Genomic DNA, 144,179 nt, shown 5'->3' with positions numbered 1-144,179 from the left:
ATGCAATAAAGAAAAGAAAAAGACCCCAAAACAAACAAACAATGCAACACTGACTTGTGACTACGATAGCAAGACATCTGATACAAAACCATCAATTTATCATATTGCCATAAAAAAACAGATTTATTGTAAAAAATATTTACATTTTAAGCAGCATCTGAAGTGGAGCAAGAGTTGCATTTGATGTTGAGATTTTGTGTACAGTTTTAATAAATGACTAAGTATGATAAAACCACCCATGTGTGTCTATGCTGTAAAGTGACTTCTTATTAAACATTTGTGACAACGTGATTCTGAGCACCAGTTTTCAATAACACTCCATTAAAGAAGTTCCTGGGGCAGTAATAGATGAAATGCTTTGATTATATCAAAGCAATTATTTGAAAACAGCACGATTTCTCTGGAATAAAATCCCCTTATTTTGCATTCAAATGAGAGAGAGAGATGCTGCGGCACAGCTGGCACAGCCATATTGTAAACATTAAAACAAAACAGAAGTGGCAGCATGAGGGAAAGCACAGGATTAGCAGTGTAAAAACAAAGCCTCTTAAATGGGGGAAATGCTCAGGTTATTTATCTCACTATTTGAGCCCATATATGTGTTATGACTGTTCCTAAATGACCTACGAGACACTGCTTGAAGTTGTTGTATGAAGAAAATAAAAAAAAAGAAAAGGGAAAAAAATAATAATAATGAAAGAGAGCAGAAGAGAAGCAAATCCATCCTTCCCTCAATACCCTGATTAATTAGTTCTGAGTTATCCGTGAAAGCAATACACTGATAAGGCATGTACAAACAGAAGCCAATTACTTCTGCTTCCCTGTGAGCCAAAGCTCCCAAAGAACAACACTAATGGAAAACATTTAAGGTTTGGTCTTCTCGGGTGATTGGACAGGTGTGTTTGGGTGCTTGTAACCGCTCTGTTTACCTGGAAGCACATCTTCTCATTACTGAGCCAAGAACATAACCTTATCATGTGCTGCCTCCATTGATTGTAGGAGATAAGAGCAGGCGTAAATTCTATTCAGTTCAAAAATTATTTATTTATCCCTTTAGGGAAATTAAGTAATTATTAAAGAAGGCATCTAAAACAACATCTATGATTGAAAGAAACCTTGGGACCTGACCTGTTCGTCGAGGATCACAAAAGACCCGTTTCACATGAACTTCCACAGTGGCTAAATATTTCATGGTCTGATATCTGCATGGGTTTTATACTGCTGTGATCCTGCTGCGGTTGCCACGCCGATATATGGATTTTGCTTCCACCTTTGCACAACCACCCTCTGACCCGGAGTAAGAGATTTTCCCAGGATGACCCTCACAGGTGGATTCATTTACCAAAAACTTAATTTGGAATCGATTGGCAGTTGATTGTTCTGTCAGCGCTTCATGATAAAAATAGCTTTGGGCAGTCTGAGTGAGAGTACATTTTATCAGGAAACCTCTCAGCTTTGATTTCCAGATCATGTTCAAAATAGAAATCCCTTTTTTAATCCCATGATTTCTTTTGTGTGTGTATAACAACATAACAAAACGATTTGATTGTAGTAGTTCTTAGTTTTAACAAAACCCTACATTAAGAACCCGCATTATTTAAGAGCTTTATAGATTTTAGTAGCAATGACTTGTCATTTACTGTCAGACTTTCTTGGTTTCTAACATGGTTGTGAAGGGATGACGACAGTTATTTATATATTTTTGGGCAGTCTCCTCTTTACAGCTCTCTTAAAGCAACACCACTGTGTTTTTGTGTTGAGTTCTTTACTTAAAAATAAATATGTAGTCATAATGAAAAAATTTGTTTTTTTAGAAATTAAAAAAAAACAAGGTCCTGGACTGAGACAAAAATTTCAGCCCTGGACTTTTTTTGTCCAGACTGGCCCACCACAATCCCTGCGCAGATACAGTCTGTTGATGTACTGTACATAGCACACAAGCCCTTAATAACACTACTATAATGAATAATATCCCTTGGTTTTCTGGAGCATTGAATAAAATAAATGATGAGTACACAGTATGTTGCTCACTCCCTGTGAAAGAAAGAATAAAAAGATGTAATTAATATCAATTCAAGTTGTCATGTGTTGACTGAAATAAATTTATAATAGATAGCCAAAAACGAGGATACTGGCTAAAGTACATCAGGACAGGGGCACTGGAAGACAACTAGGTCAACTAGGTCCCTCACTAAGCACACACTGGAACAAATATAAAGCTTTCCACAGCCCTGTGAAAGACAGACAACATTATTTTTGTGATTTGTACTGATTACAATGAGTAAATTAACAACCCATTGCTTAATATACTTATTTACAACAATACTCACAGATGAAATAAAATACTCTCTGGTCCTTGATTTTCCAAAACTTTAGAACTAGATTTACAGCACATGCGACCTATTATGTCAGGTAAATTTCATAGACAACGTTTTTGAATATTTAGTGAATGAGTGTTTATCCACAACATGTTAGCTAGCACACACACCAACGTCCTCCTTCCCCTCCTGTCCCACCATGGCAGCGGAAGCCTCACTTTCACTGTCCGACGACACCTCCTGAGAGGGACCCGCTGCGTCCAGCGGAGCCAAAGCCCAGGAACCGGAGGCTACATCACCTCCGCCGGCCCCCCACAGCAGCAACATGTTTATTATACTCTTAGCAGCTTCAGTTGCCAGAGTTTTTTTTTTCTTTTCCCTCAGTTTTTCTGCACCGCCTTTTTGTTTTTTTCTTCATTTTTGCTTTCTGTTATTGACTCAGTATACTGATAAGCGTTTTCTATTTTGTTGTTTGGAGCCCTTTGTGGCTGTTCATGGTAAAATCACTTAATACTTACCCCATTTCCGGTTACCTCATTTCCGGTTACCTCATTTCCGGTTTAGACAGAAAGTGGAGCGGACGTAACGTTTTTCTGTGTTTTTCACCCTTCTCCATCTTCTTCTATGCCTCACTAAGACGCAATGTCTGTAAGTACATGTGTTTATATGGTTTATATTAACATTTACAGTGCATTATTTGTGAGTTACAGCCACGTTGTATATGTTTATTTCGTAACTCAATTCGGGTTGTATTATGGGCTTTGACATTACAGCATTTTCATGCATGTACTTACCTCACTTATCCTGCTGCGTTCATTGACTGGGATAAAAGTGTTATTATTATTTAATATCTTATATGTTCTTCCTGTTAAATGCAGTACAGGCAACGTAGCTAATTTACTTACCTGTGTGTAATTAAGGTATGTTATGCTTACCTGTTGCCTACCTTTTGTACTTTCACACTGTGGTTCAGTAAAGCATCCAAAACAAGTCCCGGCTTCAACTGGATTTATTGGATTCTGTGTTTAACTGACTGGGTAACCTAACGCTGGTGAGACCAGAACAGTGAAAAGACAGCTATACAGTAGGCTGTGAAGAAAGAGGAGCCTGTGAGGATCCTTCACACAACACGATTTCAGCAAGCAAACCTCCATTGCTATCTCAACTCAAGTTAAGTACCTACTTCCACATCCAACACCATCATGTCTATGCACCATCGTGATGATGCATCACAACATGATGACAAACGATCAAGAAAATCAAGCAGATCAAGCAGATCAAAAATATCTTCAATCCCCAGCCACAGCATCGTGGTCGTTCAAGCGAGAGCTAAAGCAGAGGCAGCCAAAGCTAGAGCTGCCTTTGCAGATAAAGGAATAGAGTTAAAGACTGAAACAGCTCGCTTTCAAGCCACCCTAGAAGCTATGCAAGAGAAAAAAGAAAATGGATGCTGCCTTAGCCGAAGTTGAAATACTCAAAGCAGGCTTATTGGAAGTAGATTGGAAGTAGATTGCAAGTCACGGAAAAGTGAGCCTATACCTGTTCCCCTCAACCAGCGGCTACAGCGCACAGCCGACTACGTGTACGACCAGGCCAGCATCAATTTCATTCCTCAGCCAGCTAGATAGGATAACAAAGGAATGACTTTCTACCCGCTTCTTGTCGCTGGTCAACCATCGCATGAACCTGACACTGGTCAACACAATCAGCAATACCAGGCTCTAGGCGGATTACCCCAGCAGCCAGTCACTCCACAACAGCAGTGTTATTCAGCACGCAGCTCTCAGCTTGGAGCCCCTCAGCCTGGTCCTTCACAGCTCTAGCAGCACAGTGAAGACGGTCGGAAAGAATGGCATAGGAATCAGCCTGTCACCTACCAACCCTACTACAGCTCTTCTGTACATCCTAACCAAGGTCCCCAGACCACCACTCTCGATCTCGTCAAATGTATGGTCCGTTCTCAGCTGGTAACTACAGGGCTAACTGCCTTTGACGATAAGCCAGAAAACTATTGGGCTTGGAAATCGTCATCCCAGAACGCCATTGCTAACTTAGACCTCTCACCAAGAGAAGAGCTCGACATACTCATTAAGTGGCTTGGGAAACAATCCTCTGAGCATGCACGCAGGATAAATGCTGTTAATATGAGAGACCCATCTAGAGGCTTAAGGATGACATGGGAAAGGCTGGGAGAGATATATGGTTCACCCGAGGCCATTGAACACACTCTCTTCTCCAAGCTAGAGAATTTTCCGAAGGTGTCATACAAGGACCCGCATAAACTCATAGAGCTAGCTGACCTGCTGATGCAGGTGGAACCCGCAAAGTTGGATGGCATCCTGACTGGGCTTTCATACCCAGATACCTCCAGAGGAGTCTGCCCGATAGTGGAGAAGCTCCCATTAGGCATACAGGAAAAGTGGAGATCGGTGGGTTCAAAGTATAAGCAGCAACGCAATGTTCCTTTCCCCCCCTTTAATGTGTTTGTGGATTTCATCCGTACCGAGGCTAGAACACAAACAGATCCCAGCTTTAACACCACATCCTTCCAACCCACACCAGCGAAAAGAGACAAGGCAGACAAGTATATTCGGATACCTGTAGCAGTCCACAAGACCCAAGTTTTTCCTGCAGACAAAAAAGGAGACCATAAAATAAATATAAATCTTGCCAAACATTGTCCTATTCATGACAAGCTTCATTCACTGAAGAAGTGTAGGGCCTTCATAGAGAAAAGTTATGAAGACCGCAAACAGTTTCTAAGAGAGCATTCTATATGCTCCCGGTGCTGCTTATCCACAAGTCACCTCGCCAAGGAATGTCAGGTGGAAATACAGTGCAACGAATGTGAAAGCAACCCTCACGTTTCAGCACTCCATCCAGCCCCGGCTCCTTCGAAACCAAGGTCAGATCCTCCTGATTCAGAGAATGGCGGGGAGCCTGACAAACCTGATGTTAATGAGGTTACCACTAAGTGCACCGAAGTGTGTAGATGGAGTGAGCGAGAGAGCATGTTCAAAGATATGCCTCGTCAATGTGTTCCCCAAAGGACGTCATGAAGAGTTAAAACGTGTGTATGCCAAACTAGACGACCAAAGCAATCGGCCCTTGGTTAGGTCCGAATTCTTTGAGCTCTTTAACATCAAAGGAGATGCACAACCTTACACGCTGAAGACGTGTGCAGGACTCAAGCAGACAGCGGGCAGAAGAGCCTGTGGGTTTATAGTCCAGTCAGTGGACGAGAAGATCAGTCTCTCACTTCCAACGCTTTTGGAATGCAACCAGGTCCCGAATAACCGTTCTGAGATCCCCACATAAAATACAGCTCTTTATCACAGTCACCTGAAACATATTGCCGGAGAGATTCCTCCTCTTGATTCAGAGGCCAACATACTTCTACTGTTGGGAAGTGATGTGTTGCGACTGCATAAGGTGCGAGAGCAGATTAATGGTCCCCATGATGCCCTCGACTTAGGATGGGTCATCGTCGGTGATGTGTGTCTTGGGGGTGCACACAGGCAATCTCAAGTGAACACCTTTAAGACCTCTATCTTGGATAATGGCCGTCCCACTTACCTCGAGCCATGCACCAGCAAGCTCCAAGTAAAGGAGAACTTCAACTGCCTGTCCCTCAGTAAGGCCTTCACCACACGCCATTCACTGATAGATGCCGGAGAGAACCTGGGTCAGTCAGTCTTCCGTCAGTCAGCCAGTGACCACCAACTTGCACCATCTATGGAAGATTTGAGTTTCCTTTAGTTAATGGAAGATGAGTGCTATCAGGATGGCTCTAATAGCTGGGTTGCGCCTCTGCCTTTCTGTTCCCCTAGGCAACGGCTACCCAACAACAGAGACTATGCCTACAGTCGCCTCTCTTCACTTCGCCGAACTTTAGAAAAGCGGCCAAAGATGAAGGCACAGTACCTTGAGTTCATGGAGAAGCTGCTCATCAACCAGCATGCTGAGGTTGCTCCACCACTCCTCAAAGGCCAAGAGTGCTGGTTCCTTCCATAATTTGGGGTCTATCATCCCAGGAAGCCAGAGCAAATTCGCGTGGTCTTCGATTCGAGTGCTCCTTTTGAGGGAATCTCGCTGAACGAAGTGCTGCTTACTGTTGAAATTGCAGAGCTCGTGGTGGAGGAAATGGACTTGAAGTTCGATCACATCACTTACTACACCGACAGTAAAGTGGTGTTGGGCTACATTCACAACCAAGCCAGACGGTTCTACGTGTATGTAAATAACAGAATCCAGCAGATTCAACAGTCTTCAGCTCCAGAACAGTGGCGATACGTTCCCACAGAACATAACCCAGCCAACCATGGGTCCAGGTCAGTCGCTGCAGCCTCCCTTAGCACCACAACTTGGTTGTCTGGACCAGCTTTCCTTCAGAACCCATCTTTGCACTTCTCTGAACTTAAAGAAACTTTCGACCTCATCGACCCTCTCGGTGATAGCGAAATACGTCCACTGGTCACAACTAGCGTCACAGAAGTTTCAAAGAACCTGATGAGCACCGAAAGGTTTTAGCGTTTCTCTGCATGGAGCACACTCATGCCATCAGTCGCACGCCTAATCCACATAGCTCGTTCCGTCACTCAGTTTACGCCAGACAATGCCTGCCGTGGATGGCACATCTGTCGTTCAGGCCCTACGGAAGAAGAGCTTGAGAAAGCTACGATCATTGTGATCAAAAATGTGCAACATGAGTGTTTCCTCAAAGAACTTAAGTACATTGCAAGGGGGGAAAATCTCCCATGTCAAAGAAATCTAAGGAAACTATGTCCTGTCATTGACAGCAGTGGATTGTTAAGAGTGGGAGGCCGCATTATGCGGTCTGAACTGGGATTGAATGAAACCAACCCCATTATCATTCCAGGTCGACATCACTTGGCAACCCTGCTTGTGCGTCAACACCATGAGGATGTGAAGCATCAATGTAGACCTTTCACAGAGGGTGCCATCCGTGCGGCCGGATTTTGGATTATTGGAGCCAAAAGGTGCATCACAAGCTTTCTCTTCAACTGCATCACATGTAGGAAGCTTCGTGGACCGTCTCGTCTAACACATGAAGTGCTCACGACATTCATGGCTGAGGTCACAGCTGTGATTAACTCAAGACCCCTCGTTCCTGTATCTTCAGACCCAGAAGCACCACTTATCCTGACCCCAGCTGTGCTGCTGACCCAGAAAACCGGGATCCCTCCATCTCCTCTGGGAGACTTTGGGAAAGTGGAACTTCTCAAAGAGGAATGGAAACGTGTTCAGTCCTTAGCAGAGACCTTTTGGAACAGGTGGCGCCTGAGCACACCTGAACACACTACAATGCCGACGCAAGTGGCAAGACAACAGGCCTAATCTAAAACTAGGAGACATAGTCCTGTTGAAGGACAACCAGGCCAAAAGGAACGAGTGGCCTATGGCCATCATCATGAAAGTCTCACCTAGCCAAGATGGAAGAGTGAGAAAGGTGGACGTTAGAGTCTTCAAAGACGGAGCTCAGAAAGTATTCTCTCGACCTGTTACAGAAGTGGTCCTTCTTCTATCTCCAGAGGACTCCAAGTGAAGAGTAGTGTTTATTTGGGGTCATTAAAAGACCCCAGGCGGGGAGTGTTAAGGACTCAGTAGACTGATAAGCGTTTTCTATTTTATTGTTTTGAGCCCTTTGTGGCTGTTCATGGTAAAATCGCTTAATACTTACCCCATTTCCGGTTACCTCATTTCCGGTTACCTCATTTCCGGTTTAGACAGGAAGTGGAGCGGACGTAACGTTTTTCTGTGTTTTTCACCCTTCTCCATCTTCTTCTATGCCTCACTAAGACGCAATGTCTGTAAGTACATGTGTTTATATGGTTTATATCAACATTTAGAGTGCATTATTTGTGAGTTACAGCCACGTTGTATATGTTTATTTCGTAACTCAATTCGGGTTGTATCATGGCCTTCGACATCACAGCATTTTCATGCATGCACTTACCTCATTTATCCTGCTGCGTTCATTGACTCGGAAAAAAGTGTTATTATTATTTAGTACATATTTTATATGTTCTTCCTGTTAAATGCAGTACAGGCAACGTAGCTAATTTACTTACCTGTGTGTAATTAAGGTATGTTATACTTACCTGTTGCCTACCTTTTGTACTTATATATAATATACATTTATGTTGTAATATTTTGTGTTGCAGTTTTCACACTGTGGTTCAATAAAGCATCCAAAACTTCAACCGGATTTATTGGACTCTGTGTTTAACTGACTAACGCTGGTGAGACCAGAACACTTTCTCTTCTGTCTCAGCTCATCATTATAGGTGATCGGATGAGGGGGGGTCAGGAGAATGCGTTGGGGGGTGTTACGACTGTGGTCATATTTATGTTAATATGTTTGTGTTTTTCAGAGCGGTCATCTGAGTCAGGTGTGTCTATTCACTTCTGTGTATATGTAAATAGGGGTGTGCGAAGACGAGGAGGTGATTGGGCGATTGGCTTCCAGTTTGGCCGGTGATTGGCTCTTACCTACTTTATAAAGGGCCTGGATGACATCGCACAGGCAGAAGAGGCATTCCCATCTCCCTCCTCTCCCAACCGGCTACACTTCAGATCCCGCTCTTAATAGTAATCACATTATCTTTTGTTAGAGCTAATTAGGGGTGGACTGCCATTTTGGTTAACCTTGTTTTCTCATGTTTATGTTAATCAGGGAGATAAGTTGTTGTTGTTGTTAGGTTTCTTTATGTTTGGTTAGGTTAGATTGATTACTCCCCAGTAAGATCTGTTTTGTTTGTTATGTTGGCAGACTTTGTTATGTTGGCCATGGTCCACCCTGAAGATCAAGCTCTGAAGATCAAGCTCTATCTCATTTAATTATATTCCTGTAAATAAATCCACCTTCATATTCAAAATATTGGTCTCCGTGGCTTCTTGGGACTTGGGGAAGATGGGCTCATTAATGTTGTGTCTTGGACACCCTTAGATAGGGCATAACAGGGGGACTACTGGTCCTATCTCTTTACATAGAAAAAAACAAATAAAAAGGTCAGCCACTGCTGGCCCATTACTGACCGGCCCCCCGGGAAAACTCCCAGTACTCCCCATGGCCAATCCACCCCTGCACCCTGGTGTAAAGAGGAGTTCATGGTCCACTAAGTCACTGCAATATGTTCAGGGTCTGTGGCTGCAAAAGACAAACAAACAAACCATATCATCACCCCTCACATACTTTACAATGCACAGGCTTCTGCTGAAATGCTGCCATCGTAGCACTGAGCATTACGGGTAAATACCTCCACTTTGGTCTCATTTGTGTATAGGACATTGTTCCAAACCTTCAAACATTAGTCATGCTTTGCTGTTCCATATAAAAAAGCTTTCTTCTAGCAATCCAATAAAACCCAGTAAATTTGTCTTTTTGCTAAAGGTGCTGGCATGGTCTTAAACATTTGATATGCTCAGTGAGACTTGTAAAGTCTCAAATGTAGCTTGGGTTTTTTTGTATGTCTGTGAGCTGTATGCATGGTATGGCCTGACCTTGGGCTGAATTTGTTGGGAGCATCCACTCCTGGGACGATTTTCAGTTGTTCCTAATGCTTTTCACTTGTGATCAATCTTTCTTAATCGAGAATATTGAACCCCAAATTTTTTGGAAGTGGTTTTGTGACCTTTTTCTGATTGACGTGAAGCAATAGTGGCTTCTCTAACACCATTACTGGCATCTTTCCTTTTTGACATTCTTAACATGCAGTTGAATTCTCCAGACCATCAACTTGACAAAACAGCTGCTTTTATCAAGGTCTGTACAGTTTGCTGGAGATCAGTCCATTAAGAAACAATTAACAGCATCTGGCTGCAATTTGCCTTCTGAAATCATTTGCAAACAGAAAAGGGGTTCTTAGTATTGCCCTACTCTTTCTCCTTTTAGGCTTTGTTTTTCTTCATTAATGAATGACACTATGAAAAAAAGGTTGGATGATATTTGTCTGATGTTGTATGTCTACTATCCCACCATGGTAAGAGGATTTTTAACGTAGGATTAAAAGGTGGGTAGAGGTATGGAGTACTAACTTGCACAGCAGTTGACTATTATGACCACAGATGAAGGATCCATCCTCAAACGTGATATTCAGAGCAACTCTTTTTACTTATCATCATCAATATTCATTTTCTTAAAACACGATAATCAAGGGCAGTCACTTACGGTGTAATCATCATCCTTTACTCATCCAAAATCCCCCTTTGTTCCACCTACAGAGTGGACCTATTTTCCCTCAGAGTTGATGCACTCAGTGGGAGTTCCTTCCTGATATTCCTTCCTGAGGAAGAAAGGAAAGATGCCGACAACCATGATTGTTTTGTCACCAGACTTGAGCCTTGTAAACGTGGCCTTCCCTGGGGGATGTCAACAAAGCCTTCACGCAGTCTGGCTCGTCATTGGATGGGGCTGTCATCGAGAGATAATTGACTGTCAATTAGTGACAGAGACAACAACATGAGAGTCAGTGGGAAAGCAGTAAATCACTACCTGTCTGTCAGGCAGCCTTGGCTTCTCTGGTCGTCACTCTCTTCTCCCTCTCCGCCTCTGTTTTTCTCCCATACATGGTTTTGCTCTGTCACTTTCTCTCATATGGACTCCTACTGCTCTCCCCCAGATGGTATTTACAGTGTATTGTTTTGTTTCTCTCTGCACCTCTCAGCAGAGGTCTCTACTTCAAAGATCTCCCCTAGCCACCATTTGATTGTTTTCTACTTAGGTCTCACTATACTTAAAGTCCAAATCGTCTCAGGAACATTCCCCAGCTTATATACATTGCTGCTGAGGTCCTGACAGACAAAAAACAGACAAATTGCTTTAATAATAAGTTTAAGTGCCAATTTGACAGGACGTGTATTTGTTTCACCTGTGACAAAGCGCTCACAAATCTGCTGCAGAGACAGTTTGAGCATTTACAAACAATGCAGCATTTGTTTTATTTGATGTGTAATCTGAGTCTTTAATGAGTTTAGAGATGGAGTCAGGCTCCAAATCAAGGAGGCCGCTGCCGAAGCTAATAGACTCTTGATGCAGCTGGAATAAACTGGGTGAAGTGCCTTTGAAACACACGTGTTTCTTCAGTAATATAATCAGGGATAATGACCAATGCAGCTTGATAGTTATGCAAGGGAGAAATCCGACACCTAAAACCAGTCGCTAGCTAAGGCTGAGATAATGGAGTTAAAAAAAAAAACATCCTTACCAGCACTGCAGGAGGACTCGTTTTTTGAAAGAAGAAACTAGGAGATGAATGCTCAGGAAAAGAAGTTGCAAATTACAGCTGCAAGGGAAGAGCCAGGTGTATTGTTAAAGATAATGGCAGTGGTAAGTGTGTGTGTGTGGGGGGGGCAGTGGTATTATTCAAAGTACTGTTGCCTGCATCTCACTGTAGTCATTCAGCCTGCAGAGAGGAGCTGCAATAGAAGTCCCACTGAGAACGCCGTTAACTCAATCAAGCATGAGCACACTGAAGAGGAGGTGGTTCAAACACCACTTGTCTGAAATGCTGTAATCATTTAAGAATCATTAAATGTGACAGTTATTTGGCAGGAGTTATAGGAGTAGTAGATACATTTATTGCACAAAGCTTTAAATATTAGCATTTTTATGAACTGTGAATTCCAGAATTAGACGGCATTTTCTGTCTTACATATTACATTTAAAATTGATGCTCACCTTTTCTAAAACAAGGACTTATTTAAACTTCCTGTCATGAGACAAATTACAATTATACAGTTTGTTTAGCAAGAAGTAGCCGCTAAAAGTATCAGTGAAAATTGCAACGTGTAGTCCACATCTAGCCTAGTAAGCTCGAAATACCCCAAATACCCACTTAATCAAGATGGAGGAATGAGCTCAAAATGATAAGTTACAACTTTATAATGTAGTTGTAAGTGCAATTTTCTTGGCCAGTAACAATTTCCAATTTTCTTGGGGATCTGTCCTGACAATAGCGACTTTGGAAGATTTCTAATTTTCTTTGTAAGAATTTATTTTTATACCGTCTTATTTTTCATCATCTTAATACCGTTGAGCACGCTCTGAAGGGAGATGCTGTTTTAAGTCTTGGATTCAATTTGTTTTCTCGATTGTTTTGATTGTTCTCACGCCACAAGATTTTTATTCTTTTTTGTTTGCGTTTGGGGTTGTAGAAATAACATTAGAATTTAGTTTCTAACAACAATAATAAGTACTTTTATAAGTAATAAATTACTTTTTTGTTTTTTCACTATGCTTTCTGAAACTCTTCCTGATACTTTTATCACGATGCAGCGACTGATCTGGAAATGAAAGTGTTTGGATTTCTCACTATTCTCTGACCCACTGTTGTAGTACCGATGACTCCAATTGATAAATAGACAAATACAATTTTTCAAGGCTGTGAAGATGATTCATGTACTGAAATTTCGGAAACTATTGACCAATATTGATCAGGGCCACTTACACAAAAATCGGTACATTCTGATCATCAGCCAGCAAATTGGTTCATTTCAATTATTTAGCTGTATTCATGTGATAATGTCCTTTTTTTTTTTTTTTTTTTTTTAAAGATTTTTTTGGGCTCTAGTGGCCCTTTATTGGAGATGCAGACTGGATTCGAACCCGCGACCGCTGCAGGAGGAGGACTGTAGCCTCAGTATATGAGCCGCCGCTTAACCCACTGCGCCACCGAGCGGCCCGATAATGTCCTTTTTTAAGCTCAAATGTGTATTTGAGTCAGGGTCTTCTCCAAAGCCTGCGTGTTCTGCCCATATTTGGATTAAGCAGGGTTTGCAGCATCCATTTCTACCAACCTGGCATCATGCAGAGAGATGAAAATAAGACTTCAAAAGCGCTCCTCAGAATGTCCCATCTTTACAGCCTGCGCTTTTCTCCACTGCAGCTTATAGACTCTTGTTTGAATTTTTCATTGCTTTGAGTCCGGGTGTAATACACACACACATTATGTGTGTATACATACATACATATATATATATATATATATATATATATATATATATATATATATATATATATATATATATATATTGTACACACACATAATGTATGACAAGTGTTAAACCATGATGAATGGATTGCACTTGTTCCACCTTTCTGAGATCCTAGTTTCAAAACAAATGTCATTTTTACACCTAATCTCTTTCTAAATGTGCAGAACAGACGTTCGCCCCAAGGACAGCACTCAACAATTAAAATATCTCATAGAATTAGTAGAAAAGTAAATGATGTTATTTGAAAGTTTATAAAACTGAATTATAAAAATAACAGGTCAGCTCCGGGCCAGCTGCCTCCCTCAACACTTCAGGGAGCTTTAGAATTATGTGCAGCTTTGGAAAAGAGAAAAGGAATAAAAACAATTACTTCTGTTCTCTCGGTCTGAAATATATTTTTAAAACCTTCAAATTTCATTTTTGTTTTAAAAACATTCAAATGGTTCCAATTGATATGCACAAAAAAAGCATTACTCAGTCATAAAAACTGTGAATATTTCCCTTGCAGTGTGTCACTGATTTGGCCAAACGACTGGTTTGATTTGCATCAACTCTTCTTTACCTCCATTGTAACAACTCCAAACCCATTTAATCTTCAGTCAAGATTTCTTTTTTTGAATGCAGATGAAAATGCTTTATACTGTATGCGTTATATACCTGGTCTGGTATGGGAAAAAAAGCTTTTATTTTCATCAGTTCAAGGACAAATTGTGTTTGTTTTCAATTATCGTGTGGAAGAGGAGGGCCTTTGAAGAGGTTTTTCAAAAGGATCTGTCACCAGACACCAACAGCAAGTTACCTTAAAACATAAGTTTGATTATACTTCATGCATAACCTGTCCCGATTCATCCTGAGGATGATCGGCTTTGAATTTCATACACAGCAACAACTCAGAGCTTGGAGCATTTTAGCTCATTAGGCAGACATCTCCTAAAAAACACAGCAGCCAATAAGTGTTGCTTGCACAAAACATGTACGTTTTTGCCAGTGGCAACAGATTTAAACCACTGTCAGAGTTTATTCATGGTCATGTGTGGAGGAATATTAACCAGCTTTATTTGTGACGTGTAATACACAATATTTGGTCTAAGTCTGTATCCCTGTTCACACAATGTATTGTAATGTATTTGACTGGGAGCAGATTCCAGAAATATACTCTCCATCCACCCTTAGACAACCCATTTGCTTAAAATGCCACTCGTCCTGCCGCTCAATGATTCAGTCAGACAAAACAAAACAGGTGACTCATCCAGATGAACAACAATTTTTTAAGCTTGCGATGCTGATGTGGAAAAGCATTTAGCTAACTATGAATCATTTATGTGCTGCATGTCACTTGATTTTGGACACTCATGGATACTGTGAGGTAAACAAAAAGTACATATGGTTCAGCTGGCTTAAAGTGATAGATCTCAAAGCCGCTCTGTGTATTAGTTTCACTTCTGACCACATGTGAGCATCACATTACAAGAAAATGTATGCAAGACACGATGTGCACTTCTCATGGGACAAACTGGTATTGTAAGACGTTAGATCATATCGAATCATTAGAACGGTTTATTAGCACATCAGAGCAGATCTAAATGCCCCTATGCTGTCAGAAGTGGTATTGCTACATATAGAGGCTTTAAGGGCTGGGGGACTGGACATAGCCAATGGGTTTGAGCCAAACAAATTAACAGCAGCCTTAAAGTGCATTTATGTGAACAGTGCATTAGGTGCAACAGACTACAAAACATCCCTTACCTCTCACTCTATCCATTTTCTGCACCCTAATTGCTATACATGTCTAATTAGGGTCGTCCCAGTCAGGTGAAAGTCAGGGATACACCCTGGACAGGTTGCCAGTCCATCTCAGAGACAACTACATAGTCCAGCACTCACTCAAAAGGTGGATTTAGAATGAACTTATAACCTAATTAGCCCAGTCAGAGCCCTGACTTTAACCTTTTAAAGATGCTGTTTAATGATCTCAAGAGAGCTGTTCACACCAGACAACTGTGTCTGAGCCTCGCACAGGGCTTCAGGGGGGACTGAGGGGGGCGGTACTCCCCCGGCCCGGGCCGCAGGCCCCGCCGCCCCGCAAGATTTTTATTTTTTTTTTGTGGCACCACTTGGTTCATATTAGGTATAAAGCATTGTATAATATGTTGTGCTGAGATTTTCACACTCACAGTTAACATTAAAACAAAAATTGCAAGTATAATCTCCAAATGTATTTTGGGTAAAATCTTTCATCATCAACAGCCGTCTATCAACGTCATACGTCATCATCGATCACTCGTCAACAGAGCACAGTAATTCTACACCCTAAACATGACCGGGAGTTAGAAACACAATAGTGTAGCGATAAAACGCAAAGAAAAAGAAAAAGGGAGCAAGAAATAGCCAAATTGCCCAAGCTAGATGCATATTTTGTTCGACCTAATCCTCCTCCTGTGGGAGATTAACCACTTTGTTAGCAGCGTTTCATCCCCGGGCGAGTTCGCAGAGCACAAGGCTCGCCACAATACTTCAAATTGAATTTTAACTTTTTTGTGAATTTATGGGCCGCTGTGAGATACCAGTCCTGTGCCCAGTTGATGTTTGGGCCTTGGGGTTTGAGGTGGGTGGATAAAAGAAGGGTGTCGGCAAGAGAAGTTCCAGTTTTTATCAAAAAGGTTTATTTTTTTAGTTTTTCCTCAGGCATAAAAAACAGAGACACATACTCAGAGACTGCCTCCCTCTAGCAAAAGAAAAGAACATCAAAGACTGTCAGGTGAGGCACCCTCTTAAATAGCCCGAACCAAATTGGTCCAATTGGGCAGCTACCATCTGCAGGGGTTTACTCCCCTCCATAAACATAACAATTTCAAATAACAAGGTAACACAAAGACAAGACCACAAAACCTTAATCAATTAACAATAATCATAACACTTAAACATAATCCCACATAAATCCCAAACTGAAAAATGACAATAAATTGGTACATTTACAAATCCAATCACCCCTCACCTGTCTGACACATTCACACCTGCCAGCACTCAGCATGAATAAAGGCGTGGTCCCACTGCGGTGCACGCCTCCGCAATGGGACCCAGCTGCCTGACAGCTGCGTAGCATGCAGGTGAACAAATGCTGACCAGTTTTATTAAACAAAAACAAAATTAATTGTGACTAGGTGATACCACACTACATTGACTGCAACTAAATAAACATTACAATAAACTTGGTCCCTGAGCTCATGAGGGGGGGAGAAATGTGCATGTTCACTTTCTCACAGCCGCCGTGCCAATTTTACTACACTACTGTCATTAGTTGAAGTGGTCAGATGGTGATTTCAGAGTGATGGTGGCTATCTGTAGTGCTGAACTCCTCCTAATGTCTGAAATGTATTCGTTTTATTAGGCTATATTTTTGTTGTTCTTGTGGTTTGTTGGACTTTGTCATGTTATATCATTATATGAAGTGGGTTTCCGCTATCTGTGGTGCTGATAAATACAATCAAACGCGAGTCATAGTCATGATGTAGGCTATGATAATGAGACGGGTATTTTTGCAGCCTAGAGCCAGACGGGAGGTCATGAGACGGGAGGCTCCAGGCTGCAAAGGGCTCAGCTCTGATATGTTCCGCTACTGGTCTGAGCTGCAGCAGTTCGTTAAAGACGAATGGTCCAAGAAAACATATGTGATTTTTGTGAGTTAGTGTAAACATTTTGAAAACAACATCCTCTCATTTTCATGGACTACCTATTTAGGTATGATGCATCTCTTTATCACTGTACAGTAATGGGACTGATGCTAATGTAGAAAAACCCTAGACAAAACAAAAATTACCCCTCGACATGTATCTGTTTTGTGCAGAAGCAGTAAACTCAGAAGATTATGTTTTAACACCGTAGAGTGATATTATATATCCCAGCCACCACGTGACCCTGAAGAGGATAAAGTACATATGTGGATGGTAAGGTGTTGGTCTGCTATCCCAGAGAAAACAGAGTTTCTTGTACCACAGGCTGAGGAATGTCTCCTCCATCCTCTCAGCTGTAATGATTATTTGTATTGACGCAAATCTGAGAAAATTTGAATTTAGCTTTCAGAGTCCACTTGTAGTGGGTGTAGTATTGAGTGTTCATGGACCAGAGGACACCAACACTACGGTTGTGGGTGTTTCTTTATTTAATCTATAAATGAGAGCCTGCAGAACTCAAACTTCACAAAGGCTAAACCATCTGGTCTGTGTTATCTCTCTTGATGATCTGTTGATACATATCTCTGAATGACTACAAATCTGCAGTGCCTCAGAAGCTCAAGACAGGAAAAAAAGGGCAGGCTAGGATTTCTGCTTCCTCTAGCCTGATTCTTAAAACGCTGAAGTCAAGCAAATTATTCATTCCAAGAGCTCCTGGAATATAAGTAATATGAATCTTTTATGCACACTGATAACTGCTTCGCTTTTTGCTTTATCTTATCTTACAGAGGAGAGGTTCTCCCTCAGCCGCCTCAGCCCGACTTTAAGAAGCACTACGTACACAGATTGTCCTGTTAAATCTCATGTTTCTCCATCTCTCCATCTGACAGGGGTATCGCGCTCTCTCCAGGGTCTTCAGAATTCATGAAATTAGCTTCCATCCCCCACCCACCCCCCAACCTCCCTACTGTCCCTCGCCTACAGACAAGCCGACAAGTGCTGCAGCAAGATAAAAGCCAGAGTCATGTGAAAACACGAACCCCCCCCGCTTTCATTGCATTTAAAAAGACTTTCCAGGAAATGCTCTGCCTACAGTATATTCACTGCGAGGTGTGCAGGGTGATGAATGGAGCTCACCAGCGCAGCAGCAGCTGAGCTTCTGCTTTATTTTTTTCTTCTATTAGCGGCCCCCACCCACTTCTGTGTGATTCAGTCGCTCTTCAGGCCCAGCGTGAATATCAACCTGCGTAAAGAAGCTGCTGCAGCAAAGCAAACAAGGACAAAAGGTTTCACTGAGTAACACACTGTACATATATGCAAATGACTAAACTGTTCCCTGAAAGAGCCCTTGAATTTGTCCGTAATTGATTCATTTATAGCGTGCCAAATGTTTGTTATGATAATGACGTGATGAACTTTGACTTCCATATAGTCTTTTGAAATGCTTATTATCAAATTTAAACATATATAAGAAGGGACATGGCGTCAATTATGTAGAGTGATTAGGACACATTTGTAACTGTTACCATAGAGTAATTAATCTGTATCATTTATGAAAATATATAGTATTTCTGAATCTTAAATAGTTATGAATACAATTGACTCCTCTTCTGACCAGGTGTAGCACTTGTTTAAAGTGCTACAACTGAGTCCATGTAAATATTCTGAGTGCATGTAAATATTCTTATCATTATCAGACTTAATGTTAATGTGGTCTATGAGCTTTTTTTAACAATATGTAGAAAACCTTTAAAAACACATGTTTTAAACATGAACATAAACAAGAAAAATACATTTATTTGAACCATTGGGGATTCACAATCAGATTGTATTTCTTAATATGTTGACAGACACCCACATGGGGGCTTGATTGCCAATATGTCCACTCAGTTATTAATTAGAAGTATCTCATCACCATAATTGTTGTGCTTGTAGTTTGTTGTGCTGGTCTGCCCCCTCCTTTTCTCTTCTGTGCATGTTTGCAGGCCAGAGCTTCAGGAGCTGCATGCTGGCCTGCAGTCTCCCCCTCTGGTGTCTGCTGTCTACGTCAGTTTATATAGTCATCCCTGTATTGCACAAGCTAACCATTTTGTATGTGTCTCTCCTCTTTCTGTTCTTCATTCTCTCTGTCTGTTTTCTCTTTTCCTGCTCTGCCCAGCTGACCTTCGGCAGGAGGGTCCCCCTTATAATCCAGGTCCTGCTCAAGGTTTTTCTTTGCCACTGTTTGGCTTAAGGCTTTTCTCCCACGAGGGGAGTTTTTACCTGCCATTAATTATTTTGCTTGGGGGTCATGTTCTGGGTCTCTGGAAAGCGCTTATAGAGACAACTTGTGTTATAATAGACATTATATAACCCATTGTGAGAATTTAAATCTAACATTTAACCGATAGTCCGTCCACAAAATACATAAAATAAAGCGAAACATAGAAAGGGTGCAGTGTTGTATGTAAACTCTCAAAGCAGTTCTTCTCACTGCTAAAGTGGAGATCAGATGGGCAGTTTCAGCCATTTCTGTCTCAAAATGTATTAGCTTCACACCCGTCATACCTTCAATTTGAAATTACTTTAGAATGGTAAAGAAAAATATTACAAATAGCCCAACTTCCTTTAAACAATATGTCATTGTGGTCAATCCAAAACACAGAAAAGCATGCCATGTACACTTTAAAGGTTTTACATCCTGTGCGTGGTTGCTCTGTGCTGCATGCTGGGCATCCGCATGCAGCACAGATTAACCCAATCTCCAGATTTTCCTCGTCTACCTAAACCTTGTTCCTCTAGTAAGCGGTAATAGTTTATTAATATTCTACTATATACACTGTATTTACTTATTAATGCTATTGTTGTTAATATTAAAAACAGGGATTGAAAATAACTATGGTTTATAACAATGGGTTGTAAAGATTTATTGCCAATTTGGAGGAAAACTCCTTTATGTTTTGATCTACAAAGCCAAATCATGCTCATCTGATTTACTCCTATATCCGATTTTCAATAATTATAATTCATCAAAGTTTGTTCATAAAAAGTTGATTATGTTTTTTTCTTTTTTTGCACTGCATTGTATTGTTTATTCGTACATAACTTTACATTCACAGGATTTAGCATCCGTCCCAAAACCACCTTTATGGGTAACATCACCGTTAGTAGCATGTACGTTACAGAGATACGGCACAGATCTTCCTATAAAAAGAATGTATTTGCATTTACTTCTGAAATGTCCAGAAAATGTGTGCGGGGAGGCGATTTGCTGTAGTCGAAACAATCTTCAGGCTCTTTTTCAGCGTAAACCGGAAAAAAGTCCTGATTGGTCGGAGCTGTCAATTCTTGGTTAATTCTTGGATAGATGCAGGAATGCGATTGGCTGTCACAACCAAGAATAACCAAGATTTACAAGTGGCCAGAAGGTGCATGGGAGGCTGTGTGTAACCCTAGCTGTGCAGTACACAACTGAAAGCTTCCGATTAAAACAGAGAATTGTGACGCACATCTTTCATTTTCAACTATTTCTCGTGAACCAACAAAATACAGCACAGTTTTTCTTCTCTCTGCCGAATGAACATTGGAAGTGGAGGCATAGGTGAAGGTCTGCAGCTGCTTTTATTTTTGAGAAAAGAATGCATTTCTACTATCTTGTAGTCTTTAGCTCTAGCCCTGGGGAATGCTACTGAAATGAAGCTAAAGCAGCCTTGAACTTGGCTGGTGCTATCATCTAAGATGAGGATATTTAGAGAATGTAACGCTTACATCCTTTTTTTTCTCTTTTTAATCATTATTGTGTGGAGCTCTCTGGAGTCCTCTCACTAGTGAAAGCATTTCCCATTCCTCTAAGCCTATTTTCCCCTGAATAATACTGTGTAACTAATTCAAAACATAAGCTCAAACCTCACACTGCTGTACTATTTTTATAAAGTCCCTGAATCACGTGAGGAAAGAAAAAAAGCATATATTATTGCTACAAATGATTGATATGAAATTAAAATACCTCTTTGTGATTTGTTTTCATGAGAAATAGTGAATCGTGACCAGGTTGGAATCAAACATCCTAATTTAAAATGGTTTAGTGATTCTGCTGCAGTAGAAATGGAAGGACCTGGGTGGAAGGAGGCCACTCGCTTACTTGTCAGTTTTTATTAGTCATCAGCTTCCTTCCAGGGGCCTCAGAAGCACTTCATCCGCTCAAAGTAAACCCAAGAATCCTTTAAGCAGAGCTGCGAATCTTTCAGATGTTATGTAGCACAACAGCCTTCTGGTTGATTCCAAACGGAAAAAAAACAACAACAACAAAACGAAAAAGAAGCTATGAACGTATGCATCAAATTCAGTTATTTCCTCCGAGCTGTCAGTTCTACCTTTGCAAAGACAAAACTAGCTGAAATAGGAATCAGGTCATTAAACACGTTGAGAGACATGTTGCACGCTTTGTGATCAGAACACAAATGGAAGAGTAATTTGGAAACTGTCCTGCATGTCTGCTTTCACCAAATCCATCTGTGAACGGCGTAACTGGAAGCTGCGAAACTCCAGCGACCTGCAGTTCCTGTTGCGTGCGTGTGAATGCTTCTGAAGTGGAGTTTCCAAGGTCTTGCACCATCCGCCGATGAAATGCAACAACAAAGCTCAACGAATGCAAATCCACAACAACTGCAGTCTGGCGAGGGAGGAAATATAAGTGAGCTCATTTAACGCCACCGTTAATGTAAGGCATCTTTCACAAAGCTGACAAGAACTGATGGGAGGGATGTATGTGTGTGTGGGTTGTTTTTAATAAACAATAACCGTTTCAGTCCGAAGCTTGCAGAGGTGGACAGAGTACTCGACCCCAGTACTTGAGTAAGAGTACAAATACTACTGGTCAAATTTACTCCGTTACAAGTAAAAGTAGCTCAGTCAAAATATTACTCGAGTAAGAGTAGAAAAGTACTTGCTTTTAAAGGTACTTAAGTATCCAAAAGTAAATGATTTTAAATTTACTTTAAGTAAAAGTAAGAGTAAGAGTAAATTTCTTAGTTTCCACATCAGTAAATTACTATATTTTTTCTAAATTAATTTAAGGATCTTTTAACTCTTGTTTCTTCAAATTCGATGTTGAGTTGTTGAAAGCAGAGAGGAAGTTCTGCTTCGGCAGACACAATAAACATTTGAAAATAAATGTCTGTGGTTTGTCTGTGCCCTCGTTTTTTACTCGGTCGAACTCAAACATTGAGTTAAGATACGGCCAAGGATTTTGTGAAAGTCCCTGCTCCGAGTCCGGCTCATTATCAGACTCAGACGACTCAGCGGATTGTCTTTCTTCTCCTGACGCAGGCGTAGCCATTGTTGCGGCTATGTCTTGACAAACGCAGGCTACTTTGGCGGTATCGTTTTGAGGAGGCTTGACGGATTTCCGCTTTACGTACATCCCAGTGGAGAGCGTGCACTGTGATAGGTCTCCTCCTTTGACAAAAACAGCTTGTGTCCAATAGGATTTTAGGGAAGAAGAAAAAAGAGCAGACCTGAAAGTAACGAGTACTTTTCAGCCTTCCTAGAAATTTACTCGAGTAAAAGTAAAAATATTTGTCTTGGAAATGTATTCAAGTAAGAGTAATAAGTACCAAAGAAATCTAATACTCAAGTAAAGTACAAATACTCTGGATATGTACTTAAGTACAGTACTCAAGTAAATTTACTCTGTTACTGTCCACCACTGGAAGCTTGTGACGATTCTGTTCTGAACTTTATGACTATAGACTTTTTGAGTTACTTGGCAGAAGTCATTTTTAAAGCGAGATTGTAAACCCCCCAAACACAGATCAAATGAAAGATAAGTCCCACTCCACGTCCTTTTCTTTATATAAACTTACTGAACTCAAACTAAAACCCCCTCACTTTGATCCACGTGTCCTTATTATTTCAACATGCGTGTGCGCCTGCTGTTAAGGGCTGCAGATTCAACATATCCTGCTGAAAAGAAGAAAAAAACAGGAAAATGATGGTTGTTTTTTTTGTCCATGAGCATCTCCACATCACCTATTATGCGGCTGGATGTTCAATAACGCTTGTGACTCATTCCCCACTCTAATGTAATGAGAGCTCGTCCCCAGCCGGTGCTGCAGTCACAGTCGCAGCCGAACCCCCTCCACAAAAGGCTTAGGCTGAAGATGAGTTTATTTCCCACATGTGTTGACCGGCTATTCACAGTTATAGATCAGGAAATTTCAGAGGAGGACGTAACGCTCCAAGGACTTGGAGAAGTTCATCATCAGTCTGTCCTTGGATCTCGTTTTCATTGGAACCCCCTTTTATCCGTTTTGATTTGCTTCCGAGTCTGCTGAAGTCTGGGTGCGGAGCACGGTCACGGCCCTGCCACTGATGTATTTGTAATGTGGTGCTAAGTGGAGCCTTTCCTCCAAATAAATGTGGGTAAAACCGGAGAGGTGTTTATTGATTTTTCCTGAGGAAGCTCCTTCCCCTTGGCCTTGACACCCTTGTATGATTAAATGTGAGCCACAGGCGGTCATGCAGAGATAAAAGTGTGTAGGCTTTTTCTCAGAAGATGCAAATACAGATGCTACATAGTATCTAAAAAGAGAAATCAGGGGTTGTTGCTTTCCAGACAGTCGCAAAAGCTATGACTGCACAGCACTGATCCTTTACTTTTTCCTAGAACATATATAAAAAGGAATAATGCATTTCAACAACTGTCGGCATAAAGCACAGCCCATAGTACAGCTCTCGGGCACTTGTGTTACTTTTATTGTGCATTTATTTATGTAAGATAGCCATCTGTACCACAGAGTCTATAAATATTTAAAGACATATGCTAAATGGTTTAAATATGGAAGGCGAGGACAGTTAAAGCTAATAACACTAAATGAAAAAAGTGCTAACAATGCTAGTTAAAAGTACCCACAAAAGAAAAATGTTTTGGCAAATTACCGTAAGTTTAAAGAAAAAAGTCAGCCTGTCTTAACATGAATTAACTGATCACAGGTTATTCCTCATCATTAGTATTTATTGCCTCTAGTTTTAGGATGATGCACTTTTTTTTAGGGACTATTGCTGCAGCATTTCATTCTTTGTGCCTTAAGGCCGGGACACGCCAACCCAATAACCGGCCGTTCGATGCAGTCGGGCGAGGTCGGTGACTCGAGTCGGGTTGGTGTGACCCATGCAGTCGTACGTCGCCGTCTGCATTTATTTTGTCCAATTAATTTTACATGTAGAACTGGACACTAGCCGTCAGCCTCTATGTCCAATCTGATTGGTGGAGTGCTAGCCCTTGAATAGCGAATCAGAGTTAACCAGAAATGACGATGGTAAACATAGTAGACAAACAGCGATGGCAGAGACACTACACTACACTCTATCATGACATCAGTTTGAATTTGGATTGTGTTTGACCGTGTTGTGAACGCCGGTGTCTTTTCATTATTAGCCATTGTATTTTTGATGCTTCTTGAATTCTTCTTTTCTTAAGTAAGAAGTAAATATTTCTGACTTAAAAAAGCTAAAAACAGGTTAGCTGCAAGTAATATCACATGAACTGAGCAACCGATATAAAGTTGACTTAATGACTTAAGAAAGTAGTAGGTTTCAGCCGTTAAAGAAAAGAATAATTAAACCAAAGTTTTAGAACACAGAAAAATATCAATACAATTCAATGATTTACTAATATTTTACACCCCACATTTAACCCTGGAGAACCCAACAACCCTTTTCTTCTTTGATGAATTATGAACTATGGATTAAATGATTGCATGCAGACATTCCCTGATTCCTTAATCCAGGATAAGGGTCAAATTTGACCCATTGGGGTTAACAGGTATCATTTCAAAGAATTAAAATAATAAAAATTGTCAAGCAAACAATTTTATTTTTTGGAAAGTTAAAGGAGCTTGAGGCTCCTTTTAAGAAATGAGACTCTCTAGCGCCACCCTTCACCACGACGGCCGTTGGGGGTACTGCAGCCAAAAGTGAAGCCGGCACGGGAGAACGGGGAGAACGCACATGCAGCGTCATGTGACGTCACATCCGCAGGACAGCGCGGGAAATTCGGGACCGAATTGCAGCACATTTTGCAGCACACAGCCTGTTCAAGGCAAAGGAGAGATACACTAGAGGGCTCATTCTTTTGGGTTTGGAACGCTTCATCTGACATTATTACTAGAAAACTTAAAATGTATACGGATTTTTTTCATAAATCTTGCCACAATCCGGCCTCAAGCTCCTTTAACAGTCCAACACAGAACTACATTTAACATTTGTTTCTAACTTAATTTTATGCACATTAAGGAAAAATGTAGATGATTTACCATCATCACTTTCATTTACGGTAATTTGATTGAAATAATTCATCAATATCGCTAGCTCTGTCCGGTTCAGGGCCAAAGTTGCTGTCATCTGCTTGAAGTAGCTGTAAAACTTCTTTTACAGTAAACTTCTTAAACTGACTTCCCTGAGCTAAAGAGCGAGCGACCATGCTCCCTGAAAGAAGGTATTTACTTTATTAGTCTCTGGCACTGTACTACCTATTTATATATACTCAGTACTCGAGTTGAGGGGGGATGAGGGGGGATGGCATCCCCCCTGAAATAAAAATGGTCCAAATCATCCCCCCTGTACAACTGCCATCCCCCCTTTCCATCCCTTATGTCATTTCATCAATGAATGTGGTTTTACTGCTATTTAAACATTTAGAGTCATCACCAGAAAAATAAAAACAGAAAAATAACTTATTTGACCATTTTCACCTGTTTCAAGTAAATTTTCCCTTGAAATAAGTAGAAAAATCTGCGAGTGGGACAAGATTTATCTTCTCATTACAAGCATAAAAATTGTTTTTTCCAGTGATGAGTCTTGTTTTAAGTGTAATAAGCTTTTTCTTACTAAAATGAGACATTTTAACTAGAAACTAAATTTGACTTATCCTGTAAACGCATATTGATAAGTTCAGAAAACTGCTGCTATGTCATTCCTGCAGTATTTCTGCAGGTGTTTTGGTCAGTGCTATTATTTGTAATATATTATATTATTTGTAATCAGCACAAATTATTTGTCCCTATATGATAAAATCCACCATCCCCCCTGATTTTTTTTTACAACTCGAGTACTGTATATACTATTATACTATTTATATATAAATATATAACATATATAATATATAACCACAGGGGATTTCCTGGGCGTCCCCTCTACGTCATAGAGTGACGAGGGGGGATCCTGATCACGTGACGGATCTCCCCGAATAATAATGATAATGCTAATGATAATAGTAATATTAATAATAATAATAAGAAGAAGAAGAAGAAGAAGAAGAAGAAGAAGAAGAAGAAGAAGAAGAAGAAGAAGAAGAAGAAGAAGAAGAAGAAGAAGAAGAAGAAGAAGAAGAAGAAGAAGAAGAAGAAGAATGATAATAATAATAAGAATGATGATAATAATAATGATAATGATACTAATAATAATAATAACAATGATGATAATAATAATAATAATAATAATAATAATAATAATAATAATAATAATGCAGAAATTAATTAATTATTTATATTAATCGTAATATTAATATTTAGTATAATAATAAATACACCTGTAGCACAAACCAGTGTTTATAGCAAACATTCAGAGACATTATCAGACAATGATTAATGACGCAACACAGTCTCACTCCGGAGGCGCAAATAGGCTCCTATTGGCTGCAATGTAATCCCGTCTGCGGCTAGATTTGACGCTCGGAGCAGGTGATCACCGCGAGCGGCTTCCCCATTCCTCTTTTTTTTTAAAAATGCATATACTTCAATTTAAAAGATGGTTTGATGACATTTCTAGCGAGAAATTTTCAGACACAAATAGAATACACCAAATTGTATGACACTTCCAATGTAATCCCGTCTATATGTGACGATCAGAGCAGTACTTCAATTTAAAAGTGTGGTTTGATGACACTCCTAAATTAAATACTTACCTGCTGTATTCTACTGCCCTTATTTTTAACAGCTTGTGCTCTTACAACGCCATATTAAAACAAATTATAAACCACATTAACACTTCATAGAAACAAAGATCGAGGGATGAGGTCTTGAAACGTTGTTTACTACGTTACGCCACTGAACGCAACCCTTCCTGTCGCCGAGATAGGCAGCAGGACAAAACGTTAAAATAGCACTAATAAATGCATATATTGATCTTTTCCATCACATACATCTACTCACGATATAAATATACATTTTATGGTCACACTTTGTCTGTTGAAAAATGAGCGGATATATTATTTCGGAACCCTAATGTCAACATCTTAACCCTAAACCGGAAGAGGTTACAGAACTACAATTTGCGCCAAGTTACAATACACAGCATTGTGCTACGTCATAGCTTTTGTAGTTCCAATGAATTAGCGCTTATATAAAACTGTGATCACGAACTTTGCAAGCTTATTATATGTTTTTAAGGGTGGGAAGCAAGCCTGTTCGGTCTGATTTTGACTTTTGTATTGGTAAGAGGGTGAAATCATGTTTTTTATAGGTTTTGACCCTATTCAGTGGCGCCCCCTATTGGACTACTGTCGGGCATGATAGTAGAGGTGCAGAGCTTTCCAAAACTGTTGACCCCATGTCTCTAGCATATTTTGTTGTTGAATTATAGGCCTTCAAAAGTGTCACAGGTACAAGGTTCAAAGGGCACACCTGGGGAGCAGGAATTGCCCACAAATCTCATATTGACATATGTTGCTCCTGAGGTTAAGACCTTTCCAACGATGTCTTCACTGTTGTCCTACGACAAAGTTTGATTTTCTTGTTGGTACAGATCATGGATGTTTGACTTGTATATTCAGAGACCTATTTAAGGGGCTGAGCTGGAAACAATCAGTCAAAATCTTTTAACGAGTATTTTGTGGCCAGATTTCTTTAAGATATCGATGATAGTATTATACACAGTCATACTATTCAATTTGGACCAGTTCTGAGTTTATTTTCCCCTTTAAATACTGATTGTTTCACCTTTTGAAATTTTCCCATTAACTTAACATGGCTATTTAGAGACCCTTTAACCGCTTCCCCAGTCTGACAGGATGATCCTGGATGATCAAGGATGATCAAATGTATAATATATCATAGTGCTAATACATTTCTGTGTGTTTAAGTTATGCAAACACATCTTAAAAAATGTTTTTAAAAAAAGTTCAAAAGTTCTGGTAACCTCCTTCCGGTTTAGGGTTAAGATGTTGTTTGTGTTCAATAAATGGAGAGGAGACATGGAGCGTTTCTATCACTTCAGCAGTACTTTAATCAAAGATACGCTATACAGTTTATTGAACGTCTCTGCTTTAATTAACGTTCAACGGTTAACGTTCGAGACATCAGCTGTACAGCACTTCCTGTTTAACAGTCGGGGCAAAACGTTACCATGACAACACCGGAGGGGGCGGGGCCTCCCACTATAACAGAATCTCATAACAGATGTTGACATTAGGGTTCCGAAATAATATATCCGCTCATTTTTCAACAGACAAAGTGTGACCATAAAATGTATATTTATATCGTGAGTAGATGTATGTGATGGACAAGATCAATATATGCATTTATTAGTGCTATTTTAACGTTTTGTCCTGCTGCCTATCTCGGCGACAGGAAGGGTTGCGTTCAGTGGCGTAACGTATTAAGCCACGTTTCAAAACAGATCTTTCAGACCTCATCCCTCGATCTTTGTTTTTATGAAGTGTTAATGTGGTTTATAATTTGTTTTAATATGGCGTTGTAAGAGCACAAGCACATGCCTCCGGAGTGAGACTGTGTTGCGTCATTAATCATTGTCTGATAATGTCTCTGAATGTTTGCTATAAACACTGGTTTGTGCTACAGGTGTATTTATTATTATACTAAATATTAATATTATGATTAATATAAATAATTAATTAATTTCTGCATTATTATTATTATTATTATTATTATTATTATTATTATTATTATTATTATCATCATTGTTATTATTATTATTAGTATCATTATCATTATTATTATCATCATTCTTATTATTATTATCATTCTTCTTCTTCTTCTTCTTCTTCTTCTTCTTCTTCTTCTTCTTCTTCTTCTTCTTCTTCTTCTTCTTCTTATTATTATTATTATTAATAATATTACTATTATCATTAGCATTATCATTATTATTCGGGGGGATCCGTCACGTGATCAGGATCCCCCCTCGTCACTCTATGACGTAGAGGGGACGCCCAGGGAATCCCCTGTGGTTGACGAAATGGGAGAAACTTTAAATATCGCCTGTCTCGGGGGCACGGTGGCGCAGCTGGTAGTGCAGCGGTCTCACAGCAAGAAGGTCCTGGGTTCGATTCCCGCCGGGGGACGCTGTGGGTGCGGAAGTGCGTGTTAGTTCCCCCATGACTTCAGTGCCCACACCATGGGTGGGGTTGGCGAAAGGATCTTTCTGTGTGGAGTTTGTATGTTCTCCCCGTGTTCCCCTGGGTAGCTAGTGTGAGCTACCCTCACAAAAACATGCACACAGTCCTGGGCTATACATGCCCCCTCTGGCCAACCGGGGCGCCAGATGGGGTGGGGAGGATCCGGCCGGAATAACGTGATCCTTCCACGCGCTACGTTCGGCCGGAGAAGCCCCACCCTGTCTGGTGAAAAGATGCGGCCTGCTCACTCCTCAGGTTTAGGAGGAGACCTGAGCTCAGTGCAGGGCCCTCCCGGGGTTGGTAGAGGATGGCAATGCCCAGGACTGTCAGTAGGTAGGAGCACGGGGTGGTAAAAATGGGAAAAAAACCGGGATAAAAATATTTAAAAAAAAAAAAAAAAAAAAAATATCGCCTGTCTCTTCTTAAAACAGCGTTAAAAACATGTTTTTACAAACTGGCAGTAAAAACCGTACCTTGCGCGCCAAAAACGCATAATTTTAGAGATCACTATAACAAAGAATAATATATAAATAATAATAATGTCATAAAACGTGTATATATCACGACCACGCCTCCCATTGACTTTGCATAGTACTATATCCGTGGTGGTCAGATTAAAACCTCATTAAAACACTGCTAAAACAGCGTTAAAAACATGTTTTTACAAACTGACAGTAAAAAACCGTACCTTGCGCAACAAAAACGCATAATTTAGCCACTTTAACAAAGAATAATATATAAATAATAATAATGTCAAAAAACGTGTATATATCACGACCACGGATCCCATTGACTTTGCACAGTACTATATCCGTGTTGGTCACACGGAATTATAGCACTTTCCGTGTTGGTACCACGGAAAATAGGTCGTGGGCATTATCCGTGTGTATATCACGACCATGGATCCCATTGACTTTGCATAGTACTATATCGTGGTGGTCACACGGAATTATACCACTTTCCGTGTTGGTACCACGGAAATAGGTCGTGGGCATTTCCCAGACTTTTGTGAGATCAGGTTGCTTTGCATAGTAGGCTACTATATCCGTGGTGGTCAGATTAAAACCTCATAAAAACACTGCTAAAACAGCGTTAAAAACGGGCTTTTACAAACTGACATTAAAAAACAGTATGTTGCGCGACAAAAACGCATAATTTAGCCACTATAACAAAGAATAATATATAAATAATAATAATGTCATAATTCGTGTATATATCACGACCACGCCCCCATTGACTTTGCATAGTACTATATCCGTGGTGGTCAGATTAAAACCTCATAAAAACACTGCTAAAACAGCGTTAAAAACGGGCTTTTACAAACTGACATTAAAAAACAGTACGTTGCGCGACAAAAACGCATAATTTAGCCACTATAACAAAGAATAATATATAAATAATAATAATGTCATAATTCGTGTATATATCACGACCACGCCCCCATTGACTTTGCATAGTACTATATCCGTGGTGCTCAGATTAAAACCTCATTAAAACACTGCTAAAACAGCGTTAAAAACGGGCTTTTACAAACTGACATTAAAAAACAGTACGTTGCGCGACAAAAACGCATAATTTAGCCACTATAACAAAGAATAATATATAAATAATAATAATGTCATAATTCGTGTATATATCACGACCACGCCCCCATTGACTTTGCATAGTACTATATCCGTGGTGCTCAGATTAAAACCTCATTAAAACACTGCTAAAACAGCGTTAAAAACGGGCTTTTACAAACTGACATTAAAAAACAGTACGTTGCGCGACAAAAACGCATAATTTAGCCACTATAACAAAGAATAATATATAAATAATAATAATGTCATAATTCGTGTATATATCACGACCACGCCCCCATTGACTTTGCATAGTACTATATCCGTGGTGCTCAGATTAAAACCTCATTAAAACACTGCTAAAACAGCGTTAAAAACGGGCTTTTACAAACTGACATTAAAAAACAGTACGTTGCGCGACAAAAACGCATAATTTAGCCACTATAACAAAGAATAATATATAAATAATAATAATGTCATAAAACGTGTATATATCACGACCACGCCCCCATTGACTTTGCATAGTACTATATCCGTGGTGCTCAGATTAAAACCTCATTAAAACACTGCTAAAACAGCGTTAAAAACGGGCTTTTACAAACTGACATTAAAAAACAGTACGTTGCGCACCAAAAACGCATAATTTAGCCACTATAACAAAGAATAATATATAAATAATAATAATGTCATAATTCGTGTATATATCACGACCACGCCCCCATTGACTTTGCATAGTACTATATCCGTGGTGCTCAGATTAAAACCTCATTAAAACACTGCTAAAACAGCGTTAAAAACATGTTTTTACAAACTGACAGTAAAAAACCGTACCTTGCGCGACAAAAACGCATAATTTAGCCACTATAACAAAGAATAATATATAAATAATAATAATGTCATAATCCGTGTATATATCACGACCACGGATCCCATTGACTTTGCATGGTACAATATCCGTGGTGCCCACACGTAATTTTACCAGTTTCCGTGTTGGTACCACGGAAAATAGTGGTGAGAGGTCGTGGGCATTTCACGGATTTTTGTGAGATCAGGTTGAACTGTCACCATATACAAAATGACTCCAAGCCCCAAAGGGTCATATTTGACACATTGTTTTTTGACGTAACTCAGCTTTGCTAACTTATCTAAAACATTCTGCAGGCCAATACTACATAGGTTAACAAAAATACACACTTTTAACTATCTTTTACTGGTACCAACGATTTTCTTGGACAAAAATCAACAGCTCAAAAATTGCCCAAGTGCTTAGCCACCTTGTCTCTCCTTCTATGGCTTGAATATATTCAATATTTGTCCATTAGGTGCATATGCAGAGGTCAGAGGTCAGCGGTCAGCACTCTGGGCTTTTGAGGTCTTTTTTTTTTTTGTCTGTTTATTTTGGGTATCAGCAAAAAATGGTGGTCAAATTTGACCCTGTGGGCTCTCCAGGGTATTAAATAGCAAAAAGTGAACATGTCAAAACAGAAAAGCTACCCTCAGCATATTTTTCTTAAGTTGGGACAGGGGCAACAGAATAACTGAAAAGATATAAAATGTTACAAATAAATAAATAAAATATGGCTAAAGCTTCCTAGGAACAGTAACATGGGATTCAAAACGTAATAACAGACCGCTTGGCTACATAAATGGCTCCAGCAGACCCCCGTGACCCTGCAAAGGATAAAGCGGGTATAGATAATGGGTGGATGGAAGTTTGATTGTTTCATCAGCCCCAGGTCTTTTGATAAGAGATGAAGAACCTAGGACAATAACCGTGTGAGGCACGTGGTCAAAAGCCTGATCTTGGTCGTGATGTTCAGGCTGAAAACAGACGCTGCCTTGGCCTGCGGATCACTGACTTCTGAGAACCTCCGTCAGTGCACACAGGTTCTTAGTGTACCTACAAATGCATGTTACAACTCGAAAAGAAAATCAAAAAAATGCTGTTATAAGGTATGATTAGTGCCCTTGGCTCAAGTACCATGCTTATCGATGAAGGCGTATTTCAGAAACGCATAAAAATCTTTGATCAGCTTCTGCTGCCGTCCAGACAAAAACTGTTAATTCAGCAAGGCAATGATGAATTGGCCTGTCTGCAGTCCAGACCTGTCATCCAGTTAAAATATTAGTTGTGTTAATAAATAAAAGAGCTTAATAAACTGGCTTTGACGTCTTATTTTTTTTTTTCCAACCACAAACAGAAGAGAAAATGCTTTATTTAAAACGCATCTCTGGCATTGATAAGGTCCAAATAGAATAAAATAATAAATAATAAAATGTTATCAGGTTATAAATAAATAAATAAATGAATGAAAACACTTGATGCACAGTTGTTGAATAATTCTAATTTAAAGGTTTTGAAAATTATTAAAACAAAGCAACATCCCATCACTCTAATAATGTTCATTGTTGAGTTGACCCTGGCTCTGCATTTATTTATTTATTTTTATACAAAAGGAAGATTTACTTACTTTACATTACATGAAGAAATGAGAATATTGCAGGGCTACATTTTCATCTCTCACTGGCAAAAACCACCCACACTTCATGACTCCCTCAAGGATTTTCTTGTGCTTCAAGAACAATTCAAGCGTCCCGGTTCCTCTCAATCCTCTCAGGTTGTGCAGCATTTTTCATTCAACTCTAAAGTTATATAACTCCTACACAGAAGCAATTATTTTACTTTGAAGAAGGGTCATCCTTCCTTTGGTTTATTTTTCATTACATGTGAACATGTCCATATTTGCAGTTTTTACATGTTGCCTTCACACAACATAGGAAAAAAAAAAACATCTCTAAAACAAAAGGTGACTAAAAGGTTGTTTTTTTTTAGTTTTTCTTTAATGTGGCATAAAAGCACGACACAAAAAGGTCACAATCGTCCTGGGATTGAGACTTGCACTCAGCAATGTTTTTGTTGCATCGATGTGAAGCTCATCACAACGAGAAGAAAACAACAGCAGCATCAAAACTCACAAACTGTTGTAACACGCTGCACAACACCAGGATGCCAAAGAGGCTGGATAACAACGAACAGATTTAATGGCACGCTACATAACACAAAACATGTTCTCCATTGTTTGCAGGTAGACACAGTCTCCAAACGATATCTTTCACTTAAACTTAGAGTGGTGGTAATGAGCTACGCATGTACTGGAACCAGTGGCTCATGAGTGGCAGCTGGGACCCAGTAAACAGGATCAGAACCTAAGATGAACCAGCGCTCCAGAGGACTGAATGTAAAAAGACAAAAATTATACTTGGAATCAAACCAAACATTTCTGCTCCTCCACAAAAGGGGAAATGCATTTCCAGTAATACCAGTAACCACCAACAAGACAGTAAAAACCTAACTGGAAAGGCTAAAAAATAAATAAAAATGAGGTTGAGGTGTTCAACCAGCTGCAAAATTCTGGTGATGTCTGTGCGAAGCAAAGTCAAACTGCAGAGATGCAACCCCTTCGTCCCACACAGACAGTACTCGAGTTGAGGGGGGATGGCATCCCCCCTGAAATAAAAACGGTCAAAATCATCCCCCCTGTGAAACTGCCATCCCCCCTTTCCATCCCTTATGTCATTTCATCCATGAATGTGGTTTTACTGCTATTTCAAAATTTAGAGTCATCGCCAGAAAAATAACTTATTTGACAATTTTTACCTGTTTCAAGTAAATTTTCACTTGAAATAAGTAGAAAAATCTGCCAGTGGGACAATATGTATCTTCTTATTACAAGCAAAAAAATCTTGTTCCACTGGCAGATTTTTCTACTTATTTCAAGTGAAAATCTACTTGAAACAGGTGAAAATTGTTGTTTTTTCCAGTGATGAGACTTATTTAAGTGTAATGAGATTTTTTTTTACCAAAATGAGACATTTTAACTAGAAATAAGAGAAATATTCTTGTTAAGATTTTGGGTTTTTGCAGTGATCCATTTAACTTATCCTGTGAAGGACAGAGTCATATTGATAAGTTCAGAAAAGTGTTTTTATTGTTGTGTTTTGATGTATTTGATGTAAGCCCAGTGGATATTTAAAGCTTACAGAAGGCTGCATTTAACTGCTGCTATGTCATTCCTGCAGTATTTCTGCAGGTGTTTTGGTCAGTGCTATTATTTGTAATATATTATATTATTTGTAATCAGCAAAAATGATCTGTCCCCATATGATAAAATCCACCATCCCCCCTGATTTTGTTTTACAACTCGAGTACTGCACACAGACAGCAATGCCGTGGCTGATTGGTGCAAAACTTGCAGTCTTTTAATTGAAGGAAACCAAAACTGAAACTTCTATGGAAAAAGATGGAAAGAATATTCCTTTTTTTTTTATTAGCATAAGCAGAGTCGACCCAAAGCCAGGGATGGATAAAGGGACTGTTTACATGCAGAGTTCGACAGCAGTAAACAGCACCAAAAGTGGCTAATTAGTGAAATGATTTAAGTTAGGCTCTTGAGAATCCACAATCTCTCTGAAAAAGCAGCAACGTGGGAGCTCATTTCACACCAAAGCTGCGACGAATGCAGGACTTGTGCAGGGAAGCGTTGGATGGAACCTCTTGGAACTTTGAAGCATCTGCCTAATTTATCATCTACAGAGCAGAAGCACAAATGCAAACACAAGTGATTAACAAGCCGTTCTTAGAAGAAAAATAAAAATGAAGAACTCTTGAAAGCTCCAAAGAACGAATTGAAACGTCTCAGTACTTCATCAAGCAAAATGTCCTCCGTTTTGTTTGCTGGGGTGATTCAGGGGGATTGGGGAAAATATGAGGCTCTTAAAAGATCAAATTTATTTAAAATGTTTCATGTTCTGACCAAAAACAAAGTTTCCAAATCCAACCAATCATGCGCTGCAACATACTGCTGGTACTGCTACTAACTAGACCCATGCAAAGAATACGTAACTTACTGAAGCATAGTTCAAAGCTGTCAGAGAGCAGCACTTTTGTTTATTTCTGCAGCCCTGAAGGACACATAACCTGCTTTATAATGACATTATCTACCTGATTTATGATCTTCTCATCCATTGTAAATGATCAACGCTTCATTACACATCATATTACAAGCTGGGGGGGTTTTATTTTGCAGACACTGGGAACCATTTTCCCTGAAATTCCAACCGTTTCACCAACTCACGTCTGTGCTTGTACATTCCTTAAAATGAGATGAGTGAAGGTTCCTTTGGACAGCCGGGATCACAAGGAGACACAAATGCACACACACAAAAAAAGGACATTTATGTGTTTTTAAGCAAACCATAACTGCGTGACCAGTTCCGGGGCATTCATCAGTCGCGTCTTTGATAGATGGGAAAGTTCTCTGAAGAGGAATACCATAAGGCTCCAATGAGATTTTGTGTAATTCATGCCATTGCAATAGTCTTAAAGAAAAAAAAGAAAACACTTTTTTTCCTATGAAGGATTGTTCTTCAGCTGTACATTTCTTTTTTTATTCCTCACTGTGTATTTCTCTGGATTTAAAAGTCTGTGGATGTGGTCATGAAGCTTCTCTTCATGGCGTCCCCTGCTGTGAGCGTCTCCGCCCACGACAGGTTTGAGTCGATAAACACGGATTGCGGTGTATTTAACACACTCCTATGTGACAAACTTAGACGGCAGCTAAGACTCCACGGAGACGTTCCAATTTTAACAACAAATAACAACAGAGTAGTGTTGATTTAAGAGTTTGAGTGACGTAATGTGATTATTATTCTTTTTTTTTTTCTTAAACAGTTCAGTTTATTTTATCTCTTCAAAGTTCTAGGGTCCAGGGGTCTGGAAAGCTCAAAACCGGTCCAAAGATTTGAAGTCCATGGAATGCAAAGTGGAACAGACTCCAACATGGAATATGTCCAATAGTTACATCCTCCGTGTCAAACAAATAAATTAATAAATAAAAGTTTGTCTTTCCCTATAGTCCCCCATCTTCTCGCCCTGCAGTCTGACCTCGCTCCAGTCACTGTGGCTAATCTTAGCTGACAGACGGCCTGTAGGGAGAGAAGGCTGGAAACCAAGGAAAATGGAAGGAAACAATGCTGTACATCCCCAAAAACTTCACTCGTAGTCTGCAGGTGCAATGATGCTCCCCGGAGGGGGTTCTTCTATTCCCGGGCTCCCTCGGGGGCGGGTTGTCGTGTGGAAGTAGGGTGCTTCTGCTATATGTGTCCCGGTTTGGAGAGGTAGGCGATAAGAGCTACCACCACACCTACATACACGCCGGTTCCTATAGTGATGGAGAGGGCAGCGAGGAACAAAGCCCTCCGGGAGGCGATGTTGGCCAGTGGGAAGTCACCTTTATTCACCGCCTTGGTGGTCTGCAAAACAGAAAATGAAGGGAAACAAGAGTCGTCAGGAGTCAGATGCTGTCTGGAGCAAAATGAAAGGATGGAGCAATTTTAAAAGAAGAAAAAAAAATCAAGTAATTGCTATTTATTATTTCTGTGGCATAAAAGAAAAAAAGAAATCGAATGGGTTGGAACGATGGGGTGTATTTACTGAACAAAAGAGAGCCCGTCATGCATGGCGGGCTAGGAAAAATAATGACAATTAGTATCAAAATGTCAAGGAGAGAAGGTTATGTTCATCCCAGTTCCTGAATGGTAAATGGCATAAAAAAGTAGGATTTATCATAATAAGTCACCAAATGGGAAAAAAAAAACTGTTTTTCAAACAATTAGCTGAAAACCTGTTCCTATGTGTTCAATGCAAGCAAAGTTTTGCTGCATTAATGTTTTGTACTCCCTCGACCCAGTTAAGGCACTTTCCATTGAAACACTATGGATCTTCTCTTAGATTTTCAACTAGTGAAAAGCTGAAAATGGCCTAAAGTAGTAAATAATTGATTTAATAATGACATTCAATCTGCATAAAATGTTGTGATGTTTCAACTGAAAATAATAATGCAAACAAAGACTTAAAAAAAAAAGTATAGCCTTGTTGATAGGGCAAGAATCTCTAGTGGTCCTTTACCAATATGGTTCTGTTCTCTGTTGAACCTTGTAGAAATAATAAAATCCATTTTTTTTTTAATGGACATGTACAACTTTTAAAGGGGGTTATATTATTAAAAACAACAACAGATTAAAACCATGTATTTATGTGTTTATAGTGACACCTGAAAAACCTAAGATAACAAGACTATGTTACCCTGTTTAGCCTGAAACTTTGTCATCCTGTGAAACCTTCAAATCTGAAGAATGCTCAGACTGTATAAGAAGAACTTAACAACCCCCCTGTGATGTCAACCATAGGTTTTCTGAAGAATGCTACTGAAGCCTATATTTCCTTGTACTGCGCTGTGCCATGTTTCAAGTAGGCGGGCCATTCCGCGAGTCAATTGACGGGACTTATTTTATTTTAAATACCCTGTTTTTCAATAGAAATACTATTAAATGACTTGCATTGATATCGTACTACTGCATATGATTTATTTTTAACCTCAATAAATTCATATATAGCCTATGTGACCGGAATTTCAAACATTTGTCCGGTAAATTGAAACCCTGCCTGTCACATTGTCCGGTGCCAATTTTTTCTAGCGGAAACACTGGTTGATAATTAATATTACTTTAAGGTTCATTCTCATAAACTCTAATAAATATCCTCATTCCCAATGACACTACAGAAAAGACATCTGGAACAATGCTGTCAGAGCTAAAATGAGTCCCGTGCATGATGGGAAAATCTGCCTACATAGCTCCCAGGACCTGAGGGTTGAGTGACTCTGCGGGTCCCACTGGTTTTTCAGCTCACGCAGCGCTCGTCTTTGACTAGTGGTCCTGCTAGCTAACTTGGAAGGGTCCTGAAATGATCTGAGGAGAAACTCGCTCAACCGTAGGACCCAGTTGTTGCTAGAGGTAGAAGCTAATGAGCTACAGAAAGTCACGCTGCTGTTTGCTGCAGTCTCTTAGTACTTACAGACCCTGACAGAAGACCATGCTCCGAGTGAAACAAACCTGTTGCTCTATATAACTTCACCTGATGTAGTACAAAATAAGGAGTGATTCAAAGATGCACAAAATAAAATCAGCCAGCATTAACCCTCTGATGCAAGTATTTCTATTATTCTCAGGACATGAAAAAAAAAAAAAAGATTTTCCCCAAAATATCATTTTTTCATAAAAAGTTAGAGAACTCTGCAATGGACTGGTGCCCTGTCCAGGGTGAACCCCTGCCTCTCGCCTGTAATGAGCTGGGATAGGCTCCAGCAGACCCCCGTGACCCTGCAAAGGATATAGCAGTATAAAAAATGGATGGATGAAGTTACAGAACTGTCCAATTCAGTGGACTATATGTGCCTGAGCACTCAACATAAAACATTCTGAACTTACTGTGAAAATGAATTAACTCATTATAAATATCAAGACTGTATAGGCGCAATGTTAAGGGCTGAATAAGAAACCCAATGACATTCATAACCGTGAATTGTACATCTGGATGTGTCAAATAGGAGGAACATTATTGAGTCTGCACAGTTCTCTAAGGATGCAGGACAGTATTACCAAGCCCCTATAATCAGTTTCCGAACACGTCTATGTACATCACAACCAGCCTGTATGAATGTCTGCAAAGCATCCAGGGCACAGTGGCACACAGCCTTGTAAGCAGATGTATTTGGTCTTGCGTGTGCATGCAGCATCATGGCATCTGTTTACATTTTTCACCTCAGTGAGTTGAGGCCAGTGATATCCTGTGCTAAACCTGACCTCTTGGGTGGCTTTGGTGACTGCTCTCTGCTTCACGGGTTGTGGGGTCCCTCTGGCTCTTCCTCTTTTCCTTTTTCTGGAGGGTGCCACTATTTATCAGTGCACGAGCCACAGAAGCATTGAAGAGGAGGAGTCTCATCTTTTCCAAACCAGACATCAGGTAGAGGCGCCAGGCATTTACAACGGTTACATCCAAAAAATGAAAAAACACTCGGGTGTACCACCTCTCGTTTCGACATCTGTGGGGGTACATTGCCAGACATTGGTCAATGAGATCAACACGCCCCATGTGTTGGTTGTAAAGGGCCACAGAGAAGGGTTTTTGGACCATCATCATTGTTTTTTCTTTCTCAACCCATCTGTTGGCAACATCTTCAGCGGAGTGGCCAGCACAGGACGACACCATGTGGACGACTGAACAGTCGAGCCAACGTGTGACAGCGATGTTTGCATTATCGGTGACAAGAGAGCAAGCTCCTCTGCCCCTTTCTTTTAGTTGTTTTTCACTCCTCTGCATCCTGCGGCATCTTGACTGTCTCTATCTCCATTATCTTCAGCTATTACGTCTCTGTTATTCTCTGGCAGCCACCCGTCATCACTCTTGTCACTATACTCATCATCATCATCTGTAGGCTGCCTTTTTCTTTACTGAAGTCTACAAAATAAGCTAAAAAATAAGCTTGCATTGAAGGACTGACAGGAGGCAGCAGTGGTCGGCAGGGCTGGCTGTTTGTCGTCCATCTTGGGTTCAGAGGAAATTTACTTGCAGTTACACAGACTGACCAATGAATTGACCTCAATGGAGAATAGCAACAGAGAGCATTCTAAAAACTAATATGATACTATGCATTCAGGTTTTATGTGAAATGAAAACTGGTGTAGTTATTCTTATCATATTAACTTTCTGGCAAAGTATTTCAAAATATTGTGGAAACAGCTTGGCATTGACCAATTGTCTATTCACATGCGTCTTTGGTAAGTGTTTATTCAGCCACAATCTGTCAGCTACTGTATGTCACATAAGTTAATTGCTAACATTGATCACAGTGTTTACGCATAAAATTATTGCAACTAACGCAACAACACCTCCTGTTGCATCAGCCTTGCCTCCAAATTGTGATTGGCCACACCCCCAATTGTGCTCAGAGAACATTCAACTATACCAATACTGTTGACCTTATGCTGAGAGGTTGAAAAGTGACAGATTTTTAACTCATCCATGCTTATGTTGGTGAAATACTCATGAATCATAAAATTAAGTAGTAGTAGTAGTAGTAGTAGTAAACCTTTATTTTACCAGGCAAGAATTGCTAAGAATACATTCTTATTTAAGGCAATGGCCTGGTAGGAGGTGAAAGATCTCCTAAGGGGAAGGGAGAAGGGGAGTAACATTAAGATATACAGTAGACAATAAAAGCACATACAACAACAGTGACACAACAGAAAAGGAATAAATGAGACTGTAACAAAACAACGGCAGCTAGTCAGGTTAGTGAGGTGACAGGATCAGAGAGAGCTTTGGCTGGGACAGCTGCAGGTATATTTCATGGATTTAGTTATGACATTTTTGAAGGAGTTGACAGAGGTAAGAGTTTGTAACTGTAAGGATTTTTGGAGTTGATTCCAGCTGTCGGCAGCAGCAACCTGGAAGGAGGAACGGCCCATGGAAGAGTGCGACCGTGGGGCATTTAACAGGATGAGAGGGGCAGAACGGGTGTTGTGTATAGGGGGAGGGCGCAGATGCAGAAGCTGTGTTATATGTATATGTACATATATGTACATTCTGTTTTTTTTTTTTATGACAGGTGAAATCCTGCAGTGTGTGTATAGTTTGTGTATCAAAACACATGGGTTGAACTGTTATGCCGAATGAACACAGTTTTAAAGTGTCTGCTCTAAAAGAACGAAATGACCATTATTTTTATTGTTGAGCCTATTTTAAGCTCAGCTAAAGTGTGCTGTCCAGGGAGTATGATGTGTTTGGCCTTAGTGTCATTGTCCCTGTAGACTGATCCTGTCAGCGGGACGTTATCAAAACGGAGAAGTCTCGGGATTTTGTCTGCTATTTTTAATGCAGCTTTTGCAGCAGTATGACGTTTGTATCCGCCACTGGCAGTTAGTGGGAAAACAAGAAACCCAAAACGAATCTTTGTGCAACCTCCAATCGTGATCTGACAGTCAGTGTCGCTCACAGGCTGTGGATTAAAGTCTCTCATACACAGTAGGAGGTTCTTTTGCAGAATTCAGTCTTGCTGGACACAGCAACAAAACAAAGAAACAATAAAACCTGTTTCACCCCCTTGGGAGCTGGTTCAGCAAACTGGGCCTGTGACTGCATGACTGATGCCCCGTTTACACATAGCCGGGTATTTACAAAAACGGATATTTCCCTCTCTACGTTTTGAAAAATATCCTCGTTTACACGAGATCGTTTTAAAAATCTCTTCATTTACACAAATCTGCATAATTACGCTATTAACGTCATGCCAGCCAATCAGAATCCTGGAAAAAACATCAACAAATGACATGTGTAACTTCCAGTGAAGGCTGATTTATGGTTCCGCGTTACACCAACGCAGAACCTACGGCGTAGGGTACGCGGCGACGCACACCGTACGGTGCGCATCGCCGCGTACCCTACGCCGTAAGCTCTGCGTCGATTTAACGCGGGACCATAATTCAGGCTTTACTTCCAAGACGGAACGAGAGTCTTTCGTTTGGAGTGACAGAGAAGTGGAGTTACTTTTAAGTGTGACTTTAGAATATAAAACAGGTAAAATACAAGAAAATATTGACGGTGGCCAAACTAATTGTAAACACAGGTCGCACGCATGACGCTGGTGACTTCTGTTGCATAATGTGACGTTCTGAAGCCTAAATCTCCGTTTTCCTCTGTTTAGACGCAAACGTGAAAACTGAGTTTTTGAAAATCTCCACTTTGGCCGGAGTTTTCAGAAATGATCGTTTTTGGTGACTTTGAGCTCCGTTTTCGTGTAAACGAACGGCCAAAACGCATGAAAACGCCTCCGTTTTTGCTCCGATTAATCCGGGCCTGAGAGGGGAACTAAAAGTTTGAAATCTATAAAATTTGATGAATATTCTACAGAGAAATTCAAGTCGACCCATTAGACATAATTATCCAGATTTATTAACCAAGAGGCTGTCAAAGAGGTGGGTTGGGACATGGTTAGTTTGTTTCAAATCAATTATTCATCCAAATCTAATGAAGTTGGTGAAATAATAAAGCTGGTTTTACTTGCGTCTTGACTTTTCAAGCCCCCTCCGCTCCATGCGCCCTTTTTTATTTTACTTGATATCTTTAATCAACATAGTGTTTACTTCAGAAATTAAGTGACAGTCTAGATAAGAAAGAGGAGCAAAGGTGTCACTTTACAGGACCTTCATCCAGAAGACCAGAATTGGTTCTCTTCGTTAGAAAGTTGTTTTTACACTTACTGTAAGCTAAGCGTCGGTACGTGATATGTTGGGGACTGATATGAGATAAGTCTTTGCTTCACCATTCAGTGATCTAACACAGTGATCACTCAGCTTATTCATGCTGCATAATTTATGGGAACTATACAGGAAAAAAACAACTAAAAGTCAAATCTAAATTAAACACATAGACACTGGACCAGATATATTTGTTATGAGACAGAAAAATAGCTCATAGGGCATCAATGATGACAATAGACGTAGGCTGAGGGTGGTTCAGGGCCTCAACCGAGCCCAAAAAGGAGAGAGGATTTTCGGTCGATAGTAACAGTGCCACAGTTTTAGGATGAAAAATGTCATACTTGCGCTGAGAAATTGATGATTTTTAGTTCTATAATTGACTTCCTGCAGGCAATCTTGGCACAGGCTGTTTGCAATTGTCTGAATGTAGTTTTTCAGCATGTTACATGCTCAGTGATTTCTGTTAATTGGTTTCTACATATGCAGCAGTCCTTTTTGAAAAAAATAAATAAAAAATGTAACGTTCAACCACAGCATTTTTATCCACATAATAACTAAACTCAAAATAAATCAGAAAAACTCAATTTACCATTTATCACTCTGGTTGTCACAATGCACTGTGCATTTTGAGGACAAGTCCCAGCTAAAAAGAGTCAAAACTAATAAAGTAAAGCACTTTTTGTATTTACCAGGAGGACATTCTTGTTGTAACATTTTGTCAATGAAAGTATTTAACAAATGCAAAGAAAACAATTTATCAGTTAAATTTAAAAAGACGTGTGAGGTCTGCCTGCAACGGGGATATGAATCATGCTGTAATGTGAACAAAATAGATGAGAACTTGTATAACACAGAGTACATGCCAATGTGAGGATACCCTTGAGAGTAAAATGGCTAGAAGGATTTCAAGCTTTTATCTCCACAACCTTGGCAAAATGATTGAAACGAGGTGTCATAGAAGAAAAAAGATAAAATCTGAGACTTAGCTGCGCCGAAGCTCATTCTGCTTCGCTCCCTCAAAAGTAAATTCAGCGACGTAAATAGGTTTTCCTACATAATAAGCCATAAACGTGAAGAGCTTTCTCTATCTGTGTCGGTCTACCAACCTCCTCATAAAAAGCAAACAAAATACAGTCAGTGTTTAACAATAATTAGTTCATTCATTTTTATTCATTATGACGACGTGTGCGCGGCAATATAACTTGAGGGGAATCCTATTTGCATAATCTTGAAAAGAATCACTGCTACTGTAATACAGCACTATATCTTACAGCCAAGAGAAAGTTTTATCTGCACTGCCTGTGAAAAACACTCACTCCATTAGTACTCACTTTAAACCAACTCATGTGTCTCACGTCAAAGCACACAGTGTCGTTTCTCCAGATAGTCACGTTTTTTTTAGTACTGGTAATTATAAATTGGGTGTGTCGAGGATTTGGTTTGCAGTAATCCAGAAATTGAGCCTCACTATTTATCATAAGCACATCACAGAGTATAAAAGCTGTCGTCAGAAAACAGCATATGGCTATGAAATGGAGTGTAAATATGAAAGTGAGTGGGTTTCTGTGCTTGTATATTCCCTGTCACTGTGATTCAACTCCCGTCTGGCAGATCTCTGTCCGACTACGCCTGACCTTCCACTGGAACAGCAACAACATTGATCCGCCACTACAGACTATTACAGTCGCTAATCAGTTTGTTTGTAAATGTCCTCAGAGTCAATGGTGAGGCTGATGTGTATCATTGCTAAACTTTTCTTCTAATCTCACTCTGCTGCCCTTGTCAACATTTTTGATGCATCTGCTAATACTGTTGAGAAAAAAAAGAGCTTAGATAACAAAACTGTGCAAATAAAATGAAACATTTAGGTTAAAAGTAACACTTTCAATGCAAAAAAAGCCCCTCTAGAAAGAATCTTAATAATCCTAAATCAGTCAGTTATTTTAAAGGGATTGTGACATGAAAAACAAATTTTTCTTGATTTTTTGTGTTTTGTTGGGTGTCTTGACATCAATTACACCCAAAAAACAACAAACTTTTAACATTCATTGTATTGTGTGCTTTCTGGGATTTTCCGCATAACTATGCAAAAACGGCGCATCTGGTTTGGTGGCGGGCCGTGACGTCAAGGCCCGCTAAATCACCGCCCCCTCCACCCAGCTCCCTGCCTCCTCTCCTCTCCAGCGCACCATAAAGGCTGATTTATGGTTCCGCGTTACACCGACGCAGAGCCTACGGCGTAGGGTTACGCGGCGACGCGCACAGTACGCTGAACCCTACGGCGTAGGCTCTGCGTCGATTTAACACGGAACCATAAATCAGGCTTAACACGGAGCTGTTTACAGCCTCTTCTGTTCTAATCACCGGAGGAAAACTGCTAAGAAGACCCACGGCCACTGACTGGACTTAAGATAAGGGGACACTGCTGCTTGCATGCCTTTATTTTTATGATTGTTTGCTTTGGTTCGCCCTGCTGCTTTTCCGTGCATGCTTCGCCTGTCGCTCCCGGCTTAACTCTCCGACGCCGCTGTGAGCGTTGGAGGAGGTTGGAGGAGGTTTGGAGGAGGAGCGGCGCAATGATTGACAGGAAAGGGGGAAAAGGAAGCGTTTTTCACGGCGCAAAAAAACACTGTCATAAAAAGCCAGGAATGGAGTACTAGAGTGAAGTTTTTCTTGTTACACTCTTTTAGACACATTTGAGGGATGTTGGCCAAGACTTTTAATAGTGTTAAAAGCATGTTAAAAATGATGTCACAATACCTTTAAGTGAAATATCTTTTCTGGACTCAAATTCTTAAAACTAATAAAATAGCCCTCTAATTTTCTTCATAAAGAGTTTTTTCTTTGCAGTGTTCATAAATGGGCCAAATGTTGAAATCTCTGCTTAACTTTTTCAGTATGTTCATTATATGTCTCCAGGTGGTACAAGTGCTTTGCTGTAGGCCATATCCCAGGAAGATCTCCCCAGATTTTAGTGATTGACACCTCTGTGGAATTCTCACAGCCAATGGAATCCTGTCATTTCGGGTATTATCCAATGAGACTAGAAATTCCAACGAAAATAGAATATTGTACGTTTCTCACCTGTTGGCTTGGTATTACTTGCTTTTTCACACTCACGCCACCAACTAACATGTTCTGAGAGTTCAAAAATGTATCCGTCTTGAGAGACTTGGAATGAAATGATCCAGCTACTATTTCCCATTGGAATATGATGATGATGATGATGATGATGATGATGATGATGATGATGATGATGATGATGATGATGATGATGATGATGATGGGCTTGAATACATACACATAGATAAGCGTGGTATCTTTGGTAAATACTGTACATAGCCGATGGAAAATACGAGGAAATATAACGAAACCAATACAGGAAGTGCCTTAACCTTTATTCTAAAGGTGACTTATTCGGTTGAAAAACGACATTCGTTTGTGTAGAATTCTACTGGAAAATACTTTTTGCCACTTGAGTTTTGACTTTAATAAACATTTTCTTAATATCTTAGTGTCATGTCTTGTGTAAGAAAAGCTGAAGGTGTGCTTTGTAAATTATGATCCTGGTTACAGTAAACCAGAAACTTGAGACAACTGAGCTGCGTGTGTTCAGTTGAAGCCACGCTGTAACTGATGAGTTGCTTCCCTACTTTCCAGGTTTCCATGGTTCCAGGTTTCTTGGTCAGATGTTCCGAGCTGCTCAAGCAGACGACGACACCGACTGGCCATGTCACTCCTGAGGATTTAACGTTAGGAGTCCAAGCAGTCTCCCTATCTTTATTTCCAGCTATGGTCTGCACTCACTACTTCATATTATGCTACACTGCACTTAACTTTACCTCATGATTGGAAAGAAAACTCTTTTGGCTGTGTTTTTAGCACTTTACGAATAACAGCAGCTTCTCATCAGCCCTAACTGTTTTTAGTTAATTTATCGTAACAAAGATGTGAGTTAATGGTGTTCTACAAAGACAATGTTTTGGATCTCTAATAGGACATTATTACTTTGGTTAGTGGGTTTTTTCAGTTGAAAGTAAGACAGATTCCTCATTTGAAGCACCATCAGTAACTGCTATTGCAAAAACTAAATAGGAATACATAAAACTGAGCGAGTGGTAAACATTGGTGAAATGTAGGCCACATAAGCAATCATTTTTAATATCTGAGGTATTACTACAGTAAGTAATTAAATGTGTGAGATTTTGCCTGTAAGGCCGGAATGTACCAGTGGTCCGTGGAGGTACTGCAGACGAATGCAGCCGTTTAAGAACAAAACTGCCCATCAAGTTTTCTACTATTCTGGTGTATGTTGTCGTTTTCTTTTTACAACAGCTGCCTAAGGATCAAGAATAATTTATAACAATAACACTTGTCCTGTTCCAGTCCATCAATATTTCCAGGGTATTTTCATTTTCATATTTCATGGCTTCCCTGATTTTACCTCTTTTTCAACTTTCCTCTTATTGATTTGCCTGTGAGCTTTGGATCATTTCTTGTCAAATCATCCAGAAATGTCCTAAAAATAAATGTTTTCAAGTAAAATTTCTTTATCAAATTAAGAATATGTTTTTTCCTCAGGGACGGAGCCCTGAGGTAACAAAGCAGCCTCAAACCATGTTGCCATGTAGCCTCCATCATGCTTCACAACTCAAATTTGTTTTTTATGTGTTGGTCTGAAATTGCTTTTCATCCTTTATTACCATAAACATTATTCTTATTTTTTTGTATTTCTTGGAGTGGACAAATAAAAAAACTTTTGTAATGTGTTTGAAGGTTTTATGATGTTTCACTTGCAAAAAGGACTTGCACCAAGGACTTTTTGGCTGAGGAGCTCTGGGTGAAGGCTCACAGACTATCGCACACACACACACACACACACACACACACACACACACACACACACACACACACACACACACACACACACACACACACACACTCACACTGACAACCACAACTCCCCCACCCCCATCCAACGCCTTCCTGGCCCCACCTCTTATCATCCCCCCTGACAAGGACATTCGGGTTTGAGTGCCACTTGGATGAACTGTGCCGGGATCCCCCCCCGACTTGCCCACCCCCCCATCACGCACATGCAAGTCCTGTGACGTCTGTGCTTCGTGTGCTGCGAGGTGTTTTTTTGCAACTTGATATTGTGTATTGTATGATATTCAGTGTGAAGATGTATTTTTCCCCAGACTGCAGTTTGTCAGCATTTAAAGGGGACCTATTATGAAAAACACGTTTTTTCTTGCTATATAATGCTATAAAGTGGTCTCCCCTCACCCTGCCAACTCAGAGAAGGAGGAAAGCAACCAAATTCTGCAGGGTCTGGTCAGCCCGCCCAGATGAGCTGTCCAGTTTCATGTGACTTTTACGAGCCGTTCAGATTTGCGCATTTTCGTTACGTAAGCAAAATGCAAACCACGCCTCGGTCCCCTCCACTGCTGAAACCACACCCACAACTAACTACGCCGGCCGGATGTCCGCCATTGTTTAGAAGCGGTGGCTGTTTCAACAACGAGGGACAGTAAAAATTAGGTTTTGCATCAACACTTACCCTCATAAAAGGATCAGTACCAACAGTACGGACCCAGCAACTGCACACGAGTCAGCGGTAAGTGACATTCATTTTTTATGTTATTTATATTGGCCTACAAGTATGATCTTTGCATGGGCTAAGTTTTTAGCTTAGCACTGGAGCCACTCACCGGACCGGACCGGTGAGTAGCTCCGGTGGCTTCAGTGTTACCTAACGGAGCCACTCACCCGTTAGGTAACACCGGAGCTCTATTAGTAATACATTTTTTTCTGTTGATGGTTTCAGATCTTCCAAGCACCTGAAGCTGTTCAACGACACCTTCAGAAGATGCACGGTCCTTACTTGAGCCAGGAATAGTGCATACTGTAAATGTTATTTAAATACAACTTATGTTATTTTATTTTTTTCAACAATAAAGTTGCCATTTGTGAACATTCAGTGTTGTGATTTCTTTACAGTTAACATGATTCATTTGTCTTGTAACATAAGAAATGAAATGATGAGGAATCTGAGTAAATAACTGTGGTGTACCTGTTTAGAATTCAATTAAATCTTCCTGTGTGAATTAGTGTGAAGACGAGGTGACCCGGTCAGGGAACTAAAGGCTGATTTATGGTTCTGCGTTACACCAACGCAGAGCCTACGGCGTAGGTTACGATTTAATCGATTTAATAGTTTACGCAGCCGGCTGCTCTTCTGCCAGAGCGAGGCTTTGTTCCATCCCCTGCTACACGTCATCAGGCAGCCTATCAGCGCGGAGCCTCATTATCATAGCCCTGCCCCTCAGAATCCCTCATAGAGAAGGAAGTTATAAGCGGTAAAAATGAAGACATGACCCAGAGGTTGAATTTCTGATTTATGTAGAAAAAACAAGCTTTTGATTGTTTTTAAGACATTCAAGGCCTGTTTAAAATATACATGAAATGCCATAATAGGTCTCCTTTAAAGCAGAAAATCCTGGTTTAAAAATTTTCCGCAATATCTTGTTCTCCAACCTGTAAATGACCTCAGCCAGAATTCTTCCTGTCTGCAAAGAAAAACTCAATAGATCACGTTAACTCCCGCAGAATTACATTTTTACTTGGGCGGACCGCCAGAACAAGCAAATGAAATGAAGACCACTGAGGTGCGTTATAAAACCATAAAATAAAAGCAGTTCAGACTCCTTCCATATCTTTCCCTGACAGCCTTTTTGACACATCTTCTGAAAGAGGGAGATTGGCAGAAAAAACCTTCCCTAAACACAGCCTTCGCTTCCATAATTACTCAGCAAGAATCAAATTAGCTCCTTTCAAGATAATTCACTGACCGGTTTGGACTGCTTGCGCCGAAAGATAAGGCAGCTAAATACTCTTGATAAGAATTTATGGTAAAAAGGCAGAGCAATTTACTCCAAAGCTTGTCTATTAGGTGTGGGGACTACAGTACGTGCGTTTAAAAGGAGCTTTTGTGTGCATGTATGCGTGCAGATGATGTCCCTGAAGTGTGTTACTCTTTTGTCCTGTTGATTACACCCATGACAAAGATTATCAGAGGTCGGGCGAGCAGTGATCCTTGTGCTCTTTGTCTGGCACACCATTATCCGGAGCTGAAAAAAGGAGGTCCAGTTCATTAGTGACCTATTAATATGAAGTCTGTCGATGCCGCCCAAACTGTGCATCCAAGAAGCTCATGCAGGGTGAGCTGTACTTTACAGAAGGCCTTCTTGAGAGCTTTAACATGTTGGAAACACCACCAGCTCAACAGGGGACCTCCACCTTTGAGACCTTGAACATGATTTATATACCATTCCTAAAGAACGCTGTTAGCGTTAGCCTGTTTACAGAGCATCAAGCTTACACACTGGCCTTGAGTTACTGATGGGTAGCTCACTAAAAATCGACCTTGCATCACGTCAACTGTAAATATGATATATATATATTTTTTCTATGGGTGATGGTGTCTAATCTTCTGATAATGACTCATACAAATAGCTGATAGTGTGCATGCCTGTTTATGTGTGTGCACCTGTTCACAAATTCATAAAAAATATGTAGCGTGCATGTGGGTGAGAGGCGGATAATGTTAGACCCTGAGATACAGATGCTGCGCCGGTCAAGTGTAACGGACAGCAACGATGAAGCCACATGCGGCCCGTATCTGGTTTTATATGCAGGTGCACGGAGACTCACCCCCTGCGAGAAGTAAAAGGCTGCAATCCCCAAAGGCCAGAAACAGCAGAGCATGGAGAATATAGCCAGGCCGAGGTGGTCTCGTGGCGGGACAACGATGAAGTTATCTTCACTCTCAGTGTCACTGGAGCAGTCTGTCTGCACAGAGAATGAGGGCAAAACACACATCCATGAATACATTTTGCAGTTCATGATGAGACATTGATCTACAAACAGGAACGTCGGGTGAACAATGCTGATCATTATCAGTTTTTGGACAAACGCACGCACATGACGCGTTGCCACTTTTATTTTTATTTTTTTATATTTTTATCCCGGTTTTTTCCCATTTTTACCACCCCGTGCTCCTACCTAAGTGACAGTCCTGGGCATTGCCATCCTCTACCAACCCTGGAAGGCCCTGCACTGAGCTCAGGTCTCCTCCTTGACCTGAGGAGTGAGCAGGCCGCTTCTTTTCACCAGGCAGGGTGGGGCTTCTCCGGCCGGACATAGCGCGTGGAAGGATCACGTTATTCCGGCCGGATCCTCCCCACCCCATCTGGCGCCCCGGTTGGCCAGAGGGGGCATGTATAGCCCAGGACTGTATGCATGTTTTTGTGAGGGTAGCTCCCATTAGCTACCCAAGGGAACATGGGGAGAACATACAAACTCCACACAGAAAGGCCCTTTCGCCAACCCCACCCATGGTGTGACGCGTTGCCACTTTTTAATCCTGTATGTGAATTCAAGGCTACTTAGATAAGTGATATTACAAAATACATGGTTTAGGTTAGAACAATATACCAAGTTAGGGCTTACACGTTTCAGTATTCAAGGACTGTTGCTACTGCAATTTCATGTGGTCACTGCCCTCCACAAAACAAAATCCAACAGATACATTGCCCTCTTTTGGTGATGTGGATAAATCCTAATTACACTTTTTGTTGTGAGACTTGGCCCCATATGTGGTGATATTTCTGTGTTAGACCAGACTGCTTCAGCAGAGATTGGATCACAACACGCACACAGGGAGAGTGACTCCAATATATCTTTACATGAAAAAACCTTTATGCTGAGATTTTAGAGTTCAATATATATGTAATATCACATTAAACCTTTGAGGTGATTTCCTAACTCCTGTCGGGATTTGCACGACATCAAATAGATCAAACAGGAATCCATCATGCCAGGCGATGTGCTTGAGGTCGAGCCACTTAACTACTTAGCATCCTATGAGGAACCACTGACAGCTACAAGTTGTTTTTGGGTGTGACAGGACAGCAGGGAGTGACATCTTGGTGGAAATTCTGTCTTTAAAAAAAAAAAAATGGCTTTTTGAGCTACAGGTGTCTTTTGTGCCTATAACTACGTACTGTAGCGATAGTGGCTGCTAGTCTGCTTTCATTGTTGTTGCGCTTCTTCACCAACAGAGACCAGATCTCCTGCTTTATGTGGGAACGTGCAACATTTCAATTCCTTCTCCTTTGTCCCATTCACAAAGTCAATGTCCTGCTCTTTGATTGGTTGTATTTCAACACTTGACACTGCAGGGCAGATGTACTATAAGATTTGGCTGCTGCCCAGTTGCTGTGAAGAAAGCAGTGAAGGCTTTCATCAAAGAGACTGTGTTTAATGTCAATCAAAGTGTGCACACTCGAGTCAGATGCAGGTTAACCTTTCATTCCCTTTTCACTATTTCTCCAAGCCCTTCAGGGAAAACCTGAAGAGACGACAACGTCTCATCTTGAACTACAGAGATGTCTGTGGGATATCATGAAAACTAGCAAAAGAACATGAGCAGCATCTACAACTAACACTTTGACGGTGTTTACAACTATAAGTGATTCTCAGGTAGATGTTTTGGTTAAAAAATCTATCTGAGAATGACTCTTTTTTTCCTACAACTCATGAAGTGAATTTAAACTCTACACATGAGTCTCAGAAGAAACGTATCCCAGAGTTGTGCTCATCTTTGGGTCCAGTCCCAGTCAAAGCCAGTGTATCCCAGCTGTCCTCGTAAAAATACCAACTCCTCCCCCTCAAATAAGACATATAGGGCCTGATTTACTAAAAGTTTGCGTGCGTAAAAACGTGTGCAAACTTGACAGCACCCGCAAACCAATGTGCAAGCTGATCTACTAACAGCGTGCAAAGAGGACTGCGCCTCTCAAATGAGCAAAATAGCACACGCTATTCATTTAGTACTTTTGCCCTGATGAATAATCAATATGGGGCGTACCCACCAGAAATCGCTAAATACTGGGAGGGGAAAATGCAAATATGTCCATTTACCTCCCGCAATGAGATTTACCAAGCCTGAAAGTTTTTGCGGGGATTGTGATTGCGTCTGTATTTAATACGTTCGAAAGGAAGGTGCTAATCTGCCCAGCATTACGCTGGATGCTTGTTGGTGCCTGATTTGAGGACTGGGGTGGGGATTCTCCACATGCAAAAGGAGAAATATTTTATTTGAATGTTAAATTGAGTATTATTCAGCAAAAGGTTGCCACAGGAGGCACATTCATTTTTTTATTTGTGATAATAAATAAATCACGTGTTTTCATGGAGAAAAAAGTGTTTCTTATTGTGCGCCTACTTGTTCTGCAGTCATACCCCGGTGTCGTGCCGTATTCAGCACCCCTGCCGTGAAAAGTGCCCCCTCGTCTGACAAAAATGATATTCTCATTTCGGCTATTCTCATTTTTTTTCTTGGTCTACTTATCATTGAATATACGAGGGGGTGCTTTTCACGGCAGGGGTGCTGAATACGGCACAACAATTTGCCTCTTCCACTAATATCTCTAACTCCAACTCGTCAAATTTCATTTTGCGCTCGCAAAAGACACGCAACACCTCATTTAAATACTGCGGTTTGCACCTGTTATCAATTGCGCACGCAATCTTAGTTGATCACCCGCAAAACACACAACAACAGCACGCGCAAACTTTTTCAGTGCACACGCAATTTAGTACTCTTTATTTAGGATCTTAGTAAATCGGGCCCATAGAGTTTCTCAATATCAGGTTAAGTACTTTTTTTTTTTAAACATCAGTCTATTTTTCTGTATTTCATTATATGCTATCATACAAATCAAATTATATTGTATCAAACTGTATCATATTGTGTCATTTTGTCTTCGATGTGAAAAGTGCTTGGGATGTGACTACAGCGCCGTTACTGAGCGGTTCTGTCCAGGCCGGTACGGTTTGGAAGGGTTAGAATGGTCCAGCCAATTCGGGTGGGCGCCACTGGGCATGCAGGGTTTATACCACATGCTCAGCGTGGCGTTATACTAGTGCGAACAAACAACAACCGTCGAGGTCATCCAGCAGGTCGTTTTTGTTCCGCTCGGCTTTTGGAGAAACGCAGCCGAAAAGAGAAGAAAGGTGGGGTTTTGAGTTGGGCGGAGCTGTTTCGTGCTTGCTTTTGTCATGAGCAGTGACATTTTTCTGTCTGCTGATCAACGGATTGTTTCGTGTGACGTCAGTAGCTCCGCCCTAACTACCTACTAACTAAATACCGTACCATTTTCCTCTGGACCTATAACTGAAGGGGCCCCTGGAATGGTCCAGTTTGGTTCTTTTATAATGGAAACACACAATACCATACCGGCCAGGGCCGAAACTCTCAGCAGAAAAAGTATATATATATGTTTATCCCCGATTTTTTTCCTATTTTCATCACCCAGTGCTCTACCTAAGCTACAGTCCTGGGCATTGCCATCCTCTACCAACGTGGAAGGATCACGTTATTCCGGCCAGATCCTCCCCACCCCATCTGGCGCCCCGGTTGGCCAGAGGGGGCATGTATAACCCAGGACTGTGTGCACGTTTTTGTGAGGGTAGCTCACATTAGCTACCAAGGGAACACAGGGAGAACATGCAAACTCCACACAGAAAGGCCCTTTCACCAACCCCACCCAGGGTGTGGGCGCCGAAGTCATGGGGGAACTAACACGCACTTCAGTGCCCACAGCGCCCCCGGCGGGGATCGAACCCAGGACCTTCTTGCTGTGACACCGTGCCCTCACCGTGCTAAGTGATTTTTTTAAAGTGAAAACCCTGTTCCACTCAGTATCAACTTGTCAAAAGGTTGTGTGAGACAAACAAGTGTCAGAAGCCAAAGTCAATTATTAACTAAAGCCTGGTAATCTCCTGGTAATCTCCTAAGTAACAAATAGCAAATAACAGCTGGAACATCTTCAAACTTTATATTTCTCTTCAACATTGCACTCTGTCAACTTTGGTAAAATTATTTTATTCATTTATTTTCAGATTTTGTTAAAGATGCATTTCTGGTTGAGAAAAAATATCTGGATTGAAGCTGTACTGTGAAATATAAAAGCAGGTTTTTATTTAATGCTTGACAGGTAAACTTGATTCTGAGTGGGTGGAGAAAGAACTCATTCCCTCAAAAAGAAAAAAAGTCATTTATGTAATGGGAAGTGTGATCGTTTGCTGCCACAAAATGTTGCAGCTCATCATGGACTTTATGTGATGGCCCATTAGTTTTTCATTAGTTTTTATGTACGTATATCCGTTCATGTACTCCTTTTGGCACAGAAACAACAGATGGAATCAGAAAAGATATGGTTGAAAGTGCCCTCGATTTTGAGATGTGGAATAGTAATGAATCAAGTACACCGCCACCCTAAAGCTTTATGAAACTATTTCTTTCCCCATATTCCTCACATGCATCTGCAATGTCTTCAGCAAAAGTCAAAAGGATGCATTTAAATTTGCTTTTTGTTTATAGGAATACAGATTCTCAGTTTTGATCCAGAGCAGAATATTTCAATTTGTCATGGTCAAAGCGTTGACACATTTGGACCATGACTACCTCTAAGACAAGACAGAAAACAATTATTTGAAATGGTTTAAAAAGAAATTGAAGATTGAGGTCACTGCTTTTATGACACATTAAGCTGCAACATTATCCTGTTGATCCAAGATGATCCAGCAGGAGGATGAAACATGAAAAATAAATAAAATAAATTCAAAGCTCTTGTGTGAAAGAAATTGCGTTCACTATTATGTTGAATATTTCAGATAGAAAGGAAGGCAAAAGGTGGGAGAAGGAGGAAGGAATTCAATCAGGAGCTGAGTCTTGTAATCGTATTTAAGGTGCCAAACTGACAAAGCCACAGATGCTTTTCCTTAATTTTCATCAAGCAGTCAGAAAGCTTTGGCTACAAAATCTTTATTTGTAACCATTTATATCCACTGACTCAATAAAAAAAAAAACATTGAACATTGAAACAATATTGATCATCTTTAATCCCTTGATTTGTCAAAGTGGTTGTGGTTTACTCAAATTCAAAACTTTTATGTCACGGTGCGGTTGGAGTAGGACCCAGATGCAGGAGAGCAGGAGGCAGGAGTTCCTGCTTCCTGCTCTCTCTTATAGACAAGTTTACGCGCCAAAACACGGGCGCTGCCATTCGTCTGCATAGATGCGGGTCATTTCCGGTGGGAGTGATTTGCGCATCGTTTACCGGTGTAAACACAGCGGCGTGGACACAAAACCTAAAGCAAAGACTCGCTGCTCGTGAGCTTTTAATGTCGACAACTATGTCTTAGCCATGGGAATACGGTTCTATACTCTGACTGGAGATGGCGTTACTCTCCCCACCCGGATTCAGTGCAGAACTGGGATGATAACGTGATGACAGCTGCAGAACTGACAGCTGATCTGCTCCTACTTCCTGAAATCCGCAACGGACAAACTGAAAGTTTCTGAGGTTTATCAATATCTGCACAGAGACAAAGTCGGTTTTGTCATGTCATACAAACATGATCGTTTTGTTTATTTGAAAGCAAATGTCGAGCCTAGCCAGTGTTTGAACAATGCGGGGCTTAAAGCTCGGGTGCTGTAACTGAAGCTGGAGTCAGACCTGCGTCATGTGCGTTTTGCTGGACCGGAGATCGTGTTCCCATTCAGCTGCGATCTTATGGAAGGTAACAAGATTATTTGACATATATGTCTTCATTTTTGGTATCCAAACTACATCATAGTTTACTTGGCTTTTTTTTCTCTAGGTAGAAAATGCTGTGAGACGGGAAAACCGGGCTTGCCTGCACTGACTGACAGAAGAGCTGGGTCTGAAAGAAATGCTGGTCAGAAGAAGATGAAGTACAGGACTGTCTCAGAAAATTAGAATATTGTGATTTTCTCTAATGCAATTATAAAAACAAAAATGTCATACATTCTGGATTCATTACAAATCAACTGAAATATTGCAAGCCTTTTATTATTTTAATATTGCTGATCATGGCTTACAGCTTAAGAAAACTCAAATATCCTATCTCAAAAAATTAGAATATTCTGCAAATCTTAATCTTAAACTGTAAACCATAATCAGCAATATTAAAATAATAAAATGCTTGCAATATTTCAGTTGATTTGTAATGAATCCAGAATGTATATTTTTTTTTTTTTTTTTTTTTTTAAATTGCATTACAGAAAATAAAGAACTTTATCACAATACACACACAACAGGAAGGATCTTTACCAGCCGTCACCAACTTCCCAGCATCTTCTACCACTCCAGAACCGGCACAGGAGGTGAAACTCTGTAGGACTCATGAAGAGTGGAGGACCAGCCCTGGGAATATTCTCCTGCAGCTCTGCCTCCCGCCATCACCCAACTTTTCACACATACTCCCAAAAATTGATGATTTTGTTGAGGGAAGGTTACAGTTCTGCAGTAAATATCTCAGCATTTTAAAACCAAAATGAGCAGCCTTATTTAGGAACCAACAGATGTTTGTACTGTGAAAATAAAGTTTGATGAAACATAATTTCATTTCATTATTGCACTGAACTACGATCATGAATGATAGGCCTTATCTTCCTTAGTGTGCTACAATGTCTTTTAACAGTTCATCATTCATAGTAAGCTCATACTGTACATTAATAATGGATGCATTTTGAGTTTTGAGGAAACTAAACAAATGGCTTCAACAAGAAAACTCATATGTTTAATCTTAACAGGAATAAAAAAGTAAAATATGGGGTAAGGGAACTGTCAATCGAATTTGTGCACATAAATCAAATGCATATTATTCTACAGTTATGCATAAATAAAAAATTTAAATATTTGTCAAATCATACATATAGTGTGTATTTTCTCTGTAATCCGTGTTCATAATCTTCTAATCACAGAGAAAATACACTACATATTATATGTATGTTTTGACTTAAATGTTTACATTTCTATTTATTTATGCACAACTGTAGAATATGCACACATTTGATTTATGTGCACAAATTAAATTAACAGTTCCCTTACCTCCATAGTAAAATACAAAAACATCCCACACAATTACATCACTATAAAAACTATTCATATATAATATTAAAAAATACAATGCACACAGTATTTGTTGTTTATCTTTATTTAATGAACAACATCACTTGTGTAGCAGGCTCGGCCTCAGGTGACAGGTTTCAGGACCATCTAAAAAAAGGGGAACAGAACACATGGATGGAGCAAAATTAATGCAAAAAATCTCATTACACTTAAAACAAGAGTATTTACCAAAAAAATAACTTATTTGACAATTTTCACCTGTTTCAAGTACATTTTCATTTGAAATAAGTAGAAAAATCTGCCAATGGGACAAGATTTATCTTCTCATTACAAGCAAAAAAATCTTGTTCCACTGGCAGATTTTTTCACACGCAGGCACGCACACACATACACACACGTCCCATCTCAAAACCATCAACTGCCTTATAAAAATACCAGTAGCAATGTTAGTGTATGACAACTTCTTCATAATTTACAGTACTGTCAGCTTCACAGCTAAAGTTGCTGAACTTACCTCAGGTCCGTGTTTGTTTCTCTGGGGGAGGCAGCGGATCCGCCGGCTGAGTTACTCCTTTCTGGCTGGGGAGAGCGATTATAAACCAACCACAACTCAGGGAAGGGATTATCCTTTGTTGTTTTTTTGTCAACAAAGTGGTGTGAACAAACAAAAATGTTGCGCGGTGGTTTTTTAGATGTAAAGCCTCCAGCCCGGTCCGTGGCTTCAGAAAAAAAGTAAACAAAGCAGCGCATGGACCTGTCTCTTTGAAGCTGGTTTGTGGATGCAGCTCTCTCTATATGACCACTCCTTCAGGTGCTCCCTCGAGTTCTTACATCCAACTGCCGAGACATGTCGTTCCCGAACCACTTTTTTTCTTAGAAATATCCATTTTGTCCCTCTTTGTCAGAGCAATGTTGCCACTGTTTTCAATGGAAAAACCCCAAAACGGAAGTGAACTGCTTAGAGGGGAGGAGTTTAGGAAGTAGAGCGGAAACGGCCGGTAAACTTGTCTTTTAACAAGGGTAAACGAGACACGGGTGCAGACGATCAGGGCAGATGGGAAACAGGAAGGTCAAACCAGAACTTAAACACAAAGACACGGGCTGCATCCGAAATTGCATACTTACACCCTAATGAGTATGCAAAAACAGTATGTGAGATTTTTTAGTGCGTCCGAAACATTAGTACGTACACAATAGTATGCGCTATCCATACTCATTCTGGAGAAATGTATTAGTGTGGATTGATGGACACTAACTAAGCAGAAACTTCCCACAATGCAATGCAGCGGTGTTTGGTTGCTAAGTGCTGCGCAGATACGTATATGTCATAAGTATAATATTAAGTATAATAATATTATTATATAATATTCATATTCATATATAATAATATAATATAATGTCATCTTGTTTCGGCCAGGATAAATGGGAAAGAGCGGAGCGGTGCGCTGCTACTGCTGCTGTGACAGGAGTTGTTACCATGGTGCCGTGCCGTGATACCGTGTGTCCGGGACCACCTCGGGAACAGGCTGGGGGAGGAGGGCCTTTTTGCCCCCCTAAACGTGCCCCAAAAGTCACCAAATTTTGCACGCAAGCCAGGCCTGGCGAATAATTGGATATTTAATGGTTTGCATTAATGGGCGTGGCCTAATGGCTCAACAGCGCCCCCTAGAAAACTTCGTGCCTCAAGCCCCACAATACGGTTTGACGGACATGCACGAAAATCGGTACACACCTGTATCATGTCCCAACTTAAAGAAAAGTCTCTTGGCGCCATGGCCGAAACCAAACAGGAAGTCGCCATTTTCAATTAATCGTGTAATTTTGGCTCAATTTATGCCATTTCTTCGGCCGCTTCTTCGCCCGAACCGTTACGTGCACCCAGGTGTGTTATACTTCAAAATGTGCGTCTCGATCCTGCAACGATGCGCATTACTTTTCTCAGTCAAAAGCGTTACCCTGGCGACGATAAATGCCAAAAAGCGCGCCCCCCCCTTCATCTGATTGGTCCATATTTGATAGTTCCTACTTTCTGCCACAACTTTTGAATGGTTTGACATAAAGACTCGTGGGTGGTGTCATCGGACTCAGTTTTGAGTACTTGACCTTCATTGGCATGAATTAGCCTCGCCCCTTTTTCTGTTTGGTCAATATTTGATAGTCCCTATTTTCTACCATAACTTTTGAATGGTTTGACATAAAGACTCGTGGGTGGTATCATCCGCTAAATGTCCAGGCCTGAAGAATCTACATGCAAGTCATACAAGCGCTTCCACTGCAGCACGCCTGAACGTGCACAAGGGTGCGAGGGCCCGTTCATCACTGCTGGGAGCTTTAATTTTGTTTTGTTTTGTTTTTTTCTAAGGTGATAGAGGAGGTAAAGACACAATCAAAGGTATATCTTAGAACACATCCATAACTGAACATATGAACATGCAGGTGATAATGTTTTTTTTTTGTTTTTGTTTTTTTCTAAGGTGATAGAGGAGGTAACGACACAAAAGTAGAACTTAGAACACAATGAGATGTGCAGGTAATAAAGCAACAGGTTAGGTTACAGAGTATATCCTTATTATCCCAGATACCATCTACAGGACAAGTCTGCGGTTGCTCTTGGCAAATTCTGTCACAAATCTATTCATGTCAAGATTCCTTGTAATCTCTTTCTCATGGGCCAAAATGACTAAATCTCTCTTCCGTGAATGCAGCATTGTTCTGCGGAGAGGAGTGAGAATGCGGGTTAATGTTGAAAAATAGCTTTCACATGCAGCTGAAGACACACCAATGATTAGTGCAGTGACATGCAGTCTGTGCAAGATGGGAAATGCATCTTTGTACTGCTGAATGCATTTGCAAGCTTCAGAGATGTTCACATCAGTTGGCAGTTTATCCATTAACATTGGTCTTGCAACCACAATTTCATTTTGCAGGCTCATGCTACTTTTCTCTGTGCGTTTGTCATGGTTATAATAGAGTTAAAAAAGAAATTCGTAATTAATTGTTTTCATGTGTTAGAATAAGAGAGTTAAAAAAGAGATTAATAATTAATTATTTTCATGTTTTAAAAGGAGTTAAAAAGGTTAAAACGATGATTCATCATGAGTTCTGGGTTCAACTGTTTTACCTGGCCGACAGCAAACAGTACGGTGATTGATTGAAAATGCCTGTTTGACGTGTTGAATGAGAATCAGCGTAATGTGATGGTGAATGGATGAACAATACACACTGGCTGCAACGTGTTGTGCTCGTGTCTTTTTTTACTTTTATCTTTTCCCCGGCAACGGGGCGTAACACTTTCATGTCAGAGTTTCCAAAAGTTTCCAATGACACCAGATGATGTCAATGTTAATGTCAATTTTATTTATAAAGCACATTTAAAAACGACGAGGTCGACCAAAGTGCTGTACAGCATACAAGAAAATAAAACAATACCAAAAGAAAAACACAGTACACAGTGTAGAAACAATAAAATCACTAACATACTAAAATGATCAATAAAATAGTAATAAAAAATAGATAATAGAGAATAGACGACAAAGAACAGACACATAAAGTGCACAATCACTTCACACAGATGTGGGGAACTAATTTGTCACACACTAAAAGCCAAAGAAAATAAATAAGTTTTCAAAGAAGACTTAAAAACCACTAGGGTCTGAGCAGATCTAACATTTAGATAAAGTCGCTTGAATTGTTGCTAGTTGCTTTTTTGAAAAAGAGTCGCTAGGGGGGTCTGAAAAGTCGCTTAATATAGCAACAGAAACCCAGAACTGACAACACTATTACTGACCCACTCAGCTCGCGCTCAGCAGCGGCAAAGGGTGGGAGGGCTTTGTGAATCAACAGTGCTCATTGGATAGTTCACTCTACATGACAAGTGAATCCACAAATCACCACACATACATACACAGTAATAGTGAATGGGATATCACATGCGTGCCCAGACTGCCATCAACACTACATCCAGTTTTCCTTCGGTGGGCAGAGCGTGTCCGTGTGTCCACCCCCCCCACCCCCACCCCGCCACCTGGTAACGCCCCCACTTGACAACTAAAACCGGCAAAAAGAAAAAGCTAATTAATTAAACAGTGATTCTTTCATTTCCTTTTATTTTATTGTAGAAAGTAATCCAAGGTGTTCAACATGTTTTGTTTCATCAGATTCGTTGCTGTTCAAACATCTAATCCTGCATAGCAATTCTGAAACTCATTCCAAGAGACGTTGGGATGTAAACATTTTATCCCTAATATTCTTTCTCATACCACGTTTAAAGATGTTCCGGTATGAAGACACCAAGTGAGTAATCATTTCAGGTTTGCAACAGCAGAATATCATTGTTACATTCATTGTTAATAGCAGCCTGGATCAGTCAGGGAGAATGGTGGTTTGCGTCAATCCCAAGGCCAATGGCTACAAGGAAACCTTGTGCTTTCTTTTTCGTCTGTGATTCAGAGTACACAGTATTCATTTCTTTCAAAACGCGTCCGAAACAATGATTCATCGATCCTGAAAACATTTCAATGATGATGACCCTCAATTCTTCATTCATCAATTCTTCATTCATAACTGAAATACGTAATTAAATTTAATCTAATGACTGATCGATTTCCCTTTGGGGATTAAAAAAGTATTTCGAATTGAATTGAATATGGACTTTCAAACTCTGCATAAATTGTTATTCAAGAAAAACTGGTAGGGAACATTTCAAAAATGTTCTTAAAAGACTTGAAAACTGTCAGGTCTAAAAAGCATCAGGTGCACACAAGTACGGTTTAATAATGAAAACCTTGCGCGTAAAGACACATGTGGCGACATAGGTAAATCGGTGTCGCCCAACTGCTTTAGCAACAAATCACGTTCTGCTTGAAATAACATTATCACTTTTTTTTCACATTACTACCAGCTCTAATTTTTTCAACTTTACTAGTTTTGGGGATGATGTGTTGCAGACCTTAACATTTAAAATAGATGTGAAATGCAGCTGAGGAGACATTTTATGTACAGACTTGTACAGAAACCTTCACATGTTAAAAACTCAATTTCTCTATCTTTTTTTACGTACTGTTTATGATTGATTATTGGAGTTTTATGAGATGTATGGAGGCCCTGCAAAGTAATTGCAGGAGAAATATTGCTTAATAAAAAAAAGGAATAACAAAACAAGCATGTTTAACGCCAAACCTGATTGAACCAGCAATGTTCAAACTGTGCTCAGAGAGCCGTTAAAAGCTGTAAAAAAGTGGCCCTGCCGTGGTGATCAATATTTTTTCATTCTCTTCATAATGAAATGTGGAAGCAAATAAAAGGTCACGATGTTCACAATGTAGCTTTCGTTGTGCACAAACTCTCTTGCCATTCTGGCCTTGAGCAAATGTTACAGTGCAATCTCTTCAGAGGCAGACCTGCGCTGTGCTTTGCCTCAGAACTCCCGAACAATATCTGTGCATCCTTCTGGCTGTTTGCAGAGTGAAAAAACACACACAGACATCATCCAGCAGAAGTTCAAGAGGCAGATAAAGTTAGGAAAGTAAAGGCAGAACAAAGGTTGGCTTACTGGCAATTTCAATTCAGTCAAAAGAAAATATCCTGCACAGCCTGTGATATTGTACCTAATTTCTGAAATCTATCTATCTATCTATCTATCTATCTATCTATCTATCTATCTATCTATCTATCTATCTATCTATCTATCTATCTATCTATCTATCTATCTATCTATCTATCTATCTATCTAAATGGAATACATCTGAACACATTGTAATGTAAATAAACCAAGTATAATGTTGTGGGTCACTGACCTCTATTAGATAGACAGCAAAGATCTACCTTATAAAAACAATATTTTGTTTACCAGTTTCCTACCTGACTTTTAATGAGCATATCTGGATGGTGTTGAATAGTCAATAACTGACCTCCAGTACAGCAGAAGGTCCTAATGACTATTAATTCCAGAGCTGCATATGCTATCAGATATGGCATGCAGGGAATATTCTGATCATCAGAAAACTGGCTGAAAACAGCTGTGAACAGCTGACTGGTGGAGAGTTTGTATAATGTGTACGAGGCATATACCGTATTTTCCGCACTATAAGGCACACCTAAAATCCTTAAAGGGGACCTATTATGGCATCTAATACCTATTTTAAACAGGCCTTGAATGTCTTAAAAACAAGCTTTTGATTGTTTTTGCTAAATAAATTAGAAATTCAGCCTCTGAGCCATGTCTTTATCTTCCCATTCTCTAACCTCATTATCTATGCGGGATTCTGAGTGGGCGGGGCTATGATAATGAGGCACTGTGCTGATTGGCTGCCTGAATGACGCGATATACCGCTACGAAAAAATGGCGGAAGCTCCGGCCGGCGGAGTTGTTGTTGTTGTTCCGGCCAGACTTAGTTGTGGGTGTGGTTTCACGCATCAGAGGCCAACCGATGTAAATCGCATTTTCGTTACGTAACGAAAGGGAGCAGAATCTGAACAGCTCGTAGAAGCCACATCACACTGGATGGCTCATCCGGGCGGCTGTACAGACACTGCAGAATTTGGTTGCTTTCCTCCTTCTCTGAGTTGGCAGGCTGAGGGGAGACCACTTTATATATATTACAGTAAAGCAAGAGAAAACATGTTTTTCGTAATAGGTCCCCTTTAACATTTTTTTTCAAAAATCGGCAGTGCACCTCATCATCCGGTGCGCCTTTTGTATGAATTCTTGTTGTGCTTACTGACCTCAAACCAATTGTATGTGGTACACTGCGCGCAAAAATCTGTCAAAATGTTTTAGTGCAACTTTGGTAAGTGAGAAGCCGCTCCGCTTGACTGACTGTCAGACCATTCAGCCCACACAGGGACGTTGTATTGAAGTCAGTTCTTGGTTGAATACGGGTTTCATCATCAGACGTTAGATAACTAATCACGTAGAGCTGGCAAGCAACCATCATCCCACATCTAGTCAATGTAACCTTACTATAATTAGACGTCAAGCCAACGTTAGGTTTTTAGTGTAAACCCAATTTACAAATCTGTATCATAATCTATTTATAATCAAATGTTGGATAACAACGGTGTTCCAACAAACATTAACTTCAGGTGTCCACTATCGCTGGCAACGATGAACCAATCAGAGAACAGGCAAAAGGCCTATTGAGACAATGCATTCCTTTCTAATGGCTTGACAACAGTCCTTGGCCCTACTGTATTTACTGAGATCAAATAATCTGAATAGATTTTTTATTATTAGTATATGAGTATATATTTTACTGAATAGACCGTTTTTACAACTTTACAGAACAACTACTATATTTTAACGGAATATAGAAAAATAATCTGCTCGGTTTTTCTGAATTAAGGAGTAACTTAGCTTCAAATTCCGAGAAAAGTTTTAATTAAAAAATAAAATTCTGCTCGGTTTTTCTGAATTAACGATATACCTCACAACTTGCAAGAAGCTGTCATTCACTTGGAAGCAAACATGTTCCCCCTGTCCAGTTTAATACAGTTTTATTTTGCTTTTGGTTTGAAACATTGGGAAATACTGTTGTGATAGGTTAGATAAGGACCCAAACGAGGAGAGAGAGTAGGAGGCCGGAGGCAGGAGTTCTCAACAAAAAAAGGTTTAATTACAAAAAACAAGAACTAAAAGCGCTGCAGAGCAGGATCAGCAAAAACCAGGATCATGAAACACTACGGGGAGACATGGAGGTGGAAACAGTACGGGCCGACAGGGAACAAAGGAATGACAAGACCAGATATACACAGGGGATAACGAGACACGACGAGACACAGGTGTAGACACAATCAGGGCAAATGGGAAACAGGAGGGACAGAACTGAAACTCAAACTGGGGGGAAGTATCAAACCCTGACAAATACTCTTGTCTTTAATTTATATAGATGGTATTGTTATTTTGTGTGACTTTGCGCAAGCACCTCAGGACTTGGTTGTTCAGATGGAAGGCCCATTCTGATCTGCTGATCTGCAAAGCGCAGACCTCCGCCGGCGTTCCCATTCATGTGTGCTGCCGTGGTGCAACAGCGGACCGCTCTGCAGCCGAGCTCAGCCGCATGCAAGAGGCCGCATGCCGCGGTGAATTGAACATTTTTTTTCTCCCGCACTCTAATAAGACATTTGCGGAGAAGGAATCTCTGCGGACCTCATGTGATCACTATCACATCTCGGTTGAGGATGCTGAATTCACGATATTCATTCAGCAACTGCGTCGGAAGGAATTTCCATCTATCATGGAAATATTAGACATTTGTGCATCTTGTTTTGTAAGCCATGAAAACAACAAAGGTATAGCCTGTTTTTATACTCAGCCTAATTGTGTTGTTCATTAGCCGTATAGGCCATAAATAAAAAGCTACATTTTTATGTTAAATGTAGATGCAAATTTTCATGCACGGGAGCATTTGTAATGCAGATTACAAAGTAAAATTGACACTCCCTTTAATCTGTCTGTTTGTCTTGTTTTCTGCTTAAAAGTTTTTATAAATCCGCTTTTTCTGGGACAATATGGCCCACCCATTTTTGTTCTGGCCCACCCAAAAAAATATATCTGCCTACGCCACTGGTAAACAGAGCAGATTTATTTTTTTCATTAAAACTTTTTTTCGGAATTCTGAGATGAAAACTCAACGCCTGAACGTGCACAAGGGTGCGAGGGCCCGTTCATCGCTGCTTGCAGCTTTAATTATTCTCTGCTCTTTTGGGAATTTTGGTTTTGGGAATATCTTGCCGTGGCTGCAATTACAGTTCATAGTTTGTTTAAATAAAAGGACTGTTTATATCTACCCCTCCTGGTGTCTTGCATTTAGACAGTTTTTTTTAGCTAGTTTTGCTTTGAAACACAGCTATCGAGAGCTGACCTCTTCAACTTCTACCACAAGCCTTTACATCCACTGAGTACCTTAAAAAATTGTATGGAAAAAGCTATTCTTGATCCGAGTAATGCAGCTGCTTTCCTGAATGCACAAAAGAGGGGGGAAAGGCACTCGAAATGCACTCCTTGTGAGAACCACTCTGAATCCAATTAAAGCACCCATGGAAATTAATGTAGCCTTCTCAACCTTTTTATGATACAAAAGCCCCACGGTTGAGTATACACACAAATTGAATGTTTTACTGTGCGGCCATACACAGGTAAAGACTGAGGGGAAGCTTCGATGCGAGGAGAAACTTCACAACCAAAGGGGATGCAACTGCTTGGCTGAATGCATAAGCAAAGCTAATGAGTAAATTCTATTAAAGATGCTATACAACACAAAATTACATTTTCAGCACATTTACAATCCTTCCTAAAAAAGGCATGAAATAGAGTGACATTACCAAAATTACTACCTGATGGTGTGTGACCTGTAGTGCCTAACTTGTTAATATAAGTGAGTTGAAAAGAAAACAGTAATACATAGTTATGTTTCCACTTAATAGTTCACAATTTAGTTTATTCCTTTATCTCTGAAATACATGATTGGTGTTCATTTGGCATAAAAAGCTACCTTCAGTTCATAGGGTATTTACAGTAACTGTTACAGTGCAGCTCTAGCATGACACAACATTAATCCATCTGCATTGCCCCAGATGTTAATATAGATTTTGTTAAGGATTAGTCACTTATCAGACAGTGTGATGAGAGCTAATAAAGGTGAAAACTAAAAAGAAAAAACAGAAAAATCAACATTATTAGGACATTCATACAACCTTTTGTATAATACACTGCTGATGGGGTCAGCAGGCCTATGGGATCTGTCACACTGAGGCAGACTGAGTGTGAAAAGATGCAGTGTCTGAAACATGTGTAACAGATGTGAGGGGACGTGCAGCACACGGTGTATAATGAACAAAATATTTGTTATTTTTCTTCCGCTGGCATTTGACTTCTTGTTGACAAGAGTTCAATTTACGATCAGGTTATGAGGCTACAACGGCTGCAAATCATGCTTTGTATTCAAGTCGTGCTGTGTGAACAGATTGAAATGCAACTAAAATCGTGTAGTGAGGAAGAGAAATATGTGATTAAATCGACAAATAAAACAAAAAACATATTCAATAAAATCTGAATGTCTGTTTTCACGTTTTTGGAAAAGTTCTTTTTAAGGCAATCTTGTCATGTTGGGGTTTCATAAATCACAATGTGCCTGGTACATTTGGCTCCTTTAGTGCATGACACTTCTTTTGTTTCTCTATTGCCATCTCATCCCTCTCTCTTCTTATTTCCTTTAATTACATGAAATATACACAAAATTGACTTAAAATGCCTTCCTAACATAAAGAAGAAAGTAAAAGGTAACATGTTCGTCATCCCCATCAAACCCCAATTTGTAAGAGGCTGCAAATACTACTATCAATAAAAAAAATAGTATATTACTAAATACAATGTATTGTAGTACTTGGAGCAAGATGAAAACATATATAGAGGAATAGCATCTAAACAAAGAGTGTTAAAACAACCCTAGATCCATTTTTAGATGATAAGGATTATAATCTTTTGTTAGGGATTAAACCATAAAAATCTAATCAGTTTTAAATTAGGACATAATATACATTTGCAATAAATATTAGTGCAATCAACCTATTTCAGAATAAATTGCAAGTTTCACCGAGACTGTGTGTTATTGTGGTGCTGTGGACGACTTAGTAGGGATGACATCAAATGTTGGTACGAATACTGTGTGGATCTTCTTAATCCCACCCTTACGTCCTCAACGGGGAAAGCTGAGTCCATGGATTCTGGGATGGGCTCGCTCATTACTGGAGCTAAGGTTGTTGAGGTTGTTAAAAAGCTCTTTGGTTATACACACACACACACACACACACACACACACACACACACACACACACACACACACACACACACTGGCTTGTTCACCTGCATGCTTGCTCTGTAGTTTTTGGGGTTAGTTAGTCGCGGTAGCCTAGCTCAGACTGTGTTTGGATATCGAGATTTGAGTCGATTGCTGCTCGTGTTTTGGTCGGCTCCTTGTCGGTTTCGTGTTTCGTTTGTGGTTTTTGTTGCAGATTTCCAGTGCTCGATGTGTGCCTCCATGTGTTCTTGCTTCCTGGTTTAGCCCGCGGGTTCCCTCGGTCACCGCTGAGTCTCTAGTCTGCATAATCGCTTCCATCTTCCTTGTTTATAAGGATTTGTGATCAAAATAAGCAGTTTTAGACGTGTATGCTAGGATATGTAGTGAAGCGTAAGCTTCGTCCCTGTACAGAACTGTTCAATATAGCTATTGCATGTTCTTTTTGTGGAATAAAAAAAGTACAGAAAAAAACAAATGCTAATCTGCACACATGTAATTAAATTCTATTCACAGATTTTTCCAAATTGATTAGAATTTATTACATTTTTTAACAAGTGAGAATGTAATTGAAAAACCCCCACGTTTAAATAGGGGTATGTTTATGTACTTGTTTATTATCATAGACTTAATTTTGAAAACTGTATGGAACCTGCGATTAATGGGATCTAAATTTATACTGTTTGATGTGCCACAATTGTAGTCAGTTGTATAGCAGCAAGAGTTTCCGTGGTAATGTTAAAATATTGAATAAATATCTTCATTTTTAAGGCTTTGAAATTCATTGCAAAACTGAGATGACTCAAGTTATAATTTTGTGATGTAATGTTGAATAAACTGTACATAAATCTGAGAAAGCTTCTAGCAGGGCGGTAGCACAAGCTCACACATGGTGAACCAATAAAACAATTGTCCCTTGAAATGGAGAATGATGGCATTTGAGATTTAATGAAAGTATGAATGTGCACATTCCCTCAGATCTAGAGTTCTACAGAAGATAACATTGTCTGTCAAATATAGTCCAATTTATAGGGTTCAGGAAGATAGGAGGAGGTTAGTGATGTTTATTTTTAAAGCTCCACCTCTATTTGATTCCCCTTTTTTATTACCTTTCAACATACCAAAGTTTGCGGGGATAAAATTACAAATCAGAGAAATTGCTGATTTTCATGTTCTAAGATGGTAGAACGGAGGACAAAAATAAATATGTTTTGGTTTCATATTTGTATGCAGGTTAAAAAGCAGAGTATTTTATTGGACTGAATCCATGACTGCAAGATCAAAGATCCAGGGTCACTGGATACAAAAGCATTGTGCTTCAGGCAATAACATTTTCATCATAACAGAACAGTTTGTGCTGCTATTGCTGGATTGCATTGAATACATTGCCACTGCCATTCTATATACAGCAGTTTGTACTTTCATGGAGGAATTCTCCATCTTAGCATGAGACTTATCTTTGCAAAAAGAGGCTATTTAGGCCACTGCAGCAATTCCTAGCATAAACAACACAAACTCCAACCTTATTTGCAAGACACAGAAGTTTTCTATTTCATCCGTAAGCACTGGATATCTCCGCTCGCACCCGTGACCCCTGCATGACCCCCGGAAGGGTATATCTTCCGGCGTCAGCAGGTGATCGGTTCCTCATTCTTCTCGCAATTGCACGTTTAGAGTACAGGACGGAAATAGCAAGTTGGTCTAGCTTCTTCCTTTCCTCCCTACACTGCCGGCCCTGTGCAACTTCGTGCCATTGAGGTAGGAGTAACAATTTGTCTTCCTCCGAGAAGCTGTGGCCGGCGCGTTATTTGATTGTGCTCCTGTTGCGGGTAGTAGAGGCGTCTCCGCCCCGCCCCCCAGCATTGCTGACAGGAAGTGATTTGGCAGCTGGGTTTGTCAGCTGCGCTTTTTGTTACTTTATATTCTGTGTGACAATTAAGAGAGCCTTGTGGCTGCTGCATTTTTGTGTTTCCTCGTTAAGAAAGTTACTTTATCGGTGAAGGCAGCGTGTCCACTCCCCTCTCCCACCTGTCTCATTTGTGTTTCCTTGTTAAGGAAGTTTCTTTTTTGGTGAAGGCAGCGTGTCCACACCCCTCTCCCACCGGTACATTTGTGGTGAAGGCAGCGTGTCCGCTCCCTTCTCCCAACGGTACGTTTGTGGTGAAGGCAGCGTGTCCACTCACCTCTCTCACCTGTACGTTTGTGGTTACATTGTTGATGAAGGCAGCGTGTCCGCTCCCCTCTCCCAGCTTTGTTGCTTGGTTTCTACCGAACCAGTCGCTGTGATGGAGCGGTCTTGCACAGGTTGTATGGCTGCCCTGGATCCGGCGGATGGCCATGACCTCTGCGTCTCTTGCCTTGGCCCAGAACAGCTGGAGCCATCAGCCAGCCTCCTCTCATCCCAGCCAGCGGGGGCTTTGCTGAAGAGGCCGGCAAAGAGAATGGTGGGAGAATGGTGGGTGCCCCCAAACGACAGAAGTTGACGAGCCAGCTCTCCTCTAAAGTAGATTGCTTGGCCGCCGAGCGGAGCAGGTGAAGGCACTCCTCTTTAACCTGCAGCATGTTGCTGGCCAGGTGGAAGTTGGCCGGCTGGGGAACACCCTTTCCCATCTTCTGCTGGCTCTCTGAACTTCCCTGCAGGATGCACAGGTGGATGATTCCAAAGGTGACATGTGTGACGTATCCCTACAGGCTTTTGCCTCCCAGACGAGGGAGCTGGGGCGGCTGATGTCCACCCTGGTGCACACGCGCCATCATGTCTGGCTGGCGCAGTCACCTTTGACAGAGACTGCTCGTAGGGTTCTTCGTCAGGCACCAGCGGAACCAGGGGAACTGTTCTAGGCAACTGCTCTGGAAGCTCTGAACCACACCGCCCTGGCCGATGAGACCAGGCAGCGGCTGGTGCACCTTCACAGGAGAGCGCCCGCTTCCAGTACACGGAGAGGCCCCCAGCCGCCTGCCCACAGAGGCACGCGCAGCTCCCAGCAGTCCGTTGGAAACCCTGCTGGTGACTTTCGCCCCTTGAGCGCGGACCGTCCCAGCAGCGTCGGGGCGTTGACCCCGACCGTCGCCCCCCCTGCACGTGCAGAGGCCGGGGGAGATGGCGCTAGGGCCATGGGGCCGGTCGTCTTTTCCCAGCAGCAGCTCAGTTACTGGGCTGCCTGCTCATCCCCCTGGGTGATTTTCACCTTAACCTAGGGATACGAATTGCAGTTCCGACACCGGCACCCTACCTCCGGCCGGGTCAAGATGAGCATCATCAGGCCTCGACAGGTACAAGAAGGCCCTGCCCTTCCGGATGCTGACCACAGCAGATGCTCTGCGTGTGGTCAGGGTGAGTGGTTTACAACTGTGGACCTACAGGACGCTTATTTTCACGTGCCGGTCGCGGCACGTCACCAGCGATTCCTGATGTTCACCTACCAGGGCCACCATTATCAGTTCAGGATGCTCCCGTTCAGGCTCTCCCTGTCCCCGAGAGTTTTCACCAGGTGCGTGGCGGCAGCCCTTGCTCCTTTGCAGGCACGGGGTATGAAGATTCTGCCATACCTGGATGACTGGCTGGTATGTGTGCCATCCCGAGACCAGGTGGTAGAGGATACAGCCTCCTTTTGTCACATGTGGCCAGGTTGGGGCTCACAGTGAACAGAGGAACAAGCTGTCTGTTTCCCTCCCAGCGAGTTGCCTACCTGGGATTGGTGCTTGACTCGGTGACCATGACGGCCTGTCTTTTACCGCGGCACGTGAGCGACATCCTGCAGCTCCTTCCCCGCTTCAGAAGGGGCAGGTGGCTGCCTTACATCCAGTTCTTGCAGCTTTTGGGCAAACTGACAGCCGCCTCGGCTGTTGTACCTTTGGGCCTACTGTCGCTACGCCCCCTGCAAATGTGGCTGAACAGCCTTCGCCTGGATGCCGAGAGGCACAGGCGCAGGCTGGTCAGGGTGTCGCGGGTGTGTGTCCGTGCCCGGGCACCCTGGAAAGACAGGGCATTCCTGCTGGGGGGTGTGCCCTTAGACGCTATTCCCTCCTTTCGGGAGACTGTCCCCACGGATGCTTCCCTCTCGGGGTGAGGTGCTGTTTGGTGCGGCAGGCCTGCCCAAGGGCAGTGGTCTGCCCGGGACCGCGCACGCCACATCAATGTGCTGGAGATCCGGGCTGTGCACCTCGCACTCACATTTTTTACCTCACCTGTGGGGGAGGCAGGTACTGGTTCGGTCGGACAATATGTCCACTGTCTCCCAGATCAACCACCAGGGGGGCACCAGGTTGGCACAGCTGCTGCGGGTGTCCCGGGGCCTTCTAACGTGGGCCGCTCCTCGCCTGCTCAGCCTACGGGTGATGTATCTGCCAGGGGACAGGAATCAGGTGGCGGACTACCAAGCCTCCCCCGGGCGAGTGGCGGCTTCATCCGGAGGTAGTGGAGACAATTTGGGTCCTCTTCGACAGAGCAGGGGTGGACCTCTCGCCTCGGACGACTCGGCTCATTGCCCGCTCTGGTTCTCTTGGACAGAGGAGACCAGTCCTCTGGGTCAGGATGACCTAGGGCACGAGTGGCCCGACGAGTTCCTGTACGCATTTCCCCCACTACCTTTGATCCTGGCGATGTTGCAGAGGGTCCTCCAGAGGGGTCACAGGCTCCTCTTGGTGGCCTTCTGGCCAGGGAAACCATGGTTTCCACTGCTGCGGAGGCTCTGCTGCAGCGCACCATGGCGCCTCCCCAACCGGAGGGACCTTCTGTCCCAGCTGGGGCGTCAGATTTGGCACTCCGACCCCCGTCGCCTTCAACTCTGGGTCTGGCCACTGCAGGGTCCGACCCGTTAGTGTCGAGCTGTACTGAGCCCATCTTGAATGCCCGTGCGCCATCCACCCACCTCCAGTATGAGTGCAAGTGGAGGAGATTCTCTGCCTGGTGTGCAGACAGGGCAGAAGACCCTGTGTTTTGCCCTGTCGCCACGATCCTGGAGTTCCTTCAGTCCCTCCTGGATGGTGGCCGTGCTCAGTCCACTTTAAGGGTGTACGTAGTGGCCATTTTGTTGCAACATGCCCGGGTTGAGAATGCCACCGTGGGGTGTCACCGGTTGGTTTCTCTCTTTCTCAGGGGGGCTCTGAGGCTGCGCCCCCCGAGGACCCCGAGGGCCCCAGTGTGGGACCTGCCCATGGTGTTAGGTGCCCTCTCTTCTCCCCCTTTTGAGCCCTTGGCCCAGGTCGACCTAAAGTGGCTGTTGATGAAGACAGCTTTTCTCCTCGCCATAACATCAGCAAAGCGAGTCGGTGAATTACTTGCCCTGTCACTCAGCGGGTCCTGCTTGAGATGGAACCCAGATGGCTCAGGGGTTACGTTGTGGCCGAACGTGGCGTTCCTGCCCAAGGTCCTGCCATGCACTCATGTTAATCGGCCTATCCAGCTTGCCCGGTTTGATCCCCAGCCAGCAGAGGGTGGGCCAGGCCCTTTGTGCCCCGTACGGGCCCTTGCTGCTTACGTTGATGCTACCGCCTCTGTGCGACGATCGGAGCAGCTTTTTATCTGCCATGGTGGCCCTAACCAGGGTCGTGCTGTTTCTAAACAGCGTCTTTCCCACTGGGTGGTGGACACCATCGAGCATGCCTACAGGGTCAGTGGCCACCCCTTTCCAATGGGAGTGAGGTGCCACTCGACCAGAAGCGTCTCAGCTTCTTGGGCTGCCCTGAAGGGAGTGCCTCTGGATGACATCTGCACTGCGGCTTCGTGGACGTCGCCTGACACGTCCTACAGATTCTACAGGATCAACGTCGCCACTCCCCAACCGTTGGGCGTGGTTCTGCTCCCGGGTTCTTCTGCCTCTGGTCAGTGAGGTAGGTGACCGGGCTTCTTCATGACGTTGTTGGTATTTGTCATCCAGTGCTTACAGCACCGCCTGGCGGTCATTAAGGGACGAAATAGAACGAAAGTTACGACTGTAACTACGGTTCTATGAGTCCCGGATGACCGCCAGGCCCTCCGGTCACTCAGAATCCTCGTGCTCTCGCGAGAACATTCTAGGAACCGATCACCTGCTGACGTCGGAAGATATACCCTTCCGGGGGTCATGCAGCGGTCATGGGTGACACTGTTGTTATTTGTACTCGACATGCGCATGCGCGAGTGGAGATATCCAGTGTTTACAGCACCGCCTGGCGGTCATCCGGGACTCATAGAACCGTAGTTACAGTCGTAACTTTCGTTCCACCCAAACTGTTATACAAGTGAAAATAGTAAAAAAAAATGAAGAGATGCTAAGTCAACAGAATTCAGCTAATTAATGAGTCTGTGTCTTATGGTACTTTCTTTTTTTATTTTTTTTATTTTACAAGCCTGCTTTAATATATCATAAATCTTATTTATCAGTGATAAACAGTCATTACAGCAAACATAATAATCACCAAATATATTACAAACAACAGCTACATGTTAGTGGGCTGATGTCATTATTAGAATAATGAATGTTTATCCGTATTTTGTTACTGGAGATGTCTAATGAGGCAAAGATGAGCCTTCAGTTTGTTGCTATGAAAGTTACACTTTTGTTTTAGCTTTAAAAAGATAAATGAATACAGTAAAATCACAAAAAACGTTTGTTGATATGACTAGAAAGGAAGATTATGTTTAAGAAAAGAAAAGAAAAAGTAGCAAAGAAATTTGAAAAAAAGGGGAAGAAATATTAATAATTTACTTATAAATCTTTATTTAGCCTGTTTCTACTAGGTATGGTACAATACAGATATAGATCAATACACCAGTATCCCGAACTGAGCTGCACGGCTCAGTGGAAACATGATGCTTTAGAATCTCATTAACATGAGGCAGCTACAATTCAACTAATCAACTAGTCAACTAATTTAATCGTAAACCTACGAGAAAATCCAGTTTTTAACACGAACATAGATATTTTTTTTTTCTCTTTTAATGGGTCGGAAGACATAATATAAGTAAAAAATATAAGCTGTGGCATTCAGCTTTGACTCTGTCCTCATGAATGTGCTGTGAGGTACCAGGGAAATGACAAGCAAGGTAAAGTTGGGAAGGTGAAGAACACAGCAGAAGTGAGAAGAAGCTACTTAAAGAAGGTACTTACTGCTGTTGCAAAGTGGGCAGACCGTGACAGGTTCTGTTTTACGACCATGAAAGCACAAAATTGGATTCTGAAAGCCTTCTTACCCAAAATTGTTAAACTAAAACAGAAGTGGATCCTTCTTATTTAGCTGGCTAAATGTTGACGTGTTCCCCGCAAGCTAGTGGGCGATGAGATGAAAGCAGGACAGAGCCAGGTGGAGGTTCCCTTGGCAGAGTTCCCGCGCCCACCTGTTAAAGCTGAGGCTGATGAGAGCAGGCAGGTGAGATTTCCTAGGTAGTCTGGCATGTCCATGTTCCAAGCAGGCCTGGGAAAGCCCACTTGTCCCATGAGCCCATCCGGGATTTTTTTTGTGTTTTTCAATTTTTAAATGTTAAAATTAATACAGAAATAGACACAAAAAAAATCCCCCAAAAGGGGCTCTGGATAGCTCAGTGGGTTGAGCGGCTGCCATTTGTAGAGGCTATAGTAGTTGGTAGGCAGTGTAGGTTCTAGTCCCTGCGTGTTGCTCTATACTGCAATATCTCCCCACTCTCTCTCTACCCGTTTCCTGTCTATCTACTTTTCTAAATAAAGGCCACTAGTGCCACAAAAACCAATATAAAAAAAAATCCTCCAAATGTTTGTGTCATAAAAAGTAAAATACATCTTTCATGACTTTATCATGGCAAAACGCTCTGGTTCAAAGCTTTCTGGTTCAGAAGTTGAACAATATGAAAAGTTAAACAGACTGGGTTTCTTTCCATTTCACACATAAGATTAGTTCAGATTCGTTCGGCGTGAGGTATTTGACATTGTGTTCATGAACGAGTGCCTTTAATTGAGGTTAGAAAAAAAGAATTATTACATTAGTCCGACTAAAATTGTTGTTTTAAAATGCATGTAAATATCTAAGTCAGACTGAAATCTAACTAAACCAAACTTATCTAACAAGCTCAGATAACCCGCCAAGTCTGCTGAAGATCCAACAGGCCTGAAAATAGTCTAAGCATTCAGCACAAGTCCCACAGTTCAAGTCCAGGGATTTGACTTATAGATGTACGTACTTGGAGACGCCAACACAGGAGAGGAAAAAACTAATGTTTTACAAGGTGTGTGCAATATAGCTATAAGTCTATCAAGTTCACTCTTTGCCATTTTTTCCAATCTGACATTTGACATTTCTGCAGATGGTAAGTTTGATTCCCGTCTCTTGCACGGTAACAAAGAAAAAAGTCCAATCAAAGGCTTAGTCCAGCTATAGCACGTAATTGTACTGTCTTTCTCCATTGCTGAAAGTACGTTTAACACGGGAAGTAAAAAAAAGTGATAAAAATGCCAGAGAACAATGTAAACAAGAGACGTTTTAAAGCTAGAAATCTGGTTTATTTTCATTTAAAAAGCTTTGACTGTGTTTTGTTGAGTGAAGACAGGAAATTAACAACATATTTTGCTCCTTCTTCTGTTGTTTCAAGTTAACCTAACTCGCCCAATTCTCTCTCTCTCTTTTTCTTTCCCTTTTGCACTCTTTTTTCATTTACATACACATACATTCACTTAAAGACAACACTTGAAAACGATGGTTTTCTTTACAGTAAATGCACTCAGAATCTGTGTTTAGAGATAATCAATGCACATTGCACAACAGTGATTGGCAACAACGTCTTTATGTTGATAACTGTGTGCTGATTACCCACTTGTCATAAATTGGAGCTGCATAAATATTTACCTTCATAATCACAAGTCAGGCTGGTATGGAGACCTCAACACTTGTTAACTTCTATTTATTCCCGCTTTTTACTCCCCTTTCTTTAATGACTGATTTATTCCTTCATTTATTTATTGTTATATGTCCATATGTCTCAATTTTTTCAGGTGCGAGTCACTTCTGTCAATCCGAAAGCACAAAAACAACTTAATGAAGAAGTAAGATGGGAGAAACCTCCACGGATATTAAATAGGGAAGCGAAAAGAGAAGTTCCTTGTCAAAAGGAAAACAGAATAAAAGTAATAAAGGAAACGAACAAAAGCAATTTGTTAAGTTGAAATGCAAGGCATAAAATTGCTCTTGACACGGAGGAAATGTTTCATAATAACAATGTCGATCCAGACGAGAAGTAATAATTAGATGTTTTGGTGTTTGTTGAGTTCTTTGTACCGCTTTTTTTAGATGTTTTAAAAGCATCTTTAGATCTTAATTCCCACTTTTCAAATCATTAATACATACTTCTCATCATGTTATTTTTATTGAGAAAAACTCTCTTCTACTTAGCAGTTATCCTCAAAGGGGCTACATTTTCATTTTCAAACGCATTTTGATAATTTGTGCGTTATTAAATAATCTAATTTATTTTAAACCTTTTCTTTTGAAAATAAAATGCAGAACACTTCATTCAACTACATTACTTTCTTATTTCCCTTTTCTTACTGTGGTGAGGAGCCGGAACAGCTGGAAACATCAGCTAGTTAAAGAGAAAAAGCAAAGCAAGCATCTTCTGCAGTTAGAGTTAATGCCCTTCTAGAAGTGGTGCTTATTCAAGTTTATGACATTACACACTTTCTGGTGGCACATGCAACACCTCAGGCCATGTATGTGAAGGATTGTAAGTATAAAAAAATAATGGCTATATGGTTTTATGTACTTTATAGAACGTCCCTTTTGGGATTAATAAAGTATTATTGAATTTAATTAAATTAAATGGCATTCATTAAAAAATAATAGAATGCAAGAAGAGCTGGAAAACCCCACGGGGATGTCACCCCTAGGGTATAAAAAGTGTCTTGAAGGCTGTTTTTCAGGGTCTGCTTGAGCACACTGGCAGGAGCCGACTCCGCAAAAAATTAGCAAATGGGCCGAACGCACAGACCAGAGAGAAATTTCCTTTTAACGTAAAGTTTTGATATGATTGTTTAAGAGTGTTAGCATGAGCTAAGCTGAGGGGAAATAGCTTCTTGGCTTATCTCCTACTATACAATTTAGCAACTTAGCCTGTGCTAAGCTAAGCTGACCACAAGAGTGGACATTTCACCAAGACCCTTGAGCAGCCAAACTTGTAAATATGTTCTGGTGGAGGTCCAAGGGAAAGTAGCTAGCCAACCGTTGGCTCATGGTGCGGATAGTCGACCTGGCACCTCCAGACAAGCCTAGAAAATGGATCACCTGGAGAATAATAGAGCAAAACCATCCACACAGCTGTCCCCACTTAGCAGCTAGCCAGAGTGAAGGTAGCAGCTGCCACCTCCTGAGCTAAACTCAGAGGCGTCAAGTAACAAGTACAAATACTTCGTCATCTTACTTAAGTAGAAATTTTGGTTATCTATACTTCACTGGAGTAATTATCTTTCAGACGACTTTTTACTTTTACTCCTTACATTTTCACGCAATTATCTGTACTTTTTACTCCTTACATTTTAAAAACAGCCTCGTTACTCTATTTCATTTCAGCCTTTAAAAAAAACTATCCAGTTAAATTGCTCCATCCGGATAGAGTGAATTTGGTTGTGGTTGTTTCAGATGTTCTTGTCCAGTTTTGTTCTTACATCCGTTCCCTCAGATTCCTGCAACTAAACTTGGATGTACATTCCAATAAAGGTTAGGATAAATGATAACATGCCTCTGAAGTTTGACTTTTTGCACCATTACAATACTTATAGGCAACTAGTCATCATATCTCCTGCTCTCTGAAACACATGTTAATGCTCAATAGTACACATATATGGTTCTTTAATATATTTACATTATACTAAGATGCATTCATTTTCAATGGCTTTTGTCCTTAATGGCTTTTTTCCCCCTTACATTACTTTTACTTTTATACTTTAAGTAGTTTTGAAACCAGTACTTTTATACTTTTACTTGAGTAAAAAACTTGAGTTGATACTTCAACTTCTACAGGAGTATTTTTAAACTCTAGTATCTATACTTCTACCTGAGTAATGAATGTGAATACTTTTGACACCTCTGGCTAAACTTCCTCCCTCGGCCCTTTATAGTGAACCCAGAACAGTGCATCAAGACATATTGAGGAATAATCTGTGACGTCTTTATTCATAGCTCAGGTCAAATTCAATTAATGCTAAGTAGCCAAAGTGAAAGCAAACTGTTTGGCACTATAAACTGCCATGTTGATGTAACTCAAAACATGGAGACTGACTGACTAACTTTTGTAGCCAGGCCCTAGTGGTCTGTCGGGGAACTGCAATCCTCTACTCTACTACGGCTTCAACTTTGCAACCAAGACTTTCGGCATTTTTAGATTGGATGCCGTTAATATTGCTGGATGAAACAAAGCATAACCTGTGTGGGCGTTTAGAATCAACGTATTGTCCCCACATCAGCAAGATTCATACGCCATCAGACAGGTGTAGTTTTCAAAACGAGGATGGATGAACACCGGCATGAGTGTTATTTGGCTGGGTTTTGCTTCTTGCAAACCCCCCAGTTTGTCATGTTTGTGTCCACTTGTACAAACAATGGACCATCCTTTGTAGTTCCGGACATACGCCGCTTTATGGCGCCCTCGGCTCGGATGCTGAGAAGATCGCGGATGAAGGTGCTACCTGTGACGTCCTGCTGCTGCTTTTACTCTCATCAGCCGTTTCCTTATTTTCTAAGATAATAAATTAATCTCCCCCTGGTGGGCGAGGTTGCATGGTCAACAAACCCCTTCCCACGACCCGCCACCCCGTGTTAGTTCTGTTTACATTAGACCTGACCCGCGGTTAAGAGTACCATAGGAGGCGAGTTATTGGCGGGGCAGCTCGACACGCCAACCCACGTGTAAAAGGGGCTACTGCAACTCAGATTCAGATAGGAGCTCACACGAATCAGGTGAAATGTAGAGAACATCTGAAAGTTAAATTATGATTGATTAGGTCTATTAGCCAATATAGTCATTGTGTCATTTCATTTTCTAAAAACTACAAAGAAAGAGAAAAAAATATTGACAGACTTATCATAAAACTACATCCAATTCATTATCAACTAACTTTTTTAACCGTCAAACTGTAACTTCTATTTCACTTTAAGTAATGAATAACTGACCATCTTACTGATGTTAAATGATGACGACAGAGGTCCTGCCTTTGACTAGTAGTACCAATACAAAGCAGGATGCATACGATTGTGCAGCTGCTCTGGTGATGGAGAACCTCGCTCATATGTCACATACTGTAAGTGGTTAAATAATAATAATAATAATACATTTTATTTGTATGGCGTCTTTCAAGACACTCAAGGTCGCCTGACAGAGCAAGAAATACAACAATAAAATACAAATTACAACAGTAAAAAACAAGTATAAAAAATTTAACACATTAAAGTGTACTTCCTCTCATCGAGAGCTTTAATGAAAGTTGAAGTGGGTGCAAGATTTGAATGTTTAAGCTTGTTTCTGCATCCAAGGATGGCTGACTGTTGGAGGGGAAATGAGGCTTGTAATTTTGCATCTGGTTCCACTGAGAATTACTGCAAGGACTTATTCAATCTCAACAATTAGGTACGGTACACGTATGTTTCCTTTTGGTGTGTGCACAATCGGCAAATGTCTTGCCTCTGCGGAAGTTTGGGGCTTTTTTTTAAACACTCTGTATCTCAACATTGTCTTCCGGGTCAATTTGTCAGCGATACTCTTACATTTGAGGAACATGCTCGATTTATGTCTGGTATGATAAGATGCAAGGACGGCATTATGCTGAGCAGACTCCAGTCTTGTGGGACCAGAGTCGGTCTGAATACAAATACCTCAGAGGCACAGAGGAGTAAATCAAGTGAACATGGCTGGTAAAACACCAGAGAAGACCTATGCAGGACTTTCATCCTTTTACTGTCGTTTCTGTTTCGCATTTAAAACCTTGCAGCCTCACACCACTCGCCACGCAGAATTAGCTCATTCTACAAGAATGAATGCACCACACCGATTATACTGCCATTCCTCGGCTTATGCTCTCTAACTCTGCCGCTTACGCATAAAAGTCTCCCATCCAAGACTTCTTATGGTGTAGTGACAAACATCAGCAAATTTCAACAAACAAACAAAACAAAAAAGATGATGCCTTTTTCTCAGAAGATGTGATTTCTTTCAGTTGTGCAGTTAGAAGGATGGCCTCCTGTGCTATTGTATGTATATTTTGCAATCTTCAGGTTATTTAGGCTCAAACTCCTGCTATTCATTCATGCCACAGGTTTTCCTTTTAGGGAGGAAATTCAGGTTTCCTCTGAACATATGCTGCCTTTTCATCCACATATTAGTTTGTTAGACCGGCTTATTATTCACTTCAAGTAGCTTCTTTTAAAACATTTCTATTAGCAGTCGGGAGAAGTGTATGTATGTATATGTATATATTTCTATATCTCCACAGGTCCCACAACCTCTGCATGTATCCTTTTGTGGCTTGCATAGTAGGATTCCAACCATATATGCCCATTCCTTTTCCAGTTCCAGCAGCCCATTTTACCTCAGTGTGCCCTGGTCCCCAAACCACTAACACGGACCTTGTTAATCCGAGAAAAATGCGAGCCAGGGTGGCATTATTATGATGTCTCTCACTCATGATTCAGAGTTATGTGACTGTAGCTCTTGCCCTGACAAATCAGGGTCGCTGTAAGAGAAGGACAGCAGCGGTGCCAATAGTAGCTGGGGCACTTGGAGCTGTGTCGTCCGAGCGGGGAGAGTGGCTCCAGCAGATCCCTGGAATAGTATCAGAGATCTCTGTCCAGAAGAGAAGAGTCCAGAAGAGTGCAGTCCTAAGAAATGCAAAAATACTGTGCAGAACCCTGAAGCCGTCTGGCCTATGATAGTGGACCCGAGCTTGAAGAATAGCTACTGCTCACAGAAGAATATATAAATGTATATATATACAGGACTGTCTCAGAAAATTAGAATATTGTGATTTTCTGTAATGCAATTACAAAAACAAAAATGTCATACATTCTGGATTCATTACAAATCAACTGAAATATTGCAAGCCTTTTATTATTTGAATATTGCTGATCATGGCTTACAGCTTAAGAAAACTCAAATATCCTATCTCAAAAAATGTTAATATTCTGGGAATCTTAATCTTAAACTGTAAGCCATAATCAGTAATATTAAAATAATAAAAGGCTTGCAATATTTCAGTTGATTTGTAATGAATCTAGGATGTATGACTTTTATGTTTTTTTTAATTGCATTACAGAAAATAAAGAACTTTATCACAATATTTTAATCTTCTGAGACAGTCCTGTATATATATATATATATATATATATATATATATATATATATACACACACACACACACGCACGTGCACACACGCGCGCGCACACACCCACACACACACACACACACAGATGTGAATCAGCCAAAAGACATAACACCTTATAGATTTTTTCATTAAATCAATATCACTCAGTGAGGCTGGTGAAGCTGCATGCAAATAGAAGCAGACAAGATGGATGGATTAACTTCAAGAATAATTGTGATATGTGGCGAGAGAAATTTTTTCAGTCCTTGAAATATGTTCTTATTGTTTGAGACAGGCGGTTCTGTCGATTAACAAGCTAATTTGCTCTTTTGCGATTGGACCGACATGTTCAAGAGACTTTCTTAATGCAGTCTCGCTGTGAATTCATTTCTGATTGAGGCTGTATTACAATGCTGTACTGCAGCCACTAATTAGATATATTTGCTTCTCTTATTTTGGACCCTTGAGGATTCAGTTTCCAACACTGTAAACACAGCTCGCACAGACTGTAGGAAAATAAGCCCATCAAAGTTGATCTCTATTTTTTAGGTGGCAATGTTGTTTTTAAATGCTTATCATCTCTGCAGTCCCTTATTCTTATTTTCTTTTTTGCAACCAAATATCTATCTTCTCGTATTTTCTCCTTTTCATCACTCATTTCACTGTGCAGGAAGCAGCCCACGCATCACTTGGTGAACTTGCTGCATATATTAAGTGTTGTCAATGCTGGTTTACTTAAACGTGTAGTAAGTAAAGCCTGGATTTCTTTTTTCCAAAACAGGTTGATTTTAGGAAGAATATACCATCAAAGTGCTCAGATTTTGCGGTGTTCCACCCCCCTATTAAAAACGATGCTCCTCGAATCACGCCTCCAGAACATATGAATGCAAACCTGCATAGCCAGGAGAAGAAGCACCTATCATTATGAGGGTGGTGATGTTTTTATTGGGCAGATGGCACCGAGATCATTCCAGCCATATTTAATTATACAATGCATAATACATTTCACACAACAATAACACACAAACTCATCCCTAAACCTCTTCAGACCATCTCTATCTAACATAACACAGTTCCAATACTAAGCACGGAAGTAACCACAATGAAAGCCAGCGTAAACGATGAGCTGCTACATGCTCCAAACACTAGCCTGTTATTGATTTGAAAGCCAAGACTCCAGAGATCGCAGCGGTGTAACGATGACTGCCAAGTAACATCAATTCACTGTGCCAGTAGCTGAAAAACAGCAACAACAACAACAATTTCTACACCCTAACTCTAAATTTGGTCTCACCATTGGAGTTTTACCTTCATAAATCATATCCCAGTGCAAACCTTCACTTGGCATGGCAATACTCCCCAATCCCAGGAAATGCATCACCAGTATTTGAGGGAGGCATGGGTTTATTATTATTAGAGTTTTGGTGCATCCACAGCCACTGAACTTGTTCTACTGCTTCTGCTGATTGCATACAGCATGCATGAGAGGAGTGCATTTAACTTCTACAAAAACAAGAAGAATCTCCAGTTTAATGATAGAGGACAAAAAATCCTCTCGGCACAAAGGAAATAAATGTTTTTTTTTATAGTACCCCATCTTCCACAGGTCATAGTTATGTTCATATTAATCTCAGAACATTAATACATATTTTAACGTCAAAACATGCAAATAATTTCAACTAATAAACCCCCCCCCCCCCCCCCCCCTAAAGGTCACACACTGTTTGTTATCGTAAGTACTGCCAAATACAGTGGAGACATTTTATAAAGTCGAACTGTGGGACATACTGGGGACTCATGTATGGACTTCTATTATTTTCCCAGCATTGCCAGATGAGATCACGCAACACTGATTAGGCCTATCAGATATAATAAATCTCTGGCTGCGGCCCCATTCCAATGCTGCTGCAATAGCAACGCCGCCTTTTGTGTCACCCGGTTGTGCTTGGCTTGCCAGAATTGAAAAGGGGATGCAAACAAGTCCTGGGCAACCCAGAGTAAGGAAAAGTCTGAGACAGAAAGAGGGAGCATCCGGTGAAGAATAGATTACATTCTAAAAAAAATAATGCGATTGACTGCAAGGATAAAGATTATATCCAGGCCAAGTTGAGAAGACAAACTTTCCACACTGCAGATTTCAACAGATGAATATGATGTCCATTGTTCTGGTGGAACTATCATTCTAGGGCAGTGGTTCCCAACCTTTTTCCCCCCCTACTTGTGTCTATGACCAGCCGGGCCCCCCGACCCGTACATACCTGGCACCTAAAGAGTAAAGTGATTCGTTACAAATCTTTAATTGAAAAAATGAACATTAATTATGTTTTTGTGATACATTTCTCTTTGGTTTACCCTGTATACATATGACTTTGTCTTTCTCACCTTCCTTTTGTGTCACCAATGTATAAAATACGCACAAAAAATAATTGCAAGGACATAAAAACATTTCTGAAAAATGTCTCTTTTAATATGAGCGCAAACATTTTTAACATTTTTCCTTTAACAACCTGTCGGAGTAGTAGTATGATTAATTGTTGAATAATGATATAATAAGTTATTAAGTTTTTATCCTGCTAAATAACTTAGAAATATATTTTGGTCATTTTAAAATACTACGTGGGTTTATACAGACTTGGATTACAGTATTCCATTAGGTGTGTTATTATTTTTTATTTATTTAACATGCGCAAATATAATTTTTACAACTGCATATCCTCAAAGCAGACACTCAAGTTTCGCGCCCCCCGAGAGATCTCAGGCGCCCCCCCAGGGGGGCCCGGACCCCAGGTTGGGAGACACTGTTCTAGGGTACAGTGGATTCAAGGGGATCTTTTAAGATGACGAACCAAATGATGAACAGTAAAATGCCTGAAAGGTAAATGGTCTGCACTTATATAGCACCTTGTAAATTTTTATATTGTTTCTAAGAACTTTACAACAAGTTTCTCGTTAACCCAAACAAAGTTTCTCATTTGCTGTTCACACAAGGCTCCATGTTATATATACCAAGCCAGTCCCTCCGTGTCAGCCAGGATTACTAGGATGAGATCTCTGCTCTGTGTCAGGCTGTGGGCAGAAGAGTTAGACGCCACACAGTTTCTGGAGTCAGCTGTCTCATGCAGGGAGACTGCATAATGAGTCCCACTGTGCATTTTCCTCTTTAACACTTAAAACTGGCTCCGAAGCCTGGTGATGCTCTATCGTGAACTTCTTTATTTTTAAACAAGAAGTGCGCAGCAAAATTTGAAGAGAAGCATAACACGTTCACTTAACCTCTGAAGGAGTGGAAGGAGCTGAAAGCGGTCTGTGCAGGGATTGCGACTGCCTCGTCTGCTCTCTGGTGCATCTGGTGCTGCACGCTCACAACTGAGTGAGCAACATGGAGCAAACTCTCACATCAGAAAATGTGCAGGTTATTGACTCCTTGGTGCATTTGGATCAAAGTTTTTCTCATCTCATTCACCGAGAATGACCCAAGTTAAAGTTAGGCCAGAACTTTGTCTATCTCTGCTAGGGCTGGGCGATATTTTACCGTTCACGATAAACCGTCAAAAAAATTCCCCATGATAAGAATTTCGCATCTCGCAGTAAAAACAATAAATTCCCGTTGATGACGTTTTTGTGTAAATCTGATTTATGGAAGGAAGGAAGGAAGGAAGGAAGGAAGGAAGGAAGGAAGGAAGGAAGGAAGGAAGGAAGGAAGGAAGGAAGGAAGGAAGGAAGGAAGGAAGGAAATGAGCCTGAAAGAAAGAAAGAAAGAAAGAAAGAAAGAAAGAAAGAAAGAAAGAAAGAAAGAAAGAAAGAAATGAGAAAGAAAGAAAGAAAGAAAGAAAGAAAGAAAGAAAGAAAGAAAGAAATGAGCAAGAAAGAAAGAAAGAAAGAAAGAAAGAAATGAGCCAGAAAGAAAGAAAGAAAGAAAGAAAGAAAGAAAGAAAGAAAGAAAGAAAGAAAGAAAGAAAGAAAGAAAGAAAGAAAGAAAGAAAGAAAGAAAGAAAGAAAGAAATGAGCAAGAAAGAAAGAAAGAAATGAGCCAGAAAGAAAGAAAGAAAGAAAGAAAGAAATGAGCAAGAAAGAAAGAAAGAAATGAGCAAGAAAGAAAGAAAGAAAGAAAGAAAGAAAGAAAGAAAGAAATGAGCAAGAAAAGAAAGAAAGAAAGAAAGAAATGAGCAAGAAAGAAAGAAAGAAAGAAAGAAAGAAAGAAAGAAAGAAAGAAAGAAAGAAAGAAATGAGCAAGAAAGAAAGAAAGAAAGAAAGAAAGAAAGAAAGAAAGAAAGAAAGAAAGAAAGAAAGAAAGAAAGAAAGAAAGAAAGAAAGAAAGAAAGAAAGAAAGAAAGAAAGAAAGATTTATAGTTACAAAGGTGGAGTTGAATTGGTATTTTTTTTATCGTCATTTTTATTGTTATCGGGATAAATGCCAGAAATTATCGTGATACATTTTTTAGTCCATACCGCCCATCACTAATCTCTGCTGACAATCTCTGTTGTCATGATGTCACATGCAATGCGCGAGCCTAGAAGCTGTATGCACGCGTGTTACATAGTGTTTCAGCGGCTGCAGTTCGTATACAGACAAATTCTTGTAGACTCTGGCGTTCTCATCTCATTCACCGAGAATGAAACCAAGTTAAAGTTATCCCAGAACTTTGTCTATCTCTGCTAGGGCTGGGCGATATTTTACCGTTCACGATAAACCGTCAAAGAAATTCCCCACGATAAGAATTTGTCATCTCGCGGTAAAAACGATAAATTCCCGTTGATGATGTTTTTGTGTAAAGCTGATTTATGGTTCTGCGTTAATTCCACACACAACGTACGTGAAGGAAGGAAGGAAGGAAGGAAGGAAGGAAGGAAAGGAAGGAAGGAAGGAAGGAAGGAAGGAAGGAAGGAAGGAAGGAAGGAAGGAAGGAAGGAAGGAAGGAAGGAAGGAAGGAAGGAAGGAAGGAAATGAGCCTGAAAGAAAGAAAGAAAGAAAGAAAGAAAGAAAGAAATGAGCAAGAAAGAAAGAAAGAAATGAGAAAGAAAGAAAGAAAGAAAGAAATGAGCAAGAAAGAAAGAAAGAAAGAAAGAAAGAAATGAGCAAGAAAGAAAGAAAGAAAGAAAGAAATGAGCAAGAAAGAAAGAAAGAAAGAAAGAAATGAGCAAGAAAAGAAAGAAAGAAAGAAAGAAAGAAAGAAAGAAAGAAAGAAAGAAAGAAAGAAAGAAAGAAAGAAAGAAATGAGCAAGAAAAGAAAGAAAGAAAGAAATGAGCAAGAAAGAAAGAAAGAAAGAAAGAAATGAGCAAGAAAGAAAGAAAGAAAGAAAGAAATGAGCAAGAAAGAAAGAAAGAAAGAAATGAGCAAGAAAAGAAAGAAAGAAAGAAAGAAAGAAAGAAAGAAAGAAAGAAAGAAAGAAAGAAAGAAAGAAAGAAAGAAAGAAAGAAAGAAAGAAAGAAAGAAAGAAAGATGAGATAGATTTATAGTTACAAAGGTGGAGTTGAATTGGTATTTTTTTATCGTCATTTTTATCGTTATCGGGATAAATGCCAGAAATTATTGTGATACATTTTTTAGTCCATACCGCCCATCACTAATCTCTGCTGACAATCTCTGTTGTCATGATGTCACATGCAATGCGCGAGCCTAGAAGCTGTATGCACGTGTAACATAGTGTTTCAGCGGCTGCAGTTCGTACAGACAAAGTCTTGTAGACTCTGGCGTGTGGCAGCCAGTCCATTAGGTGTTGCAGGACACCGATCAACTTTTAACTCCCTACTCTGCCCGTCCAATCCCCTAAATCCTTCGAGTGCTTTGTGCTATTGGTCATGGCAGTTGAGGGTAAAAATACGGTAGCTAAAGCCGAGGTAACGTAGCACCTCATATCCCCGCGTGAAGCAGGCATGGGTGATTTATTATTATCTAGCAATGAATTTTACTAGAGCTGGGAATTGAGGGCAAGGTCAGTGGATCAAATGGGATTTGTGCTTAGTAAAATGTCAGTCTGATGGAGAATTTGAGCCCAATCCTTTGGCATGAGGGCAGAAGTGTGCACACGCCACGGGAGCACAGAAGAGCTCACCTTCATTTAATACAAACAGGTACACATGCTAGTATTAGGTGGATTATAGTCTGATGTGGGCTTTCCAATGAACACGCTGCAATTGCACAAGGACCTGAATTAATTTCAGTGACTGCACTAAACCCAGTTTTTTTTTTAGTATTTGCATCTGCACAAGTTTCTGTGTCCTTGATTGCCTAATCTCCATTTTAAATGGCATTTGGATAAGGACAGTACTCGAGTTGTAAAAAGAAATCAGGGGGGATGGTGGATTTTATCATATGGGGACAGATAATTTGTGCTGATTACAAATAATGTAATATATTACAAATAATAGCACTGACCAAAACACCTGCAGAAATACTGCAGGAATGACATAGCAGCAGTTAAATGCAGCCTTCTGTAAGCTTTAAATATCCACTGGGCTTACATCAAATACATCAAAACACAATTAAAAAACAGTTTTCTGAACTTATCAATATGACTCTGTCCTTCACAGGATAAGTAAAATGGATCACTGCAAAAACTCAAAATCTTAACAAGAATATTTGTCTTATTTCTAGTTAAAACGTCTCATTTCAGTAAAAAAAAATCTCATTACACTTAAAACAAGACTCATCGCTGGAAAAAAAACAATTTTCACCTGTTTCAAGTAGATTTTCACTTGAAATAAGTAGAAAAAATCTGCCAGTGGAACAATATTTTTTTACTTGTAATAAGAAGATAAATGTTGTCCCACTGGCAGATTTTTCTACTTATTTCAAGTGAAAATTTACTTGAAACAGGTGAAAATAGTCAAATAAGTTATTTTTCTGGTGTTATTTTTCTGGTGATGACTCTAAATGTTGTAATATCAGTAAAACCACATTCATTGACGAATTGACATAATGGATGGAAAGGGGGGATGGCAGTTTTACAGGGGGGATGATTTGGACCGTTTTTATTTCAGGGGGGGTGCCATCCCTCCTCATCCCCCCTCAACTCGAGTACTGGCTAAGGACATCAGGATAAGTGCTTCACACTGAGTTACAGAAATAAAATTTAACATTAAAATGATAAAAACTACCTCTCTGCTGACGACAACACCTGCTTTCAAAAGGTCAGTTCTTCCTTAATTCTCCTCTTACCTCATACTCCACATACTCCTCCTCTTCCACTTCATAAGAAACTGTCTGGATCTTGACGTGCTCGCCGTCCTCCAGCAGCTTGCTCTGAGGATCCTCCGTGCTGGGCGTGTCCGCCCCCGCCGGGCTGGACACGTCCTTCGCCTTCTTCTCCGTGAAGGTGGTCTCGCAGCACTCGCTTTTGTATTCCTTAGCCTTGATGCTGCCGCTGTCCTCCTTGTACAAGATGAAGTTGGGCCTGTAGAAGGCCTCCACTGCCAGATGCAGCGAGGTGGCATCCAGAAACTGCTGAGTCTTCACCTTCCCGTTGGCACTGTAACCTCCTCCGCTCACTATGTTGCCGTTATTATTCACTTTTCCGACTTCTCCCACACTCTCACCTCCTCCGCCGCCCCCGGCAAAATAATTTATAATGTTTTCCTGGTACTGGTTGTTGGGGAACTCTCCCCCATAACCGTTGACCATGTGCTTGCTGTTCTTGTCCAGCAGCGGGTTCTGGAGCTCGCTCAGATTCTCCATTGCGACGGAGTTCAAAAGGTTGAGAGGAAAGAGCTTCTTCTCGGTGGCAGCGCGGAGATGGAAGAGTGGCGGGCGACACAGGCTCCTCAGTGGCGGGCGTTTATGGCAGTAATGGAGTTAATGGCATTAAGCGCTCAGAGATCTGCAGAGGAAGCAAACACAAACAGGGGAATGAGAGATTTTAGCTTCGACAGACGACGTGGAGGAATCTTATTTGACATCGGCAGACAGGAAACAGTTGCATCCAACATGTGCTCACATCAGATCAAAGTTAAGCTGTCTTTCCCTGAGCTGCAACATCTTTTACAGCCTTCGGCTTGTAGGGAACTGCCCCCTGCAGATGAATCCATTAAGTTTAATTTGCCTCCTCGCTCTAGACACATAAAGCGAGGTTCACATACACAGTCATATCGGAACGGTTAAAGCATTACATCATAGCATTTCCATCTACTAAAAACGTCTTGGCTCACTATCCCTCAGCGTGTATATGGGCTTTTTTGTGGGCTTAATTTGATTGTTATCATCTTATTAGGTGTCACCAGCCTTACTATCTGATATGCATCAGTTGAGGCGTTCTAAACCTTTAAAGCCCAGAGAGCTTTCACATCTGCATTAATCTTCATGCTTTTATACATTTTCCATACCCACTTCATCAACTTACACGAGTCTGGACTCTGGAAGGCATCCGCCCTCCAACTAATATGTTTATTTCCTTCTACCTATTTCCACACTGTGAAAAATAATCTAAATTTTTACTGCTTCTCAGTTGTAAACTTTAATCTCCTCTGTGATTAATCTGTTTTATTTTTGTGCAGAAATGCCAAAAGCAGATTATTTCTCTGCTTCCTGACTCCAATGCTGCAGGAGGAGCTGCTTCACTTCTGCAAATGCTTGATAGTAATGAACTTCCAAATGAAGACAACAAGATCAGACATGATGCACACTGGCATTCTGGTGATGGGTTAAGGAAAAGAAATAGTTGGCTCAGAGGCTGATAAACTGCAGACTCGAAAGAAACAAGCCCGAGCAGGTTTTCTGATTGTCAGTGTCCTTGATTACTTTTGCTGAAAACAAGGCCTCATGGTTCATACTAAAAAAGCGCATGGTTGATTTATTTGATTTACCTCTGCATTCCGTCTTATTAACTATTAAACATTTAAAAAGTCTTGGAGGGGTCGCTGCAGCGGATCATAATCCACACATGGATTTGGCCTGGTTTTTTGCCAAATGCTCTTCTTCCCACAACCAGAGGTGGACAGAGTACTCGACCCCAGTACTTGAGTAAGAGTACAAATACTACTGGTCAAAATTTACTCCGTTACAAGTAAAAGTAGCTCAGTCAAAATATTACTCGAGTAAGAGTAGAAAAGTACTTGCTTTTAAAGGTACTTAAGTATCCAAAAGTAAATGCTTTTAAATTTACTTTAAGTAAAAGTAAGAGTAAGAGTAAGAGTAAATTTCTTATTTTCCACATCAGTAAATTACTATATTTTTTCTAAATTAATTTAAAGATCTTTTAACTCTTGTTTCTGAGAATTCGATGTTGAGTTGTTGAAAGCAGAGAGGTAGTTCTGCTTCGGCAGACACAATAAACATTTGAAAATAAATGTCTGTGGTTTGTCTGTGCCCTCGTTTTTTACTCGGTCGAACTCAAACATTGAGTTAAGATACGGCCAAGGATTTTGTGAAAGTCCCTGCTCCGAGTCCGGCTCATTATCAGACTCAGACGACTCAGCGGATTGTCTTTCTTCTCCTGACGCAGGCGTAGCCATTGTTGCGGCTCTGTCTTGACTTGTTGCGGCTCTGTCTTGACAAACGCAGGCTACTTTGGCGGTATCGTTTTGAGGAGGCTTGACGTATTTCCGCTTTACGTACATCCCAGTGGAGAGCGTGCACTGTGATAGGTCTCCTCCTTTGACAAAAACAGCTTGTGTCCAATAGGATTTTAGGGAAGAAGAAAAAAGAGCAGACCTGAAAGTAACGAGTACTTTTCAGCCTTCCTAGAAATTTACTCGAGTAAAAGTAAAAATATTTGTCTTGGAAATGTATTCAAGTAAGAGTAATAAGTACCAAAGAAATATAATACTCAAGTAAAGAGTAACAAATCCTCTGGATATGTACTTAAGTACAGTACTCAAGTAAATTTACTCCGTTACTGTCCACCACTGACCACAACACATGCTTTTCAGACTGTGAGAGGAAACCGGAACACCTGGAGGAAGCGAGCGTGGGGAGAACATGCAAACTCCGCACAGAAAGACTCTTGCCAGAGCTGGGAATCAAACCAGGAACCTCCTTGCTGTGAGGCAACAGTGCTAATGTTCTGCCCCGCTCTGCAAAAATTCTTATATTCTTTGCTAAATGCCTATTAATCATCCAGTTCAAATATCATATTCTTACCAAAGCTTGTCAGGAAAAGTCATGTCAATATTTAAACTACCTATTCCTGTTCTGACATTCTGTTAAAATTTCCAATTTTGTTGTGGAATAACAAAATAAAATAAAATAAGTATATATAAAAACCTAATGGAGTAAAACCTCTGCTTTCTGAAAGCCATAAAGGACAAAACGACAACTAATATTCTAAGGAAATGTTTCTTTCCTAAACAACAATAAAGGGAAAAGCCTTGAAGCAAAATCTAAGCACAATGGCCCTCGATAAACTAATACTTTTGGAAAGTGTCAGCTTTTAAGGGCTTTTTGTAGGAATCTTTCAGTTAAGGTTTAGAAGATTTTCTCCATCTTTTATTGCTTTTAGGCTTGAAGGATCAACGGGCCACCATGAAAGCACAGGAGTGAGGATTGCCAATGATGATTAGGTTGTGAGTGCTGTGAGAGACAACAGAAAAACCGAGGTGAAACTTGCAGAAGAAGTGAATGTGAGGACTCGCCATGCAGTCTGCAGGTTTTCCAGATTTTCTGCCAATGCACCAGTGTTGCTCCATGACGAAACAGCCTTGCATAAATCTAGAGTCAGTGCTGCCACAGACACGACAGACGAGCTTCAGGTTGTGTTTCACGTCCAACGTTGGCTCTGATTGTTCTGAAGTGACATACTTTTGCTATACTATGAGACAGAAAGAGTATTTTTCTAAGGTTTTACGTTCCTTTTCTTTAGTTTGACATAGTTATAAAAGTAGTAAATATAAATTAAATCTCCTGGGGTACTGACGGTCTTGCACGATGCTCCATTTCACCATTTCAATTAAAAAATGTCATAAAAATGACACATTGATCCTAATTAAAATGTCAAGAAGAGTGTTTAAGTTTTACTTAATGCCGTTTAGAAAATTCTGCTCATCTAATCATTTACAGAAACTCTGATCGAGGATGCACAAAGTTTGTAGTGTCACCATTTTCTGTAATTATTCATTCTTCCATCCTCTTTTTTTCTCCGTTCAATTATTTACTGCAGCATAATAATAATCTCCTTCCTGGATTTCCTGCTGCCTTCCTTTACTTACTTCTAGTGTTGCACTTTTCTTTATTTTCCTTCCTTTAAATCCCCCCCCCCCCAAAGTAGGATCTTTATTTGCTAGACTTTTCAAGTTTTCTCCCACACTAATACAAAACAAACCCATCAGACTTCCCGAAGCTCTCTGAGCACTGGGCAGCCAGAGAAAGTTTTCCCGGGGCTTCCTTGCTGGACTTCTGGAGTCTGAATATGCTGACTCGTTCCACACCAATCTTCATCTTTGTTCATATACAGCTGCAGGGCTCGCACACTCATGCAGGACTTGAATCCGTTGAATGAAAGTATAGATTTTGCAAGAGGATGAGTGTGTGCTGAGGTTGCAACAACGTCTACTTTTGATGCTGCTGTTCTTCAGGGGCTGAATGTTCTCTGACTCAGTCTCAAGCCCTGTGGTGGCATCTACTTTGCTGGAGTGTCATCAAATATTGCACGGCTGACAAGTGCTGAGATGACCTTTTTTTTTTCATTAGTAAAAAAGTTACAAATTCCCTGGTAGGCATTATGTATTTCTAAGTATTTGCATTGTTGTATATTAACTTCTCTGTGTTTTTAAAATTGGAAAGCAATCAAAAGAGTTGATAGTTAAATTATAAAGCCCACAAATAGCATTTGAGCATCAATAAATAACCCCCGCATGAATAGATAAGTACTGCTGTGATTCATCACATGCTTGCGTTCCTGCAACTAAAATCCAGCTTCTGTTTGCTTCCGTCACCGTTTAAATTTGGTACAGAGAAAATAATTCCGTCTCAAATTGGTTCACGAATAGAAAGTGCGATGTTAGTCATCCAGAAAAGGGGTTCAAAAGCAAAATCTGAATGATCAAACAAACATTGAAAATATTTCCATTTGAAGTTTCTTTTCTGGTGTGTGTCAGAAACTTTCATGTGCCAGCAGACGAGATGCGGAGCTTCAGTGCACAGCCATTTTCAGATCTCTTCCAAGATGTTCAATTGTTTTTTTTGTTTTTGGTCCAGACTCAGGTCACACCAGGACTTTTACAGCTCTTTCACAGATCCATTCCTGCGTCTCCAAGGTAGCACATTTCAAAGTCCTTCCTCTCTGGGCTTATTTCTGACATCTCTCCTCACATATTAAATACCTTATTTTTTAAGAGGAACCTATCTCAGTACCACAAAGTACATTTAAAAACTTTGCATCAAGTAAAAAAAAATGAAGTAAACCTATTATGAGATGGTAAATGAAGATGGAACACAGGAAGAAGAAAATGTGTGAGTTCATGTGAGAAAAAAGTCCAAACAGTCCAAACCATTCAATGATTTCATCATTTAATGGACCAAGAATGATTTACTATTCAGTACGTTTTTAGAGAGGTTTTTAAAGAGAAATGTTTAGACAGACTTTCAAAGTGACCTTTTCCATTCAGACACCAGCGCCATTAACGATAAACCTGTATTTTACTTGATGGCACTAAATGTATTTATTCCTTTCATATTCATGTAAAAAGACAGCACTATATTTATAATCTGTAAATCTGCATCACTTCAGGTATTATTAGGGCCTGAGCACTTACAGTGCAAAGGCCCTATTGTATCTGTTTTTCTTTCTTTCTTCTAACGAAAGAAGGGCATTTTTGCCCCCCTAAACGTGCCCCAAAAGTCACCAAATTTTGCAGGCAAGCCAGGCCTGGCGAAAAATTGGATATTTAATGGTTTGCATTAATGGGCGTGGCAAAATGGCTCAACAGCGCCCCCTAGTAAACTTTGTGCCTCAAGCCCCACAATACGGTTTGACGTACATGCACGAAAATCGGTACACACCTGTATCATGTCGTAACTTAAGGAAAAGTCTCTTGGCCATGGCCGAAACCGAACAGGAAGTCGGCCATTTTGAACATTTTGAATTAATTGTGTCATTTTGGCGAAATTTATGCCATTTCTTCAGCCGCTTCAGAGCCCGAACCGTAACGTGCACCCAGGTGTGTTATGCATCAAAATGTGCGTCTCCATCCTGCGACAACGCGCATTGCTTTTTCTCAGTCAAAAGTGTTACCGTGTCGACGCTAGACGCCAAAAAGCGCGCCCCCCCTTCATCTGATTGGTCCATATTTGATAGTTCACCAAAAGTCACCAAATTTTGCATGCAAGCCAGGCCTGGCGATAAATTTGATATTTCATGGTTTACATGAATGGGCGTGGCCTAACGGCTCAACAGCGCCCCCTAGAAAACTTTTCTCGCCATAACTTTTGAATGGTTTGACATAAAGACTCGTGGGTGGTGTCATCGGACTCTGTATTGAGTACTTGACCTTCATTGGCCTGAATCAGCCCTGCCCCTTCTTCTGATTGGTCAATATGTGATACTTCCGATTTTATGCAATAACTTTTGAATGATTTGACATAAAGACTTGTGGGTGGTGTCATCGACATGGTTTTGAGTCCTTGACCATAATTGGTGCAAATTAGCCCCGCCCCTTCTTCTGATTGGTCGAGATTTAATAGTTCCTATTTTCTGCCATGACTTTTGAATGGTTTGACATAGAAAGTCGTGGGTGGTGTCATTTCTGATATGCTTATGGGGGGCGGTGGCCAAGAGTGCGAGGGCCAGTTCATCGCTACTTGCAGCTTTTTATTATTTTATTATATTCTTATCTGAATCAAGAACATTTTGTCTGTTTGCTAGCTCAGTTAAGCTCTGTCACAAAACGGTCAATTTTATTCCTTGATAGCAGGCTTTTACTTGTGGAACTTAGCAGCTGGTTGCCAAATCTGCACTCTTGTCCTTTAAAAATGTGTTTACTCTACTTGGAGCTGTGGTTTGTTCAGGTGGGTGATTAGAAATGATTTCGACTTGTCTTTCTGTCCCTGTCGCCAACAAAAAATAAATAATGATCCCCTCAGAATAATGCCACAAGTCCCATGTTTTATTGTAAGAATAGTACTGACAAAGTTATTGCTCAGTACCTGCTGTTTGTCATCCCATGTTTGGAAAATGTGGACACACATTTCAATCATTTTCTTTCTTTACACAAGTCACTGTGGCCCCCGTTTGACATCGCCATGGATCCTTTATTGAGGAATGGCTTCTCTTTAGCTTCTCCATCATTAAGGAGTCAGCATCTCAGCATCACAGGGCCCACAATTTATCGCAACATCTTTAAGTTGGTGGTCCTTCAGAAACACAAATATATACTTCCAAACACATTTTTTAACCTATATCCTTTAACAAAGTGTCTCTTTACACGTGTAAATGAGATATATTCTTCTTGTCTTCTTGTCTTGTACTATTTTATAAATCCTGTTAAAATATCTAGAAGGGCTGTCAATCAGACAAATATCCTCGCTACAAATGGTTGTTGTTATAATATTATAGGTTGATAATATTTCCTGAAAGTCTAGAGAAGGCAGTATTTGGTCCAACAAGCAATAACTGATGTTGATCTGAGTCATTCTAATAAAGAATAATGTTCAATTAAACATCCCCTGTTTGTAAGAAGCTTTCAATAAACATATTTACAGCCTGGTTCCAAAAACTGCTATGGTTTCTATTGTTTGATTCAACATCCATGACAACTCTGAGGGGGGGTTCATTGTTTTGTACCACATCAGCTGAATTTATATATAGCAAAAACTCCTCTTCTTATATAAGCCCCATCCTTTGTATTGCCAGTCAGCTCAGCCAAAGCCAGCCATCATCATGTCCTTATTATTAAATCATCATCATATACAATTAAGGAAGTAATCTGCAGTTTATATTAACCTAGCATTAGATTTTGCCACCGAAACAACATCTGAAATTGGATAATCTGTTGTAAACGTCTGCGGGCAGCTCTTCAGCTCCTCTGTCGTGGGTCAGCTGAAGTAGCTGGTAGCCACAGATAACTTTGATTGACATATGGTGGACATGTTCCCATAAACTACAAGGGCAAGATGGCTGTGTGCTGCATCAGGAAAAAGTAAATATTCTTTTTTTTTGTATTTTACAGTATGTGGAAAAAAAAAGAGGCTTCAAAAACCGCTCTTCGGAAACCAATGGGTCACGTGACTGATGCTTGTGAATTGTATTTTACAGTCTATTAGAGCTGCATCGTTTCTAGTTCTTCCACACTACAGGTTGGCCCAACGTAGGGATGGGCGGTATGGACTAAAAAATGTATCACGATAATTTCTGGCATTTATCCTGATAACGATAAAAATGACGATAAAAAAAATACCAATTCAACTCCACCTTTTTAACTATATCTATATTCTTCTTTCTCTTTCTTTCTTTCTTTCTTTCTTTCTTTCTTTCTTTCTTTCTTTCTTTCTTTCTTTCTTTCTTTCTTTCTTTCTTTCTTTCTTTCTTTCTTTCTTTCTTTCGGGCTCCTTTCTTTGTTTCTTTCTTCCTTCTTTCTTTCTTTCTTTCTTTCTTTCTTTCTTTCTTTCTTTCTTTCAGGCTCATATCTATTTTTCTTTCTTTCTTTCGGGCTCATCTTTCTTTCTTTCTTTCTTTCTTTCTTTCTTTCTTTCTTTCTTTCTTTCTTTCTTTCTTTCTTTCTTTCTTTCTTTCTTTCTTCAGGCTCATCTTTCTTTCTTTCTTTCTTTCTTTCTTTCTTTCTTTCTTTCTTTCTTTCTTTCTTTCTTTCTTTCAGGCTCATCTTTCTTTCAGGCTCATCTCTTTCTTTCTTTCTTTCTTTCTTTCAGGCTCATCTTTCTTTCTTTCTTTTCTTTCTTTCTTTCTTTCTTTCTTTCTTTCTTTCTTTCTTTCTTTCTTTCTTTCTTTCTTTCAGGCTCATCTTTCTTTCAGGCTCATCTCTTTCTTTCTTTCTTTCTTTCTTTTCTTTCTTTCTTTCTTTCTTTCTTTCTTTCTTTCTGTCTCATTTCCTTCCTTCCTTCCTTCCTTCCTTCCTTCCTTCCTTCCTTCCTTCCTTCCTTCCTTCCTTCCTTCCTTCCTTCCTTCCTTCACGTACGTTGTGTGTCGAATTAACGCAGAACCATAAATCAGCTTTACACAAAAACGTCATCAACGGGAATTTATCGTTTTTACCGCAAGATGACAAATTCTTATCGTGGGGAATTTCTTTGACGGTTTATCGTGAACGGTAAAATATCGCCCATTCCTAGCGCAACGGTCATATTTTTCGTGTTAACGCATTATCAACACGTTAACTCTGATAGCCCTGATACCTAGTACATGTTGTACATCTAATAAAAGCCAAATTTGAATGAATATATTTTAATAGTTGGAGATCTTTCCAACTGCAGAGAAAATTCCAAGTAGCTCAGACATATGGGCTGAGGAACCAGGCACAAAAAGTCTCATGAATGCCAGCAGAATAAGTAGTACTCTAAGTACTTTCCTGCTTCTTTCTGTAAAAGTCCAACTTTGCACAAATGCCAGAAGCAAACAGCGGATTACCTTTCATGTCATTACGTAGGGATGCTCTGAGAAATCTTCATGGTGTTGTAATGCCTACAAATATGTTGCTGCTGTGTTGTTGGTGCAGAGAGACACTTCTTTCAGCAAATGCGAATTAAAGTGTGGAAAAGCTCTTTGGTGCAAGCTGAGCAATGTGGGACACTTTGGAATCAGTGAAGATAAGTGTCATGGAAATAAAAAATATATATTTATAGATAGTTTTTTATGCTAATTTATGAGAGCATGTTTATTTAGAGGCTATTGTACGTTGTTCATTTGTGGCTGTGAGTAAATACTCAAGCGTTGGGGTGGGTGGATGTTTTTTGGTAAAAAAAGAAAGAAAGCGATCACACTTTTATGCGATTCTCTGGTTGAGTGCATTTAGGCACGCTGGCAGACAGCAGAGACTGAGAGGTATAAAGAGCTGGGAGGTTCGGCTGAAAGCGAATGAGAGCGAGCAATCCTTGTTGCAAGGAAAACAATTCAGAATGACAGAAATGGCAAGAGCAAAGGCCCGTGTGCTGCAGCTCTGCTGCTTAAGAGGCACCTAGAGGCACCCAGAGGTGTCTGATGAGGGGGTTCAAAGACTTGTGAACAACCTGTAAGCATCTCCTTTTTGATCGGGTTAGACTGAAACTGTGGCACTGCGAACAACCCAGCCCGGCTGATACATCTGTGAGCTTTCGACCCCATTAGGCTCCAGTCAGCACAGTCTATTTCCCTGTATCAGCCTGTTGCCAATCAACCTCGGACCTCCAACCCTGAAGCAGAAAAACAGGCATTATCAACAAGGCTTCGGGGCGGCGATAACGACATGCAGCAGAATACCAATGTGTCTTATCTGTCTTTCATGGTTACCCAGTGTATTCCATCCACAGCCTCTCACAGCTTGTCCTGGATACCACATGTGGAGCCCAGAACGCTACACTCGACAACAACTCCATCGTTCTGTAATCTAATTTAAGAAGCGCCCCCCCCTGCCATATCATAGTGGTAATGAGGCAACGCCACCTAATTATTGACGAACACGAATCACAGCTTATCACTTAAAATGCTAATATGTCATAGACAGCTTTTGTCATCGAACCGTGCTCCTGGCCTCGGCCCGTGAAAGTCCATGGACAGATTAAACGACAGAAAAACGACTCGGTGAGTAATGGGTTTAAAAGCGTACTGATTGATCCCTTTATGAACCATTATCTTCAAAGGAGGCTCTGTAAAATGTCATAATCCACTTGAAATTAATCTGGAGCCTATTCCTGTGTCAGCAGCCACTGCTAATAGTTCGTACACGACTACCAGAGGAGCCGATAAAACATTAAAACCCTTGACACCCTCCGCAAAAGGAGTCGCAACCTCTCTCTGGAGTCCTGTCTGCACTTGTGTCCAGCTACACTCCTACCGCTTTGCTGACTGTTTTCACACTTCGTGAGATGTTTTAAAGTGCCCCCCCCCCCTTGATGTGCAAATCCAACCATCTCTGTCACACGTGTTTGAATAATTCAGTGGGAGGGTGTCGTCAATAGCAGCCATGTAGACTTTTGCTGGAGCGGTTTGTTGTCTGGGAGAGGCTGGTTCTGAGTTCCCTTCAATGTTTATTGATCAGTCTCAGGAGCAGATGACAAGACACCAGAATTTAGATTGCGTGTTGTTGGAGGTTGGATAGTCAATAGATAAATAAATGGATAGATATGTACCTCTTAGGTGATCAGACCATCTGATGGTCTGATGCTTTATGGTTTCTAGTATCATTCACTATGTGAGGACACAATTCTACGTTTGCAGTCAAAAATGAGGAAAGGAGTGGGAAAAGAACTGCCCTCATCATGTTTTTGGTATAAACTGGTTTAATGGATGGTGAGTCATATGTGCTTTAGAGAGACATGTGAATGACCGTGTTAAAACAGAGTGGCTAAAAAAGAATGAAGAGAAAAGAGTGGCTAAGCTCCTTCCTGCATATCTATTTATTTTGCCCAAGCTACTAAATCCTTCATGAAACAATTAAAATATGCTCTTCCTGCATGCAAAGAGAAAGGAGAAAGATACATATAACCATACTGTAGCTGCAAAAACCCTTTCACTGTTCTTTTTCTTCTTGGGTTTCTTTATTTTAAATTACTTGCACAATTTGCCCAAGTGCTTTGACTAATCTATACAAAAAAAAAAAAAAAGAAAGGTGTTTGACTTGATTACTTGTATCAGAACATACATAGAGATGACAGAATACGATTTTTTCTCCAATAGTCGCAGGTGAAAACTGTGCAGAGTTCTTTATCAACAGCATCCTCCTCCTCCTCCATCAGAGTAGTCGCATTGCAATGCGACATATATGCCACTTAATATCTATGCTCCTCTTAAATGCGAACATTTAAGGACATGTAGTGAGTAAAGACAACACACTTTGTTATCAGACCATCACGATCACATTTCCCAGCTGTAAAGCAGCAGGAGATGCGCGCCGTTACACGCGAACTGCGAAGAAGAAAAGCTTTGCACGGACGGATCATTTCCCTACCTTTGAGTTCTTGTCAGTGCCGATATTCTTATGGGGATGCAAAGACTCGCTTGTGTTTGTTGTTCTTGGCTGTGCATTATGGCAGGGATGCGGTCTGCGTCGTCCACCGAAAAAGACATTTCTCAGACTTTCTCATTTTGAAGAAAAAGCCAATCATTCCAAGCGAACAGGTCTCCGCTTCAGAAATAAACAAAAACGCCTGGTAGTCAGTCTCTTCTTGGAATATAGAGGATCTCCTCGCCAGTAAACCATTTGATGACTGAATTTGTTTCGTCTTCTAAAAACTTAAAACACCCCCTGAAAGAGAGAGCGAGAGAGAGAGAGGGGGAGAGGGAGAGGCGAGTCCCGGTGCGTGGAGGTGTGGAGACGCGAATGGAGAGATGAGGACTCCAAGTGCGCGCAAGACGACGCAGGAGGAGAGAGCAGGCAGCGACTACCCCCGTCTCCCCGCATTTACTTTCATAGACTATTTCATTTTCCATCTATTCATAAGCTGGCCACAAAAGGCTACTCATCCGAGAATTGTAGAATCAATGATCATTTTGACACTCCCCGAATCAAATCAATGATCGGCCCACAGGGGCGGCTGGCACCTCGCGGCGCTCCTCCACACTGCAGACGTGAAATGAAATGAGATAGTAAAGTCCAAACAAATCTCAGTTCATTAAAGTGATACGTGAACGCAACAGTGATTGGATTGGATTGTCATCTCTCTGTGGAAGTGTTTTCAGGGCAGAGAGGAGCACTTTTCAAAGGCACTGCAGTTAAATGAACTGGACACCCAGCGAGGAGACGGAAATGCTTTTTATGAGCTTTCCTGATCTGATCAGTTTTAAATGGACACACAGTGACCGTTTTTCATTTTTCTTCCTTTTAATAAACTGGGAGCCCCAAAGGTGCCGGAGAGTGTATTGGAAGTCCCTCATAATAAACGATGACAAAAATGGCATTATTTATTATTATGACTTTTATAATTGATGTGGGTGTGGCACAGTGTCATTCAATGGTTTATAGAACCACATTGCCATCATGCATGTCCATCACACACACCTGATAACTTATATTACATACCAGTATTAAATTAAATATAGAAATTGTTGAAAATCTTTCAAATCAAGATTTACTGAGACTTTCCCGTCTGGATGTATGTAGCCTACATGCAGAGGTGGACACAGAGTACTCGACCCCAGTACTTGAGTAAGAGTACAAATACTACTGGTCAAAATTTACTCCGTTACAAGTAAAAGTAGCTCAGTCAAAATATGACTCGAGTAAGAGTAGAAAAGTACTTGCTTTTAAAGGTACTTAAGTATCCAAAAGTAAATGCTTTTAAATTTACTTTAAGTAAAAGTAAGAGTAAGAGTAAATTTCATATTTTCCACATCAGTAAATTACTATATTTTTTCTAAATTAATTTAAGGATCTTTTAACTCTTGTTTCTGAGAGTTAACTCTTTGAAACCAGCTGCACTGATGTGCTGCTTTTAGAACCACAGTGTTATATAAAACCTGCAGAAACACCAAAAACAAATCAAATGAATGGGATCATAAGAGGACAGCAGATGATGCAGAGTTTATTAACAATCATGAACTGAAACCAAATGAACCTGCACCATCCAACTAAGTCTGGATCCCCCTCAAAGACCACTGCTTTACAAAAAACTGTGCCCTCGTTTTTTACTCGGTCGAACTCAAACATTGAGTTAAGCTACGGCCAAGGATTTTGTGAAAGTCCCTGCTCCGAGTCCGGCTCATTATCAGACTCAGACGACTCAGCGGATTGTCTTTCTTCTCCTGACGCAGACGTAGCCATTGTTGCGGCTATGTCTTGACTTGTTGCGGCTATGTCTTGACTTGTTGCGGCTCTGTCTTGACTTGTTGCGGCTATGTCTTGACAAACGCAGGCTACTTTGGCGGTATGGTTTTGAGGAGGCTTGACGTATTTCCGCTTTACGTACATCCCAGTGGAGAGCGTGCACTGTGATAGGTCTCCTCCTTTGACAAAAACAGCTTGTGTCCAATAGGATTTTAGGGAAGAAGAAAAAAGAGCAGACCTGAAAGTAACGAGTACTTTTCAGCCTTCCTAGAAATGTACTCGAGTAAAAGTAAAAATATTTATCTTGGAAATGTATTCAAGTGATAGTAATAAGTACCAAAGAAATCTAATACTCAAGTAAAGTACAAATCCTCAGGATATGTACTTAAGTACAGTACTCAAGTAAATTTACTCCGTTACTGTCCACCACTGCCTACATGAAGAAATGGCAGATTTAATTGCTTAACAGCTGCATAAATCTGTAGCTCTAAATCCTTAATAACGGATTCAATACTTGTCAAGCTGTTTTTCATTGTTTGTTTTGTTTTGTTTTAAGAGACCAGGGATAGACTAGCACCAATAATCAAGATAAAGTGCAAAGTAAACTTAGGGTGTCCATATCATTTCCAAAAAGCTTTTTATAAAGAAAATATATTAGTGTGGATGTGCCGAATGTTATGCTCCAACAAACTTTGATTTACTGGTAGCTGCTAATCAAACCTAATTGAAACTAAGCAATAACAGTTTTGATGATACAGATTTTCAGAAAGTAATAAAAAGCCTGATGGGAAGGCTTCGGTGCTAGTGACTTCTAATATCAGAAATGCCTGTATACTGCATATTTTTAGAAGCAGATATACAAAAAAAGTGTGAAGCATCAACCACTATCAGCTCACAGGCTGTGAGCACTCCAAAGGATTACCTGCTGGGGTCTCACTCAGTCATTTTACCAGGATTTATTCCAATATATCTCTCCATCATATAGACTCTATTCTTGATAATCATCTCAAAAATCCTTTATGGCATATTCAGGAATCCTGTATGTGATATGTGTGAAGTTGAACCCCAGGTGGTTCGATATAAATCTCCCACCCAGTCTCAATTGACATCCATGCTACAGATTTGATTTGCACACTTGTCAATAATTTCTAAATAGGAAGCTTGCCTCTGACTTTGTGGGTTTTTGTGTGTTTCAGTGTAGCTACTGACATACACACATACCATATGTGTGTGTGCGTGTATGAAATCTGAAATACACACACACATATTACATTTTTTATATATATATATGATTTTTTTATCATTGCAAGGACACTGCAATGATAAATATTCTGCAGAAAATCCAAAGCTCAGGAACAGAAGAGGTGAAGAGAACTTAGTTCTCCGACTACAGGCTTTTCTGAGATTCTCAGTTTCCAAAATAGCTCTAAGCTATGAGGCTTTTTTCTTGTGGAACCAGTCTCAGTTATCAGTTTGTGCTCAGGTTGCAGACACCCTCTCTTTCTTTAAAAAGTCCCATGCAGTTTTGATCCTTATTCATATTGATCAAGCACCACGTCAGAGTTGTTTTATTTTGATCGCAACTCAGAAACCTCTGGGGTTTGTTAGATTGTGCACCTTTAATCCTCTGTTTTTGCGAGCACCCTGTTCGGCCTTCCCCTCCCCATGAACCTGTTGTTGTTTGACCTTCTTAAATCAATCAAGCAAGTCATGTGTCACAGCAACAGACACAACTGGAAGTTATTTGTTTTTTAACTGAATCACCTTTAACTCCTGGTATGACTAGTCTTTCAAACTTTTATTTCAACAAATACCTTTTAAAACCTTTTAAAATAATAGCTATACAGCCTGGAAACTGGATATGTGACACTTTTAGCCAATTCTGAACTTTTGAAAGTCAGGAAAAGCATATATAAGCCCTTTAAGTACTTCCTTTGTGATAAAGATTATAGGTAGGGCTGACTTGGGTGCACTGAAGCAGCCCTTTAAGGCAGGTTTCTATCATTGGAGGTTTAGGGTAAAACCAAGAGGTGGACATTGTAACAGGCCGGACCGCCCCCTCTCAGCAGTTGTCTCGCCAGTACAGTGACTTGTTGGAGAAGCAGACTTAGCAAACTATCACTCCATACCACTTGGAGGCAGCAGTGTACTATATTAGTTCCTTGCAAACCACCAATAAAGAAAGAAAGAAGAAGATGGTTACAGCGAGAAAAAATAAAAAATTGGGCTGACAAGATCAACGTTATGGAGTTGAGATGTTCCCGTAGCCTACTTCTTTTTATTGTTTGTATTCATTACAATGGAATTACAAGACGCGACTCGTAGTCGAAGGGGACATCAAGACGGCTATACTATGTCGTCTTCTGCCCATCTCCAGTCAACACAAAATCAACACCACCCTCCACCCAGCAGTTTTTTGTGGCTGTGCTGAACAGAAGCTTAGTTTTGACCCAAAAATACTTGTTGCAGAGCTGTTCCTTGTAATGGAGTCACATTTGAGGGCATGTAAAACTACCATTGACTCCTGCTGTGCTGCTATAAGCGTAGCTTGTTGGGGGACCTCCCATGATGCACGCTTTCCTTACGTATTTCATTTTATTTTTCCTGTATAAGTCACTGTATCTCTGGACTAATCTCTCTGTAGTTCTTGTTTTAACTTTCCTGCCACTTCAAAAATCAGGCCACCCTCCCTGCATCTGGTTCTACTTGATGTTTTCTTTTCATGTTAATCTGTTGTTTTTGCTCTCCACTGTCGCCTCGTGCTTGCTCAGGATAATGGATTGCAAAAAAGAGAGCATTCAATACCATTTTTTTATTTTTATGAAATGGCATTATGTGAATTTTGAATCTGGACCCAACTGAAATGAGTTGGATTATATTTGAATTACAGTGGACTGTATATAAATAAACTGAATTGGACCGTTTTTTAATATTTGTTTTTCAAATCATTTATTTCGTATTAAAGGAGCTTGAGGCTCCTTTTAAGAAATGAGACTCTCTAGCGCCACCCTTCACCACGACGGCCGTTGGGGGTACTGCAGCCAACAGTGAAGCCGGCACGGGAGAACGGGGAGAACGCACATGCAGCGTCATGTGACGTCACATCCGCAGCCCAGCGCGGGAAATTCGGGACCGAATTGCAGCACATTTTGCAGCACACAGCCTGTTCAAGGCAACGGAGAGATACACTAGAGGGCTCATTCTTTTGGGTTTGGAACGCTTCATCTGACATTATTACTAGAAAACTTAAAATGTATACGGATTTTTTTCATAAATCTTGCCACAATCCGGCCTCAAGCTCCTTTAAATCAAGAAAAACATATCTTCATGAAGTCAAGACAAGTTAGCATTATTTACCCCTTGTTTTAATCCCTTAACAACAAATCAAACCACAAATATGTACACATCCTGGAAACTTGTATGTAAACTGTCACTAAACTGTATGGTAGAGATTTACAAGCAGGATGTGGATCTTGTCATTTTTTAGAAAGATGATATGGCTGTTAAAGGAGAGCTGAAATATCACTGCAGCTATAGGTGCTGTCTATGTTTGCTTAGTTATATTCAAGTTTTATTTCATGTTCAAGGCATCCTTCAAAAGGTTATTATAAAATAAGTGAATAAATCTCAGAGGAAATATGCGGTATATTATCATCTGCAATCTACATCTGCAAGCGGAGTCCTGACCATAATCTTGTCGCTTTTTTCATCTCAGCGTTTGCAGAGAGGGATTTTCTGTACTGACATTTCCTTCCTTTCATGTCATGCTTGTTTTGTCAATTTGGTATTTAGACTTGTGCACTATAGCAAACCAAAAAATAGGTAAAGAAAAAAAAAAAAAAAAAAAAAAAAAAAAAAATCAGAAAGTGACCAGATCAAAAGTAATGTACAGTGAGGACTCATGTTGACCAAGATATGAACAACAGGCATGAAAAAAGAGGGTAAACGCAATGGGAGGTGGCTCTGACAGACCGTGTAATAGCCTAAGTGTTCTGAAACATTGATCAAAGCTCCATGTCAACATTTTTCTCAAACTACCTTCTGCACTCTCATAATATTACACTTTTTTCCCTCTTGTCATAGAGTTTTCTTTTTTTTTTCTTTTTTCCTAGTCAATATCACTCCAATCATTTCTGGCCAGTAGATTTAGATACTGTAGCCAGTTGCACTCAAGACCTCATCAGATGTGAATCAATCATAATACACATCTTTTCATTCTTTTCTTTATCCTCCTATTTTGAACTCAACTTAATCATATTGCATAATTTAGCGGGATTCTCCTCCACTTTTCAGGGGTATTCATCCTTTTCAGACGTGGGCATTTATTACAATGCAAAAGCGATTCACTTTGTTTTGAGATGACTCAACTTCCTTTTGCCACAGAACATTAGGGCTGTAAATTAATATCCTCAAGCTCGGTGGCTCGCAAGCCTGTTGGCTGGCTTTCTGGGGTATAATGGCAGTAGCATTGAGAGAATTCTTTAAGACCTGAGGTGCATTGTCTTCATAAACCCTCCTCCCTCCTCCTTCTTTTTCTTACTTCATGGTCTCATTTGTCACTTTTACAGTTTTTTACTTTTTCGCAAATGAGTGTAGAAGGCAGAGAGCTCATCGACTGTGTCATGCTCAGTTCCAACTTCTAACTATGTCACTCAGCAGACACTAAGAGCGACGAACAGAAGGGAATAAAAACGAGCAGCAACTTTTTAGAGACAACATGTTTTACAGAGCTGAGTCAAATGCACTTCCAGATAATGGAGCTCATTGGTGTGCACCATATTTTATATTGTAGGCATTGCATGTTTAATGGGTATGTATATTAAGTTCATTTATTCTAACTTCTTTTACTTGAACACGTGCATTTGTGTTAACATGCATGAATTTTACATGATATTTAATAAGTATAATAGTGAGGAATAGGCTACTGGCTGCAGTGGTGAAGCCTCATCTGTTCCATGTGAAGATGCTATTATAGTAATGTACGGAGAAAATTTAAATATGCACAAGCTCATATTTTTAATCCATTGATATTCAGCTATGGGCTGTTCGGTCTCTGTATGACCGGAGCAGGAGTCTGGTTCGCATTGCCAGCAGTAAGTCAGACTCATTCCTAGTGCATATTGGACTTCAGCGGGGCTACCCTTTGTCACCGGTTCTGTTCATAATTTTTATGGACAGGATTCTAGGCGTAGCCAGGAGCCGGAAGGGATCTGGTTTGGGAACAACAGCATTTCATCTCTGCTTTTTTAAGATGATGTTGTCCTGTTGGCTTCATCAGGCCAGACCTTTCAGCATGTGCTGGGGCGGTTAGCAGCCGAGTCCGAAGCGGCTGGGATGAAAATCAGCACCTCCAAATCCGAAGCCATGGTTCTCCACCGGAAAAGGGTGGTGTGCCCTTTCCAGGTAGGTACGTGTTTATTTTTTGTCTTTCTTCTTTTGCTTCATTCTTCTTTTTAGTGTCCTTTCATGCTGCTCGCCGTTTGCAAACAGCAAAAATGCACATTACCACCACCTCATGGTCAGCTGTGTTAGTTATTTAGTCAGTAGTTCTTGTGTGGCGCAAGACTGTAATGGAAACATCGCGCCTGGGAGGCGGTTGGCCCTTTTAGAGGGTTCTGTCTGGCAGGTTTACCCTGCATCTTCGCCAATGGAAACACACCTATAGACTCATAACATTGCCTGGACACTTGAGATGCAAGCGCCCCCAGATAGTAGCTCCAGATTAGGGCAAGTGAGCAAAATATTTAAATACATTTTGATAACAACTGTAAGATGATGGACATAAACGTTGCAGAATTATCATACATATGCTGTGGTGTAATGGACTGTGTTTGCAGTGCAGGTTAAATCCCAACCAGTGATGGTCCAGATTTGAAAAGAAGCAGTTGTATTTTCAGCTTCAAAAAAAGGTCATAAAAGACTCCCTGAATAAAAAAAAAAAAAAGAAAAACTCTTGAAGAAGTGGAAGTTTTCCTATAAGCAGGGTCATCTTATATTTTGGTGATCATCATTTGGAGGCCCATCTGATGAGCTTTCATTGATTCATTCTCTTTTTACTCCTATTTCATCCAATTCAGGGTCACTGGGGGGTGCTGGAACTTTGTGTAAGAGGTGGGGTACACCCAGGAATGTCTCGCCATTTCGTCACAGGGCCACACATAGAAAACCACACCTAAGGAGAAAACATCCTTAGAAAACATCAGTAAACCAGACGCCAGAGTAAAACCCATGTCCATGAAAGCTCCACACAGAAAGATCCCAACTGAACTTGAACTGACACTGCTCAGAGATGACCATGGTGCCAATCTGTAAAAGAAACACATTCATAATCAAGGTTGTCCAAAAAAAAGCGGTTATTTTTTTCTTTCTTTATACATTTTACAAGTTTAGTTTTCTACATTACTGAGTAAGAAATACACATTTTGTCTTCTGGTGAGGAGGTAAGCTCCATTTATACCACAGGAACCAGACGCCTAACAGCTAAGTAGGCACAGGCCAGATATTTTAACCCCGAAAATGAAGGAGGTACTTTTGAGAATACTCTGACCCCTCAGAATGGAACCTGCATTACTGCACATTTCTGACTGTTTAACTATCCCCAGCTTCTTCTTCTTTTTTATTTTATCATTGCAGTTTCAGTCACCTCACATTTCATTTCCAATTTATCTCTTAAAGTTGATTAACTTTAAGCTGTTCTTCAGGAATAATTGTTACTGTCTTCAAACACAGTGTAAAATCTCAGCAAATCATTCTAGCTTTAATCAGCCGAGAAGATGCGGGGCAAACTGAAAGATCTCTCGGTTGAGGAAGCATGGGAATAAATTAAGAGAGGGAGAGGTGATTTTCATAGTAGTGTTCATCTTTGCAGCATATTCAAAGGCACAAAAAAAAAATTAACAGAGTTTATGTTATTCTACTGTAAGCTAATTTTCTTGTTTTACTGCTTGATCTAGGCTGCTGTGACCAGGCCTGCAGCCCTGATACTCCATGTTCTGGGTGTCGTTGGTGGAATGTGCGTCCAGATGAGAGGAATGATACCACTTTCAGTTATTGCTATTTCACAGTAGCACAAATGTATCTGTAGTCATCACGCTCACCACCTGCAGCATCGAAAATTAATGTAGAACATAGACTTGCGTGTGTTGAACTCCAAAACAGCCCATAGTCCTCAGGGTTGAGGTTTGTGAGGAAAAATTCTTATGCTGAAAAATGAATATATGTGCAATTAGAAGAATTAAACCCTGAAACTACAAAAAGTTATATGAAATTCCACCAGACTGCATTTATGAGCTTGAGCTTGAACTGGTGTGTTTTCAATATGGCTGAGGGTTTGTATGCAGCATACTAAAACGCCAGCTCAAAATAAACAAAAATGGTCTTTTTGTGGGCTCTTAATCTCTTTAAGCCTTCCTCTGAAGGTAAGATCAGTGGGTAGGAAAATCAGTTGTATTTTCTCCACTGTAGCTTAGAGCCTACACACTGCTGCACCAGCTTCCAAAGGGGCTTTTGGTGCTGGTCAACAACAAGTGAATGTTAATATTTAACATCATATCAAACTCTTTGACCGGGTTTAAAAAGTCTCACTCTGGTAAATTGCACAATATCAATGGATGCTGATAAAAGCCATCATTTTAGCTTTCTTCTGGGTAATATTTATTCCTGGAGTTAACCAAAGGATATTGTAGTATGTCATAGTTCTGTTATTGCAGTTTATCAATGTATTACAAAAAAATTCAACAGAAATCTCCATATAAAAGGCTTCTTTTTAGACAGTTTAACCCCATTGACGACTGATCCTAAACACTCGTATCTTAGTTTGAGTTCACCGGTTTATACTACATTTCATCTGCCTCAGTTCATGCCTGCCTGCCCCTACAGACTCTCTATGCTCAGCATGTGTGCATTTTGAGCTCTGCGACAGAGGGTGCAAGAGAAAGCACATCCACTGGACTTGTTGTTGTTGGCGCCAGGAAGTAATTTGATATTAGACAATTTCTGCTTTCGGATGTTTTCTCCTGACTCTCTGACAGTAGAATCCAGCTGCTCTGTTAACAAGCTCAGGTTGTTTAAAATGAACAATATACTTTTCAGCTAATGTTGGTCAGCGGTTCTGAAGACACTTTTTATAAAAAAAGACATTTCTGTGCTTCTCTTTGACAAATTAAATAGTTAAACTTTATCTCAAACTCGAGAATTCTTATGTTTCAACTTTTGAATAGAAAAGTAAATCAAAAATGTAAAAAAAAAAGTTAAATTCAATTATGTTATATCAGCTCATAAATTATACTCCTTACATGATAACATAGTTGAAAATACACTAAAAAATAGCAGAGGATGAGTTATTACAGGCAGAAATAGTCATAAATAAAACTTATCTTAAACTACACTCAAAGTGTTCAAATATTTGGTCTAAGAAAATAAACAAGTAGCTACTTTAAAAAAGAAAAACATTTTTTGTTCTGATTATAATCTAACTTAATCAGATTTTATTTTTGTTTCTTCTCAAAGGGGAACCCATTTAAGCTTTGCTCATCTTATTTAAAGTTTTTTATGAGTAGACTGAGTAGATATAGTCCCTTTTTACACCTGGTATTAACATCCATCCCAACAACGTATCTGTTCACGATGCATCATTTGCAAATAAACAAGTTCACGATTTTTCACTTGCAAAGACACAATGCTTTTTTTTGTTTTGTACCTGCAGAAGACAGCACTTCACTGAACTGAACTTACTGGCCAGGAAACTAAAAAAAAGGAGCATTGTCTTATTTGTATACCACATTTCAGCAACAAGGAAATTCAAGGTGCTTTACATAATAAATACATGAAAAGTAAAGAAGAGAAAGAAAAAGGATTGAGTTACAGTACAGTGGCACGATAAAGAAACATTAGACTTAAGCCAGAGTAACAGTTTAGTACTGAAATTAACATTGTTTACATTTTAATTCAGAATGGTTTAAATAATTCAGTCAAAGCTGTAAACAAATACGTTTTAAACCTTGATTTAAAATAACTGATTGTTTCAGTGTTCCTTCAGTTTTCTGGAAGTTCTAGATCTGAGGAGCATAAAAGATAAATGCTGCTTCTCCATGTTTCGTTTGGATTCCGGGCACACTAAGCAGACTTGAACCAGAAGACCTGAGATGTCTGGATCGTTGATATGACAACAACAAGTCTCTGATGTACGTTGGTCCTAAATCAGTCAGTGATTTATTAACTAACATAAGTTATCTGAAATCTATTCTTTCAGGTACAGGTAGTATGGACCTCAGAACTGAAGTGATGTGGTCTACTTTCTTAGTTCTAGTGAGAACTCAGGTAGCAGCATTCTGGATTAGCTGTACTGTAGCTGTTTGATTGGCTTTTAAGGCAGACCTATAAAGGTGCTGTTGCAGTAAGTTGACTGAAAATAAACACATGGATGATTTTTTCAAGATCCTGCACAAATAATAGTCCTTTGATCCTGGAGATATTTTTTTAGTGATAGGCCGACTTTGTAATTGTTTTAATATGTCTTTAAACAGTGCCTCTATGTGCCTCTAACATCGGGCCTCATCAGTGGTTTGTAACTGTAATAACTGAAGCTGTGTGCTGACTCTTAAACCCTTTTCTTTTGGTCCAAAAACAACTACTTCCGTTTTTTTTGTTCAACTGGTGCCATGGTAATGTAAAGTTGTGTGTCATCTGTGTAGTTATGGTAACCTTTCTTGTTGTTTATTAATATCTGAGCTAGCGGAGGCACAAAGATGTTAAACAGGAGGGGTTGTAAGATAAAACCTTTGGGAACTCCATATGTAATTTTATTTCAATTCCAATGTCAAGTTACCTATTACTTATTGAAAGTAGTCTGTGCCCTTTAAAGGTATTGTGACATGAAAAACACATTTTTCTAGATTTTTTGTGTTTTGTTGGGTGTCTTGACATCAATTACACCCAAAAAACAACAAACTTTTAACATTCAGTGTATTGTGTGCTTTCTGGGATTTTCCGCATAACTATGCAAAAACGGCGCATGTGGTTTGGTGGCGGAACGTGACGTCACGCCCCGCTAAATCACCGCCCCCTCCACCCAGCTCCCTGCCTCCTCTCCTCTCCAGCGCACCATAAAGGCTGATTTATGGTTCCGCGTTACACCGACGCAGACGACGCGGCTACGCGCACCGTACGCTGAACCCTACGGCGTAGGCTCTGCGTCGATTTAACGCGGAACCATAAATCAGGCTTAACACGGAGCTGTTTAGAGCCTCTTTTGTTTCCATCACCGGAGGAAAACTGCTAAGAAGACCTGCGGCCACTGACTGGACTTAAGATAAGGGGACACTGCTGCTTGCATGCCTTTATTTTTATGATTGTTTGCTGTGGACTGTCTGCTTTGCCCTGCTGCTTTTCCGTGCATGCTTCGCCTGTCGCTCCCGGCTTAACTCTCCGACACCGCTGTGAGCGTATGGCTGGAGGAGGAGGAGGTTTGGAGGAGGAGCGGCGCAATGATTGACAGGAAAGGGGGAAAAGGAAGCGTTTTTCACGGCGCAAAAAAACACTGTCATAAAAAGCCAGGAATGGAGTACTAGAGTGAAGTTTTTCTTGTTACACTCTTTTAGACACATTTGAGGGATGTTGGCCAAGACTTTTAATAGTGTTAAAAGCATGTTAAAAATGATGTCACAATACCTTTAAGTAAGACTTCAAACCAGTCAAGTGCTGTGCCAGAAAGTCTGAGCCAATTCTCCAGTCGCTCTAGTAATATACCCTAACCCTAACCCAGTGGTGTAAAGTAACGAAGTACAAGTACTTCGTTATTTTACTTAAGTAAGATTTTTGAGAATTTGTACTTTTATTGATACTTTCATTTTTCTGTACTTTTACTTTTACTTCGTTACATTTTCAAGGAAATAATCGTACTTTTAATCCGCTACATTTAAAATTGGACACGTCGTTACTTGCTACAAATTAAAGAACAGCACAGCGGGGGCTGATTTATGGTTCCGCGTTACACCGGCGCAGAGCTACAGCGTAGGGTACGCGGCGACGCACACTCTACGCCGTAGCCTACGGCGTCAGGTGTGCGTCGATTTAACGCGGAACCATGAGGCGGACGGGAAGGAAGGGGGGCGCGTGAATATACCGAGAAGGAGCCGCAGCTCCCGGGAGAGTTGCACCGCAGAGGCGGGCCAGAAGGCCGGAGGAACCGCCATCAAGTCGTGTACCGAGGAGGACTGAAGCCTGAATTATGGTTCCGCGTTAAATCGACGCAGAACCTCGCCGTAGGGTACGTTGGTGTAACGCGGAACCATAAATCAGCCTTGAGCGGCAGCCGACGCGTGTCCATGAGCACCATTCTTTGATTCCACCACTTCTAAGGTGGTTTTGGCATTTAAAAGTTCAAAAGTCTCATCCTTTATCAGCTGGGGTTGCTTAATGTTGTCACTGCATACTACAGGCTGGGGGTGAACCTGTCAGCGGGGCCACTGAGGTACAGCAGCAGTGATGAGCAAAGGGAGAAATTAAAATGGGGTAATGGAAACAAACACTAAAGGGGTCAGAATAATATCACCATTATTTAGAGTTGTAAGCAAATTCTTGGATTCTTCATTTCTTTGCAATCCTTTTGAAAATAATTTTGTACTTTGAATTTTGTACTTTGTACTTTGTACTTTTGTACTTAAGTACATTTTAACCCATGTACTTTTTGTACTTTATTATATTTAAGTTGAGGTACTTTTATACTTTTACTTAAGTAATTTTCTTAATGGGTACTTTTTACTTTTACTTAAGTAATTTTCAAGCAGAAAATTTGTACTTTTACTTAAGTACAATATTTTTGTACTTTTTCCACCTCTGCCCTAACCCATAGTCGTGGTGTCAAATGCTGCGCTGAGGTCCAATAACACCAGCACTATTGTTCTTCCACAGTTTGTTAATATGTTGATGTCATTGAAGACATTGACAAGGGTCTCAGTGTTGTGGTGGCAATAGTTTTCACAACATTGTAAGTTGACTTGTATGAACTTATGACAAGATGGCAACGGCCACACAGAGATGCCTGTTGAAACAACACCTTTTTGTACACATACAAAGGGACCCTGTCCATACTGTCACTTGAGTGTAATGACTTTTTTCAGTCAAGGGCTTAGAATAGCAAAATAATATGACAGAGTTTGATTGCTTTCTGTGCTAATATAAATTGCTATTTTGAACACAATAAATATTTCGTTCTCACTCAAAACTATTCATGTCATTATGGTTCCTAAAGAAAGTTTACAATCGCTAGATGTGGGACATAACACATGTGCTAATGGACCTGCAGATGATTCAGGTCTGGAATATCCCTTAACACTAGGTGTAAACAGGGCTGTAAATCCCATCAGACCACTGGGGGTTGAAGGGGTTTGGGAGCAGGCACTGGAGCAACTTACATGATTCCACTTTGTTTCACACTGGCATCATGCTACGTCTTCTTGCTTTTGTTTCCACTGAGCTGCAAAACATAAACTCTGTGAGAATCCAGTCATTGAAGAGACACAATTGCTGTCTCTGTGTTATCCACACACCCCTGCCATCCCTCTGAACTAAGCACACAAAGAAAAAACCACTGTGTGCATTGAGTTGTTATTTTTTCTCTCTTTTTTTCATTTAATTGGTGCATTCATCCTTTGACTTGGCTGTTTCATTCCAGGGCCTTTTGAATTAGTAATTAAAATGAAATCCCATTTGTTTTAGAGGTTACCATATCTTTATTTACACATTCATGGGAATTGACAATCAGAAGGAGAGCAGATCATAGGAGGTTTTCAAATGATGTTTTGTGTTCTGTGCGCCAAAAGAAAGAAAAAGAGAACAAAAAAAGTATGAATATAATCAAGCTAGAAGTGGAGCCTTCCCTGGAACTGAATGCGCACCGCTCTGAAAAGGACTTTAAAGGTCTTTCATGAGTTTTGTTCTTGTTTGAAAAAGAAGCTGTTAAACCAGACGGTGTCTACAGACATATCTCTCCACTCCAGCTACAGTAAGTCTTTGATGTACGGTCAAGAACGCGCTTTGAGTTAGAGGCGATTCTTCAACAATGCTACTCCAATGTTGTTTTTTGCACTCCCCTATGTCAAGCATTGATTGTTTTGTACAGTTTCTATGCATCCATCTGTTTACAGTTTCTACCCTCCTCACATTTTCCTGACATTTTTTTCCATAAAAAAAAAAAAAAAACTACCTGATTTAATTTTCCTGTCTTGCTTCAAAATGTGGCACGATAAATAATTCAACATGAACTGTAAATGTATGGTTAGTGGCTTGTGGTGGTCACATTAATACATCTTAATCTTCCACTCAACATGTTCTCCAGTATAGAAGATATACAACATGTCTGTGTAATAACATTAAGTATACCGCAATATATTCAAATTCTGGCACCGTTTCTCAAAACTGTTATGATGAACAGAGTTTGAGTCTTAAAAGCAGGCGGAGAAGAAAAATCAATAGTATTTATATTGTGACAACACAGAAGTGAGTTGCGCCGTCCACCTCTTCAAGGAGATTTGTGGTGTTGGACCTATCTGTGATGGGTGAGAGAGGTGCAGCTGGAATTATGGTCATTCCGTTGACTGGACACTTATGCCCCTTTTGCACTAGTCTCGCTTCACCTCGGTTCTACCCGCCACGGCCCCGTTTTGCGCTTTTGCACTAGGGGCTGAGACGGGTAGAGCCGCTCCAAACCGATACTATTTCTGTAACCATTCTGGCGAGGTTCTATCCGGGCTGAGCCGGGACTATTTCTGACGTCACCACCCTCCGTGCCACTGATTGGTCGGGGGCGGGGCCGTCAGACGTTTGAATCAGGAAGCGGGAGTCAGAGCGACTCGCGGCTCGCAGCGATTTTATTATAAAGCACAAACGTCTGTTTGGTGATCCAACTCTGAGGTGCAGATGTTCATAAACCTGGTGGCTGAGGAGAGAATTAAAAAAGGGATGTAGACGGGCTGTTTTACTCTCAGCCGCTCCCGGCTCCAGCTGATTTCTCATCAGCGCCGACATGAACAAAGCGGTTGCGCAATCGAGTACGTCCCAGCAGCTTCACCCCAACCTGCCCACTTCTCCCCAGGCTGTGGAAAAACAAACGGGGACAAAACGGGTAGAGGCGGGTAGAGGCGTGACGAGCCGAGTCGGGCCGAGTAAGGACTAGTGCAAAAGGGCCATTAGGGTGCTTTCACACCTATCCCGTTTGGAGCAGTTGTTCCGGAACAGGGAGCGCTTCCCCCTAAAGATCGGATCGTTTGGTACACTGTATATCTGAACACTGCAATCGCGCTCGGAAACGGCACAAAACAAGCGAGCCGAGATCACCTCACATTCCATTCGAGACCTGAAGCGGTTAATTTTTTTTATTTGTAGTGAGAACATAATCGACACAGCAACCGACACAACTCCATTCATTGTGTATGTGCGACCACGGCGCAAGGAGAAGAGTCGACGCAGCCTCCACCACCTTCTCTCCTATTGGACGTGCCGAGATGTCGTCCCAGCGCGTTGGTGTAACGCAGAACCATAAATCAGCCTAATGCCGGTGGCTGCGGTCTGCGCTTTGTGCCCTCTCTGTGAAAGGGGCTTGTTGTTGTTTATCCAGGGGTGCGGAAGAGGAAACTCCCACGATCCTTCCAGGCCGTTGCTCCCAGGCTTTGGAACGATCTTCCGCTCTCTCTGCGTTCCATGGAGTCTGTTGACTCCTTCAAAAGGCAACTTAAGACCTTTTTATTTGTGCAGGCTTTTGCCTAATTGTCTTGGGGCTGTTATGATCGTCAATGTGTTGTCTTGGCCTTTTAAACTTAAATTTGTATGTATCTTTTAACTGTGTTTTTATTGTAACTGTGAAGCGCTCTGTGACCATGGTCTGTGAAGGGCGCTGTACAAATAAAGTTTACTTACTTACTTACTTACGTTCATTTGAACATTCAGAGAACAGCTGGTTCGCGCATGGCATCAACAATTGTATCGATTTAGCCCCTGAATCGGGGCCACAGGTGTGAAAGCACCCTTAGCATACAATCACGGATTGGAATGTCAGAAACACAGAAGAAAAATAGGTCAGGGTCGGCCTACTGTAAGAAGCTCCTGGCATGGCCTAAGGCCTCCTCTTATGTGTGCCTGAGAGTGCATCTATGTGCACGCCTACACATCCAAAACATGATGAAAGCCTGTGATGCCTACACATTTTCCAGTGCGAAAGAGTTGTTTGTGTCCTCCTGTATAATATTTTATATACAAGTAATTAAGGAAGAAACCTCAGTGATGATTGCTTTCACCTCATCCTCCCTTTTGATCATGCCCCTCTCTCCATTTCTGCCACATCCATGGCATGTGAGCCTTTGGATGGGTGCCCTTTTAATCATCTCTTTTCATTCTTCTCTGCACCACCGGCCTGCACTTCCTGTGCTGTGTCTGGCCATGGCTGATTCAACCACCAACTGGTCAACATTGTTGTTTTTTGTGGATGTAACCCTCACAGCTTCCTGTACACCCATACACAGTGTTTGCAAACAAAAACTAGAAGAGTAAACCCTCTGTGTTGTAAACAGAAGCAAATAGTCCAATGTACTTGTCTGTTGGTGCAAAGATATTATGGTGCTGTCTTTTGTGATTAATGAAAAATTAATACCTGCATTATTATTTAGATCTCCTGTTAGCATTCATTATTGAACGAAACAATAATGATTGTTTTTATTGAAAGGGAATTAAACACACCAGATATACTGTATAGATATATTTTTGCAATTTGAATGCAATCTTAAATAGCATTTTTGTCAGAATGCTCCATGTGATCTGCTTTCACTGTCCCTTTTGGTGCCTAACAAAGCCTGATGTGTCTGTATCTTATGAAGAATCTGGACACATGATTGACAACTGTTTAATGAGGGCCTGCATACCTTTGATTACCCGGCCAAACTAATGAACAGAATGTCAGTTTTACCTTATTAGGGGAGAATACAGCCTTGGTTACCTCGGGTAATCAGTAAGAACAGCGTGTTCAGATGCCAGTCAAAGAGCAGGCTCGATATTTCATGTAGTTCCTTGTGGAAAATATGACTCAATGAATTCAAATTTTTGGACCTTAACTCTTTTGAGTGAGGTCATCTTCTCTATCTGAATGGCTAAAATTTAAATAGACCCTGTTATGGCACTACTGTACGGATTGATGTGCTGTCAATATTTATCACACATTTCAACAACGTCACAGACTTTTAGTTTTTCTTGTCTTTCCTTATCTTGTCCGAAAATCCCTCTTCTTTAAAGCAGCTGGAGTGTAGAATTGTTTCTTTTTTCTGAAGATGTTTCGCTTGTCATCTGAGGAGCTTCATCAGTTCTGACTGTTGGTGGGTAATGCAGGTGGTTACATGCTGTTCTTTAGATGGATTACTTAGAAACTCACTTCTTAACGATCCAGAACTTAGCTGACGACCTGAAACTGGTACAGGCTGGTTCTGTTGCAGTCTGGTGATGGTGGTCGTTAGTGACTCATTGTTCCTGTGTGGCTGGTGTGAATGTTTTGTAAGCTTCCTGGGCAGTGAGGCTAAGGGTGAGTCCCAATACACCCCCTAGTCCTACTTTTCAGCCCTACCCCTAAATTGTGCGCGTTCCCGTGAGGGTAGTGGTGTCCCAATTCCTCTTTGCATCTAGGGGTAGTGGCCAAAATGAGGGGTAGTGTGTATGTACCCCTTCATAGCTAGGGATTTCAGATGCTCACTCGCTGACCGAGGGCTAGAGAAATTTCCCAGAATGCTTTACGTCATCATTTGCAGACTGAATCAAACAAAAAAAAACTATGTGGACATTTCTTATTTTTTAGTGAATAAAATCAATATTTTGAGTTAGTTTCTGCATAAAAATGCGCTTTGATTACATTTCTAGCAAGAAATATATATTTTACTTTCATAATATTCACTCAGTGAACATAATCATTCGCTTGCCCGTTGTTGCGAAGTCTTTTCAAACGTCGCCAGAATAAAGGCTGATTTATGGCTCTGCGTTACACCAACGCAGAGCCTACGGCGTAGGTTATGCGGCGACGCGCGCCGTACGGCGTACCCTACGCTGTAGGCTCTGCGTCGATTTAACGCGGAACCATAAATCAGCTCCCGAGCCGGCAGGCTGTTCTCATCCCGAAAACATCAGAGCAAATTTCTTAACAGCCGTTATTTGGATAAACTGAGCCCAGGTTGGGGATCTTATGGCACTTTTGCACTAGGACTTACTGAGCCCGACTCGGCTCGTCACGCCTTTACCCGCCTCTACTCGTTTGTTTTTCCACAGCCAGGGGAGAAGTGGGCAGGTTGGGGTGAAGCTGCTGTGACGTACTCGATTGCGCAACCGCTTTGTTCATGTCGGCGCTGATCAGAAATCAGCTGGAGCCGCGAGCGGCTGAGAGTAAAACAGCCCGTCTACATCCCTTTTTTAATTCTCTCCTCAGCCACCAGGTTTATGAACATCTGCACCTCAGAGTTGGATCACCAAACAGACGTTTTGCGCTTTATAATAAAATCGCCGCGAGCCGTGGGTCGCTCTCGCGCTGACTCCCGCTTCCTGATTCAAACGGCTGACGGCCCCGCCCCCCGACCAATCAGTGGCGCGGAGGGTGGTGACGGCAGAAATAGTCCCGGCTCAGCCCGCAAAGAACCTCGCCAGAATGGTTACAGAAAAAGTATCGGCTTGGAGCGGCTCTACCCGTCTCAGCCCCAAGTGCAAACGTGCAAGACGGGGCTGAACCGAGCCGAGCCGGGCGAAGGCGGGACTAGTGCAAAAGCGCCATTAACGGTTACTTTTACGTCTGAAAAAATATTAAAACTTAATAAAGGGGCATATTAACAGCGCTACAGCGGAAATTAAAACAGCTTCTAGCTTTCGGCTTCCTGATATGGTGTGACGTATGTGCAAACGTAACACAGTCGCTTACGTACCCGAACGTAAACCATGCAGTGACGTAGCAAGTGGTGTCCCAATCCCTAGGGAAGATTACAAGGGCCCTACGCCTGTGGCTTCATTTTTAGGGCTAGTGGTAGTGAGTGAGGGCTAGTGGTAGAAAGTAGGGGGTGTATTGGGATTGGCCCTAAATGTTCTAGATTAGAGAAAGAAAATCTCTCAGGCCTCCCCCTCTATTCAGAGAGGGTTTATCCATTTTGACATAGATGGCTTCCTTAACTCCTCTTTCAAACCATCTTTCCTCTCTGTCCAGAATACGTACACTGTTGTCTTCAAAAGGAGTGTTCACTGTCTCTCAGATGAAGGTGACCCGCTGAGTCTTGACCTGATGATGTGGCTCTCTTGTGCTGTGCCGTTGTTTTGTGGAGCTGCTATTTGGTTTCGCCAATGTACAGATCAGAGCATCCTTCACTGCACTGGACAGCATAAACCACACTGCTCTGCTTCTCTCTCTGTGTTCTGTCCTTAAGATGGACCTGTATCCGTTTCTGTGTGGTGCTGGGTTTGAAATGAACTGGAATGTTGCATCTGTGGAAGATTTTCCAGAGTTTCTCTGACACACCTGAAATATATGGGATGGCAATGTTGTTCCTCCTTTGTTCCCTTTTTTTCTGCTTAATCTTAACCCAAGTGTCATCTATATATCTGAATCAATGTTTGGGTGCAGTTTGGTGATCATGTTGCATCTTTGGCATACAGACATGGAGAAATCTGTTGGTACCCTTCTATAAAAGAGGGGAAAAAAATCCACAGTGGCCATGAACATAATAAATAGTAATTTACTAAATAGAATCAGATATGGTTTTGAATTGTGGTTAAAACATTTAAACATAACAAAACAAAAAAGCAAATGAAACTGGCCTTGAAAAGTGAGTTGGTACCTCTAGAAAAGATGCATCTGTCCTGTAATTAGCACCACATGATTCCTCCATCTCATAATTAGTCAATCTGTGTTTTTAAAGGATGAAAATACGTTTGGTATCATGGTATTCACCACACTGAAGATTAAGTAGTGTGAGGAGATCAAAAAGAAAAAAATACAAGCATCTTAAAAGTGAAGACTGATGAAGATGTTCCTCCGAATAAAGCTGCAAATGTGTTACATAAGTTTAGGATCCTGTGGACTATAGCCAACCTCCCTGCCAAACTCCCAAGAGAAAAAATCATGATATGAATGGTAACCAGAGATCCTAGAAAAAACATAAAAATACTATTCTTGAAGGTGAACTCCAAGGTCAAGGTACATCACTGTCAGATAGCACCATCTGTCACTGTTTGAGCCAATGTGGATGGCTGAGGAGGACTTCACAGTTTAAAAAATATTTTACAAAAGCCAGACTGTAATTTTTCAAAATGAACATTGATAAGCCACAAAGCTGATGGAAGAATGTCCTTTGGACGGATAAGACAAAACTGGAGTTTCTTTTTAGCAAGTCACATCAGCATATGTGTTCACAGACATGAAAATGAAACATTGAAATGAAACAACACTGTACATAATGTAATATGTGGAAGAGGCTCAGTTATGTTCTGGGGCTGCCTTGCTGCATTTTACAGAGTGTCCTGAATCTGTGCAGACTAAAAAAATAAAAGTAAGGCTATCAACACATTTCTGGAGACAAATATGCTGCCCAGTCTCAGAAAGTTTGGTCTCAGTGGCAGGCGGGTCCTCCAACCGGATAATGACCCAAAACACACAGCTAAAATCAGCCAAGAATGACTAAAGAACAAAACACTGGACTATTCTCAAGTGTCCTTTTATGGTCCTTTAAAGGAAATCCTATCCCTACATCTCTGGAAATGATCAAAACGTGCATTTTGTACGTGTAAAAATCTGTTGCTAAGCAGATGACAATATCTTGTCAATTATCTATTACTGTATATGTGCTTAACTTTATGTATTTAGTTATTGCAATTATTCACCTTTGTCAGGTGCATACCCTCAGACAGAATTGCATCTTTTTAGGCCCACAGTGAATGGGCGAAATGGATGAAATGGACCGTGGCAATACATCTAATACATTTCCTGACAAACTGAAAACATATTATAGATATTTAGTGACATTAGAGTAACCGACTTGACTAAAACGAGTATTACCCCAAGACATTTAATGTTTATTTCATGTTATCTTCTTTATAGTGTGTTAAGATTCATAAATATTTACATTTCAGGCCCACAACTCGTTTCTAAAAAAGTTTGGACTGCAAAGTTTTACTATCTGATGATGTTTGCCAAGGGCACCGAAAGCCACTCTGCGTTTATTTCTCGACCCTGCCTTTAGACAAGGTCGACATGAGACCTACATTTTTTAAAACACAGTTTTAAAGAGCATTTGTAAATGTCACTGCATTTTTTATTGCTTTACAAGTTTCCCAAGCAATAACTTGTCCTTGTGGTTATACAAGTTGTTGATAAACGATGCATGGATTCTTAAAGACATTCCATCTGTAGTATCAGCAGTCACAGTTTTGTCACATGCCCTTTAAACACTGACAATCCTCCACATTCTTTCAATAAATCAATCAATGGATAGATTTATGCACATACAATACATTTCCTGTTAATACCCAAATTCAATTAAAGCCTCATTTAGTAAGTCTCATATAATTTAATGTGTCTATAAAATACAATGACAATTATGCATGGAGCAATAAATTTTCCCTTACTTTGGAGAAAAGTCCTGACACTCACCATCTACTGAAATTATAGCTGAATGGTGGATGATGGAAATAAAACTTCAGCTGGAGTTACTTAAATATCTGGCTGCCAAGGTCAAACGTTTCTGAACTGAATTAAATTATCACTTTGTGTTCATGTAGACCTATGCAGTCTAAACATGCTCTGTCTGTGACAGACAGACCTTTGTGGTGGGGAGGATGGGGTTACAAGTGGAAGCCCTGAAAGTAAATTGTTCTTGCTATGAAAAAACTTGCAAGGTTTGCAGAAGTATAGAATATTAGTAAAGAGGATAAAAAAACTTGTCCAGCTCATCTGGGAGTGTCCCAACATGTGTCCAGGCCAGCTGAGAGATGTAGTCCCTCCAGTGTGTCCTCGGGGTGTCCTCCCCCTGAGACATGCCCAGAAGACCTCACCGGGATGGCGTCCAGGAGGCATCCTCACCAGATGCCTGTGTCACCTCATCTGGCTCCTCTCTGGCTCCCAGATGAGCTGGATGAGTGTCTGGGAAGAGGGAAGTCTAGGCATACCTTGTTAGGTTGCTGCTGACCCAATCTGGCCCCGGATAAGCGGAAGAGGATGGATGTATGGCTGGATGGATAAAAACTTGGTTAAATTCTCCCATTGTAGTGCAGAGCTACAAAAGAGCATGGTTTGATTAAGACATGCTTACAAGTAAAAATCATTCAGATTGGTCAAAGATCACATATTTCTGAACTGTTCTTAATAAATGGCTCAAATGTGCAGCATGTAAAAACAGTCATGTTTTTACATGCTGCACATGTCTTTTGAGGGATTCACTAGATCGGTTAGGGTAGGGGTAACCCCTAGATAATTCATCATGCCATGCTTCAAGTTATGTGCATGCTCAGTTATCTGTTGGTCAAAATTTTCAGAATTTAAATAAATTAACAATATAACTATATACCAATCATATTGCTGAATAACCTTGTCTTAATAATGGGAAATTATAGAACAGATGAACACAAGGTTTAATCATGGTTTGTTCTTGGTAAAGATTTTTTCACTGTTCTCTCAATTGGCTGTCATATTTTTTATTTAACTGACTGGCTATACTGCTCTGATCAGCTGAGGCCTCCCCAGGACATCCAGATGGACTGGTTCATCAAATCACCTGCCTAATGGTCTCCTGCCAGTCCTTTTCCCATCACTTTGATGATACCCTGAAGGGTTATTTCTTATATGGCATTTTAGATTAGCATCACATGGTATGCTGTCAATCAAACTTGGTGAAGTTTCATCCTTTAAATAAAAAGTGATTTAATAATCTGTTGAAACTGTTTACTACATGTTAAAAGACAGACTTTCATTATCTGGAGCAAGTTTCTCAACCAGTTTCATGGTTACCAGGGTGACAGGATCTGCACCATTTGAAAGGGACGACAGTTACCGTGCTACCATAAATTTTAGAGGCTTTTATCACACCATGATATCAACTTTATAATCAAGGGGGCTTTTATTTTTATTAGAAAGGATGGAACACACCATCTGGCAAAAAGCTCAATTTGTAGTCTAATCATGAGTGGTTCAAGGTTCATGTATGCAACCACTACATAAGTTGATCCAATGTGAAAATATATGTTGCTTAGTCTCTTTCTCTAATAAATAGTCATTAAAAAAAATCATGCTATAATTTCCAAGGAGCTTGAGATCGTCAGTATTCACAACATAGGACTGTGACTATACCTGGGGACTTGTGGTAATCTGTAATAAAATGTGTTCAAAATCATTGTTAGCAGGGCCGCCGCAAGGGGTGTGCGAACCGTGCGACCGCACGGGGCCTCGCGCCCCAAGGGGCCTCGCGCTATGGGCCGTTTTTAAAAAAAAAAAAAGATTTTTTATTTTTTTTTTCCTTATAAATATCAACAGTCACGTTCCATTACAGACCTAAATGTGTACTAGTCTGTGCATATCAATAAATATATGTGCAATGATGCGCGTGTCTGTTGTTCAATACAACTGATCAGACCAAGCGCAGACACAAGGTGCTCTGATCCAGACGGGTGGAGTTGGAACAAACTGTCACACAATGTCGAGAGAACGAGACAGATTCAGGAAATTTCCATCAGGGGATGAAAAAAGAAAAAAACTAAAGAAAATGGAAGAGTTTAATGCCTCTCTGAAAGGCTCGTTTGATAAATTTGTTACAAAAATCACCAATCCGACCGGGTCTCAAGCAGCCGCGGGCCCCGCGTCGAGGCAAGTCAGATGTGTCAAGGTTGACATTCCCCCAGCCTCCAGTTTGCCTTCAGTTTCTGTCTTGCCCCGCCTGTGTCCCATCTGCCCTGATTGTGTCTGCACCTGTGTCTCGTCATGTCTCGTTATCCCCTCAGTATATCTTGTCTTGTCATTCCTTTGTGCTCTGTCGGTCCGTACTGTGTCTTCCTCCATGTCTCCTCGTACCTTTTTGATGATCCTGGTTTTTTGTTCATCCTGCTCTGCAGCGCCTTATTTTGCCTTTTTGGATTAAAACCCTTTTGTTTTGAGAACTCCTGCCTCCAGCCTCCCTCTGTCTCCTGCACTTGGGTCCTAAAACAACCTAACCATGACAAGATGATGATGAGGCAGGGGAAGGTATCCAGTATTTTGCTAATTGGAGAGTTAAAATTGCGCATATAGACACCCGATCCGAAAAACCCAAAAATTGGGTTTCTGGGTTTTTCGAAAAACCCAAAAATTTCGCGCGCGCCTGCTACGCTCACGCGCGTGAGCCCCCCAGGTCATTTCGCACAGGGCCTCGCAAATCTCCCAGGCGGCTCTGATTGTTAGTATTAAGATTCAGACGGGTTCTTGCTTTTTTTATGTTGTAATTACATAAAACATTTTCAGATTTTTTTCTCCTGTCAAAATGTGACGTGTCGTCACTGTAACCCACTTACAGTGTGTGTGATCAGATACCTTGACTTGGTATTTCCCCACAACTGTGCACAAATACACTACGGCTTTATGTCACAATTTCAAGTTTTTGTTAATTAAATGTTGACTTTTTAACAAAATGCCAGGCCTTGATGCCCATCCAGGGGATTAATGTCTGTAAATAATAGTAAAACAGTCTTTGCTTAGGCTTTTCAAAAGTTTGAAACACAGACATGTAATTTCTGAATTGCTGCAGGTCCCCACGTAATACTAATCCGGTGCGGATAAGGCATTACACTTGAATTATTTTGTTGGTTCCTTTCTCACATTGCTCTTTTAGGTCAATATAGATTAATAAAAAAAAATAAAATAAAAAAAAGCATTCATGCAAGGTAACTAATCAATTCCATTTTTGTCCATAAATCATAATCGGTTCAGTAGGCAGACAGAGGCAAAGCACAGCTCTCTGTGAATGTTATGAATATGCCATTCTTTTCAGATGAAAAGTTGTTAATTTAAAAGCCAAAACCATTAGTCCTGCCATGAGGGAGATTTATTCATCCGTGTTGTTCCTTTCTTATTTGATAGCAATCTGAGGTTATCAGTATTCCAGCACCGCATTGCCTTTGGCATATTGTTGATAGTCACTGAAATGATGTTGAATGCACGAGTGTTATTTCGGGGGGGGTGGCGGGGGCTCACTCTGACTTTCTGTTTGAGAAAACAAGGTGCAGAGACAAACAAGACACAACAACCTGAGCCTCTGTTGATGCACCACAGGGCTATTGTGTTTGTGTGCAACGTTGGACCAATCTTGGATGTGACTTGTGTAATAATACGATTTTGAATGTACAGGAAGCGTAAGACCCGATATACAAATCTATCAGGGGCCGTATTTGAGACAGAACATTTCATCTGGAACAAGCAGGACAACCTGATGAGAACTCGACAACAAAAAACAGATAAACATTGACAAGGACTAAAATAGTTGATGTAAATGCCACTGAAACAAGAGACCAGGGGGCAGAGGATCAACTTCAGGTGGTTAAAGGTCACTAATAATAATAATAATAATAAACTTTATTTCTATTGCACCTTTCATACAAGAATTGCAGCTCAAAGTGCTTCACAGTAGGAACATAGACATGTTAAGAACAATGAGGAAAAAAGAAGAAGAGAAAAAAAATAAATAAAAAAGATAAAAATGATCATATAGAAGCATTTAGGTGCAATGATATAATACAGAATTTTGACAGAATTCAGTTTTAAATTCCTTTATAGAACAATTACTAGGATAGGATAAAAGCAATGTTGAATATAAAAAGGTACTGCAGTCGTAGGTCATACCACACACACTAATGAGGTTGCAAGATCGACTGGATTCATACTTTTGTTCTACTCTGTATGGATGCATGCAATATGTGCACATATTTGAATTTTAATTGCACAACACAACTTTGAACTCAGAAGGGAAATGTCATGAAAAAGTAACTTGTAAATGATCTCACTTCCTTTCACGGTCTGGTTTCACGAGTTCTGTTGGAGTGGATGGAGTTTTTCCATGGCTACAGCACCACCTCAGGCCCAACCAGGAGCATTTCAGAAGCATAGCGCTTCCAAGCGTTCTCTGGCTAGGCTGGCTCAGTGAGATTACAAGTTAAGTGGAAGACTTTAAGATCATGTGTGAGTCACATAGTAATCTGCTTATTCAAAACAGTCTTTCCTGCCGTATTTTGTTTGTTTTTCTGGTATTATTTAAATAAAAACCGATAAGTGATGTCAAATGATTGGTGCTCGTCGTCATCTAAAACAAACCTCTCCTCACAATGACCCCGACCCCGGGGGGGCAGGGGTGGGCTGTGCCCACCCAAACGTGCGTCCTGCCCACCCAATCAAAGTTATGGGGATCCTTTATTTTTTTATAAATATAAAAAATATATCACAGAATAACTGTACCGTTTCTGATTGGGTGGGCACTGCGCATCATTTTTAGACACAACAATGAACGCATACCGCAAAAGTTGTGTCTCGGCCGAGGGACCCGGCGTCAGCACGCAGAGCACACACTGAAGGCTGATTTATGGTTCCGCGTTACACCAACGCAGAATGGTGCGCGTTGCCGCAGGCTACGACGTACCCTACGGCGTAGCCTTGGCAACAGGCACCGGCACTCTCCGCCCTCGGAGAGCGCCGGTGCGGGTGGAGGTGCGCTGCGGTGCCGTGCAGGGTCTGGAGCCACCAGCCTGCCGCGGGACCTTTTAAATCAATGCAGAGCCTACGCCGTAGGGTACGATTGATTGATAAAAAAAAAAAGCAAAAAAAAAAGCAAAAAACATAAAATAAATGCAGCCTCAACAAGCCACAAGCTGTGTTCTGCCATTTTTTGCTGCTTTGCCAAAAAGGCTACCTAATGGTTTTCTTTTGCAGAGCTACAATTTTTGTGTTTTTTTTTTCTGTGTTTTACTCCCTAAACCACTTCCTTTCCCCCCAAGTGGTCCTTGTCTCTTGCCAGGCCGTTATTGTAAATAAGAATGTGTTCTTAATGACCTGCCTGGTTAAATAAAGGCCAATGACTAAATGAATATCAAATAAAGCGATATAATTGTTTTTTTTTCTCTTTATCGTATAATGTTCACATTGTGTAATGCAATTCATGTCATGGGTCGTGAATTTTGATGGATCAAATACTCAACATCCCATATTATCCATTTTACATCGTGCAAAAAATGATTGCCGTGGCAATCAAAATTTGAAAATCGACTGTGTGCATGCGCAGAACCACAAAGTAGCATTTCTCGGCGGGGAGCAAGGATTGGCATAACACCGGTCCCAAGACTGGGTAAATGCAGAGGGTAGTGTCAGGAAGGGCAATTGGTTTAGCATACTGTGGAGAAGATAGATGCACTGATATGATGATAGCATAGTTTTCTATGCATTTCGGGGGTTTGACCCCCCAAATTCTTTTCTATCACCCACCCTACATTTCAGTCTGCCCACCTTAGTGGGTCTCGCTAAATCCGGCCTTGCCTGACCCTCTGATTTGTTTACCCTCAGCCTCTGCAGGTTAACATAATGCCAATGTGCATAAATTGAAGCCCACTTGTGGTGTCTTGTTTTAAAGATATACTCGATTCTCAATGCCATTATAGTCTGACTCTGTCAGTTCCACCTGCTGTAGGCAAACTGATGTGGACTAAGCACCAACACAGACGGAGTGCGTAAATTTAGTGGAGCAAAGCATATGGTTGCTTCTGGGACACTTCTAAACCATGTCGTGATACTTATTATGGGACCACAATCATTGACTAGAATGGCTGCGTGGTGCAGGTGTGCCACTGCGTTTCCACGCCCAGTGGGACCCGGGGCTTAAGTTAACATGGCTTTGCTGCGGCTGAGCGCCAAAATAGACGTTTGCATATCTTTTGCAGAGCAGGGTGAATAGATGCTTGTAGGATGTCTTTAATCATACTGTGGCTATTCTGGTGGGCCCATTATCGTTGACTATAATGGGAACAAACATAGCTGGCATGACACAGCTGTAGCATGGTGCTCCTTCGCCAGGTGGGACCCAGGGATTAAGATACTCCCTGAGTCTATTTTGGTGTTAAACCACAGCTGAACTGCATCAATTTACACATGATGGATTGAACTGGCAGGGAGACAGACACAAGAATAGCAGCGTAAATCCATTTTCAAAATCGACCGACGTAATCACTGTGTCCAGCATGTACATTGACATTACATTAACTCACTGAGGCCGTCTGTAAACGAATAAAACATTCTCAGAAAAGATTTTAATCACATATGATGAGTGGTTTATTTTAGAAATCAATGAGCACATTTTTATACATCACCACACATAATTTTATTAAAAACAGTAGGATGGAAATTAATCTGTCTAAATGAGAAAGAGATTACAAGATTAATCTAACATAAACTTGTGAAGTACATAAAAGGTACAAAATTAAAACATTGTAAAAATATAATTTTCTACGGAGCCCCTCTGGTGACATTTGAAAAAAATAAAATAACTCGTGGCCACGCATTAATAACTTGTGGCCACGAGATAATCAATGCGTGGCCACGAGATAATTAATGCGTGGCCACGAGTTATTAATGCGTGGCCACGCATTATTTTATTTTTTTCAAATGTCACATGTTATTACTACACTCGCCATGACAATACTCTTGCTCTTTAATATAAATAGACTATAATACCGTTATTAATTGTGATATTCTGTGTCTTGTGTTCATGTCATAACCTCACCTGCCCACTAGAGGCAGCACTCCCTCTCTCTCTTCCATATAGGTGTTGACCTTTGTCTGAACCCAAGCCCTGTGAGCAGCCATTTTGGGACTGCTGTTGGAATGTTTGCTCTCCCTGAAAAGAGATAAAGAATTAACCTGCCTTGGTTTTTGTCATTCTTCCTTGGATGTTTCATTGGCGACGAGGATGGGATTAATTACCCCACTAGGCCAGCCCCGCCCGACATACTCCCACACCCGGGCTAGAACAGGGTCCCGACTGGTCCACCTCTCCACTTGTCTGTCAGTCACTAGGGGGGTATCAAGGTGCTCTAACATCATCACTGGGTTTCGCCCCGTGTCCAGAGGTGGGCGGTGACATTGGGGGCCTATAACTATGTGATGGTTTACAAAGCAGGCAAGGACCATGGAAATGCTGACGCTTTCAGCCGTCTGCCTGTTTCCTCCGGGGAGGAGGAGGGGGCGGATCCAGAGGATGGGGGTACAGTGATGATGTTAGAGCACCTTGATACCCCCCTAGTGACTGACAGACAAGTGGAGAGGTGGACCAGTCGGGACCCTGTTCTAGCCCGGGTGTGGGAGTATGTCGGGCGGGGCTGGCCTAGTGGGGTAATTAATCCCTGTTTTGCTCCCTATTACCAGAGACGAGATGAACTCAGTATCCAAGGGGGGTGTGTCCTCTGGGGGGCCCGAGTTGTCATCCCTACAAGGGGCCGTCCAGCCGTGTTGCAGCAATTGCACCAGTCACACCCCGGTATCACCAGAATGAAGGGCCTGGCACGGAGCTACGTCTGGTGGCCACAGCTGGATGCGGATGTCGAGGGGCTGGTGAGGGGCTGTAACATCTGTCAGGTAAACCAAAAAATGCCGACTCACGCTCCCCTGCATCCGTGGGAGTGGCCAGCCAAGCGATGGAGACGGATACACATAGATTACGCGGGTCCATTTATGGGACGTATGTTCCTGGTAATTATTGATGCTCACTCTAAGTGGATAGAGGCCTATCCTCTCCACTCATCAACCACGGCTGCCACCATTGAATGTCTAAGAGACTGTTTCAGCAGATTTGGACTGCCTGAGATGGTCGTCTCTGATAATGCGACTTGCTACACAAGTAGAGACTTTCAGGAGTTTATGGTCCGGAATGGTATCCAGCATGTCACCACTGCCCCCTGGCACCCGGCCTCTAACGGCCTGGCTGAGAGGGCGGTCCAAACACTAAAGTCCCTCCTGAAGAAGAGCTCAGGCGGTTCAGTGGAGACAAAGCTGTCACGTGCTCTGTTCAGTTACAGGATCACCCCCCAATCTACTACGGGCAAATCTCCTGCAGAGCTGATGATGAATGGGAAGCTGAGGTCTACACTGGACCTTCTGCACCCAGACCTCCAGTCTCGAGTGCAACACAAGCAGTGGAAGCAGAAGGAACAGCATGATCAGCATGCCAGAGCCCGGAGTCTCCAGGAGGGGGCTCCCGTCTACACCAAGAACTTCAGTGCTGGGCCCAGCTGGATTCCTGGCACGGTGGAGTCGGTGACGGGTCCAGTGTCATGCACAGTGCTGCTGGGTAGTGGTCAGCGGGTAAGAAGACATGTTGACCACGTACGCCATCGTTCACCTCCCCCATCACCTACCCTATCACGCGCCCATGCTCCTATGGAGTTTCCCCAAGTTCCATGTCCTTCTTCATCCCCACCCATGGACATAACTACCGATCCCTCCGGGTATGAGCAAAGTACCAATGTGGAGTGCTCCCCACCTGACCCACCAGCGGCCACTCCACCAGCCCCACCAGTGCTCAGGAGGTCTGGCCGGGAGTCTCGTCCCCCAGACCGCTATGTGCCTTGAGGGACTTGATTCCTACAGGGCACTGTTTCAGACTGTCTTCATCAAGGATGGGAGGGTGTGATATTCTGTGTCTTGTGTTCATGTCATAACCTCACCTGCCCACTAGAGGCAGCACTCCCTCTCTCTCTTCCATATAGGTGTTGACCTTTGTCTGAACCCAAGCCCTGTGAGCAGCCATTTTGGGACTGCTGTTGGAATGTTTGCTCTCCCTGAAAAGAGATAAAGAATTAACCTGCCTTGGTCTTTGTCATTCTTCCTTGGATGTTTCATTAATGATTAATAACCATCCCACCAAGGAAGTTGCATCCACGAAGTCCAGACAGTAGGTTATAATGCCATCCACGAGTAAAATAATGCGTGGGCACGAGATACATAATGCGTGGCCACGCATTAATTATCTCGTGGCCATGCATTGATTATCTCGTGGCCACGCATTGATTATCTCGTGGCCACGCATGAATAACTCGTGGCCACGAGATATTAACTCGTGGCCACGAGTTATTAATGCGTGGCCACACATTATTTTATTTTTTTCAAATGTCACCAGAGGGTCTCCGTAATTTTCCATTGACATAAAACAAAATATAAAAGTAGAAAACAATATAAAGAAAAAGAGCAACAGAAGACCCGTTAATTTAGAGTGCATTACAGTAATCCAGCCGACTGGTGACAAATGCATGGGATTACCGTTTCAAAGTGCTGCCTTGTAAGAATGGGTTTTAACTTGGCTAACTAGCTGGAAAAAAAAAAAAACTTGACTTCACCACTGCTCTGATCTGTCTGTCAAGCTTGAGCTCAGAATCCCTTTTCAAACTAAGATTTGTGATGGTTGGTTTCATGCACTAAGCAAGGTAACCCAGATCTAAAAAGCAGTTTTCAGTGGTGCCACCAAAAACCTGAGTGACCGTCTTACAGAGCAGGCATCATTCTTCTTAAGTATCACATATATCTGGCTGTCATCTGCATAGCAGTGGAAAGAAACACCATGTTTATGAAGGATGGAGCCAAGTGGGAGAATATACAGAGAAAACAGAAGAGGGCCTAGTATTGAGCCCTGTGGAACCCCACATGATAGGGTTGCAGAGGACACACAGTCACAGATGCTAACAGAAAAACAAGTAGGACCTGAACCTTTCTAGTGGTATGCACCTGAAGCCCACCCACTTATCCAAATGAGAAATTAAACTGTTGTGGTCCACTGTGCCAAAAGCAGCAGTTAAATCTAAAGAATAACAGTTTCCAGAGTCAGTTGTTTAGAGTATGTCATTAAAAACCTTTTAAAGGGCTGATTCAGTACTACACATATACAGACTTAAAATACTGGGTTCTTCCAGTAATGATATTAATTGACTGTAAACTGTTTTTCAAGGACTTTTCAGAAAAAAGGTAATTTAGTATATACAGTAGGCCTATAATTTACAAGAACTGTGGGATCAAGACCTTGTTCTTTAATCAGAGGCTGAACTACTGCATGTTTAAAGTCAGTAGGGACAGCACCTTAGGACACACTACTGTTTATAACTGCAAGCACTGATGGTCCTAGAGTAAAAAAAACCTCTATGAAAAAAAACGAGGAGGTAAAACTTTGTTAGGAGAATCTGAGAACTTAAAGGAGCATGAGGCTCCTTTTAAGAAATGAGACTCTCTAGCGCCACCCTTCGCCACGACGGCCGTCGGGGGTACTGCAGCCAACAGCGAAGCCGGCACGGTAGAACGGGGAGAACGCGCATGCAGCATCATGTGACGTCACATCCGCAGGACAGTGCAGGAAATTCCGGCCCGGAATTGCAGCACATTTTGCAGCACACAGCCTGTTCAAGGCAAAGGAGAGATACACTAGAGGGCTCATTCTTTTTGGTTTGGAACGCTTCATCTGACATTATTACTAGAGAACTTAAAACGTATACAGATTTTTTTCATAAATCCTGCCTCAATCCTGCCTCAAGCTCCTTTAAGTAAAAGAGCCTTGTAAAAAGGATTATGTTATGGGTTCAAACTGGTTAAAGACAGAGGGACCGGGGACACAGACTGAGAGTTCATTAGCACCAGGTGGGATGAAAACTCTGGAGTAAGTGGCTTTTTAAAATAAAACATTTAGCAAAGTTTTTGCAGATGGTAGAGGAATGTTCAATACAAACAGTCTGTGGGGCATGAAAAACTAAATCAACTGTCGTAAACAACATACAAGGCTTGTGACAGTTGGACAAATTGGTGTCTGAAACCTATTGTATTTTAATATATCTAACTGTTATCTGATATCGATGCCAGAAGTTCTTCAGTATTTGAAAAGTCACTTGCAACTTGTCCTTTTTCCACCTACGTTTAGCTATATGACACTCAGACACTCAGTCTGACAGAACGAGTGGTGTCATTCAGGCAGGGCTCTGGTTTAGTTTTAAACTTCCAGATTTTTACCACAGCATCTAAAGCAGCATGGCAGGGGGGGGCCGCCATGAGTTAAGTCTGACTAAAAATGGAGGAGAACCGAGTAGCAGTGGAAAGATTCATAACGCAGCAGCGAAAGGCTTTAATATAGAAACAAGAGTGATGTCAAACATTGCAAACCTCTAAGTTAAAAACAGGTAAACCATATGATAAAATGAGATCAAGTGTGTGTCTGTGTTCATGTGTGGAAGCAGACATGGACTGCACAAGATCTAAAAAGTCTTTTGCCATCTGTTCATCAGGCAACGTTATTTTACAAGTTTGTAAAACCCACGATAGAGTTGTTCCTTCCCTGTGGTGAAGGAGGTATTGGGGTCCTGCAAAAAGCCAGTGACACCTCTGTCTCTGTAATAGTCTCCCTGCTCTTCTGCTATGTGAAGATGTGAAGGAGTGCACACTTCTGCTGTTAGCCTCCATCGTTCAAATGTACACATTTCTCCCCAAAGCTACAAAGAATGAGTAACATTGGAGGGAAATAGCCTCGGTCCTTTGAAGCAATAATGACAGTCAGTCAGAGGCAGAGAGTGGCTTCTTCTCTGAATTTGGTGCACAGACATCAATTTTCACAAAGTCAAAGAAAGATAGATCAAACACCCGAAAGTGTTGAAAGCACAGGTGCATTTTTCTACATTTTTATTTTTCTTATTTTTTTTTTTTGTGCCAGTTGCTCTCCCCTGCAATTTTCTCACCAATTTTCCTGGAAAAAAAAAGAATTATTGCCAAAAAAGAGCTATTTAGGGTTATCAGGTGAAATTATGAATAAAATATTTTCAACAATTCTATCAACAATTTATATAAACGCTGCAAATCTCATCAGGTTCACTGCCATGTCACATCCAATACATAGACAAACAGAAAGGTGGATGGACTGATGAACACAAATAACATTTATTATCATTGGAACGTGTCAAAGTGACACACCATATTTTCTTCCTACAAACACTGCATTATTTCTTAATAGTCTCTCAGTAATTTAACAAAAAATCCAGCGCTCCATATAGAATTGGCCATTATTAGCCGTTACAGTACATCACACTGTACAGCTATTCCCAATGCTTGTAAAAAAGCACAGGACTTTTGCTATTTACAGATGCCTGTCATTTTTCCAGATTGCAGAATTATATATCATATTTTCAACAAAAAAAAAATTAGCACAATGGCTATAATGACAAATGTTTAAACCATGTCCTGCTTTACCCCTGCCTGCCAAGATCCTCATCCCTGAGTCTGAAGAGGCAATTTTTCACCCCATTGTTCTGCAGGAAGCTGAACAGGCGAAATGACCAAGCCAAGCCAAGCTATTTAAATGGTTTTACAGCACTGTTATTTTTAAAGCAGCGCAGCATTGTGAAGCAAATTCATTGTTTAAATCATTTTTCTTTTCTACTAACTCTGTTTTTGTACACTGGAAATGTCATGGGGATATCAGAAGAGGTTTCCTTTACCTCAAATGATGAGTTGTGTCCTTATTTCACTCAACAAAAATACTCAGAAAAGCCTGGAAAAGGCAAATGCCAGCTTTTCTGAGTTCTGAGTGAAAGATAGACGCTGACAGCATCTGTTAGTCTGGTTGAAAAGGGTGCAATGAAAGGCAACCACTTTATCAGGTTGATTTGTTGTGTTTTTGTCTGTCCCTCTTTCCTGGATCTTTGTGTCTTTGCATTACTTTTCTATCTAAGAGATGATTTTCCACTTTACATTTCTCAGAGGAATTACATCTACATTTCAAATCCTTTAACCTGACAGCAATGTCAAACATCTTCATTGTCTGTGCCTTTTTAGTTCACATTAATAAACTCTATTATTCTATGCATATAGCACATTTTTATTTGTGTACAGTAAAGCTACTCAAATAATAGAATCAATGACTTGAAATTGCAGTAATAGTACTATTAGAACTGCAATAACACTAATAGTACTGGTTTCATGCCATTAGCAAGGATATGTTGGCATGAGACCAGCGTTCACAGTTGAATGCAAAATAATTGAGAAAAAGTGTTATTTCAGTAATAAATCAAATGTAATTAGAGCAATAAAAGCTCTGTTCTATGACTCTGTTCTAAGTTTTTTGGGGCCGTGTGTGTATACAATCTGTCATTTGAAAAAAAAAATACCATTCATTTTAATTACCACTTCTAATTCCCTATTAAACAGATGTTCAGTTTACTTTGAGTGCAATCCAGAGAGCCAACCTGTCACAGGAGATAATCATAGAGACATATATAATATATGATTCTACTTTCCAAAGGATTTTTTTTTGTGTGAAGTCCTATAAAATCCAGCTGGAAAATGTATAAATATGTGTAGAACATCTGCATTCTAAGCTTGGCTGATGTGTTATTAAGCGCCTATTAAACCAATCAGTACAAATAAGTAACACAATCATAGGAAAATGAGCAGTTCTGTCTGCTTTTTTTTTAATTTATCCTTTATTTATCCAGGAAAGTCCCATTGAGATACAATATCTCTTCTGCCAGGGAGTCCTGGTCAGTCCTGGTGCTTTGAGGTGCAGGGGGTTATTTTTCCCAAGCCAAACAGCTTTACAGTCGTAGACAGTACAGGGGATGGTAAGAAATGGATTTTTAGCTATGGTGTGATTCTCACATGATTTCAAACCTTCAGGTAAACTCATGAATCCAAGCAGGCAACGCTCAGAAGCACTCCTCGTCATGTAACTGACTGATGTATTCACAGTGATTCAATATAAGTTGTAAATGTACCTGTGTACGGTTTATTTTAATATTTAAAGTTCAAAAGCACAATATATTTAATGGTTTACTTCCACGTCCATAGCAACAGTAATCAATGACCACACATCCGCGATCGGGGCACTCGTCAAGGGATCAGGCTCTCCGCTCGTCACTCTATGATGTAGAGGGGACGCCCAGGGAATTCCCTGTGGTTGACGAATTGGGAGAATGGTTAAAACAATGAATTTAAATATCGCCTGTCTCCACTTCCTGGTTCAAAAGCAATTAAAAATGATATTTTTTGGCTGGACGACGCTCTGGTTAAGGTCTGGTTAGGTTAATGCACCACTTATGATTGGTTAGAAGTAGGAAAGGCTTGTGGTTTCTGCTAAAAATAATAATTTCACATCACTTACACCACCTCCATCGTCATGGCGACAGCAAACAACATGGTTAAATACTCAAATTTACGTTAAATACTAGAAAACACGGTTAAATATTCGCCGTCAAAATACTGTTAAAAATCATCAAAACACCATTAAAACAGCGTTAAAAACATGCGTTTACAAACTGACAGTATCAAAACAGTAACTTGCGCCTCAAAAACTCATAACTTAGCCACTATATTACAGAATAATATATACATAATAATAATGTAATAATCCGTGTATATATCACGACAACGGATCCCAATTGACTTTGCATAGTACAATAAAATACTGGTGCTAACTTTCAAAGCTTTGCATAGCCAAACACCACAATACATCGCTGACCTCCTCCTACCTTATGCGCCAAATCGGGCTCTTAGATCAGCACACCAATCGTTACTGTCTGTCCCTCAAACCCATTATAAATCCAGATGTGACCGTGCTTTTCAAGCTGTTGCGCCAAAATTATGGAATGCTCTCCCTTCACAACTGCGTTTTCTAGAATCATGTGAAGGCTTTATGGAGCAGCTGAAAACGTTTTTATTCAGACAGGCTTTTGGTTAACTGTTCATTTATTGTGTCTCTGCGTTGCTGCTATGTTTTTAATGTGCGTTGCGACTATGTTTTTAACATGCCAGCCCAGTGCTGTTTTCTGTACCTTGTTAATTTTATCTAGGTTTTTATATATATGTATACTATTGGTATCTTTTCTTTTTAATCTCTTTTAATTTGTGTGCCTTCTTTTAATGTAAAGCACTTTGTGATTTTATATCTGTGAAAGGTGCTATATAAATAAACTTTACTTACTTATTTACAATATCCGTGGTGCTCACACGGAATCTTACCATTTCCGTGCTGCTGCCACGGAAAATAGTGGTGAGAGGTCGTGGGCATTTCACGGATTTCTGTGAGATCAGGTTGTCTGAAACGCTCTTTGGAGGATGGAGCACAATAGCATAGAAGCTGGGCTGCAGTGCTTCTGCAGCCATTGGGAACCAGAGGTTACTCACGCACCAGGTGTGTTACTCCAGTAACATAGGCATGTATACTTCCCTAACAACTTTGGTAGAAGACCATTGATCTGGCCCTTGGTCCCACAGAGCATGCAGCTCTCCAGCAATTGTGGAACTGCATTTCAACTTTGCAAAAGTAATCCACTTTTTCCGATTATTATTCCACTATATTTCATGAGAAGCTTAGATTCTGAAAATTTCTCTGTCCAGTGTTACGATTCCAGACTACAAGGAGAAGGAGACTGGAAGGCTGGAGTAATGCACAACGTCCTTTATTCTAAACCAAAATTGCTGCTAAAGCAGGAAATCCAGACAAACAATCACTCAAGGGACGTCGAGACACAGGTTTTGAAGATCAAGATAGAACGGACCAAAGGAAGTGACAAACCGAAGGAAACATCATCAAAGAACAATTAAAAATCAAACTTGGTATCCAAAACCAAAACAGCATCAGTTAATCAACAGCTTAGTATTGTTTGATTAATTTTTTAAATTTTTTCTAGACTGTATAAGTATGAACAAAGCTATGTGAAGGATGAGTGCGATGCCCAGCATCGATGTTCAGATGACCTGCAGACTCTGCAGGAAGGCACCAATATTTTATTTTAATGTATTTTATAATAATAACAATAGATTTTATTTATAGAGCACTTTTCATTCAAAGAATCTCAAAGTGCTTACAAGATTAAGCATTTTTTTGTTCTCACAATCCTTTTTAATTTTATACAATAGTAGAATATTTTAGAAGAAACTACATTCAACACCTTTCAATGAAAATGTCTGAAAAGCTTTTTCTCAGACTTAAATATCAATTTTAATTTCTGCCATCATGCAAATACATAATTAAAACAACATGAAGTGGTAAATGGTAAAAGCGTTTCTATAATGCCTCTGTCGCGTGGCATTTCAGCTAAGTCACACTGGGCTGTTGTGGGAAAATGACAGACTCTTGGAGAAGTAGTTGAGCCTCTGGTGTTCCAGTATCTCTGTGCAGATAGATATATTTGCAGGAAAAAGAAAATGTCAACTTCTGTTGTGTAGCTTGATTTGAAATGCACCCGAGATGTGAAGGTGAGACTGGAGCAGCAGTGCACCGTTAAGCATGCAGAAGAAAGAAACAACCTTTTACAAGGTTTTTGCACTGTTTGACTCTCCTGGTGATGTTGTGAAAAGAACAATGATAATACCAATAGTAAGATACAAGGTATTGGTTCAAATGTATGACTGAATTGTATACCAGACAGAAAATGATTAAGCTAAACAGAAGAGGTGGAGAGGGACGTACTTCGTTTCGTATTTAGAATAACAAATTAAATTCATTACAGACAAATGATCAGTCTTGTTCAACTGATTAATTAATTAAACCACTGCATTATTACGTTTTAATTGTTAGGACACGGGCGCAAGGTCTTACCTTTTTAACAATAGAGTGTTGTCCTTATGAGCTACAAATTATGTGTGTCAAGTTGGTCACTATAGTAACACGCTGAATTATTTTCGGACCAGGCTACTTGCACTTAATAAACCGTGCTAATTAGTTCAATGGAATATTAGCATAAGCAGTGATGTCCCTTAATGAAATTTATGGCATGACAAGGTGACCAAACATTTCTTTCAACTGTGATTAAATGCTGAGGTCTCATTAGGCTGAACATTTGTGTGTATTTAATGAGAGATTGTGAAAATAATTACAGAATTACTAGTTTTGATTGTTATATTCTTCTGCAGCTAGGGTTTTTGTCAGTTGCAGACAGATGTTACATCTAGTCTGAATACAGACGGATGGTGCTTGTGTATCTGTCGGATTGTCCATCTATGCATCTATTGGAAAGGACATCAACAAAATCCTCCCACCATGAGTGTAATATGAGCAAAGGCAATTTCTGTCCGCAGGGGAGGTTGGCAGGGAGGTGGACTAAGTGTAGGAATCATTTTTAATGAATTGCCGTCCTCTCACACCCTCCCCTTCTGCCTCTTTCATTTTTTTTTTTCACCATGCTCCCGTTATAGTGTTTTTCAAAAAGAAAAAGGCAAGGGAGCTACGTTATTAAGATGCTTCTTTCTACGACTTGGCACTGGACTGCATTAGCTTGGATTAAAATTGTATTGAAATGTTTGGACTTAATTGAATTTGATTGAGATGGATCATAATTGGATTGAATTAGACTGCAGTGAATTGGATTATAATTGGATGAAATTAGACTATATTTAATTGGACCTAAATTCAACATGTGTATTTCTGCGCGTGGCGCCCCGGGAAGAAATCTGATGTGAATAAACCGAATAAACTGAATTGTGCTGTGTCTAAGTCCTCATGGCATGCTTTCTCTTAATCAGAATCATCTCTTATGAGAGGTGAACTGGAGGCAAGTAGAACAAGTGATATTCTTTTAATGATCTATGAAAACACATTCTCTCATAGCTTTGATGAACCTCTGGCAAGCATGCACACATATACAAGCAGACTGCAATAATAATGATTAAAAAAAGTATATTACATGGATTGATTTATTTTACTTCTGAGGCAGTTTGCATTATCTTGGTAATACCAAACCTGCCTCTGAGATAAAGATATCAAATGGTCCTTTTATGGATTTTCACACATGTTCATTTCAATTTACGAGAGCAAAACAAATCAAGACAAACTAAATCTAGTGGATGAAAGAGAAAAAAAAAAAGAGTGACTCAGTGGTGGTGATTTTCCACAAGTGATTAAAGAACGTTAGAGTCACTTAGAAGTCCCTGCTTGAGTCTCGGGGGTTATTTTATTCTCATTCCACACTCCTAGAACAAAAAAGGAGCTGGGCAATTCATCATATACACACATAAAAAATTACACTGACACATACATGGTGCACTTCCAGTGTCCCAGAAACCCCCATCCAGGCCCAAAGAATACTAAAAAGGATGCAAAATATGGTTTAAGGGGACATGTTTAACACATTTTATCCCAGGGGAACATGAAAATGCAAGCCCTCATAGTGTCTTGTTCCTGCAAACTTTGTTATTGAAGGAACTAAATATAAACAGATGTGCAGAATTGCTGTGTTTCATGTTTTGCCTACGGTTTTGTTATCTAAACTTTTGGTCTGTTTTAACGTGGCATATGGAGGGGAAATTGCATTCTCCCTCCTATCCCTAATGATTGTGCAGTCCATTGGACGCTATACTGATACACCATCAAAGAGAATGATCATTTGTGGTGCACAGTTCATTTGCTTCCTCATTTCTCTTTCTTGTATTCTCTTTGCCTTCCCCTCCTTCTCACTCGCTCGCCCTCTGGTTCCTGAATCCCCCTCTTCCTCCTCTTCCTCCTCCCTGATGAGCAACCTACCTTATTGCAGCTGCATTAGGGCCACTCTAATCTGTGTGGCGGGATGGAATGGGATGTTCAATGGCTTTTCGTCGTTTCCAGGCTGAGAGGACTATGTAATGTGCTAATGGACTCTGGCAGCTGCTGCATGACCCTCATGGTACGGCACGCAGAGACGGCCTCACAGCTGTGACTCCCACCTCACGAGTGTCTCAGCAAACAAGCATCGCTGCACGGAAATCTTTTTATAGCAATAAGGAGTCAGGTCATCCACTTTTAAGGTCATTAGGGCTTCCCAGGAGACTCATCTGAAGACTTAGTTTCTTAGGCAGTATTAAGCTTGGATACGCACTCGCTTTGACACAAAATAATGAAGTCCAACAATCAAGGCCTGTCATTATTTTGTCACAAATTTTAGAAGTCTGTGATTGTTTTCCCCTAATTACACATTGATTGTCACCCTCCTCCCCACCCCTAATTTCAGTATACAGTTTAGTGATCTATGACCACATACAAACCAAAATATGATTTTGAAAGAAATCTCATCAGCTGAGGTGGTGGTGTATGGCAGAAATCACAGCTTTTCTATCAAAGTGCCAGTCGTCTGGCAAG

General features: G+C 40.8%; 1 protein-coding gene across 1 annotated transcript; it reads right to left on the bottom strand.

The window, feature by feature from the left end:
- Positions 1-35,176: 35,176 nt before the first annotated feature.
- Positions 35,177-102,688, bottom strand: syndig1l (synapse differentiation inducing 1-like). The gene is made up of 4 exons (XM_061746756.1): positions 102,238-102,688; positions 90,374-91,031; positions 50,834-50,971; positions 35,177-37,270 (listed from the first exon to the last, which is right to left on the bottom strand). The coding sequence occupies exons 2-4, from the start codon at positions 90,887-90,889 to the stop codon at positions 37,112-37,114; spliced, it is 813 nt and encodes a 270-aa protein (XP_061602740.1). The 5' UTR covers positions 90,890-91,031; positions 102,238-102,688; the 3' UTR covers positions 35,177-37,111.
- Between the last annotated feature and the right edge of the window lie 41,491 nt (positions 102,689-144,179).

The sequence above is a fragment of the Cololabis saira genome, chromosome 18, assembly GCF_033807715.1.
Source record: "Cololabis saira isolate AMF1-May2022 chromosome 18, fColSai1.1, whole genome shotgun sequence".
Taxonomy (NCBI): Eukaryota; Metazoa; Chordata; class Actinopteri; order Beloniformes; family Belonidae; genus Cololabis; species Cololabis saira.
This window is presented reverse-complemented; position numbering and strand designations above follow the sequence as displayed.

What these genes read in the sequence shown, in the direction of transcription:
- syndig1l (XM_061746756.1), bottom strand. Translation starts at nt 90,889, where the DNA reads ATGGAGAATCTGAGCGAGCTCCAGAACCCGCTGCTGGACAAGAACAGC. An exon ending in AGGAGTATGTGGAGTATGAG is followed by an intron (nt 50,972 to 90,373) that starts GTAAGAGGAGAA and finishes TTCTCTGTGCAG; the next exon opens with ACAGACTGCTCCAGTGACAC. An exon ending in CCTTTTACTTCTCGCAGGGG is followed by an intron (nt 37,271 to 50,833) that starts GTGAGTCTCCGT and finishes TCTGTTTTGCAG; the next exon opens with ACCACCAAGGCGGTGAATAA.